General features: G+C 33.7%; 1 protein-coding gene across 3 annotated transcripts; it reads right to left on the minus strand.

The window, feature by feature from the left end:
- Positions 1-6,132: 6,132 nt before the first annotated feature.
- Positions 6,133-62,765, minus strand: LOC118186853 (pancreatic lipase-related protein 3-like). 3 transcript variants are annotated; one of them, XM_035357014.2, is made up of 10 exons: positions 62,631-62,764; positions 57,676-57,959; positions 52,111-52,251; positions 46,353-46,461; positions 42,091-42,207; positions 40,231-40,347; positions 35,067-35,309; positions 30,482-30,608; positions 26,013-26,198; positions 6,133-7,151 (listed from the first exon to the last, which is right to left on the minus strand). In XM_035357014.2, exons 1-10 carry the CDS (start codon positions 62,731-62,733, stop codon positions 6,971-6,973), a joined length of 1,608 nt encoding a protein of 535 aa, XP_035212905.2. In that variant the 5' UTR covers positions 62,734-62,764; the 3' UTR covers positions 6,133-6,970. The 3 variants fall into 3 exon arrangements, with proteins under 3 accessions (XP_035212905.2, XP_085670387.1, XP_085670386.1); XM_085814261.1 differs by lacking the exon at positions 35,067-35,309 and having other exon boundaries at positions 62,631-62,765; XM_085814260.1 differs by lacking the exon at positions 52,111-52,251.
- Positions 62,766-144,179: the final 81,414 nt, after the last annotated feature.

A 144,179-nucleotide genomic window follows, 5' to 3' on the forward strand; every position in this document is an offset into this window, starting at 1 on the left:
AATTCGTTATAGTTTTACAAAATATGAAATCGATAATAAAACAAATTCAAAATTTCAAATTATGGCTTCCAGATGCCCATATTCGCAGGAGGATTACGTTATTCAGAATTTGCTAGGTGCCGTTGTTTTATCACAATACCAGAAACATATATATATTTAAGCAGATTCAGCATTATTTAATTTCTTTAAATAAAATCGATAATAAACCGATAAAATCGATAATAAAACAAATTCAAAATTTCAAATTATGGCTTCCAGATGCCCATATTCGCAGGAGGATTACGTTATTCAGAATTTGCTAGGTACCGTTGTTTTATGAAAATGCCAGAAACATATATATATTTAAGCAGATTCAGCATTATTTAATTTCTTTAAATAAAATACAGGGCGATAATATTTGGTGGTAACAATTTGGAAAGAGAAACAACGCTTGTAGTGAATCAACGCAAAATTCGAAAACGAAATCAATAGTCCTTCTGGGCAATTCGCCCCTTTGGACTAATACATTTTAGTCCAACGTCCAAGATAGATATACACAATGATAGCTCTGAAGAAATGACTAACTATAGCTAAATGTGGAAAACATTTGTAACAATTTTTAAAATCTCTGATGAAATAAATATACTTGATCAACAGAAAATAAACACCATGTAATTTTGGAATGTTCTTGAGAAAATCTTCATCTGTATACTTACTTAAATTACAATAAACTTCAGCATAAGTCATCTTAGTGAGCTTTTACAACAATAGAAGAGATAAACGTTTTTAAAACTTGGTTTATTTATAATGCAATGGAATCGTAAAATTTGTGTGATATCCTCAAACTATGTCTATGTTCTTTGTCTTACGATGAGTGGTAGCTTCAGCTAATATATCTCTCAAAACTCGAAATACAAACACCAGTTTTGCAACTAAACTGAATAAAATTTATTACAAGCAAAGTTAAATTTACAAACTTAACTACTTCTACTCTTATTATTTGTAAGACAATAAATTACTTCGATCCGTAATGTACAATGAAGACGAAAGGTGAGTCTGGAGGGAGCTCATACTAACTAATTAGATTTTAAACCACTTATCTGTAGGATTTTAAGTACCTGAAAATACAGATAATTCTTATGAGCTCATAACTAATGTAGCTCATCGCAGCTCTAACAGTAGCTCTTTTGCAGGTGTTTAATTTGCTTGCAATCAATTAATTCCTTTTGTCTCTTAAAACTTCTTATTCTTTGTTTTTACTTGCATACTACTTATGCAAAATAGGAAAGGAATAAGTAAGAAAAAGTAAAACAGAATATGAAAAGGTTATATATTTTACAGTAAATATGACTTTAAGAAAATGTTGGAAGTAATTTTGTAATTCCCGCGTTGTTTAATATAAGTGGACCTTTCAAAAATTAATAAAGTATATGTACTTTTATCAGAGTTAGATATTCCTTTTTGCTTTCCCATATTTATAAAGCCTAACGTTATTAAATGCAAATGTACTTCTCTAATAAATAAATAAATCGCAACAAAATTTTCTGAAGCAAAAGTCATCTTAATCAAACTAAGTTGATTTTGCGGGAAAAATCACTACTAAATAAAACGCTATATTTTCTTATTGCCTTTATTATTATGTTGCACTTTTTAAATGTTTTCCAAAATTAATGCCTCAAATTAAAATAAATTTTACATACTATTTTCATGATTTTTGGATTTACCGTATTCCTCGCGTATTGTTCCAAATTTTTCAACTAATTTTATCCTCCAAAAATCCAAATTTTGTGATTAATTTATTTTCAGAAGAGGGACATAGAAGAAACAAAAGAGAATGGGCACAAATAAAAGACCCGTATTAAACACGACGGATTTCGAAAGATTAAACACGACAGCAGTATAAGTCTGTAATGAACTGGAACGTAAATAACAGAAGTAAGTTGAAATCATATGTTTGGAAAGTTTCTTAAGTGTGAGAACACGTACCACGTCCCGGAGACTGAACGAAGAATCTTCATAAAATATGTTTCAAGTAATAAATTGAAGGGAAAATAAAATGGATGAAATACTAATACAAAATTGAAAGAACAAGTTGAATATACTTACTAAAAATAAAAATAATCAAAGAGTAATTCCGCAATAAAATAGCTCTCAGAGAAAAAAAACTATTTACGATAAAAATGAGGGGAAATTTATGCGAATATTTTTAAAATTTTCAGAACCTAGAACTAACAAAATAGGGAAGGGAAGGAAATACGATAATTCAAGAGAAATTTCTGCAATGGCATAAATTATTTTTAAATCTGCAATACATTTAAAAAGTTGTTTTCAAAATTTCAAATATGCTATAAAAACAAAACATGCTATTCAAAGGAGTTTTTCTTAAATATAAATAATATTTGCGTGAATTTTATTAATTTTTCAAAATTTATATATTAATTATTTAATTATGAAAACTTGTATACGCGTATTCTTAATGATTTACAGACAAAAAGTATTAAAAATACATAATACTTTCTTATTATGATAATGATTTTATTAGTTCACTCATTAACAAAATAACTAAAATTTTTAACTGAGAATTAATCACGTTATAAATCTTACATGTGCTTCTATTATTACATAATTTACAGAAAAAAGTGCAATGGTAATAAACATTGTCCAGTAAAGTAAAGACTCTTTGATGGTCTCCCTCTTTTGATGATTTCCATTGATGGTTATATTTTTATAATTTAATTCTATAACAGTGACATTGAGTGCAGCTCTGTGATGTTCACAACAGATGAAAATAGCTTTGGTCATTACTTTGTATTGCGTTTTAATAATCTGTAACAACTTTTATCTATAATTATGACATACAGATTCTTTTAGCCTTTAGATTAACTGATAAAAATAGCTGACGTTGTAAATACAACATAGTGCCTATCATTTTGTCGTATTATTTAATGGAAATTTTAAAAACAGAGATATTTAATATTAGCAAAGTCATAGAATAAGTTAGAAATATTATTCAGTTAGGAATAGCTAACAGAATCATTCGTGCTGCAAACAAAACATAATTACATTAAACTAAAGAATATAAACAAATGCAATTAACAATTAACATGAAGAACACACTTTATTAAGTAGAACATTTGGCTGAATACTGCTTATACAGACAGTTTATCAAAGTGTTGATGCAAACAGTACGCTAATAACATTACCCTGCATCATATACCGACAAACATATAAAAATACAGTAAACAAATATACTTTAGAGCCCTCTTGAAAGTTAATAATGCTGATATAATCATTCACTTAATATATTGTTCTTTATAAAAACCTCTTTCTCTCTAAATGTATCTCACGTACTATTCGAGGAAAAGAAATTAAACTTAGAAGAACATGAGCTTTAATTAATTTAATTAATAAAATCATCTCCATATTAATTTCAGTGCGTGATTAAGGTGTTTCTTGTTGCAAGAACATTTAAGCGTAAGGCTTTGGTATTAAAATATGTTAAAATATTTATGTTTAAATTTTAAAGACCTGAAGAACTTTAATGTTCGAGAAGTTAAAGTAAGCATATTTTAGAGATCGATTTCTGTAGTAATCTGCTTAATATGGTACTTATACATTACTGCATTAATACAATAATATATTTAGTGTAATTTGAATGTAAACATTTCGCCCTCACATCTCAATTGCAATAATATAATGACTTGATTGAAACCGTCATTCTTCCGAAATATACTTCACAAGATTTATAAATAACTCTAAGAGAAATTATCATTGAATGTGCAACATAAATTTAAAGTTAGTTAGTTGTAAGAATATGCACTTGATTAATGGTTAAGATTAGCAGGAATATGCACTAAAATGGCAATCGAATACATTTTAAAGGTTTTCACAAAAACACAATTGAATGTTGTTAATGCTGCTCTAATCTAGCTCATCACGCTGTAAATATTCTAATGATTGTCACTCATAAATAAAATATTTAGTTTTAATTTCTTTCCCGTAATTCCTAACTTGCATCTCTAGAACATGAGCCAAACTAGTAAATGACATTTTAGAAGTATTACATTAATATTTGCATTAGGGCTATATTAGCATTCTTATTCACGTAAATACAAAAAGAGTTCATTGTAAATATACCTTTAAAGATCATTAAGATGGAGTGGAAGTTTCCTGTACTTAAGTACTTTTACAAAACATAAATCGCATTTCATTATTTAGAAGCATTTTGATAGAGTCTCAACATCATTAGACACACGAGGTAAAATATCTCGAATCCAAGAAATAGATCGTCAGAATTGGAATTAAGAATTAATTGAAGGAAAATGCCTTTAGCAATATCGCAGGCCTTTTTTTGCCGAAAGAGCTTTTGCTTTAGTTAAAATCGAATGCCAGTTTAGTTGATTTCTTTTTTTAGCTCAGAGTGTCTTAGAAAGCAGTATAGTCAAATAGCCAAAAATTCTTCTTCAATTAATCTCTAACGCGCATATTGTTCGTCCATTTTACTTACTCTATTCAGCATTAATGTTAATGTTTGGTTCTTTCAGCACTATTTATTATCTTCAGGAGAAATCCCTAAGATAAGAAAAAGTTCTCTTCGATAAAAGATATTAATTAGTATATAGTTTACGAAATGTCAAAATGGCATCCATATCCAGCGTATAAGCGAATGTATTTTCAATCAGATTTCGCTGTTTTCTCTTCGAAAATATTTCTAAAGTTCTTGAATTCCAAATAACATATTTCTATTAAAGCAGATCAAATTATTTATAATTAAAACATGAGCTTTAAATCCTTTCATACTATGTAGGATTACCTTCATTCTGGCAATTTTAGTGCAGACTTTCTCGTCCCAGAGGAAAGAAAATAGGGAGCTGTGCAACCAGAATTCGATTAAATGCATTCAAGCGGCGAACTATTTTTACTGTTCTTCTTAAAGTATAAGAATATAGGATGCAGCTGCGAGAGCCAAAGTGCTTTTTAAATAATATTTTAATATTACTTCTGAGTGGCAAAAATCTTATCAATAAACATATTTCCTCTGTTATAGCAATTATTTCTTATCCATAAATATTAGTGTTATATTTATATTCTACAAATGCATGCATGACAGTAAAGAACGAAAACGGAATCCTTGGCCCTATGGTAATTAAGTTAATGTATCGTAAACAACCAGATCAGAGAAGTTCCCTTAATCTGACAAGGAATGGCTGATAGTTTTAGCATATAGTAATACTATAGCAGATTTTTAAACACTTCTTGTAATGAGTATTAAAATCCAAGAGCCTTTAAAGGAGTTTCAAAAATGCTCTTCCTGGAAAATACTGTCGTCAGACAAGCGCATGTGTCAGCAGTAAAATTTTTTAAAAAATTTTCACATTAAGGCAATGTTTCTGCCCTCCAATATAACAGTCATGTGCCAATATGTACATCAAGGCGTTTTCAAAGTGATATAAAGAAACTATCACACGAAGATATTGTCTACAGTGGTGGCAGAAATTGAAGAAGGATAAGACATGGTTGAAACATTGAAACTCAACAATATAAAAGGTGTTAATTCAGAAGTCAAACAACAAAAATCAGCGTTATACCTACAAAATTTTCACAGGACTAGTTTCGATGGTTTTACCGAACCATCATCTTCAGCTGCAAAACCGCAAATATTTGCAAAACCATTTGCGGTTTTGCAGCTGAAGATGATGGTTCGGTAAAACCATCGAAACTAGTCCTGTGAAAATTTTGTAGGTATAACGCTAATTTTTGTTGTTTGACTTCTGAATTAGTATTTATTCGGCGTGTTATTGTGTCTTAATTATAAAAGGTGTTGTTTATTTTGATTGCACGGGTCTGAGATGACGTACAACAACAATCGGGTACTACAACAATTTCCAAATCATGGACGAAGCTGCTAGACGAATACGAAGGTATGAAAATAGCACAGACGAAACCATTTTACCTTTAATTCAATTCATCCTTGGATGTGAAGATTCATCGGACACTCTATAGATATGCTCATTTTAAAATTATTTTGCGATATTTGACATATAATTTTATGGTTTAAGTGCGAAGAACATGATATTTAATAAATAAAGGTAACACACAAAATGTTTAAAAACGCCCCTTTGGACGTAATTTAAAATCTGAAAATCTTTCCGATTTTTTTTTTTTTTTTTTTTTTTTTTTTTTTTTATTTTTTTATTTTTAAGTTTTTTTTTTTTTTTTTTTTTTTTTTTTCAATTTATTGTTCCTGTTTTGTTTGAAGTTTAATTAGGCCTTTTTCCTTAACACATTCCTATTATCCCACAATTTCGCTTATTCGAGGTTCTGCCTGGCTGTTTACGTCGGATAAGCAAGACTCTGCTGTAAAACCTTTGAATCCGAACATTACAATCTTTTGTGTTTCCAACATCTCACTGTCATCAGTTGTTCATCCATTTAAAACTACGTTTCACTTAACTAGTATATTTATGAATAGTTCACAATTACCTGTTATTCACAACTTTCTGAAAACTTAACTATCATAGTATTATTTATATGCTTCCCTTTCAGATGTTGTAACATCAATAAAACAATGACAACAATATTCCAAAAAAAAAAAAAAAAAAAAAAGAAAACTAACCTTTTGCTTTTGGAACAAAAGCTTTGGGCTTCGAATCTTCTGCGTGACTTCTAGATTTATTTTCAGTTAAACATATCTTAATGCTATGTACTAACTAAAACCTTGACTTTCATTTAAGTAAGTAGTCAAATTCATTCAGGTCTCAAAAACGTTTACAAGTTCTTCAAGAATAAAACAAGCGTTTTAGTTTAATACCCGTACTTTCCGTTAACTTTAAAACTGCATTTAATAAACGAAAATAGAACAGTCATTTTTTTCGATTAGTTTGCAAAAGTTATATATAATATGCGTAACGAAATCTAGAAGATCACACGCAAAAATAACAACACTGAATAATAAAATTAATGGCCAGTGCGTCATTTCATCAAATATCTTTCAACTTTTATCTTCTTCTACAATATCTAAAACTTTTCCTGTAGCAAAATCCAAGGTACTATTTTTCCATTCGAGCTTGTATAGGTAATTACATGCATCAGCAGACAAAATCGCCCGTTTTTTCTCAACTTGATATAAGTCATCTGTCCTACATAGAAGCGTAGAAACATTTTCCTTTGACCTAGCGAATAAAATAAAGTGACATTTATGTTACATTTTTAATATAATTGATAAATGAATAAATAATTTAAATCATAATATTTAAATATGTACAGTATTTTATCATCAGTTCACTCTGTAAAAACTATAAATTGTTTTCTGTGCTCTTGTGATTTGGAATATGTCATTGTAAATTCTATAAAAAACATTATATTTATATATATGAAATTAATACATAATATCCTAAAATAAACTAAAAATTGTCTAATGATATTTGAAATATCACATTCAAGAATAACATAAATTTAATTCATTATTTTTGTATGGTCAATTTCTTATCTGTAACATATTTTTACGAATTTTGCACTTAAATGGGTACTTTTAGCACAATTATAGTTAAAATTGTTTTATTTCCCTGTGCAATGCAAAGCGTGACAACTTGTAAGAGAAAGCTACGTCGAAAAACTAAAAATACAAGAGCACATGCATTTAACATTGAATAAAAGTTTATCTCTGTAATTGATATTTAATTTGAATAAATGTAATTGACTATTCTGTTAGATGCAACCACAATTCTATTCTTTTTGCTTCCCAGAAATTGCTAGAACTGTCTCGTGCGGCTGATGAAAGCCGGAGAGAAACATCTCAGCTGAGTGTATAAAGGGAAGGATGTTGTCAAGATGCCTTTATTTCTGGTCAGTCTTCCTAAGACCGAAACGTCTAGGCAAATACACAACGTGAACTATCTCATAAAACTCCGAATTTAAGTTGAAGGTAACAAGAGGAGGCGCGGAATCTCGCATTGTTTCCGCTGCCAATCTTTTTCTCACGCCAAGAATCAGTACCGCCATGCGCCTCGTTGCGTGAAATGTGGTGCGGACCAGGAATCCAAAGATTGCTAAGTTCAAAAGAGGACAGCCTCCACGCTTGTGCCATTGTCATCAGGAACACACTGCTAGTTTCAAAGGTTGTGCCTATTACCTTGAACCAAGGTCATCGCCCATATAGAAGGGAATATCCTACGCTGACCGTGTGATTAATAACAGCAGAATTCAAAGAACAGTTATTACTCTCCCACAGCTTGCTGAGCTAACTTCCAAGCTGAACGTAGCTAATACTGTTATCGGATTACTGCTGCCCTTACTATATTTTCGGATATTGCTTTCTGACCCTGCCGCAGAAATTCTAGCAACAAACTCCAGTGTGAGACACGGATAATAACACCAAATTTCAATGCAGTCCAATAAATATTCTGTTGTGGAATGAGCAGAATATTACAAACAAGATTCCTGAATTCCAACAATTTATCATCCAACAGGACGTAGACATTTGTCTTGTGTCAGAAGCTCAGGCTACTCCTAAGCATCGTATTAAGCTTGCCAACTACTCTGTAGCTCCGATTGCTTCATTACCACTGTAGTAGAGCACTAATTTATGTGAAAAGAAATTCTGGCTTTTGTTTTAAGAGCTCCAATAATTCCAATGGATATGAGGCCATTAAAACGGTAGTTAGTCTACCTAAACGCGGCCCAGTCACGTTCTGCGCTGTTTACAATAAGCCTGATAACCGATTAACTGCCAGGCACCTAGAAGATTTACTTGATAAGAACCTTCCCACGATATTAGGAGGCGACCTCAACGCAAGCTCGACTGAGATTGCAATAGAGCTAATATCAACGGTCAGGTTGTACACGACTTTATCACTAATCATCCAGTATATATTCGCATTCTAGACGAACCCGCATCTCGACCTAATATGATAAAGAGAAGAAAAGATATCCTGTACTTTTTCATCTCAAAATCCAATGTGCCAATGGCATTATCGGTAATAAATGATATGTCCTCCGATCACGTGCCGCTATTAACATACCTTGGAGTGTGCATGCCAAAGGATACGCCTCCAGAGCAGGTTACGGACTGGGACCTTCACCACAATCTACTAATGAGTTCCATGTTAAATCTTGGAACTCTGAAAACAAAAATTGATACAGACTGCGCTGTCGAGAAGTTTACTGACTTTCTCAAAAATGCCAAAACACTAGCTTCTAGAAATATGGACCGTAATCAGTTTGAAAATAAGCTCCCCCTTAGCATCAGAGAAATCAACACCTACAAAAATCGGCTGCGGAAGGTTTTCAATCATACATGGGATCCGGCTATCAAAACAGAGATCAATTGGCTTAATAGACGTGTTAAGCATTTAATTCAATCTCACAGAACTAGTACATGGAATGACAATATTGAAAAAATTAACCTTGACGGTTGTATGTTAATTCGCGGAAACGCACCATTTCCTGCAGCAGTCCTATAAATAGTGCTGATGGCTTCATCTATACGGACGAAAAAAAGCTGAACTTCTTCCAAAACATCTCTCTAGCCAGTTTAGCTCAAATACCTTCCCATCAGATAGTTGTTCGAACCAAAGAATTTCTAGGAAATTGGCTTAACCCACCGTGCGGCTCGCATTCAAATCTATTTACGTCTCGAAAACTGCAGTAAAAACTAACCATGTTTACAATTTTTTTTTTCATTTAGAGTGAACCAAAATTGTCCTGAAAACGGCCTTTGTTAGATTTTCTTCCCCCCTCCTTGTAGGGCGATCATCAAGTCGTTTCACTTAAGTGATGGTTTCCTACTGTCCTTTGATTACCGCCTAGAGGTGATTAAGCAGATGGGCTGCTTTTGCCCTTACGGAGGAAGGAACACGTTTTGTGTCCATGCTTTGGTTAGACGAAAAAAGATATTTTTTTCTGGAAATCCAAAACAGAAAATGAAGTTTTGTATTGCCTTGTTACTAATTTTGTGCATATTTTTAATCTTAATTGCTTATCAGAGCCGTGCCAAGATATTTTTTCACCTGAGGCAAAAAGGTCAATGCGCGTCCATATAAATATAAAAATAGCTACACTTGTATTAAGCAAAAGTAATTGTATTAAATCAAAATGTCATAACTATTATAGCATAATTATACCATAATTCTTAAAGTATTTTTTAATCGTAGTTTTATAAATTCAGAGAAATGGTGTAGCCAATTATTTATAATTTTCAAATGAAAACTTTACAAAATTCATTTTTGATAAATAAGAAATAACACTGAAATGCATATTGCATTAATTTCCAGGTTTTCTTGCAATTTTTTTGGTTTGTTTTATTGATTTAAGTTTGACGAAGCCTATTTCCCGTAATAATTAAAGTAATTTTCGAATTCGTATAGCCAATTTGGCGCCTCTTCTAGTGATTCACATGAGCCCGGCTTTGTTGCTTTTTAAGTATAAATGTCATTGATTTTTATTGCGTTTCGGTATTTTAATGTACGTTTATAGAATGTTAATTTGTTTTTATATGCATATTTCAGTAATATAATCTTACGACTAGTGAGACAGTGTAGTTTAACTAATTTTCTGCTTTTGATTCATGTTATCGAGCTTTAACGCTAAGAAAAAATTTATAAGAGGCTTAAAATACCTAATTCCTATTTAAAGCTACATGTAATTGATAATTAAATTACTATTAAAATAACAAACACATGCTCAGTGTCAGTCATTTCGACATATGTTTGTAATTCATTTTACCACAAATTTATTTCGTTTATCTTGTTTCATATTTATAAAAGGGGAGTTTACCTTTATCGCATTTATTGGTTGATAGAAGTTATGAAATATTGAATATTTGAAACAAATTTCAGTCATAATAACCTTATTAAAAATTTTCTACATATAGACAAGATGTCACAGATACCTCTCAGTTTCCGAACTAAATTACATGGTACTGAAATTCGGTGCATTTTCATATGATTATTTTTGACAGAAAGAGTTACCTTACGTAAATCACAAAAGAACATTGTTTTAATTCTTAATTAAATATAGCACTTGTATTAAATTGCTAAAATTCATTGTTAGGAAAATCTCGCTCTAAAAAATTAGACACTTTTACCTTTCAAAGTAGTAGTGGTTTTCTATGTGCATAATGTGGGGCCGAGTAAGTTTTTCTTAGAATGTCCTCCACGGAGGCATTCCTCCCTTTAAGCAGATAGCTCTCGCGTGCTTTGAAGGAAAAATAAAGCAAACCAAAACAAAAGCTTCAAAATTGGTGTTTAACATTTTTTTGGGTTCAAATACGCAAATTATTAGAGATCTCAATTCACATTATCAAATGTTATTATTTAAATAAATAAAAGCAAGCTGAGGATTTCCATTTAAATTGTTTGTTTTAAAATAAAAAATAAGAACAGTAGGTTTTGAATAAATCTTGTCAACATCAAGCAGGGACAGGAACATGCCAATGTAAAATTTAATATTAGGCTAAAAAGAAACGCTTTGACGTAGATTTTGGATAAAACTTAATCAAATTCGCAGGCAGTCAGAGACAGGCCTTTCTTCAGTAGAGAGAAAAAAATGTTTCTGAAGTATTTGTGTATTTATTACATAAATGTTTTAATGCTTCCATAGCACTGCTAATCGATAAAATTTACTTGATGAAAAGTAGGAAGTTTGCTTTTAAAATTCCGATTTTTCAACCTTTTTCAGTGACATATGTGGCATCGAAAAACACGTCTGGCCAGGAGGCAGATTAATGGCTGAAAAATTCTTAATTTAAAGAGGCATCGAACAAGAAAATTTAGGGATGGCGAAATTCTAAGAATTTGGCACTTGACAACGGCAAAAGTTTTAGAATGTAGAGAGCTACAGAATTTAGGCAGCGTAAAATATTTTAAATTTATAGAACATCGGTCAGTGGAATTAAGATCCCACAGCGATTGCACTGAGAAACAAATCGACCTGCTTCTCGATTATGCGGATGGACGCAGATTATTAACTTCCGAAAGCTCAGTGAAGCAAGAGTTATACATAATGCAGCTATTTACGATTTCTGCTATAATAAACTGAAATTTAACACTGTATATCAGTTTACGAAAACATGATGATACTTTTGAGAAATTTTCTTTAATTCCCCAGTACACTAAAAAAAAAAAAAGTACAATAGATTATATAATGATATTACTAACAAAATGATGCCGATGACGCATTTAATTTTTATCTTTTTATTAATCTAAATAAATATGTCATTGAGTTTTCCATAACTTATAGTTTTGCAAATTAAAAATGTTCAATAATATAATATGTGATTATGGTATTATTGGTACTGTACTATTCAAGGCAAAGCACACGAGGGTTATCTGCCTAAATGGAGGAATGCCTTCGTGGAGGACTTTCTAAGGGAAACTGGCTCGTATACACGTTACACATGAGGAAAACCACGAAAACGACCATGCAGCCAGCCCGTTCGCGGGATTCGAACCTCGGACCGAACTACCAGTGTTCAGCGTCTTTACCGCGCAGCCGCCGGTGGGTAATATGTGATTATGAAAGCTGTGTAAAAGAAGAAAAATTCTTGCACATTCGTCAGGCAGCATACGATGGACACCTGCTTGAGGAAAAGGATGCGTTTGTAGATGACTTTTTCAGGGAAACTGGTTTGGTATATTCAACGTAAAATTCACCAAAATACCAAGCAACGAACGCATTCGCCGGAATTCAAACTTAGACAAAACTACCAGTGTTCAGTTGCAAAAGAGAGTTAACAACATAAACAGGCAACATGTCTGAAATTAGTATTTATTGCATCCAACAGTGATATGATTTTCTGATATAATTTAATGGAATATCACTGTAAAAGAACGGGAATCCTTTTTTTTTTTTTTTTCCTTTTGTAAGGAGAATTTTTTTCCGCTTTGTTTTCAACATTTGGTTGAAATGCAAATTAAATAAATATTTACAAATGCAGAATATTGGATAGTTATTGATGATTTCGAGATTCAGTTTCTGAAATCCATTTCATGTGTCATTTCCTTAAAAAGGTGATACTGAAACCAACTTTCGAGGAGTAAAATGATTACTAGAAAAGAGTTTTCGATTTCTTTCATTCTTTTATTCCCATTATAAATTTATCCCGTAGTTCTTAGAACATTCTTCTATCCGTAAGTGATGATTTGCTTTCTGAGAAAATTTTCTGAAAGGAATAAATTACTTAGTCTTCAAACCATGGGAAAATCCTGCCATCGCCGGTACTTAATTCCCTTCATTTACTGAGATAACCTGCTTTGTTATAAGTATGGTACTTGTTTTCTGATTTTTACTGAATTTGCATGCTCAAAGCTATCTAAATAAAGAAACGCTATTGTGAATATCAGGGTATGAGAACATATATGAAAATGTTATATATTTTTCAGAATTCCCCTATGAGCTGTTTATTCTTAGGGCAGAAAGAGGAAAAAGCTTGCATACATCGCCATTCCCGGAAACTAGACAGTACCGAAAACATTACTATACAGTCCGGTTTACCAAACAATAGAGTTTATCTGATTCCTAGTTGTAAAAGCTGACAGTTATAAATTGTTATATCCATGGAGACCTTCAGAAGGCATGAAATTACTTCAAAAGTTCCGCTGCTATAAATTCTCAGACTGCAATTTTGTTCCTTTAAATTTTCGAAAATACCTATTTTTTAAGTATTTTTCGGTACTTATATTAATATTGATACAAATAATATAGAAAGCACCAAACGTAGCTATAATGTATTTCAATTTGTCCTTAGTATTTTCTCACATATAGTATTAACACTTTGTCTACACGTTTCTAATGTTTCACCATAGTAAGCCTTCTCTTTCCGAATGTATTCAGTTCCTTTTCGCTTTCGTTTTCTGCTTCTTCTTCTTTTTTTTATTTTATTTTATTTTATTTTATTTATTTATTTATTTAATGTTACCATATCCTGAGTTTTACTCTAGCTATTAGCTAGACTAGCTACTAGGTAGCATTCATTATAGTACATTCATTATATTCATATAGCTACTAGTTAGCATTCATTATAGTACAAAAACTAATATAGCTTGTCAATATCAACACAATTTTATCTTCAATAAAATCCACTAATTCGATTGATGCTGTAAAAATTACAATTTAATACTCTAGCCAATTATTCTGATTATAGTGATTTAAATTCGATTTTAGGCAACATATGCATTCTTTTAGAAAACGCGATATATTGAGCACCGCTGTTACAAGTAAATACTGTACATTCGACCATTTCATAATATGTAAATGTAGCATAACTTCTTTTCGAGTGCTTGCACTGAGAGTCTCCTTCAAGTAAACCTTAATGTAACTTTATTTCATGAAAATTTAGAAGTATTATAAAAGCCTCAGAATTATTTCCATTGCAAACATTTATGAATTATGCAGAAAAATATATAAGAAAAACATCAATGAGAAACTATTATCGAATATACATTTCATGACAGTAGTAAAACATTTTTTTCAGTACCGACGGTATTAAAAAGCTCAACATTGTGATAAGCTAAATAAAATAAAACGGTATTAAAAGTTTAATATTGTGATAAGTAAAAGTATACTAATCTATAACACTCATTTGATATTTTTGCCATTAGAAATATAATGTAATTCTAACCGTTAAAGTAACATTGTATTTGTATTAACTAGAATTATAATTGTAATTTCAATTAAATTTATTAGTACTCGTTGTTTCCTGCACCTTGAGGGAGACGCATTATTATTTATTTTTTTTTCTATTATATAAGATACTGTCCTCAGAAAAAAATATCTCTAGACATGATTCTGTCTCCAAAATTAATGGATGAGGTGAACAGAAATAATCTTGGAACAGCCTTTGGGCAAGTGCTGCAAGTATGCGAAATGTAAGACTGTAATTAAACTTCGACCATCCTGGAGACTACACTTTCTTAGAATATTGCCATTCGACAAATTATAAGACCTTCCATTTATCTTTAAAGTTTAAGCTATCTGTTATTGACTGAGAAAAGCTGGTAATTCATTGTAGTTACTCTGTAGTTAAAACTACAACTAATGCAGTTATAATTGTAATTATGCCGCCCAGATGGTTTAGTGGTTAGGGAAGCCTGACTGCGATACCGAAGGGCCTGAGTTCGAATCCCGGAGAAGGCATGGTTATAACTGTTCGTCCTTTCATAGGAGGCGATAGTAGCCCACATATTAGATGCCTCCATAATAAAGTGACTGCAACTTCTGGCCTTGCATAGACTAATGGACTGTATTACACTGTAACTGTTCCCAATCTGCCCTTGGGGAAAAAATAAAATAATAATAATAATAATAATAATAATTGTAATACAATGATTGTTCGAATTACAATATAACTTCAAAAGCAATTAGATTTTTCGCTCAGCAGAGTAATAAGTCGTCTTTTGAATACTACTAATTCAAATCGGATGTCCATTTTGGCAAACAATCTAAATTCATTCAATTAAATAAAGATCTTTTCCTGCTTTTATTAACGGGTGATGTGAACATGAGCCAGTTTCCCTTAGAAAGTCCTCCATAGAAGCATCTTTGCAGTCTTTACCGTAATCCAAATAATATGACAAGCACAGGTGCATAAGAAAATTGTACTTTTATTTATTCTTACGGGAAACAATGATGGAAAATAGTTCATGCAAGTGCTTTCACTTGTAACTGAATAATGCATTTTAACTATTTATGGAAAATGTGTGTTATGTTGAATAAAAGACCAATTCGTAATTTTTTTTTTTTTTTCCAATGGCAGGTAGTAGCCGTTTATAGACATTGATCACTACTAAGGCCGGTCATGTTATTAAGGAGGGAACTAATACGTGGGCCACCGTTGCCACCTATGAAGAGGACGAACAAATTACAGTCATGCCCTATCCGGGATTCGAACCCAGGCTCTTCGGTACGGCAACCAGAGTCACGAACCGCTTTACTGTCTGGGCGGTAATTCATAATAAATGGATTTAGTAAAATGTCTAATACACACAGCAATTAAGCATACTGATTGCTGATCAGAATCCTTTTTTACCAGCTAAAGCAATAGGTTGGATAAAATTATGAGACTTAGTTTAGTCCTTGATGATCTCCTTTCTGAAAAGAAAAGGATAAATGTAATTTTTATGATTTATTTCTTGTGTAATGTAAACAAGACAAGCGTCTCGTAACAAATCCTTTGCAAAACCATCCCTTTGCGAAAACATCCCTTTGCACTGGCATAAACTCTTTGCTTGCTTTCCCTTAATCTTGTAATTTAAGTTCACATGTATATCGAAGATCATAAACATACATATTTGCTTACTAACGTTATGTGCATTTCGGTCTATATAAAATATTTCCTTTAAATAAACTCCTATTTATGCTGGTACCACAAACTACAATATATGTAAGATGATTCAGAAGACATGACAGAAAATATTAATATTTTTCTTATAGGTGATTATACCGTTGTATTATTTAAAAAACTCATTATCCAAAATGCAGAAACATTTCGAATATAATATTATTGACTGTAATTTTCAAATATTATCACGATTTCCTTAGCCTATGTCACTGAAATTATTAGGGGCAGTTGTTTTTCTGATTAAATAGTTACAATCATCTGCTGCGCAATTTTAATTAAGAGGTCATTACAATTGCATTGTAATTTTTATTAGATTATATAATTACAGTTATACTGTTTATTCAATTAGATTTCACAATTAAAATGCAATTATAATTAAAATGCATTTGAGTAAATTGTATGTGTAATTAAAAATTGTTACATTATAATTACAAGATAATTGCATAATATTATTCCATTTACTATGTGTTTTCAATTGCATTCTGCAATTACATTTGCAATTAAGATCATGATTTTCCTGGGCTACGTAACTGCTTTTATCAGAAACAATTGCTATCCTAATTACATTATTATAATTACTTACTGGAGTTACACTGACAGTGTAATTGTAATTAGATTATATGATTGCAGTTGCATTGAATATGAAATTGGATTTCACAAATATAGAGTAATTGTAATTTAAATGAAATTACGTAAATCGTAATTTTAATTAAAAAACAGCTACTTTTTAACTATAACTACTTAGTAATTGCATAATTTTATTACAATTGCATACTACACTTAGAATTACAATTATGATCATAATTTCACTGTGTTAAGTAATTCTAATTATCAGAGACAATTACTTTCCTAATTACGTAGTTATAATTACCTACTGCAATTGCAGTTAAAATTACGTTGTAATTAGTTAATATTACCGTAGTTGTGATCAGATGCAATAAAATTTGTAATTGTAATTAGATTATATAATTATAATGTTTGTGATTATCATTGCATTGTAATTGTAAGACTTAAGAATTAAAATGCAATTACATACATTATTGTTGCATTTAAAAAGTACTTACTTTCTAATTGTAATTGCGAAGCTAATTACAATTGCAATATAATTGAAATCACATATTTCAAAATATTGTTGCAGTTTCTTGCAATTTTAATTTTAATTCCAATTACATTTTGCCAAACTGCATCTAAAATTTGGAGAATAATTAGGCTGGAAAATGAAAATTCTCTTTACGAACATAAACATTTAAGTTTACTATAGCTGGTATAAGCACAGAACAGCTGGAAGTTTTGAACGAGCTATTTATTCCGAGCTGTTATTCAAAACCTAACGATAAAACCCATTTGCCCCTAGCGAATAGATAGTTTCCTCTCCTCAATTACCTCCCGCAGAGAAAAATTATCACCTGTCAGTTTACATTAAGAGCAGAGAGGGGAGGGCACTCTGAGACAGGCCGTATATATGCTGCTTTGCCGTTTCGTGCCAAAATTTAAGTTTACGTATATATGCTGCCTTGCCGCCATGAGGACCAAAATATTTGGACGCATATATGCTGCCTTGCCGCTATGAGAGCCATTATTTTCGAACGCATATATACGGCCTTGCAGCCTGGAGGGTTAATTCACCCAGTGTGGCGAACATTCCAAACTTCGCTTCCTCGGATGAAGTGAATAGCATTATTAGGTCTCTCTAATCCAGGAAAGCCCCTGGGTGTGATGAAATTAATAACCTTATGTTGAAAACCATGCCGTCCAAGGTGATCTCTAAATTAACGAGTATTCTCAAGGCATGCTTGTACAATCGTTATTTTCCTCATGGCTGGAATCATGCGAAACTTTTCATGATCCCCAAACCCGGAAAACTGCATGACAACTCTGCAAACTACAGGCCAATTAGCCTGTTATCATCGCTAAACGAAATTCTGGAACGATTAACTCACAACAGAATAAAAAGTGATCTCGCTCACCATCAGCATGACTTTCGTAAAGGACCTTCTACGAGCTCTCAGCTTATTCACCTCACTGAATTCATCGGCTGTACTATGCATAATAAAATGAGCTTATCTATCCTGATGCTAGACGTAGCCAAGGCATTTGAATGCGTCTGGCGCCCAGGTCTTGTCTACAAGATAATCAAATTAGACCTACCTAGACATCTGATATTGATGATCAAATCTTTTTTGGATAGCCGTACCTTAACGGTTAGATATGGGAAATCACTTCCCATGTGAAAAATATCTTAGAATTCCCCAAGGATCAATCTTGGGACCAATAAATTATATCCTCTGTGTGAATGATTTCCCTAATTTTAATGAGCATATTAACTCGTTAATTGCCTGCTACGCTGATTATACCACGATAATTTCTAAGTCCAGAAATCCAAATTATGCACTAGACAAAATTGAGGAAAAAATCCCTATCATCGAGCACTGGTGCAGCAAGTGGAAAATTAGCATCCAACTTGAGAAGTCGAAAAATCTCTTAATCAGAAAATTCCGCAAAACAGACGTTATTAAGAAAGAACTAACGCTCTTCAGAATCCTTCTTCTCAGGATCTTAGAATCAATACTGATTATTATTGGAGGTTACTCTAAATAAGGATTTCACCTGGTCCAATCACATGACTAACGTGTATGGAGAGGCTTATAGCATGATAATCAAGCTTGTCCTGCTGCTCAAAAGTTATAGACTAACATTAAATCTGATCAGAAGACCTATTATTATGTATGCTTCTCCCGCTAGGGGCAACGCCAGCAGTAAGGACATTATAAAACTTCAGGTTCTCCAAAACAAGACTCTAAGGATCATCGCTCCCTATTTCATTCGCAATAGAAACCTGCATTCAACTCTAAAGATGGAAGCCGTTAAAAAATTCAAAACTAGGATAAATGAAACATTTTTCAACAGATCACTAAGGAACAACGCCGCAAAATTTCGCTGACATCCTGACCTGTGAGATTCCGGAGGAGGGTGCACATATTAGACTTCATACTGCTCATTTGCTTCACTCAAACCCATGTGATCGCGATAATCAGTGATACCACAATACTTCTGTTCGCTGACATTTTTCGATTGGAAATTGTGTTTCTTCAAATATACGACTCTGAAAGACTCTCTCATCTCCATCATATGGAACGTACTTTTCTGTGCATTTTTAGTGGTTGTTGTACATAGTAAATAAACCAAATAAACCCACATCTCATGATTCGTTGAAAGAACCCACCTGATCAGATACCAAGCCTCCGGTCTGTTATCAAGAAACAAACTGCTCCAAACATCTTCCCCGACAAATTCACCTCATCTAGAGGATATATTTAAGTGCCCTGAATAACAAAACGCTGGATCCAGCGCAGTTAACCACTTGCGCTACGACTAAACTTCACGGTTGCGGTGCCGTGCGCTACAATATAACAAGTGTCTCATTTACGCCGCTCCGCGTCTACGAGTGCATGTGTGTGTGATTATGGCAAAGCCTCGAGAGCCATCTGCCTAAGGGGTGGGATGCCTTCGTGGAGGATTTTCTAAGGGAAACTGGCTCGTATACACGTTACACATGGGGAAAACCACGAAAACGCCCATGCAGCCAGTCCGTTCTCAGGATTTGAACCTCGGACCGAACTGCGAGTATTTAGCGACTTTACCGCTCGGCCGCTGGTGGGCCCGCGTCTGCGAATGCAATCCAGAGCTGTAACTCGAGAAATAAACAATCTTTTTGTTAAGCGACGTGTGCACCACATTAATTTCATTTTTTGCGCACGGTTTGAGACAAATGCATCTCGACGTGCGTGGCGCGTCCTTTTGCGCAAGTGGTTAAATATATCCTCTATATGAGGTGAATAATAAATAACGCTAATAAAACTTTGTAAAATCCAGCTCGATGGTTTGACAAAGGTCAGGCTCTAAACGAGAATCTCTAAGGTACTGGTAAGAGTAGGGGAAAATATCTCCTGTTGTATGCCAGTATACCCAGGAAAGTATCAAAGTATCTCAGGTGAGTTGTTTAGATAACTGTTGTTGCTGATTGTAGCGAATTCACGGTGAGATCGGATTAGCTTTCTCTGCGCTTTGGATTGCATTCCATTTAACGTTTTAGTTGCTTAAAATATAACTACTGCGCGATATTGCGACATTATATGAAAATCTGATAAGGAAACTGGATGTTTCCTTCCACAGAAAAGGGCCTACTAGCGTCAGAGCGGTAAAGTCACTGAACACGGATACGGATAGTTTGGCATTAGGTTAGAGGTTCGAATCCCGCAAACGGGCTGGCTGCATGGGAGTTTTCGTGGTTTTCCCCATGTGTAACGTGTATACGAGCCAGTTTCCCTTAGAAAGTCCTCCACGAAGGCATCCCTCCCTTTAGGCAGATAGCCCTCGAGGCTTTGCAATAATCACACACACACCTTTGGCATTAGGTTCGAATCTCGGCGAACAGGCTGGCTGAGTGGCCGATTTCATGGTTTCTCCCACTGTGTAACATTTGCCAGTCTCCCTTAGAAAGTATTGCATAAAAATATCCCTTCCCTTAGGCAAATAGCCCTCAGATGCTTTGCCACAGTCAATTAAACAAAACAAAACAAAAACTTCTACAGAAACATCGCCCACTTAGCGATATTTTTGTAGATGCGCGAGCGCATACATCACTGCGCATGTTCTCGCTGTTGCAAGCCTGGCGATGATATACGTATAATTTATGTTACATCCTCGCACAAGATTAGAAGTTCATCGGAAATAAAGTTAAATTGTATCAAATTAAACTAAGATATCTTTACAAAATTCTTAAGTTTTAAATAATAAAATAGTTGCACTAGTATCCTTATTGCACTAGTATCGCGGATCAAGCCAAAGAAATATATCACTGGGCTTCAGAATGTAAATACGGACATTATGCAATTCTCTAATCTTATAATTGTTAGAACTCCCAGAAGCTCGATAGTGGGAGTGTAATTCTTTTAACTGGTACTAATCGGGACTTAGCTAAAATAAAATTGGTAATCCAGCTTGCTCTGAATCTAGTTTTGAAGTAAGCTACTTCTCCGTCTGCTTTTAAACTAGCATCGGCAAATATGCGCACTTATTTTTCCTTAGATGTAAAATCTTCACAGTAGGTTCTCTTTAATGGCAAAATCTTGCAGGCGGTTGATTTCTATACATGACTCTTTCCACTACGACTGCAGTTCATTAGTCAAAGGTTCATCCCAACCAATTCTTCTTTTCGAAAATGATTGCATTCAAAGTTCACAGTCATTCTGATCGTAAAAGACACAGTCATACCAAAAAGATTAAAACCCTTGCCACAAGTACTTAACATGGTACATTTTGTAACTTATACTTCGCCAAAGTTCTCGATCTCCCTTAAAACGCTAGAGGAATCAATTTTGAGGATACCTTCTGCTTTATTCCACACGAGTCCCAGGTCCTTCAATAGCATATTGTTGAAGTTACACGCCATCTGACAGATAATTTTTATTAGGTATTTTCCTTTGCCTATTTGTTTCATCAAAATGCATTCGCAAATTTGCCTAACTTCATACTGGCTTCCACCATTATTTCTCCCTCATCCGAATACGTAACAAGCTTCATATTTCTTTCCTGTGCATTTCTTTAAATGTAATCTAATAGTTGCAGAAAGGAGAAATACACACGCCCCAAATGGAACTCTTGCACGTGCAAATAATTTGAAGTTATGTTCTTGGTAATCTACTTTATTGTTACTGAACCACAGGGATCTGAGGAAATTTCGGTGCACTAATTCCAACATTCAGAAAGGCTTTCTCAATATCTGCTAAAAATCCAATCTTCAACCGGCAGAAATAGGGTATTATCTAAACCAAATCTTTAAAAGGCAGTCTTTTATCTTTGAGGATGCATCACAGACAATACATAATTTAGTGGTGGATTTTTCTTCTCTAAGACCTGCATGACGCGAAAGGTAATAATTGAAATTACCCAGTACCTGAAATTGGCGTTCTTCAGTAATCTTCGCTTGGCTCCTCCCGTAAAACTTCTTCATAGTCCTAGAATAATTCTACATTATTTCTTTATTTATTCCCCAACTTAATGAGTCTAGACTCGAAGTGACCTCACAATTATTACTTTGGTGATTTTTTACAGAAGCTTTGTTCCATGTCTTTCATCTTTATACACCAAATTACTCTCGACTAAATGCATAATATCCTCATTGCATTGCTTGCTTTCTTCTTCAGAATTAATTTCTATCGCTTCTAACTCCCATACAGCTTTTTAATAGCTCAGAAATACTGTAGATTTTTTAGGTTTTTTCCGAAGCAGAAGATGTAAAAAATGTGCAATGCCCTCCCCGGGATTCTAACCTGAACTTCTGAAATACGCACCGAGTGTGCTACCGTTATATAATGAAGGAATGTTGAAATGAGGAAGAAAATACCTTATAATGCATTCTTGTTTAATTTTTACATTACTTACACATACCGTTGAAAAGCTTGGCTCAAAAAATGTTTTTCCCTGAACTACGAATTCGAAAATGCCAGCAGTAGCTGTTAATCCAGTGCTTACTCTTATTTATTTAACATATAAAATCTCACACGTATAATCGGGTCCTATTAAAACATCAGTATCTTTATGTGTTCCGATATCTGACAATTCAAATCTTTTGGCGAGCTTTACTCCTTGCTGACATCTAGGGTCATATAAAATTCTCACTAAGTCTTGTTTCCTTTCTGGTTTTGAAATAGCTCTATTAGTTAATAATAAAAGATTTTCCTTTCATGAATAATTTAAATTAGAAACGTAAGTCTCCTTCTCAGATTCGGATGTGGCGTCATTCTTCTTAACTACTCTATCGCAAATTAAATAACTATATGGTTGGTTGCATACGTTACACATGTCTTAGGGCCATTGTTTGGTTTCAGGCAATGAAAACGTAATCTTTGCTGTTTTCTTCTCTCTTTCTACCAGAAATGGCCATTGAGCAATTTGCTGCGTCTTGTGTTTTAACTGTATAAAAAATGCAGCCTTCTTGCTGTGAAATGGTTAATGCAGCTGCATTTTCCATATTCCGTTTAGAAGCGTAATTTTGTTTCACGTTTTCTCCTTAGATTCCGCTATTAACGTTTCTATAATTAGAATGAATTAACAAGCTTAATGCTTTCCTGCGTTCTACTTCGTTAACACTAAAAGTTCACTTATGATACATTCTGAAGTTAACTCGACTTTTCTACATGTTTTGCATCCTAAGTTCACTTATTCAGGCAATTTGTACAAAATCAAAGGACAACATATTCCCTTACGCACCTGCGCTGATGTTAAGACTTATTAAACTTTTTATCTGTGCTTAATCCTCGTTGTGCTTCAAAAAAAGAACCCCAATGGGTTCTATAGTATTTCTGAGCGATTAAAAAGCTGCGAAGTTAGAAGTGATAAAAATCAAATCTGAAAAGGAAAGTAAACAATGCAATGAGAATATTATGCATTTATTCGAAAGTAATTTGGTGTATAAAAATAAAAGATATGAAGCAAAGCTTCTATGAAAAAAGGATCATCAAAATCTAATGTGAGGTCGCTTCGAATTCAGAGTTATTAACCTGGAGAATAAATTAAGAAATATTCTAATGTGAGGTCGCTTCGAAATCAGAGTTATGAACCCGGAAAATAAATTAAGAAATAATCTAGAATTATTCTAGCACTATGAAGAAGTGTTATGGGAGCAGCTAAACGAAGGTTATTGAAGAATGCCAGTTTCGGGTACTGGGTAAAGTCTTTCTTAATGTTTTAAGCTAGTGGAGTTTCTTACAGGGTCGATAACTAACTGTTAATTTATGTTTATCATACGAGAACTTATGAGAAAGTCAGTTCGACCAAATCGCTCTTTAAACAATGTTATGGAACAGTCATATTTCTCACTACTTAAAAAAATAAAATCCTCAAACCGCAGTAAGAACATTTCCTAAAAAATAACTTTTTAGGCAGATGAATTTTTCAGCCTTTGTCACTGTTTCATTATAATGTTTTGCTACTTTGAAACTATTCCAAAAAGCTAGTCAGGTTCTGTGTGTCCAATAAAATTCCAGTACTTCTGATTTGGAAAATTTGACAGTAATAAATCTGTCAAAAATTTTATTCTGCTAAATATTAAGATTCTGATTAGTACTAGAATACATATTTATGGATTCTACTCTACCTAGCCATTCAAAGGCTTCTTCTCGATAATATTCGCTGCGAATTATTTCCTGTTCTAATTCATTTAAATCTATATGATTCTCAATTTCATTACCTAAATCTGTTAGTGAATTAATCTTTTAACTCTTTAGAGAGATCACATAAGTCCTTAGTTTTTACACTTTTAGTTATCTGTTAACGGCTCATTTAAAGTCACTTCTGTTTTCGTAATTCACTTAGTTTTTAACTGCCTAACAACTACCTATTTCTGCTTTATTTGTTGCACAGCAACAGGCTCTTCACTCTATTTTGTCTTTTTTCCTTCAGCAATTAAACAGTTCAATCAAGCGAACTAAAAAAAGTATCGGACTAATTTTAATTCAATGCTTACTACTTGTAAAGGGAGTAATGAGTTGGCTACTCAGTCACTTTTCAGTCTTCATTGCTAACACGTCCCCAATTCTCTGTGTTAATTTCATGTTATCTGACTCCAAATAACCGAATCCTAGCTAAACAACTAATCCTTTTTATTCCAGATGAATAGTTTTCTTCTTCTGCAAAGGAGTCGCCTACTTGGCGACGGAAATAAAGGCAATAGGATGAAAAACGCTTTAGTCACTTAGCAGCTGACATCACAGTAGCTCCCTCAGCAGATAGAACCCATAGTGCAAAATCATTATTTAATTTTAAAGTAAGTATCATACGCATTGTACCTGCTCGCACTGTGCCAAGCAGATAATGCTATTTACACAATTTCTGTTATGACGCATTTTAAAAGAACTCCAAACTGTCATTAATTCATTTTACATGAAATACTTGTTATTCAATTTTGATGCAAAATATATCGCTATTTAACTGGATATTCTAAATTTTATATTCTTTGTCTCATTTAATTTTTTCTTACATTTTTATACTAAGAAAATCGCGCGTAGTGAAGCAGTGCTTTTAGATATTTATCTAATTTTAAGTACGATGAAAATAAAATTAACAATCAATGTACATAGTATTTGCGCAGATAAACTTAGTAATATAATATAAACGACAAAATTAAACAAAATGAATTATTAACATCAGCTAATTAAACATGGCTTGAATCTTTATATAAAAATCTACAAAGTATTCAGTAAAATAAGAAAACGTAGGTAAGAAGAAATTCAATAAAACAAAGATCAATAAAACGTAAAAAGAAAAAAAATCTAATTTAAATTTAATATGAAGAATTTTTCTGAAAATCATTAGAGATACGGAATAGAATTTGCTTAATTTAAGTTTCATTAATTCAATTAAATTTCATTTATTGCTGGGATTCATTTTCCTTAGGGAAAGATAAACATTAAAAACCGGGAAATTCGGTGATCTATCTAGAGACTGGGAGGAAGTGATGAAAAACCAGGAGAATTGGCAGTTTTGATACACTATTTCTCTCAATGTGAAAATACAAATATAGGAAATTATTCATTAAAACACCACTCTTATTTCCATATATATGATAACATAAAGTTATTTCCTGCTTCTTCAGTTTCTTCGACGTTATATTAATTTAACACTTTTCCATACTTACGAAGGATACAAATAGTTAATCTCTATAGCTTCTATCACAGTTCCGAAGTCAGCAATAAGACCTTGTTTGATAGCTGCCGGTTTCAAAGCGTAATTAACTGCAGCAAGGCCGCTTTTTGGTTTCCCAAGGGCTAATTTAGACGTGATAAGAATATGCTGGACTTGCTTCCTTTTCATTAGATTGACACTGAAAATTTGGACAAATGCATTTTAAATACTTTTCTACGAAACGAAAAGCAAAAGACAAAAAGAAAAAGGAGATATATATTATTTTGAAAGCAAATCAATTTAAATATAATTACATTTATCGATATAAAGCATTTTCATATTTTCGTGCTGACAAAGCAATGCGTTAAATGTTATTATTTGAATATACGATAAATATATAATTCGAAAGACAACGGAAATTTAAGGATTATTATCGTAACATAAATAAAGTCTGCACCCAAGTACAGTTTGGTTTAGCGTCTCCCTGGAGTTTGGAAGTTTACCTGAGATGAATTTACCGAGCACTTCATACAACGCGGGGCCCACCAGCGGCCGAGCGGTAAAGACGCTGAACACTGGTAGTTCGGTCCGAGGTTCGAATCCCGCGAACGGGCTGGCTGCATGGGCGTTTTCGTGGTTTTCCCCATGTGTAACGTGTATACGAGCCAGTTTCCCTTAGAAAGTCCTCCACGAAAGGCATCCCTCCCCTTAGGCAGATAGCCCTAGTGTGCTTTGCCATAATTAAATACACCAACACCATACAACGCGCAAGGTTATTACACCCAGCTTGTCCGTGACATAATATTGCATCTGAAATATATCATCGGGATTTTGCGCGGAAGAGATTTGCGAATCTTGATATTAATGGATGATAGGAATTTCTCATGGTAGATTTTCTATCTGAGATGAGTACATTGCATTTCTGTGAGAACAACCAGAAGTTTAATTGCTTCGGTACTGAACTTCCTTATAAACCGCTTGATTTTAACGACGGGTAGCCCTTGTCACTAAGTTCTTGCATTATGTTTTCAGATCCATCGTCAGCAGAGAGACCGTGTATGGCAATCTTCAGGGCTGTATGGGCTTTAGCTCTGAAAGTAGGGAACTGTACTTCAGCTTTCATGAGTGCGATCATCGTTCTGTCTCGCATATTGCTATAGTGAAATTTCAAACGTATCTTGTCTCTTTTTATAGTACCAAAATAGCCCTTAATGTGGTTTTCTTAATTCATCATAGTTTTCCTCCAGGCAGCTGAAGCAGAATTTTTCAAAATAGTGTTCGATGAATTTTCACGTGAATCTGCACTGGTAAGCCATCTGTAGAGTCATACTTTTTCTTTTTCTCCATCATTCCTAGTATAGAATTCGATGCTTCATTACTTTCTTTGCATGAATTGTCTTTTCAGGAATTACCTTCTCCATAGTCAGGTTTTCCTATAGTCTCTCAAACAAATGCATTAGTGAGAAGATTAAGCGGGCATTCTTCGTTTGCAGCAACCAGCTTGACCTGCGAACTCTTTTTTTTTCCGACGAACAGGTCTCGGAGTCCTTAATCCGTTTGAGAGGAAATCCATCTCTATGTGCTGGTGTAATGGTGTATATTAATTTTATAACAGTTATTTTAACTTTGAAATCCTTTCCTTTAAATTCTTGTTTCCCACTTACAACTCCCTGCCAGAATGAGTTTTTAGAATATCTCAGCATGCAAATGAGTTAGGAGTAGTATTTATTGGAAGTTCAACTAACTTCGATAGAGAGTGCTAGGAATCCCTAATGGCGCCTGTTTGCCTTCTGGCTAATTCATTATTGAAGCTTTTACACTCGGCCGTATTATACGCGCCTATTAATATTTGGCGACTAGTTTAATTTAAGGGTCAACTACCTTAAATAATTGTCTCTAGCTTCGGTTAAGTCTAGTTTAAACGTCTTAGTTATCTGAACTCAGTGATAAGACGCTACGTAGTTCATTAGGGTTTTCGTCGTTTTATCAAAGGGAGAGGAACATCACAAAGTATAATTCAAAGTCATCTGGATCGAGTTTAGTTCGCTTCAGCTTCGTACAGGTAAGTTCAACATCTATCGAGAAGTGAGCATCAAGCGCCAATAATATAGACATCTTAAAGGAAGTAAGGTCTGAGAATCGAGAGAGATCAGAAACTGCCACGTCAAGTATATAATATGTCGAAATATTTTTTTTTCAGAATTAATAAATCATATATCATTTACAACTTCAGTTAAATCTTCAAAACAACAACCATTATCAATTCTGCAATTCTTTGTTTAAATTTCAGCATTTTATGGTAATTCATGCAAATTTGATTCATGCAAATGAAAATTTATGGCATATTATACTGCTAGACAATTTATTCTTCAAGATGAACAATACTATAGCCCACAGAAACCCTAAAATAAAAGAAAGCAAAGTATGGAAAATTAGAATAAATGCGATATACAGTAAGAAGAAGTATAGTTAAACAAATTTTCATTTCCTCGCCTCTTTACCCCATGAAAGAATGATAAAAATATTTGAAGACTTTGAAAGCGTGCGGACAGTTTTTGTACTAAATTAAAGTTTTAAGGGAATGATTCAATTGAGATCTTGAAACTTTCGGTACGTCTTCTTGACAAAACTTAGATGATTTTGCACGTAGCACTATCACTGGAAACGTCTAAGGCAAAATTTACAGATGTTGCTAAGGATTTCAGTATTATCCACAGAGGTTTTCTCGTCTGTAAAAAGCATTTTAAACAACGGGAATGTATAGCAAGCGTCACGCTAGAGGTTGTTTTAATCGCCTTCAAAAGACAGGTACTTTATCGCCAATAAGAAACGGATGCATCAGAGCTCAGCAGGTGGCTAGTAAATTTCTTGCTGCCACAGGGTAGTGGATCTCTTAAAAGCCTGTAGCCAGACATTCGTAAGAAGGAGGACTATATGTCCGCATACCTGTTATGTGTGTCCATTTACTACACAGCACTGTTTGCAGTGGCGTTGCGAGCATCGCATTTGGACTGAACAGGATTGGGGTTGCGTACTATTCTCAGATGAGTATAGGTTTAGTCTGTCATCGGATTATAGGCGCCAATTAATCTGGTGTAAAGGTGGTACTGCTTATCGTCTAGGAAATATATTATATCCGAGATTCAGTGTCATGGTGGTACTTTTCCATTTATCACCATGGATTCCAACGCGCCATATCACCGAACACTCGCTGTTCAGGATCATCTAGATAGCGAGATGGCCAGCACGTTTCCGAGAACTAAACCCATTAAAATTGATTGAGCTACTCTGGAAAAGTAACTTGCTGATCGAAAATATCTTCCATCGAACAAGAACACACTCGTACATATACTGACATAGGAGTGAGATTAATTGCCTCAACAGCTGCTGGATAATATTCAAAACATGAAACGACGTATGAAAAGTTGAGTCGCATGTTGGACGTATCATGTAAAGACACTTCTCTCAAAAGTGCCTGTTCGCGCTCATTTACATTTCTCTGTTTTCCGTCTACATCATCAAAAGCACACTTTTTTACTTTTGGATACTTCAAAACATTCTGAATTTTTCTGAACAATTATTTGCCGTTATTCTTATGCCCAGACAGTGTGGCAACAATATGTTATTATACTTAGCCTCCAATTCTGCTTAATGTTATGCCACACTGCAATTTGAGATCCGAGCTGTCCAGCAGTGTAGCTTGAAACTCAACTATTTGATTTTATTGTTATTGTTGTTGCTGTTATCATCAGTGATATCTTTCTTTGGAGGTGAAGAGCGGACTTTTTATCCTCTTGTTGTTATTATTACTATTACTTTCATAATTCCTCATATGTTTCATTCATTATAATTTCCATAATTTCTCCTCCTTTTCGCATTCCTCACCAGAACGCAAATTAGCTTTGGATGTATTTAAGCTGACACTTTTGAATCTTTAATGAAAGCTTCTGGCAACCAAGTCTTCTTGAAGTATTTAACGAACTGCTTAAACGTTACATCCCTGCCTTGGTATTTCTCTCGCCGATGTTTTAAATTACGCCCCGGTAAAATATCCTGAGCAAGGTTATTTTAGACTGTTGAAAGTGTAATCTTAGATTACGTTATCAAAGTTTGAAATTAATTGTGTGTTATATTAATTTAAATATCCACAAATCAAGAAAGGTTCCTCTATAGCACAAGTTGAGCCTTTGTATTCAATTTAAGATTAAATAAAATATTTATTTAAACTTTTAAGTTTGTACTCTGAAATCCGCTTTTGCTTAGAGAAGGAAAATGAAAGATATTTGAGATAAGTAATGCATAGAAACGTAAGCAAAAGTAAAGAAACTTCCGTCAAAAGGCCAGTAAGAGTAAAACAGAATTATAAGCTGAAAAATTAATATTCGAGGGGAGAAATTACAGAAATGATGCTTATGGTGCAATTCACTTTTTGATAACTGATACTGAACTAATTTTCGACATTAGCATTCTTAATTTACTTACTAGAGCTTATTGGTTGCTTGAATATTTATTTCTCCTTTCAGTGTTAAGTCCAGATATACTTCTATTGATTCGTAGGTCATTTGTTCACGAGCCAGTTCAAAATACACAATAACTTGATACTGGAACACTGGAGAAAGAAACTTTCATGTGTACAGAAATAAACTGCTAAGCTATTGAAAACTTTTAATTACTTTTAAAGCACTAAATTTCAATATGAATGTATGAGTTTCTCAATAATATAAGAAATTCGTGTAAGTTTTACAGTAGCCTGAAAACTTTTACAAAACACACCAAACCACTACATGATGAAATAACTAAAAAGTAACAGATATAACAGTAACATGAGTATATTTGCAAAATCATAAATTTCTGAAAGTTAAAAAAAATAACTTTCTTAGCTACGGGAGTGAAAACGAAGGAAATATAGTATGTTCCTCAAAATAAAAGTTCAAAAATATTCTACCTAAATGATAGGAAACGAAACCCTAGGTCCTCCTTTTGGCCAAAAGGTGTACAGAATTTGGTGTTCTTTAATAGCATAAAAGAACTTCCTAACAGGTTTAGAACGAATTATCGTTGTGTCTGAAAAAACTGTAAAGTTTTAAGATTTAAAACAAATCTGTTATTACATCAGAACTTGAATATAACTCACTTCTCGTGATTGACAAGATCAACCACCACTTGTGACAAGATAATTAAAGCAACAGTCAAATTCAAACTAAATCTAGCAATCAAGGACTATACAATTAATTTAATGCGAAGTTGGCTCAAAACTTCCCACTGACGTAACAATTTAAATGTCGGCTGCAATAAAGCAAAGTTAGGGAATCCTAGTAACGTTACCTTCAGAGATGTAAACGCAACTCAAACTAAATTTGCATTCTTAAAGCGAAACGAAAAAACATCAGACAGTCATAAAGTAATTGGCTATGTAAAATAATAGTAGATCTAAAGTTGAATGAAAATCGCTAAAAACCAAATTATTGAAAAGCTGGCGTTAAAGAGAGTTAAACATTAGAATCACTAAAAAAACCAAGCAAATTTTATGCGCGTGAAGCTCTCAAAGAATTTTAGTTCAGAAATTAAAAACTTTTTGAACTACACTTTTGGCTGCAGAGAAACAGTAAATATGATTTTTTTTACCAATAGGGATAGGCAATAGAGGATTTATAATTTTATTAAAGTAGGAAAGGAAACCATTTCATCTGCTTAGAGTCTGCAAGCGACATCGTTCCTTATGATTTCGTTTGAATATTTTAAAACTTTTCTTTACTGATCTCTCGTAGCACAGTTTTACTCTTGCAACTGAAGTAGAATTTTTTATTTAAATTTCTAAACAATACTACTTAAAGTTTATTGTCGTTATTATCTCTACATAGAATCCTAATACTCGTCATTAGTTGCTTACGCATAAAAACTATTTTACTGCTCGCTTGGAAATATGTTTTTAGGTATAGTAATAACGTCAGTAACGTATAGTTATAACGTAATGAAATCTACACTCATGTCCATAAATTAAGGATAATTCGAAGTCACGCGGAAATTGAACTCTAAAATAAATATATCACTTGTAAAATCACTACACACATCTTCAAGAATCATATACAAATTTCAGGAAGTAACCAGATGACACCGATGGTACGTCACAATGACGAGAGTGTAAGAGAGTGATATATAAGGAATACAGTCAAAGAAGTAAAATTGTTCGCAGGCGCTTTATAAGCATTTAAGTGCATTAACCGAATAGTTATGACACAAAGGACGCATTTGGATGATTTTTTACGTGGTAGAATTATCGGCCGTCTGGAATGTGGACGTACCCAACTGGAAGTTTCAAACGAACTTGGAATTGCCCAGAGTGTCATCTCCAGGCTTTGGCAACGATTCCAAGATGATGGTAATGTGAGTAGACGTTACAGCACAGGTCGGCCCAGAGTTACAACGCCGAATGAGGACCCGTATTTGGCAGTTACTGCCAAAAGAAACAGGCGGAGCACAGCCTCAGACCTGTCTCATCAGCTCTCTTCAGCCACTGGTACGACAATTTCAAGGCAGACCGTGTACAGACACTTAGGGCAAATTGGTCTATATGCTCGTAGACCTGTCAGATGCGTTCCACTTACTGCAACTCACTGTCGCCTGCGGTTAGCCTGGAGTAGGGAGCATGCATTGTGGACACCGCAACAGTGGGCTTGTGTGATGTTTTCCGACGCGTCCAGGATTAGCTTTCAGTCTGATTCTCGCCGAACTTTCATATGGAGAGCTTCAGGTACCCGTTACCACCAAGAAAACATCATTGAACGACACCGTTACGGTGGTGCAGGAGTGCTCGTTTGGGGTGGAATTATTCTGGGTTCCAGACATGACCTGCATGTTCAAATTGTAACCATGACAAGCCAAATCTATCGGAGCGTCATTCTGGAACAACATGTACATTTGTTTCGGGGCACCATGGGCGCACAATTTGTGTTTATAGATGACAACGCCCGTCCTCCCCGTGCAAACATCGTAACCGAATGCCTTCAATCGGAAGATATCACCCATATGGACTGGCCAGCATTCTCACCGGACTCTAATCCAGTAGAGCACGTGTGGGACAGGCTTGGCCGACGAGTTGCAGCCCGTCAACCTCCTCCTACATGTCTACCGGAACTTCAGAGAGCATTGCTTTTTGAGTGGTGTAATATCCCCCCAGATCAGATCGATAATTTGATACTCAGCATGCCTAGGCGTTGTACGGACTGTATTGCATCGTCTGGGAGACATACAATGTATTAACAATCATACCAACCGTATAATATTGGTTTTTTCTAAATAGGTGTTTTTTGTAATTTGCTCCAGGGAGGAAAAAATCGCTAATTTTTTAATAATATCAAACATATAGCATCTGTTTTTGCTCTTTACCTTTTGTTTAATAAATAAGCTTTACAAATAAGTCAAATTTGTTTTGCTTCTAACTCTTCCTTTACCTTATTTTGCATTATCCTTAATTTATGGACATGAGTGTAGTATAGAAGTATAGGTCTCTGTATAGAAGAAATAAATTTATTGTAAAATGCCTATCAAGTAAAGGCACCGTAGGACTTATCGTAAACGATGCGAGAGAACAAAATCACTAAGAAACATATCATTCATTATTTCAATAACTTTAGATATGTAAATGCATTGTGAAACATATTGTCACTTAAAAATGGTATACATGAGGGATTCGGAACCAGAGGGGACTTTCATTGTTTCAGGGGGAAAAGCGATCAGCGAATTATTTAACTGATAAATATTTAGGTTTTAATTTATGAAAATAAAAAAGAATTAATTTTATTAGTGCATTAAAAAAACTTGCCGAATTTTTGCTCCTGATGTAGAGCGACTTGTATCTGTTTGCACTCAAAATCGATAGAGTGTTGACCAAAATCTACGCCAAACACAAAGTTGTTGCTTTGCTTAATTTTAGATTTTACCTTCATCATAACAGATTACGTAAGAGATGTCTTACATGATATGATTGCAGTTATTAATTCACGAGTTCAAAATATAAAGGAGTACATGTATCCTCTTGAATTGAATTTGGAAGAAATTTTGCGGCAATGAAATATTCCGTTCTATTTAAAACAAAAATGCAAAATAGATGTTTTCCCTTAAATTAAAATTTCAATAACAAATTTATTTCAGACAGTTAAATATTAATATAATGTACTTTGATATCAATATAATTAAAAAGCTTCTGCTCAACTTGAATATAGTTTCTCTGTTACCGGCCAGCATTCAGTAGAACAACTGAGTATTTTATAGAATGCGGAAAACTGGCTGGCATTGTATGAAATGATTAATATTTCATGCATTTCATTGGCATTCTAAATAACGGCAAAACACAAACCAGCAAAGTATGAAATACGTCTCTCCCATTCGTTACGAATATCTATGCAGTTAATACATTCATACATAATCCATACATTTAATGGATTAAATTGTCATAAATCCAAACAATTCATGCATTTTCTATATTGTTTTCTTTAATCAGAAAGGTATAAATTTTATTTTATACAACTTTCATTTTTCTTTGCATATTTTAATAAAAGGTTTCAAATTGCACTCTTTCTTTATTTTTTCAAAATAGCATTTGTATTTTTGAGGAATGAATGCTTTTTAAATGTAATACCTTATCAAGATATTTTTTCTTATTTTGCCTAAATAGTTTTTTGCATTCTATAAAAAGGTCTAGCATTATACACAAAGTCAAAGGAAAGTGAACAAAAATTCTCCCATTTCATACATTGCCAAAAGACTCCCAGTATTCTATAAAATGCCTAGCTGTTCTACAGAATGCCGGAGTTTCATTCATTATCGGTAATATATCTGTTTAATATTTAATATAGGATAAGCTTTCTCTCCATTGAAATTTGGAGCGATGGTGCTGCCGAAGATGTTGAAAACTTCGAAGCTGACTGTGGAACTGAGGTTATAGCAGCAGTTGATTCGATTTGTAAAAGTTTGCATACATGTAAAAAAAAATAAAAGTAACATCAAAAGGGACATCTTATTTAGGAAAACGGAATCATATCTTTGAAACGCATGAAAATAAACTTACAACAATAATAAGGTCTTTCAATTCCAACCTGCAGATAATATCTAGATTTCTGTGGGGCTGGAGTACTGAACTGGCCCATGAAACGACATCTTTCGCCATTTTTTCCGCAGTTGCATTCTCCTTTCAGAAATGCTTCATAACTGAAGCATTCCACTCCGACCATCAGACATCCATTCTGGCCAAATGAAAATAGCATAAGCTCAATAGACCTTCTATGCTGGCAACTGAATAAATCAGATACAACTGTAAGAAACATGAAGAAAAATATAGGTACACAGAAGCTACGTATAAAAGTTTCGGATTTCTCCTCCATCCATATCAGTTACTGTGAATTTTACAATTTGAAAATTTATGGAATTTTAACGAACGTTAGTCAATTGACGCCATTCTGCCAGATATATATGCTCATTTAAAGTCTATTTCACATTTCGAAAATTTGGAATATTTTAATTGCTAACATTATATTGAAATTATGAATAACTTTCGCTTTATATAAATTTTCGAATTAGCAATCTTAGGTAAATACATCGAATATAGTGAAACGCTGAAACTAAGACGTTTACTTTCTGTGTTAGGAAAGCAGAGAACTTACGAACGAGTTAGGAAGTGCAACACCAATGAACACGAAAATGACAGTAAAGTAACTGTCTTTCTAATTTGCAGATTTTAGCATGCATAGTGTCATGTATACAATGCATAGTGTCATTTATACAGAGGGTGTCTACACACTTTTAGAACGATTTTGATAAATAATTAAAAACAATATTTGGAAATTAGCATTTTTTGGCAACAGCTTCTTACATGAAATGAGAAATATCGTCTGCTACTATCAAATTTATTCTTTTGTCAAGATGTAGAATATAAACACGCTGTGGATTTAATGATAGGGTTTTGCGTTTCACGAGACATTCCTTTCTCATAACTGAAATCCGCTTAAAAATGCATGGCATTAAGATTTTTAAGTGTAAAAAGAGCAACATTATTAATCGGAAAGGGAAAAACCAACAATCATTACTTCTACAAAGCAAAAAGACTCCAAATGAATACCCGAAAAAGGTACGTAATGTTTCTAATGTCTTTTAAGTTGCAGTTTAGGTAAGTAGAGAAACTCCATCGAGAAAAATATCACAAAATCTTTAAATAAATTTGTAGCAACAATAAATAAAATAATAAGCTAAAAACCACGATGTTCATCGGGTTTGAAAAGGTATGTGGCTCAACGTAGAACAACTTGTAAAACCTTGTATGAAAACTATTTAGCAAGAGATAAATGGAAATCCATTGTAACTCAACAATCACTACCGCCAGAAAGGTCTATTTATTAGCAAAAACGAAGAGAAATGCTGTACACAGCTACTTCCGCCAATGCGCAGAAGATTTTGGGAAGGAGTTTATTATTGTATAAGAGAGTGTAGAATATGCTCGAATTGTAGCCTACGTGGATGATTTTATACTAGTTGTGGCGGGAAGGAGAACCTCGAAATGTAATTTCAGTACTGTATCCATCTATTCGCCCAATGGGCTGGAGCCCATAAGCTTTAGAGTTTGGCACACAAAACTAAAGCTTTAGTCATAGGACGCAGCAGATAGCTTAGACGCAACCCAATAGAGAAACACACAAGACACTTCGTAAGCAGAAAACACGGTGAATAATACTTTGTTTGAAATTATCAGAATTTAAAGCAGATAATCAAGATAATCTGCTTTAAATCGCCGAGGTAACATACCGATTCAAAAGTTAAAAAATCAATAATCTAATTATAATTGCTTGAAAACTAGCACTGTCTAATATTAAAAATCAGGTTAATTTACCTTTTAATTTATTCAAAACCAAATTTGTAACTTTAAAAGCAGTCCGTTTAACACAAATGCGAAGTTAAATATGAAATTTTACACCAAAATAATAATTAAATTCAAAAATGTGCCACGTTGAGGTTCAAGCAGTTCCCAACAGGAGCACAGGAGGAACGAATGAGAATGGCGAACAATAGACCCAGATTTCGAAATATCGAACACATCAGCAGTACATAATACAATGAGTTGGAACTTAAATAAAAGAAGTATGTGAAATCCCATGTTTTGAAATTTTCTCAAGTGTGAGAATACCTACCACGTCTGGGTATCTTAACGAAGAATCTGCATAAAATACATTTCAAATAATTTATGCACTGGAAAATGAAATGGTAATACAAAAATTCAAATATAAACTGAATTCCCTGAAAAAGAACAATCAAGGGGATATACAATACCAAAAACCTAGCTCTCAGAGGGAAAACCTATGTGCTATAGAGGAAGGAGAAATTTATGCTAATTCTTTTAAAATTTTTAGAACCTAGAGTAAAAAATGCTAGAGGAAAAATATGAAAGGAAATGTTATATATATATATATATATATATATATATATATATGTATATTACCTTAGCATCATCATCATCATCATAAGGGCACAGCCCCAATCCTCCTAGCCGGCACAAGCCGGCCATATAACGGAAAACTGGGATATATGCGTGTGTGTAACAATGTAGATGTTGATGACGAATAGATTATGTAAATCCGGAGTCACCATTTGTTAGCCGTTGTGCCTATTTAACAAATTTGACTCATTTCTTGAGAAGCACAATCTTAATATGAATTACATATCGCAGGAGGCGTACTCTTCGCGCCCATTCTTGATCATAATTTTGTGTATTCTGCGTATTATGACAATGCGATTGAAGAAAGAGAGAGGTAAGCGGTGACAGGTTGTCACGATCACAAGCAAAAGCAGGAATGCGACGTGTCTAAGCTGGAAATAAAGTTTGGAGTGATTTAATTATGCTTCTGAATTTTTCTATTGGCTGTTAAAAATTTCATTTCCTAAGTTTGAAATCATTATTGGCTGAAATGTCTGTGTAAATGTCTCCGTCGTAAGCATTGTGTCCGTCATAAGCAATCTCTTATAACATGAATTAATTATGAAATGCAGTTAACAGACATTTATTAAAACCAGTTACTATTTTTAGGACAGAAAAAAGGAAATAGCCGAACTGAAAGAGAAAGCTAAGAAATTATTGCAAATTAAAATTAAAATTTTACTTTACATATTTATTACCTTTCATATAATAGTTTCCTTAACTTTTCCCGAAATTTTTGAATACAGTTATGGTTAAAATTTAATCTGATAATCATGCTTTCAAATCTTGCTATAGAGAAACTAATGCAAATTTGTTGTTGAATAGATTAAGACAAAATATGAAACGATTATTTATTTAAGCAGTGACACACCTTCCAGAAGACCATTCTAAGAGAAACTAGTTTTCAGTCACACTGCATGTGGGGAAAAAAACAAAAAAGGCCTATACAATCAGCCCATTTAACCGAACCAAAATATGTCGAACTGACAATGTTTAATGATCTTGTCTACAGATGCGCAAAACTGCATGTTTATAGAATCGGAGCAGAGCCGTTCACTGACTGAAATGAATCGCTTCTTTTTATTACCCTCCACTCATAATAATATCTTTGTTTAAAGAGATCCGGAACAAAGAGCGAGTAACGATGATGGAGGAAACAGTAGAACGAATCGAACGAGCAGTGGAATCAGGACTGGTTAGTGAGTCTGGAGCAAACCGTGAGATCAGTAAAATCTACTGAATCAAACGTAAACTCCTTGAACTGATTTCTTTCAATTGTAGTTTCGAGATTCTCTGAAACCTCTTTTGTACGCAGAACTAACAATAAAATTCTAAAATACAAATTTTTCAAAAAATTGGGAAATGATAAAAATTAAAAACTAACTTTTAACATAAAAAGATAAACAGAGTTTTCTTCCCTAAAATGGAAATCCATTTGTCTTGGAAAGCTTACAACAACAACAGTGAACTCTAAAAGAGCTCCGCTCTTCTTTCGTGAATCAGAGTTCATTCCCTTAGTAAAATGAATTAGTTCGTGAATAGAAGATCTCCGTTCCTGGCAGGCTACTAATAAGAACTTTCTGTACTGTAAAATAGCCATCACTCAGTTTTCTGAAATCTGGAATCGGGATACATTCGTTCAGTAGAGTGAATCGGTTCTTTGAATCAGTTTCGGAACTAATTGCCTAACTTTAGTCTTATCCTCTCGGCCGCTGATATTGCAGGAATAGCGAATTATTCAGATGTTTGATCAATTTTATAAATATGTTAAAATGAATTTGTATTTTAAATTTATTGTACTATACTTTATTGTATAAGAACCTTATTATTAAGAACTTTATTACCAACAGTTTTCCAAAAACTAACTCCAATCATATCGTCAAGTTCCTCATATTTTATTCAAGAACTTTAATATACTATAAAACCATTATCTAAGACATTTCAACTATACGTATCTCTAACGGGCTTTTCAGGTCTTTATTATTTATTATTTGTGCATTTCTCTTACAAGTTATTTAAAATCTATCACTCAAGTTACTTATAATGTATTATTTGTGTATTTCAAACACAACATATGTATAATGCATTCGCAAAACACCATATTTGGTTACGAATTGTTATGTTTTCGTTAAAACTTGTTCATACGAACACTATTTGATTTATTATCAATTATTATCAGTTTATTATATTATTAATTATTTTATGCTAAATAATTTTTCGCAAAATTTTAGTGTAAGCAATATTAGTATCAAATATTCTAAGCATTATAAATCTACTGGATATATATCCAAAGTATGTAAGTGCAATGGCACCGACTGTGAACATTTCTTGTAATCTCTTTCCTAAATTCTAATAAATAGTTGAAATGCAATCGGACTATACCCATTTACTCACAGGAAACACTGGGTGTCCCTTTGCACTATGTATATGTACAATACATGCTCATCAGTATTACTCGTCAGTACGTCAGTAAAGCAGAATGAATTTTAACTGATTTGCATATCGAAGTTTCACTCTCGTAGCATTCACTACTAGAACTCCATATTTAAATGTTACAAACTTCTTGCTAGTAACAATAGTATATTAATGTTTTCCAACTTATGTATTTATATCAGTTTCTATAATCAGAAATTTCTGATTATTACATTATTTTGACTCTATTTCTATCTGCAGTTTACAAAATTCATAAACTGAATAAAGACAGAAAGTCAAAACTTTGAGAAATACCTGATGGTTTCATTGCTAGCTGCTAACAGAAAGACATACTTACACTCTGTGACACGAGAAAACGTGAAAATACGTCTTAACAAAGTAAGGGCGCAACCCCTTGGTCTGCCTCCAGCTGGCCAGAAATTTATTTGGCCTAAGTCTTCGGGATTTCCCAAACCTGCACAGAAAGAATTTGACCATTTTAAGTAATCACAATTAATAATAATTTGAAAATTTATAAGTAAAGAAAAATTAAAGAAATACGATTAAACAATTTTTATTCAACAAGCTTTTATTTAAAATGGATATGATAATTAATGCGTAAATTATAATGCGTAAATAAAATGGATATGATAATTAATTTATCATACTGTTTAATGGGAATAGCAGATTAATTCTATTTACGAACTATTTATTATTTATTACTATTTAATACTACAGAATAAATCTATAATTTTATATCTCGAATATGAAAAGCGTAGGAAGCCTGAATAAAGAAATTTATTAATTTAATTTCATTGTCAAATGTATAAGCCACTATCTTTTTTATTTACCATGGGTGCCCCATTTTTTCTATTACACACTAATAGAAAAAAAAACTGCAGATGAATTACGTAAATAAAATTATTTAATCTATTATTAAATATATACTAAATGATAAATTAGTATTCTCTTAATGGTACGTTAATTATCACATCCACTATAAATTAATGCTCGTTATATTTTTTAAAAGAATTTTTATTTTTAATTGTATTTTCTGTTTCTTAATTTCAATTACATGATATCAATGAGTAGACCTTTGGCCATTACTAAAACACAAGCAATAAATTATAAGAAAATTTAAAATAAAACAAATAACTAATCGTCATTCAGATAATGGACAAATCGCTTTGAATATTTAGTTTCAGAAATTGGATGTAATAACAGTGTTACTTAACAAGAATTTTCCTTAAATCTGAAAAGAGAAAATTCATTCCTCATTATGTATTCTAATCTGGCAAACTTCATTATTAAATTCGCCAAGATTGCAACCTCAAAACGCTTTTTCCCGGTCTGTTTCAGACTGCTATACATGTTTTTAAAAATGTGAAAAATCTCTCAATTAATATTCTTTCATTCTTGTTGTTTTAAAAGAGTAAACAAAGTTTGTTTTATATTCCGAGAAAATTTCAAAACTTCATATTCAATGTATTTTTAGATGTTGAAATTTGAAAGACATAAACATTGAATAGTCTAAGAAAAAAAGATTTTCAAAAATTCTCTTAAAATTCAGAAATTAATTTACAGTTAAAAGTTATCAGTTTCATTGAAATGATTTTTTTCAGCTTTAATTTGTTCGGTAAAAGAAAATACGTGCACAAAATCATATAAAAAGAAATAGAAAGGTACAGACATAAAACTCGTACGCGTTAATAATAATAATAGAGAGTGATTGTTGTATAAGAGCTGTTGGGCTGGCACGAAAGTAATAGACAGCGTTATTCTTTGTTTTTCTTTTGAGATTTAACAGCTACGAAAATAAATTCCGTGTATTTTTGTTCACAACTGTAAGTTTATGTTTAACTTTGAAATGGGGTGCAAAAACAAACATTTTCAATATATTTTATATTTTAAAATAAAAAACTCTAAATAGAATTTTTAAAAACTAGCTTCACCACATTCTTTTGTCATCAACAAGCTATTGTGTATACAAGATTTGAACTCGATGACTTATTAGGAATAAAAATCGATGACAAAATTTCATTCACGAAGCGAGTGAAAGGCTTCGTGTTAAATAAGTATAGTTACAAAAGAAGATACATATGTATTTTTTTTAATAATTAGGTTTCTACAATAAAAAGAAAGATTAAAGTGTTCCTATAAATTCTACTGCTATTGACCTTAATAAAGGCACATTTAACATAATGAAAGGAAATTATACCATCGACAATTATTCTCCCCGGATTCGTATGAATTACGTCAACAAATAATGCGTCTGAAGAATCAAGGACAGCAACATTGGGACGATCTTCATAACCGGGGCCGGCAGGATCAAGACCTTACAAAATAAAATGAAGAAGAAAAATTTTATAATTTTTTACATAAAAACATATGCATTTTTTATGCCTCGAAGAAAGGTTTAATCAATAAGACGAAGATGTCATCAGCCATCGAAAATTTTGTCCCATTAAGGAAAGTTTTTTTTTCCTCCCTGAAAACCTAGAAAAGTTTATAATTTGCTTGTTTTTAGTTTAAATAAAACAAAGTCATTTAAGGATTAATTAAACATGTGAGGACTCTTTAAAATAAATCACAGTCTGAAAATTTAATATTTAGGTATTAAAGAATTTGAACAATAAAGTGTAACCAACAAAAATGTCTTGCAGGTATCAACATAAGATTTCAGACAGAAAATAAATATAAATTTTAATTTCTTTTATTTGCAGTATTATTCCTTAAGTATATTTCATTACACATATACATATGTGTTATTTATTATGTACATGTTAAAGTACATATAGTTAGCATAACTGAAAGCTTATTTAAAACGCTTTTTTATTCCGTGAATAAGATTTTTTTTTTAACTCTGGCCCATCAAATGTTTACGTATCATGCATTTGGCCCGCATGAAACTTGAATTTGAGATTACTGCTACATAAGATTTAAAACAAAAGGGGGAAAATAACAATTCAGTTGTTATAATAAATGTAACATTTGTTACTAAACATATACAACCGATCAAATATAAGCAATTAAAAGATTAAAAGCGCAAAAACTGCTTCTTTTTTTAGCAGAATAACTAATATTTATTAATCATGGAAGGAATGCTTCTGAATACATAGATGAGTAAACAGGAAAATAGATAATTAGGAGGACAGATAGAAAGGTACAGGCATAAAAATCGTATGCGCTAAAAATAAAAATCGAGAGTGACTGTTGTATGAGACTATTGGGTTGGCAATAAAATGATAGACAGCGTTATTCTTCAGTCAATCTCATATTTGTGTTTTCTTTTGAGAGTTAACAACTACAGAAACAAATTCCGCGTATTTTTGTTCACAACTGTAAGTTTATGGTCAGTTTTAAAATGGGGTGCAAAAAAAATTTTCAACAAATTTTACTTTTTTATTTTCATAAAGCGAAAAAAATGCTGAGGCTCACAAAGAGGATGTGAAGCTTATGGTGCTGATTTAGAAATTTATAGTCTATTTTGGTAAGGCACCGGTAGTCGTGTATGCAGATCACGCCTCCATGGGACGATTATATTTTGACAAAAATGTATCGCCACGATTGATAAGATGGGCATTAAGTTGCAAGAACTAATAATTAAACACACGCCGAATAAGGAGAACATCATAGCAAATGCCTTATCCCCAATAAAATTAGACGAAGAAGGTAAAGAAATAAAATGTTCCATTTAAACCTCAAAAATATTAGATTCCCGTCAAATAATTATTGCAGAACTAGAAACCGATCCAAAGTATAGGCATATTTATGTATGATTACAAGACCCGAAAAAATTTGAACATCCGGATATAGTGGCCATAAGAAATAGAGCAGAAAATTACGAAATAATAGACAAACTCTTACTTTATACTTGTTTAATATTTTTGTATTTGTTCTGCGACGCTAACACATGACATGATGCACCTACTTCAGGGATTACATGACGCACCTATTTCCGGTCACCTAGGCATTCGGAAAACGATGCAAAGAGTTCGCGAGGCGTTTTTTCCCGCAACTTCAAAGAGTGGTAACGGATTATGTCAAGTCCTGCCATACATGCCAATTAGTTAACGTTTTAAATTACAACTCAGCCAGGTATGTAAATAGCATAAGAGCTATTTTTTCAAATGAAATAATTGAGCCCGTACGTAAATGGGCATATTTGTCGTTCAGTTTTATACTTAAAAGGAGATAGAGCAGGCAATATCACTGCCAATGTGGATCAAGTCAAGAACTACTATGATCGTAATGATATGCCTATTTTTAAAGATATTTTACAGGACGCACCAAACACAGGTGTAGGAACTTCAACTTCGAAAAGGGTTTTGCCAGGAACAAAAAGGAAAGAACCCAGAGTGGTGGAGCCGAACGGAAAGAAACGTCGACATGATGAGACAAGATGTATTAACAAACGAAAACTGAACCAGCGCAAGAGAGGAACAAGTCACTGAGAAAGGGAAGGCAAAACAAGACCCTGTACAAGATCTACCAACCGGCAAAACATGGTAAAAAAGGAGATTAAGACATCAGAAGTCACAAATTCAGCCGCCAAGAAAGGAGGTCAAGGAAAAGAAGCCAACCTAAGTTCCACAAAGAAAACGCCGAATAGAAGAGGAATATTTCAAAAGTAAGAAGCTACTCAGAAACAAGGAGCTCCGACGACTGACCACCCAAGAGTTACCCGGCCAGATCAAGGGTTTCCTTCGGCCACAGCTCACAAGCGTCCAGCTGATGTGGCTCAGCGCCAAACGATGGTGGCATGTGAAAGGAGAAGAGGTGCGAAACGCAAGCAGCTGGCTAAGGGGACCAATTGGAAGAGCCAGACACGGCAGAAAATCAGAGTCCAACAAATGAACCAAGTCCCGTCTTGGAAAGATTTTCTAAAGAAAGGTATTTCGGAATTAGCCTAACAAAAGAAAAGTCAGCAATTATTCTATTAGTTTATTTTAAAGCTAGTACGAAGTTGGTTGAAGCTAAGAAAAATTAGTAACATCTCTGCTAATATCAAAATAAAACTACCGGAGTTGCTTCAAAAGTAGGGCTCACTGATGTTCTTGATTTCAAAACACTTAAGTTCAACACCACTTCATTTTTCAACAATATATGCTATGAGGTGTGATAAGTCCTATTTAAAATAATCTTGGGGAATAACCTAGTAAACAATCGTTGAAATTATATAATACATCTCGTGTTGTTGCCAAGCTGTCGTGTCGTTGCCAAGCTAGGAATTGCCCATGCATTAATTAGAATTATAACATACTAAATGATCCTATAAATTTCTAATGTAAAGCACCGATAAATGTAAATTTAATAGTCATTGTAACTAGACTTAATGTAATTTAATTTGATAGTTTAATTTAAGTCGTTGTAACAATATCAACTAGAGCTTCTCCTCTAACTTTAATGCAAAATGCCACATCAGCAACATCGGTTACTGACGAAGCAAATACTAAATCAGCACCCATATCAATAAGTTCGCTGTATTTGGTTTGAAATTGAATCATGGAAACCTTAACTGGATAGTATTTGATATTTTCCCTGGCTGAATAGAAATGTTCCATTGTCTGCTGCGAACTTTTGAAGGAGTCATCAAAGGAAAAAGCAGTTCTACAGTAGTGTGAATCTTCTTCATAAACAATAAGTTTCCAACAGCCTGTATGAACAAAAATAAGACAGGCTTGCACGACAAGAAAAGTGGAAGTATAAAGAAATGAAAAGGCGGCTAAAACTTTAAAATGAATAAATTAGAGAAAAATTAATAATTAGAATCGAATGGATCTTAATGTTGATTTGTAGCTTGTATGTTATTTATGTTCCAACAGCATGCAATAACTAGCTTTCCTGGCACACAACAACAATTGATAATTTTACCTTCCCATTCTTTGAAAATCAACTTACACCTGATTTTCATGTCCCATTATGAAAGCTGTTTTACAGGATGGCCAAAATAAAACTGTCCGGAAGTGTTTTTCGGAATTTTATGAAAATGTACTCAAACAACAAAAAGGTCTTTAGAAATTGCAACAGACATTATTTAGTAATCCGTGGAATTCAACACAAAATAATGCTAACAAAGAAACAATACGTTTTTATTGTTCAGTGTTATGCGAAGCTCAGTTTGTAAAAATCGTGTATTAAACTGTTTCCTCCAGATTTTAAGAATGGAATTTTCTCAGCAAAACCTGTAGTAAGATATGCAATGAAAGCAAAATTTAGTAAACAAAAGCCATGAAACGGACTCTGCAGTGAAGGGTAATTTTTTTCTCCATTGACAAAGGTAAAATTAGTATCAAAATTGCATACTTTTCCCGGGCCAGTTTTATTTTCGCTTCCTTATCTCCATTAAGCATAGCTCATTCTCATAGGCTATTACTTGTTCTATTACTTCTGCTGAGGTATTTGACTCTCAGTTTTATAAATATTTTTAATGACGCTGTATGTGCTCATAATGTTATACTCACAAGCCTGAAGGTTTACCTGTGATTCGTCCAAGTTTAGGTATCCTTTGACCAACATAACCAGCTATATGTGCTGCTAAACTGTGTCCAATAACATGAAATTTTTCCGCTGGGTATCTGTAAGCTTTCTACAAAACATTTAAAAAAAATAATTATATTTGTTTTCAGAATAAAGCACAACAAAATGTTTTAAAGAGTTTTTAAGTCATAAAAATTCAGTGACAAATGATTCGCTTGTAAATAATACTAATGCAACTATTTTAATACGAGTACATGAAAAAATATACATAATATGCATACAAACCATCTATATATAGGAACATAAATTAAAATAAGTAAGCAAAAATATTATTGTCAAAAACCTCTGTTTTGAGACTTTTTTATGGTACATTATCCAAACATCTTTTTTTAATTTTTTAAAATTTAAACATCAATTAATCGATTAGTAATGAAGATACATACATTTTCTGTTCTAACTTGGAAATAAAGGTTTTTGTATTAAGTTGTCTTTTTGTGCAGTATCTTAGTTTGAATTGACAAGCCATAATAACAAACACTTCCTATATATTATTGGAAATGTTTATCCAATAACCGAAAATATGACTTCCAATCCAATAACCGAAAATATAGCTTCCAATCCAATAATCGAAAATATAGCTTCCAATCCAATAACCGAAAATATAAGTTCCAATCCAAGAACCGAAAATATAACTAGTATATTAGAACATTATTAAGTTTCATTGTCAAAGCACTCTTCACTTTCTTTTAAGCAATTAATTTCACTTTCGGTTCCGAATACTAAAATTCCGTCAAATAATAAAAACATTTCGAAATACTTGTTTAGGCATATCTTATCTTCTACTTAAGTGAATAAATGAAATCGTCTTACGGTGATTATATCTGTACAGAGACTATAATTTGAATTTAAAATTCAGTATATGAACACAAAATCTGAAACCTTATCCAATGCATGAGCATATGTTTCTTTTCGCAGCATCGAAAAGATGGTTATTTTTCACCAGCTATTTCTAAAATATACTCGAGCTCAATAAATAAGCTACAAACGCTAAATAGGGAAGTTACGAATGTGAAAAGGGGAATCAAAACATACAATGTATATATGAGGTTGCATTGTCGAATCCAAATAAACAACCAAAATTATCATAAAGCAAAATCTCGCAGTCACACCACAACGCCTTAAAAAGAGGCATGTCGGACTTATGCTTTCTTTCACATGCAGCAATAATTTCGTGTAATCCGAGATAGCCATAGTGGAAAGCAGAGGCCAATAACACCTTCTACATGACGAAATTCGTTGGAGGGCGTTCGGAATGTTGCAAGCTGGTGCAAGACAGTCTGGTCTTGCGAGACAGCTGAATGTGCAATGTAGTGTCATCAGTAAACTGTGGAATCGTTACTAAAGGGGTCAAAAGCCCTGTAGAAGACATGAGGTTTGGATGCTGGAAGACTACCATAACGGCAAACGATTTTTCCTGTCGTTCTATGCAAGACAATGTCGACAGCTGGCGTCTCATCTCTCTGCTGCTGCAGGACGGCCCAAACTGTGTCGCGTCGATTGCATGAAGATGGACTGTACATCCGACGACCTGTGGTTTGTGATACTTTTTGTCACAAGGTGTTTGAATAGGGCCTGTGACATCGCAGTTGGAACCAGAGCAATGGGGCCGCGTACTCTTTGCGGATGAGTCTCGATTTAACATCCAGAAGTGCAATGATATGGCGAGAGCCAGAGACACTCTGTCAGGCGCTAAACATCATCGAAAGAGAACATTGTAGATGAGAAGGCTTACTTGGATGGAATTACCGAACGGCCGTACCGACCTCTGCGTGAGTCCATCGCAGCAGTACGATATCGCGATAAATTCTACTCCCTCATGTGAGTCCTTTTATCCTGAAATGAGTAGCGATGCGATATTTACCGACAATAACGCTCACCCGCATAGATCTCTTTTGGTGCGGAGTTATCTGGAGAGTGCAAGCATTCCTGGAGTGGCCTGCTAAGCCACTGGACACGAGTATGTGTAAGATTTCGGATATCAGGTTGTAAGAAGGAAGAATAGTAGGTCGCAGTGTGCCGCCAGGCACCTTCCATGAGCTCCGACATGGACAGGAATGACATGGACACATGCTACAGGAATGAGCACTACTGCCACAAAAAGCGATCAACCGACCGTATTGTCAGTTTCCTTTTCATCATAAAGCATGCATTTCAGCTAGAGGATATCATACCTGTTATTAGCGTGATATTTCCTTTGCACCTTCTTCCGATCTATTTGGTCTTTCGCGATGTGATGATCGTAATATATGTGTTTTCCTTTGTCTTTCCTTTATTGATTGCTAGGTGGTGTAGTAATGCCACTCCAACCTCTTGGATGAGTTTCACCGCAATATCCATTAAATTGTTTTTGTTTTGCCTTCGTTGCTTATTTTTTTAGCAGGAGTGTAATTCATTTTATGCTACGTCAACTTTTGTATCATCCCGTCCACGTAAGCATGATTTTTCTTTTCAATAATTTAATCGTTAAGATTTATAAGAATACTTCTATTACAGCTAATAATTTGGAAGACTCTTTGCTTATTTCCATTTTACAAGCATGTTTAAAAATAAAAGACTTCTCATTATAATATATGGAATTTTAACCTTATGAGTTTTATTATATTTCATCATTTTTCTTAGATCCTTTTTAAAAGAGTTCATACCGCAAACAAACAATATAATAGCACAGCGCAAGCTATCTAGAGAAAGCACTAGGAACAAAAACTGCTGATAAAACTGATTGGTCCTTAAGAAAGGTCAAATGCGAAGTTACGCTAGAATTAATAACTTAACTATTGTAGTATAAAAAATGCAATATGAAAGCCATAAACTATACCTGATTTGAAAATTTTTCTAAATGAATTATGAAAGAGCTGAATCCAGACATCACAGTATATGCGAATATATAAAATTACACAAAACCCTACTTCAGTTGCTTTCATTTTCTTTCGTTTCAGTTCTGAACTACTTTAATATTTCTAAGGAAAAATTGAGAAACAAAAGCTATTTGAACTGGTATTTTACGAGATAGAATTTTTTTTCGAAACATGTTTTTAGGAAACCAATGCTTGAGTAATTATCTTCGTATTCGCTGTGAAAAGCAACAGCGTTCTTCATATATTTTGTCAAATAAACGACATTGCAGGAAACAGTGAATGTGTTCTATATTTGGATTGACTGTTTTCTTTAAAGTCACTAATCCTTTGTCTGATCCTGCCATAGATACTAGTCCATCGGTACAAATGCCGACATATTGATCTCATAAAAATTTTAACATATTCAAATACGATGTTATAGAGTCAAATAAGTTCCAGCACCAAACGTTCTTTGCAGGACAAAATTTTATTTGTTTATTTTCATGAATAAATCGTACAAAGCCTATGAGATGAACTTTGCCTGTTATATCAGTTGATTCGTGTACTTGTAATGCAAAGGGTTAATAAGTTTATCTGGGACTGCTGTTTAAGTGTTGCAGAACATGTCACGCATTTTTCTTGTGATCAGACATCTTCAAACTCAACCGGAATCTTCAAAATGTCCTTCTTTGCGTCTTCTCCAAACATACGAGTAATTGTCACTATTTCACTGACAGTAGGTAAAGATGAGAGTCTCTGCTAGTGAGCGTGGTTTTATTTTTAACACTGTTGACTCAGTAATTTTAAACAACGCAAGTTGTGTTTTATCACTTTCTTACTTTTATATTTTTTCTTTTAAAATTATCTTCTTTGTTTATTTTGCGCTTCTTAAACCCCTTTGAAGTACTTCATTTTTTTTATGTTCACTTGAAAAATGACTAGCGGACATTATCGTGCTATTGGCAAGTTTCTTTCATGATATAACGCAGACAACATCTGTATTTCCGGCCCAGGTAAATCTGAATTTTAAATATATTTCGAAGTATAAGCTGGTTACTGCTGAGTTCTATTTCGAGATTTCACAATTTTCATCCCTTCTCCACTGTCTGCAATTTTACCAAAGATTAGCAGAATTCCCATCATTAACATCAAGACGAGTTTCTGTATAATAAAATTATCCCTTACGTGTAATAAAAAATATTTATGAAAAACATTAAGTTAATATATAATATGATCCAAGGCTTAAGTAAATTTATTTAAGTTAAAAAATCGAATCGATACCATTACTGAAAAGCTGCGAAATAAACTACTCAGAATTCAAACGTGAATTTCACAGGTAAGCCAATGTATAACACTATAAAAAGGAATATTAACTGGCTAACTGGCAGAAAGAAGGTTCTGTTTATTTGGTGGAAAGGAAATGTGCGGCACTGTTAATTCCAAGTTCAAATTTGAATTTAGCCCATTTAATTTTTTTCATACAATCCCAGGGTCGGCGCAAGGCTTTTCACTGCCCGATGCAAATTCTGCAACTTCTAAATTCTACTGCTTGGTTTCTTTTCAAATGCTAGAAGTTTTGTCACTCCTAAATTCCGCCGCCCGGTTGCATCGGCTCCCTTGTCGTCCCTGCACTCCCTTTCTCTTTAACAAACCGTTTCTTTACTGAGCCTTTTCAATTTTTTTTTTTTTTTTTTTTTTTTTTTTTTTTTTTTTTTTTAAATGTTACCTATGTTCAACACTTTTATTCCGCGATCAATGTACAGCCTCCCCACTCGGACACCAGGGAACGGACCATCACTTGACAGCCTTTGTGACGTAACTCGCTTGGTAGCTTAGTTTTTGTATATCAATCGGTCTACCGTAAGGTCATTTTTCGTCGCAGTTAGGTCTGCGTTAAGTTTTCGTGATACCACACATATAACGATAATTAATTGATTGATAATTAACTGTTTAATTTTCATTCGTTTTTGTTGATTATAGTTCCATACAAAGGTTATTCTATATTATACTGGTTTTTCTTTTTCAATAATTTTTATCTGTGCATCTGATATTTTTTCTGTAAAACTTTAAGAGGCTTCACGGAACGCCACAGTGCCGCAGGCCACGAGTTGAGAATCACGGTTATAAAACGCAAAATTTGTAGATCTTTAAACAGCATTGCTTGTTCTAGTAATTAAAAAAACATTTTTTCTGTTAAAAGTGCCAGTGTTTAAATTTGCTTGTTTATACACTATACTTAAGAAAAAATTACTTATATGTTTCTTTTTTAGCTTTCCCAATTTAAAAAATTAAAATTAAAATTATATTTTTTCTATTGAAAAGTGGTTGAGTATAACTGTGTTTAAATTTACTTCTTCAGAAATACTTCAGAAAAATTTTATTATCTGCTCTTTAAAAAACATTCGCCTTCTACTTTTGTTGTTGCTATAAACATGTCACGTGTTTAACACGCTTACTGGGTAAATTCCCTATTAAAGAGGTAAAGCAGATTCCCTGGAAAAGGAATCGGTGTTTTTCCAAAACGATTTAAGAAACTGTGATAAAATAAAGATCAGCTTGGTTTGCAAAACATTTGTTACTATTCCTCTTCTGCATGAGCATACTGAATATGAAAAGAATTCCTCATTATGTGTGTATGTACGTATTTTCATCATAATATTTTCCCAGTCATCCCGGATATTTTTATCAAGGAGACTAGGAACAAATTAAAATGGAGTAATTCTCATACAATAAATCTCAAGGACTGGTTTTTGAGAGTTTTGTAAATAAATTTAATAGAAACTTAATAAATTACACTCCCTTAAATAAATTTATGAAACATTTCATCGCATGTTTACTATACTGGAATTTACAGTTATACTCGCCTGTATAAACTGTAAAAGTAAAGAGACTTGTGCTCCTTGTCCTCGTGTATTCGCAACGGCTTGACTGTAAGATGGACATATACCGAAATCTGCTATGATGATATTATCATCCATCGAGGAAAGGTACAGATCTTTGAGTTCCTAAAAAGGTAGAAATGCTCTAATGCGAGAATAAAGTTTTAAAATGAAATATATGCCCAATTTTTTAAAAGTATACTTTTAACACGAAAACGAAACTTATTTTAGCATCATAATAAAATATATAGGAATAAATAATAGCATTTATCAGGTTTACTCACAACGTTCTTTCTTTTTAATATTTTTCATCGGTAAGAATCTCATTTAATATTTCACATAACATAAGATTTAATTTGTAGGATTTAATTATAATTTTAATAAAATTATATAGGGCGTCTCAAAACGATTGCACAATTAAATACCGCTTGAATGGTTGTCGTAGGCCAGTGATTCCAATTTAAGAAATAAATCAAAATATTAAATTTCAGACGAATATGGACAATTTATGAAATACATTAATCAGTATGGGTTTCATGGAATGTGATCTTTGTATATGTGGCGAGATACGCAACCCCGACTCTTATGCACTTGATTTCTCATTTACCCCCAACTAACATCTCCGGAAGCCAACAGCTGAGAGTTGCCCTGCATGGGCAAGCTAATCTGCAGAAACAGACGTGAATTACCGTATATATTAAGACCTATACTTCTCATGATCTCTTTATTACAAGAGTCAAGACTGATTAGTTAATACCGCCAATCACACTGTAATGCATTTTAACTACTAAAGCATCATCTTCATCTCCATCTAGCCATTGTATATATTCATGTACATTTTTACTAACTTAATTTTGCATATTTTTTCCTTTATGTGTAATATTTTAATATTTTTAGTAAGTTAATCTAGATATATGTCCTTGTATCTACTGTTGGTCTTATCATATATACTCAACTTACGCTGTAATACTGTAATAGCAGTGTCCCCATCTTGCACTTTTCCTCCTTGTACTTGTCTTCTTTCAGTATTTCCCAATCAAGTTCCGGAGGACATTGCACTAAGCTCTAGTTTTGCTTAGAATTTTTGTTCCCCGTCCAACAGGGGATCCAACAAGCTGATGGAGTGGACCTAGTGGACCAACTGTTCTATCAATGGAGAAAAGAAAGAATGTTCCAGGCTACAAGATGTTTTGGCCCACCCAAATTCTTGCAATTTTAAATCTATTATTTAATTAAATATATAGTATTTAAACATTTTAAAAAGCGTTCTCCAAAACACATTCCACTTAATTTATTCAGTTATTTTTAACCTGCTAGGCAATATTTTGAAAAAGCGCAGCTCCATAATGTGCAAACTTCCCGTGAAAAATTCGTCCAAAATATAAAAACATTTTTACTCAATCAGAAGAAACGATTTCCCCCCGATGTTTAGCTGATGAAAAAAATTCTACATATCGATTTTAAGAGTTCTATAAAAAATAACTTTTGGCAGATCCAAAATTTCAAATTTGCTTCTAAAGGGAACTACTCAATGTTTTGGATGTAAAACACACTTTTCATAAACTTGCATTCGGTATCTTAACGAACTTTATTGCCTAAAGATAATACTCGTATCCGATCGCAAGTATATTAGTTTATGGTTCAGGAGATAATTTTTGGAACTGGTGGTCTCTTGTTTAATTATGAAATATATACGAGTTCAGTTAAGCGAACTTAGCTTGTTATTCACATCCGTATATTTTCATTAAAAACTATCAAAAGATCACATGATTACAATTACCGCAAGCTTACAATGTACCTTATTTGACTGGTATTTTAAACTGATAGTAAATTTCATTTATGTTACCATTCAGTTATTCAACAGTTATTTAAAGGGGCAATCTTTTGAAACATTGTGTATATACATATGTATATTTGAGAACGAAAATTGTAGTAAATTTCTCTTATATAACTAATCATAGACTCTCAGCTCAACAGAACACAAACAAACACATTTTGGTGCTTGTTCAAAATCACGCACAAAAAGAACAAACCTACAAATGCCAGAAATTCCTCTTATTATGTTTTTACAATATGCGAAAATTATGAACCATTGCATTTATTTAATAGTAGCTGATCAGAAGATCCCCGTAAAAGTAAAACTACAATAAACTAAAGGAACTGAATTGAGTAATTCAGAATTTTTTCACAAATTACCTGCTAATAGCACAAATTTTGTTTTTCAAAATCTGAATCTTTAGATTCCATTGTATGGTAATTAATTATGATAAAGCGTTCCATTCAGTGGCTATCTTCTTAAAGAGAGATGCATTTTAAGAGAAACTGATTAAAATCAGCATTACACATACGCTTACCATAATATTTTTTGCTCAACGCGGGACAACTTTGAGAAAATACCCAGAACAGAACATAAAATTTACTAGGATAAGAAACTATGATTGAAAAGGCTTCATAAGAAGTTATTACTAATAAGAGACAATAATAACTTATAAGAAACTTTTAATAATTCAACTGAACATAGCTTATCATTAAGAAGTTATTAGTATTTATAACTATTGTGAACTTTCTTTAAATTTCTTTGGTATTTTTAAATATCAGTTATTAAAAATCATGTATCAAAAATTCATTACAGTTTAATTCACTGTTGATTTTGGGTCCACCAACAGTAAAATCGCTGAACACTTGTAGTTCTGACATGGATTCGAAACTTGTAGTTCGAAACTTGTTGTAGAAACTTGTAGAACCCTTGTAGTTCTGACATGGCTGGCTGTATGGGCGTTTTCGTGGTTTTCCCCATGTGTGATGTGCATACGAACCAGTTTCTTAGAACGTCATCCACGAAGGCATCCCTCTTCTGAAGCAGATAGCCCTAGTGGGCTTTGACATAATCAACTAAACTTAAAAACCACTGTTGAATTTAGTAAAGCAGTCACTCTTTTTAATGACTGAAAAGTCGTATCCACAGCTGCTGAATGTATGCTTTTCACAACTTTTATTTTTCCAAATTTCATAATTAGCAATCACAGTTTCATCCATTTCATTTCAGTTGATCCGTGTTTATTATATCATTTGAGAAAGTTTCATTTTTTTCACCAGAAGCTTCAATTTCGGGCCACGTTTAATTCACTGCCGTTTATCCAAATGAAAGATTCTCTTCCACCACAACTCTTTTTTCATAGCTCAGTGCAATAAGGACTTCTGTCAGAGTATGCTTAAATGCTTGTATCATTGTAGTGATATTAATAGTATCATTATTTTCTACTATTAATAAAATATTTTGCTGCGTCATGAGGCATAAATTTTATCAAGTCTTCTACAACGCATTCTACGTTTTGCATATTTCAAGAGATTTGTAAAGTCGGAACACCACCGTGAGCTACTGAAATTCTGAAAACACTGTTGATATTAAAAGTAAGTAAGATTACAAGCATTTGTCAGAAACGGAGAACTCTCTTTTAGGATACCTGGGTTAAAAGAAGTTTACATTCATCAGACTACATGTTTTAAATTTGAAGAAAATTATCTGGACAACATTAAAATAACTTGGCTATCCCAATAATAAAACTAAAGAAACCACAAACTTCGCCCAGAATCCTAGAGATCAATTAGTCTGTTATATTTCTCAAGCAAGATCATTGAAACTGTGATACTAAATAGAATTGATTCTTTAAGGACGAAAATAATATTCTCATCCCTAATTAACTTGGTATGCGACACCAGTTTCCTACGACGCAATAGCTATACAGAGTTTTGGAGTAATCTCAAGTGGAATACCAAACAAGGAAATCAATGGAAGACTCTTTCTAGACATAGCCAAAGTATTTGATCGTGTCTGGCTGGACTCACTTATATACAAGATACGCAATTTGGGTTTCGAAAATTGCATCACAAACTAATCGGTAGACACTTTTTCATTTGCATTTCTAGTACACATACCACACGCCACCATCCGAGCCGGTATTCCGCAAGAGTTTTCCTCCGACCGACGCTATTTAATATTCATTTTATGCGAACGACATTCCACAGACTCCAAGTACTGCACTAGCATTGTGCGTTGACGATACAGCAATTCTTGCACAGAATGCATTTCCGATGCCAGTCATACAACATTAACAAAATCATACATACGCATTTCAGGCCTGGTTATTCAAGCGGAAAATACAGTTAAGTACTGAAACATAAGTAGTAAGCAAGCCCCTTATTTACGTGTGATCCTAACTAATACTCTGACATGGACACCACACATTATATAAGTTACTCAGAAGCTTTCAGCGCGTAAAGCTTTACTCTCTCCCCTAATTGCTCTAAACAGCGTTCTATCTATAGACAACAAGCTACTCTTTTATAAAGATATCTTACGTCTCATATTGTGATATGCTTGCACGTTCTGTCGTAATGTCGCACTAATCGATAGCAATTACAGACCGTGCAAAGCATTGTTCTTTGACAAATATGCAATGCAGCTTGGTATATTCGTAACAATAAAATACATGGAGAATTAACTTAGAAACATATACTAGTATAGCTTAGTGTAGCTTTAAAGTATATACTAATATAAGCTGACTAAAATTTCCTTGACAAACCCTTTTTTATTAATAATGAATGTATTAGCAGTCATGATTATGATAGATATGATGTTCGCAATGTAAAACACCTGAAAGTGATCATTAATGTAAATATGGCCTAACGGCTGCAATTATTAGCTATCTTGCTTGCTTTTATGTGTACTGTGAAAATGTAAACTAGCGAAACTTCTACTTTTTGCACTCAGTGACTCACCGTAACAGACGTTTTTTCAACTGACACTATTCGAAAGAGCAAATTATTTGACAGGAATATTGCCTCGAATACAAACATCCTGGCGACTGCATTATTGCATTCTGACTATTTAAAAATTATTTAGACTTAAATTCAAAATACTTAGATTGGAAGGAGTGAGAGTTAACAAAAGGGATATTTTAATTGCTAAATGGTCGTCTTATCCGAGGCTTCACTATTTTTCTTTGCTATATATTCTGCCCTTTTAAGATTTTACCAAATTACCTGTATAAAGTGACAAACCCGGGTATCATCATCAAACTGGGACAACACTCACTGTGCCCATTTTATGTCTAGTGATTTTATTTATTTTGTGATTTATTTTATATCTCGTACATGCATAGGAAAACCAAGAAACATTAATACAACTAACCTATTCAGCCAACCGTAATCTCATCATTATGAAGAACCTACAACACTTAAGTTATTTTGTCTTCGAATTTTAAATCGAATTCGAAGAATTAAGTTTTATTGGCTATTACTGGAATACAGCAAAGCATGTGACAATTATCCGCATAAGTAAAAGTTTGCACATACAGAAATCTAAGAAAATACTTATGCAATCAGTTCGTCCATTAAGAGTGGAACTTCAAGTGTTCGATGATTATATGTGCGTAATCATTAATGAACCACGAAAGATTAATGAATATAAGTGGAAAGAAAAGCGAAGAATGAGTTTTCAGTTCATATGTATTACTAAACACAATAGCAGATTAAATATGCATTACTTACTTGCAGCCATCTGGTCAAATAGCTTCCATCTAACCAACCAGCCATTATTATCCTAGTCTGCAAACTGGCATTGAAAGAAGAACTAAGAAGTGCTTCTAAGTTATAAGGTGTGAACACATAAGGCTCATTCATGTTTTTTCTGCTGTAGAACATGTACGTAGTGAGATACAGCACTGGAGGAAGAGGAACTAAACTGATGGGATATATACGAGTAGGATAGTAAAATGGTGGTCCATTATAAAAGCAGCCTAGTTTGCCGTAACAGACAGTTTTAAAGGGAGGTACTAGATAAAGGAAAAAACATATTACTACAACATATGTGATGAAACTAATTTCAAATTATGAATGATGTATATTTATTATTGAACGCCATACTATGTTGCGATCCCTTTTACTCCAATTTCAATAACTTCCAGTGTATTGCGTCGTAAATTTTGTGTTATTTTAATTTCCTTTTAAATTATTCAAATAGAAATATTTTAATCTGTTGCCAAGAAATATCATACTTTAAAATTAAGGATTTTATAAAATTTTCATATGAAACAAATAAACTGCTAGATTGCGGATATAACTTAAATTACGAAATGGAGACTAAATTACTGAGTAAATATATTGAAAAAGAGTTAAATCAAAATACAATATTTGAGGGTTACATCAAAAATAGAACATGGAAACTGAAAAAATGTCATTTGTAATTGAAGAAATGAAAATTGCCGATACATCTATAACAATGAAACACAAGATTTTTCTGTGCGTGTGCATTAGAATTACGTGTATGTGTGTGTACTGCATAGCACAGGAACCAATAAACTCTGAGCTACAAAATATCGTCCGAACAAGATTGGTGTCCACCTTAAAATACGTTTTTCCAAATTCAGTGTAGATTTTTTTATTTCATTGTAGAAACATTAGGTATTTTTGGAAGCAGGCAAGATGAAAAATTATCAAAGTCTTAGCCGGGAATCGAACCACGGACCTCTCAATTACGCGCTGAGCGTGCAGACCACTACACCACGAAGGCTCACTAAGAAGGCGAGAGAAATACCTTATATCATGTTCAAATGATTTTTTGAGGATTTTTTAACACAAATACCTTAACAAACCAATAATCACATAATTCCATTATTTGCACTATGGAAAAGCGGAGGGAGGAAGAATCAAATGAAGTCTGCTTTTAAATAATATTTTCATCCACAACTTTCAGGTTTCATTTTTTTATTTAATAACGAAGAAGCTGATTTGCATTTCAAAACCAATTTCTTTGTAATACAATGTAATGTCACAGACTTTTTTTTTTTCTATGTAAATCGTCTTTGACTTATACAGTAGGGGCATATTTTCTTGACAATTCTATAAGCTTTTCTGTGAGCTAATTCTTACGAAAATAGTTTTCTTTCTTTGCTTATGTATGAAGACAAATACATTTCTAATTAATAAAAAAAAATTAAAAATATCTGAAAGCTTTCAGATTTTATATTACGCCCAAAGGGGAGGTCTTTCATTTACACACACGTACACGTTTCGAGAGCATTTGGGCTAATGTTTCTTAATATCATATTTCTTTTGTGATGGACGAACCAGGCTACGTTACGTGACTCACAATTCTTCGAAATTTGGCATTACAGTGGAGTGCCATTTTTCATCATTATTTTAATTTGTTCCAAAAATAGCTTCTTTCTCGAACGAGAAAGCAAAGCATAGCTGCTTTCTCGTTTCTCATCTGTCGTTGGTTTTCAAAGAACTGACACAGAGCTTACTCATCCAGCTTTGTGATGTCTTACCAGAATGCCTCACGCTGGAATAGTCATTGGCACAGCTGGGCAATGGAATGTAAACTGCAAATGTCGTTCAGAGAGCTCTGCATCTAAACTATTCAAAACTCTGGACTTAAATACTTTTCAACCTAATTTGAATCCTGATGAGGACTGTAAAAAGGAGAAATTATAGCAAAGGTTTAACAATGTAATTTTTAATCAATATAAAATCATGCAATGAAAGAAAAAGTTACATTATGGAGTTGATTGATGCCAGAACATGATTTGGAAATATGTTCTCGGTTCCCTCTATTTAAATGTCGATCATTAGCAAACGTTTTCTTTGATAATATCAATCTATTTCATTTAATTCTAGTAGTTTATTCCACGAAAACTGTTAATAATCATTGCTTTTTTAAGACTAATCCTAGAGCCATAATGATTTAATTTAATATTGACTAATTTAATTGCATAAAGAATTGTAAATTATCACGATAAGGTCTCATGCAGTTCTTTTGGGGAAAATTAGAAGGCTTTTTTTTAACTCAGCATTTCACAATCTAGGTTCACGGACTAGAATGATCACGGAAGCCGCCCATAGTCATCCTCCTTGATTTCCAAACAATACAAAAAATAAAATTTAAATTAATTCCGTACACGCTCAGAGTCTCAGAGTCATTTTTAAACTTTCAGAGCTCACAAATTACAGATGGAAATTATTTAACACTTATCCCCAGAAGATATTTTATAAAATTTATTAGCAGTTACCCTATACAGACTTCGGACAAACTTCCAACACTAGTCTTAGCACCAAAAGAGAGATTTAAAATACTAGTCTTAATGTATGGTATATTATGTTATATTATGTATGTATATTATGTTATATTATGTCTTAATGTATGGTATATTAGTCTTAATGTATAAGTATATTAAGTATATAAGTATACAGTTAAGTATGGTGCTTTTTAACGGTATACACCCAAACATAGAACAGTAATGCAAGGAATCAACAGTTGTCTATCTCCTTAACGTGATTACCATCATTCATTTACATTTTGGTTAATAATAACAAGATTATCGGAACTTGAATTATTGAAAACGAGTATAAATTTTCTTCTATTGACTTAATATCTATATAACGTTAAACTAATTTTAATTAATTCATTTCGAAAACACAAGTATACTGATAGTAATATATGACAAAAAATTGCTTTGGGGGGGATGACAAGAGCATGGTGATCGGCAGAACATTCTACATTTTAAATGTTTCCACTTGGAAAAAGCTTAATAAACTATGTTTTAAACTGATTATTGTAGGTTGCACATTCTGCTACGTCTCATAGCATATGAAATTTTAACTGTTTGGTATAATCATAAGTACAGAATCATGGGGCATTAATCCATGCTATTTGGGTTAATTTTGCTTCAGAGGTTTTTCTATGTGGGGTAGCTCAGTTATTCGAGCTTGGATTTAGATCTTGTCTCTATGTGTACTGAGTATTTAAATAATCATTTAGCATTTGTCTTTAGCGTTCAATTAATTTATTTTAATCATTTTATTTTCCTGATCCATTTATTAATAAGCCTTCTTTTAGCATCAAACAAATACTCTCTAGGAAGCATTAGATGTTGGATGATTTATAAAATCACTTTTAAAAAAATTACGAGAAAAATCTGAATGCAACGAAAAACAAATAAGTATTAAAGTTATTTATTTAGCCTTAACGATATAAGAATAGAATTTAAAATGCCTTTATTTTATCATACCAAATAAATGCAAAGTTTCATATTAATGAAAAATTTCATCATAACACTTTTTGATACATTTCTTCTCCTTAATGGAATATTTTATTTTAAAACTAGTGGAAGTGTCCGGCATAGCCCATTATTTGACATAGCTCATTATTATAGAGTGAAGAGACTTCATTTAAGGAGATGGAGAAGCTTTTTTCGAAATTCTGTTTTTGAAGTATTAGCTGAAAGCTGATAGAGAGTGCACTAAATTCTGCTGTAATGGTTTTACACTGCTCTGGAAAGTTTTACATTGTTTAAGAGAAAACTACCAAGGCGTTATATAACGAATCTAGTAAGAACTGCTACATACTTTGTTGTTGATTATATCTTTTTCCGGAAAATCACCATCCACTTTGGCCAATTTCTTCAGCTTTTTTGAAATATTCGCAAGAAATTGATAGAGAGCGTACTTAAATTCTGCTTACGAATAACAAATTTAAAATATATTTGAATCTGGACAGTGGAAACACATTTCTGTTATATCCGTGAATTTGTTTACTAAATTCGAAAGGCAAATAAATATATTGTGCTTTATAAGGAAATATATTGTTCAGACAACATATATGAATGAGATTTCTGGTTAAATTTGAAACATAAATAAGTTCCACTTTGCAGAGTAGCAACCGCTTTGCAGAATTTCAAAATCGCCGACTTTTAAATCAAAAATTCGTTAAATTAGAGTAAAATATATGTATATAAAGAGTGCGAATTCCAAGGAGCGGCTTTTAAGAAATTTTATGCTGGCAGTGACTTTCCTCTTGTTGTGACCTTGAAGTTAAAGTTTCATCCAGACCGGAATAAAACTAAATAACTATGAGAGATAAAAACACGGACACTGTTCTTTATTTATATAGATAGTCATCATTTCTGAGAAAGACAATAATCTGAGAAATAAAATTTATATGAAAATAGTTTTCTCTTTTCGTAGATAAAACTGTATTATTCTACAAATGAAAGAGTAGCATTTTTTCGGAATGTGAACAGCCGTTTCAAATGCTGCTGATCAAATACATCATTTCAAGTTCTTTTAACGAAAATAATACATCTAATAATATTTATGAAATCATTCGCTTGCTTTATTGAATACACAAAGAAAACACATTAGTCGGTATCCGTGAAAAAAACGATTTTGCGCATTTACAGCAATAAATATTACAGAAAAAGAAGGTGTATAGACTACGGTAAAAAAATACTAATGACTATTTATAAAAGATGTTATATAATACAATAAGTATAACATTATTGAGTCCTAATAATAATTGCCAATATATGCGTTCAATTCATTGATTCGTTATTTTTAATCTCATCTCAAAATATGGCATTTCATTTTCTTAATTACATTATCTTTTTTTAAAATCAGAAAACGTTAAAAGCTTTACACATTACATTTTAAAAGCATGCACTTACCAATGTTTCTTTTATTTCTCACATGGAACGTTACATTACTTCCCAACATGTAAGAAAGCAAGCACGAGAAGAAAATAAAATGATAAACGCCAGTCAAATCCATGTTTGTGAATTACTTCTTGTGAGATATATTTAAATTTAAACTTTGCAGAGTTAGCAGAATCATATTTCCTCATAAATGGATAATTTTTCTTGCATAATTACTTCTTCCTCAAGTCACAGTATTGATAAAAGTATTACCATATAATGCAGTCGAATACAATCTACTTTAAATGACCAGATTAATATAATTTTTTTCAAGAGGGAAAAAAATGAGTTTTTCTTTTACCTTGATTACCTGTAAGCAGTATATAATTTCGGTTCCAGCTTAATTTTTAGATCATTTTATTTTCCTGAACTGCAGTTGCACCTGAACTGCAGTTGTTGCGTCATGTAATGCCTCGCGTAGTTAATCCTATGTAAAGTGTTTTTTTTTTAAAACGCTGAGGAATAAAGGTTCTAGCCTGGGGCTTTCTGGTAGTAAAATACATAAATGTTTTGAATGGGAATGTCATGAATGTTTGAGTAGCTCGAAGAATTCACTTTTGAAGTGTAATTTTCGCAAAACCTTCTTTCAGGTTCCAAAGATCTATCCATATCCCTGAGCAATGATATTTCACGTAATACACGCTTCACTTACATTATAAACTCGGGAAACTTTCACTTATCTAAAACTTTAAAATTAGCATTGTAGCTTAGTAATTCACTTTCATAAAAGAGGAATTAATATACTAACTTTTAGTCTTTCTTCAGTTGGTAGTATTCTTAACTGCGCAAACAGTAATTCTGCACTTCGGTAGTTCGGCTCTTAATTATTACTATTTTTTTATTATTTTCGTGGATATTATTATAGTAGTAACATTCATCTACTTCTTACACCTGATATTGGGCATAATAGTTCTCAAGAAAAGTTATTATAATTTACAAAATAACACACTAATTATTTTATATTAAACGCATTAGTTTCTTTCTGGTTCCCTCTAAGCTGATGTTGAAAACGGAAGGAAACTTTCGAAAAGTTATTTAAATTCAAGTAGCTTGTAGTACTTTACGACGCGCCAATTGGAAGATACTGTAATAACAAAATTGTGAACAAGATTAATTTATTGAAACTAGAATTTATCATTTCTGTGCATTCTCAATTTTTAACTTTATTAGCGTGTCTCATTTATTTAAAGTTGTGAAAAACACGAAACCTTTTAGTGTAACTAAATAGTGTTTTTGTGAATCTAAATTAAGTAAAGTTATACAAACCGTTTCCGAGAGATTTTATGATTAAATTTTTCTTATGGTATTAGACACGCATTCGCAGTCCCATTATTCTAGTTTATGGAAAACATATAATAAAGTAGGCGTTAGCCAACGATAAATTTGGCAAAATTAGAAGGTATTTTCTTCTAGCTTCCCGCATGCTTTCCTGATGTAATTGGAAAGCACGTCCGGTTGGCATCGATAGGTCCGGAATTCGAGGCCGGTTGGTGCTCTGGACATTTTTCACGGTTTCTCTCCGAATTAGAATACTAATTTCACAGGCGGTGCCTGAAATAAAATGGTCTATGTCTCCCCAGTCTAGAGCCAGATTTAAACTTGATAAAGCCTTCTGTCTGGTCTCTAAATCTGGCCCCTAGTCTGAGCCAGATTTAGATTATATGGTACCCTTTTTAACTCTGTTATAATATATTTTAATACCGTTTATAGTATATTTTAATTTGGGAGGCCCTAAGCTATAGCTTGTGTAGTTTATACGTAAATCCGACCCTGCCACAGGCGCCCTTTTTCCTCCTTACTGCGTGTCTCCTTCGTGTAAATGGAAAGCACAGTCGGCTAGCATCCGAAGCCCCGGATTCGAATCCCAGCAAGAGTATTTCGCATTTTTCACATCTCCTGCACAGAAATTAAATTCTAATATTCCTACAACGGGACATCTTTTAGAGAAAACAAATGAAAAAGAAATTTTACTATGCGATTCTCTACTAGGAACATTTTAATTAATAATTCATTACTCTATATCCTATTGAAAATCTTTCAGGAAAAAAGTTTATTGTGATGTTCAAAATGAATTAAAATTTTGTCATTTAAACCCCAGTCAGCCGAAGAAATCAAAAATAAACACATTGGTTTTAGGGGTTTTAGGAACTTAATTTAAGTAACTGTAAAGCTTTGAATTTTAGCATTTCTAAAACATTAAATTTGAAATTTTTGTTACTACAATGACATTTTTCTTCCCTAATGATATATTTTAGAAATTTTTTATCAAAAACATAACAAACCTAACTATCATTAGAAATATATTTATACACAACTTCCTAGAAAGATATACCATTCAGTCTTTAATACGAGTATATTTCATGAATATTTTAACTCATATGATCACAGTTACATTTCATTGCGCAAATATGACTGTTTTTGACTAATTTGGCTATAAAGATCATTATTTTTATTAGAATTTTTTTTCCAGCGGGAGTCTCTGTAAAAATTAAAAGGTTCACGTGATGAAATTTTGGTAGATAGGAAACTGGTTACACAAGCATGTTTTTATAGACATAATGGAAATTTCCGTTTTTCCGATTATTTGTTCCTGTATCGCTATCTGCTGACAAGGCATTCCTGCTTGTTGGCAAACGACAAATAGCGATCTTTATAAAAAAATCTGATGTGTACACCACATGACTTCCTTGTACGGAATATTACATTACACGCATTTTCTCTTGCATTTCGTTCAAATTTATGGGATTTAATTAAATCTACTTCGCCAACAGCGCATAAACCACAATAGAATAAATGCATTCTTTAAAATTCACTCTATTTGTTTACCATAGCGACACTCTGGCGCTAGGTTCACTTGACAGTATTATATTTCTTTCATATTATAACACAGTATGCACACAATTTATACCATTTAAAGAATTATCTAATCGTTGGCACATGTTCTATTCAAATACTATAATAAAGCTAGAACTATGTATAAAAGAAATTAAGCAAACAAAACAAAAAAGAAACAGTTTTTCACAGACGATTGAGTATTTCTCATTCAATTAATTCAGTTCTCACTTCGTGACAAGGCAAAAATACATAAAAACTCAAAATATCTGTATTAAAAATTACTAATTATTAAAAATTAAACTACTAACTATTAAAAACTAAATTATAAAAAATTATGTAAATCTTAAACATTTATTTCCACTAATTCCAGAAAGGATTAAGCATGATTTAATTCGCAATAATAAATGAAGACGTTATCTTTGTTGTTGCGAAGCTACGTTTCTCTAGATTGGCAACAAATCCACTACTCTGCTGTTTCAACTGTAAACAAGCAATGGCCGCCATCAAAAAAATTATTAGGCTTAGCGGCACTTAAACAACTCTAAAATTGTTGATAATTCTAAAAATATTGCATACAGATTTACTAAAGGCATAAAAACTTTAACCGGAAGATAAGAACAACATAATTCAATCATTTTTAAAGCAAAAAATGTACAATTTACAAACATATAACAGTAAAGAAACTGAGATCATTGAGCTGGGTAAAAGAGTGGATATATATATAAATATATTTATATACGTTTGGTGCGGCCGATTGCAACCGCAATACGAGGTGCACATCTACATGTTATAGCAGTCCTATGTACAAAATTTCAACGTTCTGAGGCTAATCGTTTTTGAGTTATGCGAGATACGTACGTACGAACGTATGTACGTACGTAAACGTACATACGTTCGTACAGACGCCACGAAAAGTTCTCTTCGGAATTCATTTTAAAGCAGTTTTATAATTTTTTGGAGGAAAAGAGTCTTTTATTTTGTCCTTACGTACAGATATCACGCAAAAACATCGTTAAATTGCATTCGAAAGAGGTCAAAATGGGATATTTTCGTTGAAATATGCTGCCTGAAACTTTTCGCAATTACAATACTTCCTTTTTACTTCGTACAAGGAAGTAAAATGGTAATATCTTGTATAACAATAATATCTAAATACAGAAATTCAAATATCAACAACTGAATTAAGGCACATTAGGCATATAACACTCATGCGCTTTATTCAAATAACCTAACCTTATGATTAAAATAGAGGAAGGCCGTACAAATATATTCCAGAACAGCACATTCTCGTTTTCTTAAATATCATTAATTTAAAAATAAAAATCGCTGAATGTTAAATTTATGAACATGGAAGTTAGTTTTACCATAGGTAAGTACTAGCACACAATTTGAGCAATGATTTTGGAAATGTTTAATCAAAATTTTTACTTAACATTATTCTTATGACGGCCTTATTACGTAAGCGCAATCAGTGCTCCGCCGAAACGGATAATGAATTGTTACAACTAGTCCCCAGCTCTCCTATTTTACATATTTCAAAATGAATTATTTTTAATGCATAATTTAACCAAAAACTCTTTAAAACGTCTTTCATTTAAATATTTTTTATTACTAAAATGTTAAAAAAAGAACAAATGTATATTTGCATTCTTATTTTTTTTTTGTTGTTGTTGTTGTTGTTGTTGTTGTTGTTGTTAACCCACTAGTTGCCTAGCGGTAAAGTTAATAAACCCTCGTGGTTGGGCCCGGGGTTCAAATCCGGGCGAAAGGGATGGCTCCATGGGCGCCTTGGGGTTTTCCCCCTGCATAACGTGTATAAGATCAAGTTTCCCTTAAAAAGGCGAAAAAGGCATCCTTTTCCCTAGGCGGTTAGCCCTCAAGTGCTTTGCCATAATTAAAGTAGCCCGAAGAAAAATTATTTTTTTACTTTAAGTTTATTCCAGAAGTGTCAGAAAACTGATGCCATCACAAACATAATCAAAGATTATATATCCGATTAAAGATTATATCTATTTAGTAAAAATTAAACCAAAATAAATTTCAAAGGGACCTTTTTTGCAATTTTCTTTTTAAATTACGATACATGTCTTAAACGTATGATAGAATTTGACCACAAAAATTTTTCTTTTCATGCTAAAGTTGCAAAAATGTTCGATAATTGTTCCTTCTCAACTATACATGAGTAACCATAGAGAAGAAAAAGACATTGTAGAACTCTCAGCAAGACGAACTGCATTCGTCACCATTTCGTCATGGTTGAATGCATCATTGAAACGTTGAGGAAAAAAAAAAAAAGAGACTTCGACCAACTCATGTGAAACTAATCCCTGAATAACTGATCTAAGGACTTCTCATCTCATTTAGATGTTATCAAACTGATTTGTGTCTCGAAGGCAGATGTTAAACTGTTATCAAATTGATTTGTACTACGTAGTGAAAGTGAGCTCGAAAAATCAACAATGGAAAGAGAGCTAAGCAAAATTACAGGTTTTTGTTATACTCAGAATATTATGATAAAATTTACGTACATTGTAAATCTGAAAACAAATGCCTTATACCGAATGCTGCCTTCAAAGAGGGAATCTTATATTTATTTAATCTTCGACAAAGCTTAGCGTTTATTTTCAATTTAATAAAAACGAGCGTGCAGAAATCATTGAACTAGTATTAGCAATTCATGCTTTATTTCCTCAACTGCGTAGCATACATGGAATGATGAATAACATTTGGGGTCGCATTAACAGCAATGAGAAGTTTTAAGTAAATTCATAGCGCTTTTCTTTTTCAGGTCTTAACTCTATTTTACAATAATTTAATTTACAATTTTTGCAAAAGTATTTCAGATTTTTTAAAAGGACCCATTGCCAAAATTGTTGTAAATTTTTCTCTGAAATTATGGACTGGTAAATGATGCAAAGTGTGCTAAATGGCTTAATAATATTAAAATATTCTCATGATTTTTCTTAAACTACCATTTTTTATAGATTTCTTCAGGCTAATAAATTATACTTAATGCTGAAATTTCTTAGAAATTAAAAATATACATTATTATGCACAATAATATCAGAATAAGGACTTCTTTCATTTAAATACAACGAAAATAAGCTATTTTGTTCAAACAGAGAAAAATTATTCGCCTTGTTTTCTTCAAAATTTCTGTCCTGTGTAATCTACTTTAAATTTTTTGCCTTTTCTTCAAAAGCGTTTTTTCTTGAACTACGAAAATCCCATGACGATTTTGCCTACATAATCTATTTTGTTTAAAACAGAAGATCCTTTAGAAACTGATATTAATTTTAGGAGCGAAAAACATCTACAGTATCCAGCTCTTTAGAAGTCAAACGCTGCGGACTGTTAAAAAAAGAAAATTTTCAAAAAATGATAAGATCTATGCTTTATCCCCCTACATTAGCTACATTTTGGTACTTACATATTACCCCGTCCACCCTTAAAGCTGGCTGTCATCAAACTATGAGAACTGGAGGCGATACCGCCAAAACTGGGCCGTTCCTGCGAAATTCTGAGCCACACTTCTGTCTGCAACTTTTACAACAACATATTTGTCAGTTTTTCTTCACATTCCACTAAATAGCCGCTGCTGCACAAGTATTGGGCCCGCTTCGCTTTTGCGCTTAGTAGAATATCTTTCATTGATTTCTATTAGTTTATAAGCCCTCTAATTTTACCAGAAGCTCTTTTTAGCTCAGTATGAGTATAAACGTACATTCTGCAGTATAAAGAAAATGGGACAGTTTTATATCTCCCATTCTACTCGGCCGATCAACGAAATTTAACTTATGTTTTCCATTTCTCGAAAGTACGACTTGGGATATATATTAGATTTATATATATAACATTCTTCTAACATGCCTAATTTAATTTTCTAAGTATTTTGAAACAAAATCGGACTTTTTCTGAAATGATATAATAATTGTTTTTCATATTTTGATGATTTTACGTCTCAAATAAAAGACCGAAATACCAGGATTTGTAAAAACTTAGTTCCCATAGTTTAACCTCCTCAGTGTTAATTGAATGTGTTAAATGCAAAGTCGCAAGTTCTAATAAATATTTTAAATTCCTCAAAAATAAAAGAAGAAGTAAATGCAGCAACAGAATATCTTATCAGCACAATAATAGACATCTGCAATACCTCATATAAACAAAGATCTACTTTAAAATTTTTTTAATTAAATTGGTGGAATCAAGCATTATCAATAGAAAGAAGCAGGGTCAGAGCCCTAAAAAGAAGATACAAAGCAAACAAACTCTTTGAAGAAAGATCAAAATGGAAACAAGAATTTAATAAATCAAGAGCAATATATAAAAGAAATATCAGACAAGCAAGCATAACAAACTGGAAAAACTTTTGTACAAATACCTCAGACCTCTTTGATACAGCATTCAAAATACCATACAATAGAGTCTTCATACCACCCCAACTATCTATGTCAGGATTGACAGGAGCAGCAACTGCAAGTGATGTTATTAACCAAATATTAACACAATTATTTCCTCAAGATGAAGAAGTAGCACAACCAAATTTAAACTCAAAAGCTTTCAATAACACAGAAATTTTGAACAAACATTCTGCGTTAGCTCTCCAACTCTGATGGAAATAGAAAACATAATTAAACACTTAAATCCCAAAAAAGCTCCTGGACCTGACGGCATAGACAATATAATTTTAAAGCAAATTTTGAAAACCAATAGAAATATCATAAAATCTTTTGTTAGTTCATATTGGAAAACTGCCACTTTTCCTACTATACTAAAACAAGCCAAAGTAGTTCTCTTCTTAAAGAAAACCAAGCCTCATGATAATCCTCAATCATATCGACCAATATGCCTGTTACCTGGTTTGGGAAAGCTTCTAGAAAAATTAATACTATCAAGACTACAATATCACCTGCATATTAACAAAATCATTCACCCATATCAATTTGGCTTCATTTTTAATAACTCAGTAAACCATGCTTTCCAGAAATTACATCAAATATTACAAATAAACAGAAATCAAAATAAACAATCTTTAATAATATCATTAGACATTCAAGCAGCTTTTGACTCTATACGTTGGACAGATGCAATACAAATCCTTAAATTCATCCATTGTTCAAATAAAATATTCATATTATTAAACGATTACTTCTATAACAGATCTCTACAATATACATCAAGTAGTGGAGTCAAATTATATAAAATTACAAGAGGATGCCCACAAGGATCTTGTTTGTGTCCAGTTATTTGGAATTTAATAGCAAATGAAATATTGAAAAAGTTTGACAATATCCTTCATACGCACGCACAAGCATATGCAGATGATTTCCTACTAATAGTCCAAGGCAATAGTCGCAAGGATATAGAAGATAACTCCAAACAATCCCTATAAATCTTTAAACAATGGGCAAATAAATTTCAGTTAAAAATATCAATTCTCAAGAGTAAAACTCTTTATATACCAAAACAGGGCACCAAGATAAGGAACCTTCGAAACCCAATTATCAAAATAGCACAAGATAAAATAGTAACAGTAAATTCATTACTATACCTAGGTACCCTGCTTGATAATAGACTTTCATGGCATCAACATATCAAATATACCAAAAATAAACTTCTAATATTATCAAACTCAATAAAAATAACCACAGCAAGAAACTGGGGAATTTCTTCTCAATATCAGAAAATTTGGTATACAAAAGTAATAGAAAAGATTCTTCTACACGGCGCTTCTGCTTGGGGCACAGATCTAAATCAACATGCAAAAAGACAACTAATTTCAATACAACGGCTTTTTCTGCTATCAATAACAAAAACATATAGAACAAAATCTACCAGTTCTTTACAAATCATTTCAGGTATTCCACCAATTACTCTGACTTTACAGAAAGAAGCCGTTAAAACAAAAGTTGCACGCCTGCGACAAACAAGCACCTATAATTCTAATATCTATCATCCAACAGAATATGAAGAACTCAAACAAAACGTAAACTTACATCCAAATCAATTATATTCAAAAAATCCAATAAATCCAAACATAGATCATTTTCAAATTCAAATTTTTACAGATGGATCAAAAACAGAGTTAGGCGTAGAAAATGCTTATTGCGTTTTCAGAAATAATAATCTTATACAAACCTGGAAAACAAAATTGAATCATACAAATTCAGTATTTCAAGCAGAACTATTGGCTATAAGAGCAGCAATAACATATGCAAAGCAATTCTCAATAACCAGTGTTATAATTTCTGACAGTGCATCAAGCATTCAAGCAATAGCTGGTCATAATCGCTCTCCTTTGGTTCAAGATATACAATATTTACTCGCATATTTCCCAACTGGACAAAAACCTAAACTACTTTGGACACGTGCCCAACTTAGGAACATTGGCAACGAAATGGCAGATAGCTTAGCAAAAGAAGCAATAAATGGTACTATAACAGCAATAACCTATTTACCAAATCCAATATAACTTTTAAAATCAAGACTTGATTTTACAATGGAAACTCACGTGGTCACAAGATAATACGGGCAGACGAACTTTTATGTTTCTACCAAAACTAACACGAAATTTAGTTACAACAAATAATACAATACCATATCTTCTAACAGCACATGGACCCTTCATTTCATATCTTTTTCGTTTCGGCTTGTATCATATAGACAACTGTATATGTGGATCAACAGGAACAACAGATCATTACCTGTTTGAATGTGCAATCACTAAAGACCTCCACTTTCGTCCTTTCACAAGTGAAAATGCCCAAGGATGGTTCAAACAACTACTCAGAAGTAAATCTCTCCGAAAAAAACTTCATAATTTAATGGAATATCTCATAGAAAACTGTGATAATCTAAAGGCAGCATAAATTAAGGCATCACAATTCCACATCAGCATTTTTTCGACATAATTATCATCACTTCAAGGCAGCACAACTTCAATCAACAAATATGAAACTTATTTCACACTAACTATAAAATTTATCAGAACTTACTTCAGACTAACTATTAACTTCAACAGATAAATAAACTTTAACAGACTTATGAACTGTGAACTATTATGAATAGTGAACTGTTGATGAATTATAAACTATTTACCAACTGTGAACTATTATTGCATTTCAACAAACCATCAAAATCCTATTTTATTTATTATGTATATAACCAAAATTTTGTATCTAAATCTTTATTTGTATTCTACATTATGCAATCTATATTCTATGTACGTACCATCAAAATTTCTGTTAATATTTATATGAATTCTGTCAATGTATGTCAAGTATATGTCAAAATTATGTGTACATCATAATCAAAATTTTTATTGTAATATAAAATTTTAAATAAACGCGGTCTCATTGAGTGAGCAATAAAGCTGAAAGTCTTCATGGCGGCACAGCTGCTCACCCAGTGGTCTCCTGGACACGAACTCAAGCGATTATTCGCTAACTAGTTCTTAGGATTCTTCCACGTTAACGGTAACAGAGCATTTACAAAGTGAGGAACTCTACACAATACTTTTGAATTTTTTTTTTTTTTTTTTTTTTTTTTTTTATTACAGTTTAGAAATACTTTTTAAAGCTTATTCATGTAAATGTTTGCTATTCATGTAAATGTTTATGTATGTTTTGAATGTTATGTACTGATAAATTTGAGCATACCTTACTTAAAAATGATCTTGCATGATTCAGTTTTCAATTTTTCGACTAATGTGATGTGGCCGAGCTTACAGAATGTTTTTTATGTCTTAAAAAAATGTACTAATTATATTTCGCGAACAAAAAAGGTAAGTTTTATTAATGAATTAAACATTGAAATATTTAATGTGTTTATTACTTATTGAATGAGGTAGACATGACGTACAAGCTTAAGGAATCTTTTTCCATTGCTAAACTTATGTGAAAATTTAGATGATCATAGTAGCTTACATTGTTTTTCTCTTTTTGGTCTATTTTCTTTACAAGTATGAGACTAGAACCACATTTTTACATTAAATATTTTATGCTATTTTGTTAAAACACATCTAATCATTTTTATGCATACTTTAATTTTTCACTATTATGAGTTTGATGAAGAAAATTTCAAATGTTTTTTTTTTTTTTTTTTTTTTTTTTTTTTTTTTTTTTTTCCCCATAAATTGCTTTTGAAATAGAAATAAATTTGTGAATAGAGTTTATGTAATGTTAAATGTGCTAGTTTTGGGAGCTTAAAAAATTAATCATTTATTTGAAAAAAAAAAGTAATTTAAGTGAAACCTCATATAGTGGTTATTTTCTTAAATGACCACCTCTGACAGTGACACATTTGTCAGGAACATAATTAAATAAGAGTAGTTAAAATCACTGATAGTTTTGTAAAACTGGCATTTTCTGGAGTTGTGGAGTTGATTGTTTTAGGAAAGTTTCACTGTATAATCAATTTATTTAGGTGTAGTAATTTTTACGTGGATATGAATTTTGCAGAAGTAATTGAAAGATTTTACAAGACAATTAAAATCAAAGCTTTTCAAATCATGATTCGTTTTAGCACTGCTTTCAAATATAGTTAGAGTAATATTTAAAAATTATTTTTTTCATTAGTTATACTGCGGAAATGTTAGTTACAATTTTCTGCACTAAATTTATTTTTTTTGTATAGATATTAACGTAAATAAAACTGTTTGTAAACAAATATAACTACATGTGCTATATCCGCTTAATTGCAATGATAGTAATTTTAACCGTGTTTGTATAAGGCTTTACAGAAGATTTATTTATACTGCTAAATAACTATATGTGCTATAGCTCCCAGTTTATTGCTCGCAGAATTATACTCAAAATCAGAAAGGTTGATTAAGGTTTGCACATTAGTGTATAGTATGACTAAAATATGAATACCTTTACGTCATTTTTTTTTTTCTTTTCAGCGTTTAATTCTAAAATACCTAAATAATTTCAATGATATTTTTGCATATAAATATAAGATTGAAGTGCTATATGCCGATAAATCTTCAACAAGATTACTATGTTAAAAGCTAGATTTCTTTAAGATTTGAACTCGTGTTCAGTCAAATGGTTTTAAGTTATTCTAATAAGAGTAATGAAATTTTAATATTTATTTTTGAATTAGTCCATTATTTCATAAATTAAGATAATAATTATGCCGCTTTGTTTTATACATCTTAGAAAACTAATTTTTTTAGTTAAAAGACTTATGCCTTTTCAAATATTTTTAATATCTTTTTTGCACTTCTTTTTTAAAAGGTTTCACATCTGAGACAAATTTGTAACTTCATTTGAAATGGGATGGAATTATTGAAGCAGACTTTAAAGTCCAATTTACTCGCTGATGTAGAAAAACGTTTAGCTCTGTTCTCGCACAACTATTCCACCCAAGTTGGATATATATTCCTTAATTTAATTCGCACTTAGTGTGTGTAATTTGTTTGCTGATACAACTAATTTAATGAAAGGGACCAGCAAATGGTTTGCATTTTAATACTGAACACAGTTAATTAGATAAGTTAATGGCATCCTTTCTATTTGTAATGGATGTTTTTCTTTCGTTACAGCTTTTACTTTCAGCTCCATCTGTGTTATTTTAGTGGCATAAACATTTTTTATTTAATATAAGAATTTTATTATGTTCTGTGACACTTAAAAGTGTTTATTATGAAACTATCCTCCTTCTAGTACGCTTTATTCAGCAACATGGAAGTCGTATATAATTGTACCAATGACTGAAGACTGAACTTATAAAGCAGTGGGCGCGAGAGAGAGGCTGTACAGTTACGATAGCTACCGAAATTGAATGATTAGAAGGCTCATAAACTCAAGCGCTGCAGTGTGAAAGAAAATTTCTGGAGTAAACATGTTAAGAAAATGTAATGAAGTATTATTTTTTTTTCTTTTCAATGTTTTCTTTAAGTAAATAAAATTGATGTCAAAAAACAGAATTTTTTTTTTTTTTTTTTTTTTTTTTTTTTTTCTGTAAAAACGATTGCTAGCTGAAACTCCACGTCAGATTCAACGGTGCATCAGAAGAGGTAAATGAATTTAGTTCTTGTTTTTTAAATCAGTTATATAAATAGAACCTGCATACATCAGTGGATTCTGACAACTTCGATCAACAGTAGTTGATTAATTACATAACATAATAAAGTGAATAAAGCACTGATGACCATCTTTTAATTAAGACTAAAGAAAGTGTAGGGTTTAGTCCTATAGAACTTACTAGACTAACTGCGAGTTATCGCTACGTCTTAAACAATTCATGAAATACTGAAGAAGGTTAAATATAACTTTTTTATTTTGTCTTTAATTTGAAACAACAAGGATAACCCGGGCTACAGATCAAACTTCCGTTATTTGTGGTTATTTAAATTAAAGCAATAGACAATTTCAGATGTGGATACCGTATTTCTAAGACTACACATAAAATAGAATAAATTAGCTGACTCAGAATTTTTCTAGTGTGTAATTTAAAGCATCCGCCAGCAAAACACCGGAATGTGTCTTTAATCAGAGTTTGCGAGAGCAACTAACAGAGAAACGCGGTTGCCAGAAGCTCTAATCTAAACATTCAAAACCCTCAGTTTAAATCGTAAAACTCTAACTTGCATTCTGGAGAGGAATACGGAAAAAAGAAATTATATATTAAATCCTAATAACTGGTTAATTAACATAAAATATCTCAACAAATGCTTTAAAAATGTTCTATTTATGTAAAATATCAACAAGACAATTATTTTCGAATTTCATATTCACGCCAGCCTTATCTGCTTAAGTAAAAGTGGCTTCCATATTTGCTTTGCACAATCAGCCGTCACTTTCGTAGTAATTCCCTACACACTGTTATTTATCAAAATTTCCTTTAACTGCTTAAATTACATAATCACAATTTCTGAATCTTATCTAATGTACTAAAATACTTCACTAAAATATTGACCTTTATGAAACAATATGAATGCAGACTTAAAATTACACAAATACATAGCTGCTTACAGAGGGTGTTTACACCTTTTGGAAAGAATTCCGTAAACAACTGGAAAAACATCAAGTGTTTCGGAATAATAATTTTTAGCAGCAGCTTTCTATTTCAAATGAGAAATATCAACTGATACCTTTAAATTTATTCTTCTTTCAAAATAACGCATATAAACAAGTTGTGGATTAAAGGATATGTTTCTGCGATTTCCGAAGAGAACTATACTTATTCAATAATTAAATGTATGGCATTAAAATTCTAAGTGCAAAATAAGAAGCATTATTAAACGAGAAGGGGAATGCTGCCAATCATTACTTCTACTTGGAAAGAAGAGTCCAAACGAATACCTAAAAAAATACATAATGTTTTAAAAAATTTTAATGCTAAATCACTGGTAACAAGAGAAAATCTGACAACGAAAGGATTAATTGCAAAATCTTTAAATGCATCTGTAACAATAATAAATAAAATAATAAACCAATATTTGCAACTTAAACAAGCTAAAGAATATAATGTTCACCAGCTTTCTCCGAGGCATGTGGCTCAGTCCAGAACAATTGATAGAACCCTGAATGGAAAATATTGTGCAGAGGATAAATAGAAATACATTCTGGTCCTTGATGAAGCATAATTTGGCATAAATGACTCCAGTAAAAAAATATCTATCTATCATCGAAAACGCAGAAGGAAACGACTTTAAGACTTTCTACCCTACTCTATATTCCATTTCCCTTCCATTTCTATCGTAATATATTTTCTGTTTCTGCCTTGCAACATCAGAGTTGTTAATTGCTTCATCGATAATTCTCTGTATGTCTTTTAACTTGAATTCTTCTCGCCTTTGCCGTACAAAGAAAGAACAGCTTATCCAAAGGCGTTAGAATTTTTCTTCCTATAAATAACTCCGCGGGGGTTTTATGTCTTTTAACTTGAATTCTTCTTGCCTTTGCTGTACAAAGAATAGCTTATCCGAAGGCGTTAGAATTTTTTTTTCCTATAAATAACTCCACGAGTTCTTGTCCACGAGTTGTTCTCAAGGCAAAACCTAACTCATTGACACAGCTGTCCCAGCGGTCATGGTAATTCTTAACGTATCCCCTGATAATTTTTACAATATTCTTATCTACGCGTTCTGCAATATTCGATTGCGATCTATATGGTAACATTTTTAGATGGCGTATGCCAAGTCCTGTGCACAAATTTTTAAATATACTGCTAACAAACTGTTTTCCATTATCTGATATTACTTTTAGTGGGGCCCCGTATTTTAAAATATATTTATTTAAAAACAAATCTGCGACTGTTTTAGCTGAAGCTCGTTTAAGAGGTACTATTTCCACCCATTTTGAGAAATGATCTACAATCGTTAACAAATATCTATTTTTATTTATTTTTGTTCTAGGGTAGGGTCCGAGCAAATCAAAGCCAACCATTTCATTTGGAAAAGGTGGCTTTATGTTTTTAAATACCCAGCCGGAATGTAATTAACATCATTTATTAATTGGCACGACTTAACATACGCCTTAATTACTCTTTGTAACTGGGGAAATCAGACCGCTTCGCGCACCCTCTGTACGGTTTTTCGAATTCCCAAATCACCAGCCAACGGCAAAATTCCAACCAGAGTGAAACATCAGGAAGGAACTAAACAAAAGGCTTACAATAGAAATTGTCATTCAACGTTACTGAAGGCCTAAATTTCGCGACTTTGAAAGGAATATTTAAGATGCGATAATATATTAAAAGGAAATTATCTCAAGGGTAAATTTCATTTCGCTTTCCAAGAGAAAGAGATTCACCGAAGCATCACGAACTACTACTCACAGAAATTACACTCTCTCAAATCGTAATCTCTAATCTTGGTTGAATAACAACACCGTGAATTTTCGCTTAACGCTTAACCTACTTTTGCTAATCTTATATTAATCGTGAATCAGTTGTGAAATAGGAATCATTCAAAACAATACATACTACGCTTGAGAAAGATCGATGGCAACAAATAATAATATATAAAAGGAAATAAATGTGATTTATTGACAAAATCAAAACAGAACACGTTCAAGTCGCATTCAAAATGATCAACATAATGTTGGAAGTCAGCGTAAGCGGAAGTTCTCATAATCCGTTAAAGACCTCCAATTTGGGCCGACAAGGAATTCATCCTTGTTCATTATTTCTATTTTAAAAAATAAATAAATCTATAAAATATTATTTCTACCTAGATTCTACTAGCGGAAGTACCCGATGCCAGTTAAGTTAAATTGAGAGTAATGCATCTAATAACAGAGAGAACGATACCGCTGCAATCCTTCTCGAATAACGATGCAAAAAATACGATTTATAGTCATACATTTTCCCGTCTGATACGATACGGAACCCACATAAAAAATTTCGATAGAAAAATAAACTAATTCTCTCTCATTCTATCAGCAACAATGGCACGTACTTTTCAATGATCTTCGTCTTTCTAATCAAATGGTTATAAAAGCTCAAGTTCCGTCCAATATTTCACCTACATTAAATTTAGTCGATTAAATGTGGCAAAAAATTTACCATAATTGATCAGAAATCAATAACGCAAACAAAGAAACACACACAGAGACATTGTTCTTTTATATGTATAGGTTTTGTAAAACTTGCGAATGTTTGATTAACAAATTCTACGATTTGAAAGCGAACAGTAGCAGCACTTTTCGTTCTCTAATAACGATACAAATAGTCATACATTTTTTAGTCTCATTTCAATTCATAGTCATACATTTTTCAGTCTGATGCGATATGGAACCCACATAAAAAATTTCAGTAGAAAAATAAGCTAATTATCTGTAATTATATCAGCAACAAAGGCACGCAGCTTTTAATTATTTTCGTCTTCCTAATTAAAATTGTAGTAAAAGCTCAAATTCCATCCAATATTTCATCTATATTCAATTTTATTCGATTAAATGTGGCAGAACATTTATCATAATTGAGCAGAAATCAATAACGCGAACAAGCAAACAAACACATAAACAGACATTCTTCTTTATATCTGTAGATTTTGTAAACCATACAAATTTTTGATTAAAACACTCTAGGATTTAAAAGCGAGCAGTAGCAGCATTTTTCGACATAAAGCGTTTTTATCTCCAACGCGCGAGACTGTTGCTACTCGGAAAAATAAATCAGAAAATTAGCGCTTTCAGAGTTTTAATTAATATTTCAGCATATTTAAGTAGTACGAAGATGGGAATAGTCGAAATGGTTTCCCACGAATTTTGTAATCGGGAATAATGTATTTAATGTTTGGCAATGCTTTTTTTATTTCATCGTAAAACTTAAGAAATTTTTTATTCTAGCTGTAGGATTTGAAAGCGAGCAGTGGCAGAAACTCTCGAAATAAAGCAGATTTTCCTCCAGTTTGCGAAACTGTTGCCACTCCTTAAAATGACAGCGAAAATTATCCTTTTTCAGAGTTATTAACATCTCTGATTTTAACTACGTTTTTGGAAAAAAGTAGACGTCGACCTTTTCCAGGACCCAGAAAAGAATTGTAGAAAGTTTGGCTACGATAGCTATAATAGTGACTGAGGTAATTACCGAACAAACACACAGACATTGTTTTTTATATACAGAGATAAAGGAATAAAGTGTAAAAACTTAGCACTTGATTCTTTTGTTTTACCAGTATTTTTACTTCCTTGTACGAAGTAAAAAGGAAGTATTGTAATCGCGAAAATTTTCGGGTATCATATTTCAACGAAAATATCCATTTTGGCCGCTATCGAACGCAATTTAACAATGTTTTTGCATGACATTTGTACGTAAGGACAGCCCCAAAAAATTATCAAACTGATTTATAATTAATTCTGAAAAGACTTTTTTGTGGCGTCTGTACGTACGTACGTATGTATGTATCTCGCATAACTCAAAAACTAGTAGCGTCAGACCGTTGAAACATGTAGATGTGGACCTCCTATTATGGTTTCAATCGGCCGCACCAAAAATATGTAAATATATGCATATATATCCACTATGTTACTTGGCTCAGTGAGCTCAGTTTCTTTATACGTTTGTAAATTGTTTTTTTTTGCTTTAAAAATGATTGAATTATGTTGTTCTTATCTTTCGGTTAAGAGTTTTATGCCTTTAGTTAACCTGTATGCAATAATTCTGGAATTATCAACAATTTAAAAGTTTTTTAAGTGCCTCAATTTTGTTTTTTAAGCCTCAATTTTGTTTACGATAGCAGCCATAGTTGTTTACATTTGAAACTTAGAATAGTAGATTTGTTGCCAATCTAGAGAAACTAAGCTTCGCAACAACAAAGTAATATCTTCTTTTATTATTTCAAATTAAATTATGCTTAATTCATTCTGGAATTATCATTTAAGTTATTAGCTTGTTTTTTGCGTAGAAACTGCAATTTTAATTGTAAAATTTTCTTTATCATTCAATTTTTAATGAAATTATTTTGAATTTTTATGTATGTTTGCCTTGCTGCGAAGTGAGAAGTGAATTAATTAGTAGCGTATGCGCACTAGGTAACCGGCGCTGAATCGTTTGTGAAAAACTGTTTCTTTTTTATTTATTTAATTTCTTTTACACATCGTTTTAGATTTATTAAAGTATTTGAATAGAACTTGCGGTAATTCTTTAGATAATATAATGTTTGTGAATTTTCAGTTATAAAATGAATGAGATATAACGCTGTTAAGTGAACCAAGCACCGAAGTGTGCCTATGGTAAATAAATATAGTGAACTTTAAAGAGTGCATTTATTCTGTTGTGGTTTTTACGGTATCGACGAAGTAGATTTGATTCAAAATTCGTTAAATGTTAATTCAATATGTTTAAATAAAATGCAGCAAAATTTCGTATAATTTAATATTCCGTACAAGTAAGTCATGTGATGTACACATCAGATTTTTATTTCCTTGTACAAAGTAAAGGAAGTATGGTAATCGCGAAACATTTCGCGTATCATATTTCCACGTAAATATCCATTTCCATTGTTATCGAATGAAATTTAACGATGTTTTTGCGTGACACCTGTACGTAAGGACAGAATAAAAGACTCTTTTCCCCAAAAATTATAAAACTGATTTAAAATAGATTCTGAAGACATTTTTTCGTGGTGTCTTTGTACGTACGTACGTATGCATGTATCTCGCCTTACTCAAAAACGAGTAACCTCAGAAATTTGAAATTTTGTATATACGACTGTTATAACATGTACATGTGCATCTTCGATTTTGGTTGTATAATCGGCCGCACCAAAAGTATATAAATACTATATGTACATATATATATCACTGTGTTACTCGGCTCAGTAAGTTCAATTTCGTTATTCTTATATGTTTTTTAATTGGGCATTTTTTGCTTTAAATATGATTGAATTATGTTGTTCTTATCTTCCGGTTAAAGTTTTTATGCCTTATCAGATTCATTATATCAGTATTCTCTTTTCATAGCAAGATAGATTACCAAACTTTTTTGTCTTTTTACTATCAGATTTTTGTTAACCTGTATGTTATACTCGTAGAATTATGAACAATTTAAAAGTTGTTTAAGTGCGGCTAAGCTTTTTTTTTTTTTTTTTAAATTTTTTTTGGCCATAGCAGCAATATTTGTTTACATTTGAAACTTAACAGATTGGTGGATTTGTTACCAATCTAGACAAAGTAACGTCTTCCTTTATTATTGAGAATTAAATTATGCTTAATCCACTCTGGAATTATTGTTTAAGTTATTAAATTATCTAATATACTGACTCAGCATAGCGTCCACAACAAATTAAGTCAGTTTCTACACCTTCAGTGTATTTTTGCCGAGTAAGACCAAAAGTAAACTATCAGTTTTGTGCAGCGAAAAATCTGTCTTCCTCCCCGCTGGCCGAATTGCTTGTTTCTGCGTAGAAACTGTAATTTTAATTGTCAAAAAAATTTTTTTTAATTTTTAAACCGTATTTGGTGTTTTATGTTTTCTCTATATTTAAATTTTTAATGAAGATAATTTGTGTTTTTATTCTTTTTGCCTTGCCGCGAAGTAAGACCTGAATTAACTGAATGAGAAATAAATCTCTAATGAAATTCGAGGAAGTAAGAGTTTCATATTAGCAGAAAATATTGTCGCCAGTCTGTTTCGGACAGAGCAGAATGTTTATGTGTAGCTCATGCGCATTAGGTAAGCAGTGCTGAATAGTCTGTGAAAAACTGTTTATTTTTAATTTTTTTAATTTCTTTTATACATCGTTTTATATTTATTATAGTATTTGAATAGAACGTGTGTCAACGATTAGCTAATTCTTCAGATGATATAATTTTTTTTTTTTTTTTTTTTTTTTTTTTTTTTTCATTCTGAGTTATAAAATGAAATATATATAACGCTGTTAAGTGAATTTAGCGCCAGAGTATCGCTATGGTAAATAAATACAGAGAATTTTAAAAAGCGCTTTTATTCTATTGTTGTTTATGCGCTATCAACGAGGTAGATTTAATTGATTCAATAAGTTTAAATGAAAAGCAGGAAAAAATGCGTATAATTTAATATTCCGTACAAGGAAGTCATGTAGTGTACACATCAGTTTCTTTTCTAAAAAATATTGTAAAATAAATTTAAAGTGGACTCAACAGGGATAATTTCGTGATGCCTGTGCCTACGCACCTACATATGTATCGTGCATAACTCAGAAATGATGAGCTGAAGAATGTTCTGCACCTCACTTTTTATTACAATTGGCTGAATCAAAATTATATATATTATGAGGCTGCTATAGCATCTAGTTGTGCACCTCACGTTTTTATTGCAATTGGCTGAATCAAAATTATATATATATATATATCAATCTCTTACGGCATAAAAGGTCTTACCGAACCTCGTATTGTTGTTCGTAGTCATATACTTCCAATTAAGAAGAGTTTTAAATGACGAAACCCGTCGTATTTTAACAGTGTCAAATTTAAACACAAATTACTTTTTTACAAAACATTGATGTTTAACCAGTTTTATTGTCATAAAGAAAACTAACTTTCGATGTGTAGAAATAACTCAGCAGCAATGATACAATCGTATATTTTCGTTAAACCTTTTGCTTGCATAAGCAAAATCAAACTGCATCCATCTGTTCTTTCACTACTTGTGACTAGAATACTAATTGCCCTTTTAATTATACAGAATCAACACTACATTTCAGGTCTTCAGTCAAAGTGGTTGGCTAATGTTTAACTGAAGCACGCTCATCAAGTCTTCTTATTACAAATAGTAAGTTAAATTAAATTGCAGCTGTTATAAAATGAATGAAAAAGGGGTTAAATCCTTAACTTTCCATTGCCTACTAAGTTAATTAAATAGTAAACGCAGATAGTGATTGTAGCGACGGTGTAGTTATTCAGTTTGGCATTCTTGTCTACTAACTACTTGGTCCTAACCTCCACTGCATTATGAAAACTACTAATAAAATTTCGTATACTTCTCGAGTGATTTTAAATAGTAGCTTTCATGTTGAATTTATAAACTTCTCAGCCGGCCCATGATTATTAACTGCTGATTTGGTCTTGAAACTCACTTTTTATTTGTATCATTTATGCATCCGATCATCTTTCAAATTGTTGCCACCAAATATTATCACCATATATTATTTAAAAAAAAACGTAAAAAAGAAAACAATCTGAAAGATTTGAGATTCTTTGACTCTCTGGCTGAAGTCGCATTCTACCAGTCCACTGTTGCATTTACTTCTGCTAACCCACTTTTTTTTTCTCAGAAAGTAAAAAAAAAAATAAGAAAATAAATCATTATTGATCATCATTTTTTCGCGCTTACGCCATATACAATATAACAGCAAAATCGCAAAAATTTTAAAAGCAGTATAACATCATATGTTTAGAATTTCCGATGCAGTTTTGGCATACATTTTTTTCCTATTTTTTTCGATCTTTTCAGTTCATCATATCAGTATTCTCTTTTCATAGCAAGATAGATTTCCAAACTTTTTTGTCTTTTTACTATCAGATTTTTGTTAACTTTATTTAGTAAATATCACGTTCTTCGCACTTACGCCACATAAAATTTAAGTCAACTTCAAAAGTACAAAATATTTAAAAACAACATAGTTTAGAATTTCCGATAGATAGTCTCTCGCGCTGAATATAAAAATGTTTAATTCAAAAATTTACTTAAGTTTTACAAAATAGGAAATATAAACTTAGAAATTCCAAATTTGGGCTTCCAGGTGCAGATGTTGGGGTGGAGAACAACGTTATTCAAAATGTAATGGCTCTAGGTACTGCCATTTTTTCACAATTCGAGGAACATAAATACATACATGCAGATTCTTCATTATTTAATTTCTTGAAGAAATAATTCCTAACAATGACATTTAATGAAAATAATTTGAAAAGCGTTTCGCCGTTTATAGTGAACAGATGCAAAATCTCGTTTCAAGACCCCTTTTGGACTAATAATAAAGAATTTGTATGTATGTATGGTCCTCGCTCTGTGAAACATGGCGCCACTTAGAGACACTGAATTTTTAATATACGTAATCCTCCAGGCCAAAATCGGCATCTCGAATTTCTAATTGGTTTTTGATTCATTTCATATTTTGAACAAATTTAATAAATATTTGTTTAACAAACTCAGCGATTTGAAACCGAAAAGTGGTAACACTAGTAAAAATATAACATTTTAATCTCCGATGCACCGGACTGTTATCATTTGGCAACCCCTATAGTTTTAGCTTCAGGTTCTCTAAGCATTAAAAATATTCTCGTAATTTTTCCTTTCCTCGAAGCATTCAAAGAAGGAACTCACCTACGCTTTAAAATGGATTCCGTTTCTCTAACAAAGACAAACTCTTGCAAATCGTCTGTGAAATCGCGCCGAATATTTCCCTTTTAACTATTGAACGTTATGCCATCCTAATGAAAACCTGATCTTTCATAAAGAAGCAAATACGAACTCACATTTACTCTACGGTTTCTCTTAGTCAGCTGCACATTCACTTTCTCTAATTAATTATGGATGATTTGAAGACTGAGGAGTAGTAGAGATAAGAATAAGCACGGGCAATATTCAAGTTACAGGGAAGTAGAAATGAAGTCTTCTTTTATAGAAAAAAAGTATTTATCGAGCAGTTTACCCATGACTATATTTCATTTTCTATGTTCTTACTGTAACAGCGACATTCCGAAATTAAATTATTCGCATAATTGTTTCCTCTCGATTTTTCGACGATAACATTAGTAAAGAGAGGAGCAAAATACGCGAGGAAATAAGGTAAAATGTTTGCATTTATTAACTGTTAAGAGCATGGAAGTAGAACATCTATCATTCTGTTTAATTTCACACTTATCAAACGTATAATGAATTTCATCAACCCATCTGTCAAAAGTATATTATGTAACAGGGTTGTTTAAAAGATAAGGAAAATAACACTACCGCTCTTTTTCACTTTTCGAGTTTTAATCAAGTAAACGATTTACAAACAAATTTTCAAAGTACTCTGAAACATCAGTAAAATATCGAAAGTATAAATGCTTTTTTAATTGTAAAACTTATTTCCTGCTTCAAAATGGAGAAATAATTTCAAAACTCAACGGGGAAAACACTTAAAAGGAATCCTGAAGAATACAATTAAGAAATATCTAGAATGATTAAGCTTAATAAATTAAAATTTCGAAATATTTTTTGAAATTTATATGATTGAGGTTCACCAAATATTTCATTGAAAAACTTTTATTTGAAGTAATTTTACTTTACCTATTAATGAAACAATTATACGAATTGGGAATATTGCTTTCAGCATTTTCATAATGTATGTTTCATTCGTTAATAATTAAATTTCTTATTGAAATGAACGTAATTTCATTTCAAAAATATGTTATTTGAATATTGTAGTTAACAATCTTTAAGTAAAGATAAATTATTTTTAGAAAGTATTGTTTCAAAATTAAGAAATATTAAATTATTACTGGAGTAATTGAAGGTAATCAGCTTTGGAAATACAAATTTAAATTAAGAGTTTATATTAAGTGAATTTTATGATTTATAAACTTGACTTCCACCCCCTTGATAATTTATTCTCATTTATACAATGAATTTTAACTCCATAAATATGTTTCAATGATGGAAACTGTTTGAGCCCAAGAAATACACATGAGCTCAACAGCTCCGCTAAAAGCGAAAAAGGGCACTCGCATTTTTTTTTCCTGGCCAGCCTATACACATTGGTAAGGAAGTTAATGTTTTGAGTCTAAAAATTCGACAGTGGGTTTTTAGTAAATGATCATGAATTAGGAATACCACAACATATTTGTACTATTTTTACATTGGTTAGCATCTGACTGTGTGCCTATATATATGTAACAATTTTTCTGTCCACGACAACTCTAATGTGAGACTTCCAGAAATCTGATTTCGGTATTTAAGCTTTCTACACTCATATAAACAGTTGATTAGATTTTGAGTAAAACTGGACAACCGGAAGTGGTACTTTACTTGAACCCCCAACACAGTTATTAATCGGTAGTGATATTTTATTTGAAGCCCCTAAAAATTTTTAATAAAAAAAACTATAATACAATCCAAAACATTTTAATTTTAGTATTGAAGACTTTTGTATCAACGAATTTCTTTGTATTAGATTTTGGAAGAAACTAATAAATCGGAAGTGATATTTTACCTTAACTTCTGAACAGAGTTTTGTAAAAAAATACGTTATGAGATAATTCAAAACTTCTCAGATTTATTATTTAAAATAGATATGTGATTGAGAACAAAATATTATATTTATAAGCATCAAATGTAGTCTTGGAATTTTACAAAATGCAATGAGAAAAAGCATGAATATAAGCTCTTGTTAGGAAGCAATTATATATACTGTCCTAAATCTTCAATTTTGTGTTAACTTTTGTGCTGAATCACTTTTCAAAGAAAATATGCTACCGCCAAATGTTATCGCTACGCATTTTTAAGAAATCATACTGCGAATATAAATAATATATGGCAACAATTAACGCTATTTCGGAATTCTAAAAATATGCTGATTTTAAATATTTTGCTATTTTGTTGTTGAATTTTATCCGGCGTAAGTACAATGGAAGTGATGTTTAGAAAATAAAGCTAAAATGACAAATAAAAATGTTGGTCATCTTATTAAGAAATCTGAACACTAACATCATAAACTAAGAAAAGACTAAAATAGACATGTATAGCAACACTCAATCGGAAGTTCTAAAGATATGCATTTTCACAAAAATGTTGTGATTTTGTGATTGCTGTCATTGATTTAAGAATCCGAAGCTCTATATATCTACAGGATTGATGCGATATTTTTAAATCAAAGCATGAGAACGAATAGGTACACTGAGCAAAGAAAGAAAGGGACAGTTATATATCTCCCGTCGACTCAAATTATGCCTAGATATTAAAACTTTGTAATTTCGGGAGAGAAATTTATGGAGAAATTTAAAAATTCATCTTGGCACATTTTTTCCAGTTTGTACGAAGAATAATTCACTTGGCAAACTTTTTAATTTATAGCAACCTATTTTCCTTTTCCTTTTTCCGTTGTACGCGAGCGGGAAAAAAAAAGTCATCGTTCATACTTACAAATAATTTTAACAAAGTGCGTAAATTACCATTGACATTATTATCCCTTATAACAAATATGGCAAATTTTAAAATTCGGCAATATGTAAATTTACAAATATCTTAGGAAACTTTGAATAAAAATCTCTAATTGTTTGCAGATATGCTTAGAAACTTTAAGGTGATAGTAAAAGTTTTTTGGGTTATAATTCAAAATGTTTTCGAAAAATGTATAAAAAATATTTGAAAGTACAAATTTTAAAAATAAATCATAAAAAATGTGCGATTTATATTTGGATTAAGCCTAAATTTCTAATTCTGGAAGGAGAAACCAAGTAAGTTTAATAAAAGAAAGAGATATTAATAAACATATATCTGATATTAATAAACATATATCTAATTCAATTAACATTGAGGTGCTAAAATTTTGCGGGCTAATTTTTTTTTAAATACTCGTGCGATTTTTACAAAACTTGGTAGTGTGGCATAATTTGAGGCGTAGAATTGAAACATGGAAAACTTTTGGCATGTCATTTCAGAAAAAGTCCGATTTTGTGTGAAAATATATTAGATTTATATATTATAAGAATGCTATATATAAATCTAATACGTATCCTAAGTCGCGCTTTCAAGACAAGAAAAACACGATTTGAATTTCGTCAATCGGCCCAATAGAACTGTCCCCCCTTTTTTTTTTCGCAGTGTGCATGAACACGTATAGATGTTCATCTAAACAACATTATATATGAAATAGTTGCTGCAGTAATAAATTTTTTTCATGAACAGTACTACGTTATAGTAAGTTTATATGCATACCCTCTTTGTAGCTAGAAGAAGGTCAAATCGGTGTTTTCATTCTCACCACATGGTGTTCAACATTTTCTGAGTAAAATTTAGCACAGCAAATGTTATTCTGGTTTTCAAAGTATAAGTACCAACCCGCGGTTTGATATTCCCTTTGTCCGATTCATAACAACAATCTCAAGGTTCACAGTAGATCTTCCATTTCTTGGAAAGTTAATAATGCTGCCAGTTTCTTTGTTCTTGTGGTAAGTCTCACATGTCTCATCTAACTAGAACAAGCCCAAGAACTTTAGAGTGTCAAGCAATGCAAGATTGCATCGATCGTTGGCATGACCCTTAAGCACTTTGTAGGTGACATTCCAACTTTGTCCAGTTCCGCTTTAATTTTGAAGAAGAACACTCTGAAAGATCTATCCAAGATGTTTTCTACCCCTCTTCCTTAACCAAAAACCCCCACTCGAACTCTTCGGTACGACAGTCAGCCTCACTAATCACAATACCGTCTGGGTAGCTCCAATTTCTTTAAACTGTTTGATACCGATTCTTGATGTTCATAATATCTGAAGGACTGCAGTAATACGAACTTCTAAACCACCTTTAATAGGCAATTTAATTTCATGATATCACCAAATATGCTTAACTGTTTTTTTCCGTCAACTCCACTTCATTAATAACTATTCCCCTTTTCTATAACGCCATCAACTACATGGTAAAATCTGTAACGCTAGGACTAGTAAAGATGAAAATTTTTAAAGTCTATTTTTTACGGTTGTTTCTGTAAAATTTTTGAATGGGCGAATAACTCTCTGTCCTCCCTGTATGTTTATCCTCTACTGTTAATATACTCAAATCAACGTTATTTAAAGTCTAAACTTATCTAAAACAATAAGCTCTAGAGGATATAGTTGCCTTGGATAGCAAATAAAAGCCATTCACATAGCTCTTAATTGGTAAGCTCTTGATGATTCACAGTTTTGCAGTTGAACCCTAACGAAGCGTAACTCATTCCAGCTCAAAGAGCGTAGATTTAAAGTTGGATACATGGCTTTCTTTCTGATCAGGTCACATGTTTTTAATGTGAATTTATTTATTGCGCGATAATTTCCTCTAAAGGATATTAGATGCATATATTAGATTGTATTAATTTAAATATGTAATTTATAATAACATTCTTTCCAATTTAATCAGCAAAGTGATGCTGCAAGAAACAATATCTCTTGCTCTGAAAAGAGTTTTATTCTTCTGCACTCTGTAACTTTATTTTATACACTAAAGGCAGAAATTGAGAACGAAGTAATGGGGGGAATGAGTTTAAAAATTAGCATAATTTAGGGTGTTGAGACATTAGGTATGTTTTTGGGAGAAGGCAAGATGAAAAATATGCATCACCTTCGCCGGGAATCGAACCTCTCAATTACGCGCTGAGCGTGCAGACCACCACATCACGAAGGCATGCCAGAAAGGCGGGAAAAATACCTTATATACTCCCCCTTTTAAAGGGAGACTGGGGTTCTTTAGGGGACTCAATCGCCAAATCCTGGGTGAGGAGGATCATCATCCAACACACTTTAAGTTCGGGTGCCACTGTAGAGACATTAAGTATTTTGAAAGCTTCGGAACTGAAAACTTAGCAACGCCTTCGCCAGGAATCGAACCGTGGACCTCTCTTACGCGCTGAGTGAGTAGACCACTACACCATGAAGGTTCGCTACGAAGGCGAGAGAAATACCTTATAAGGGAGTCAATAAAATGTCTACCTGGTCAATAAACTAAACCGAATTTTCTTGTTTTTGTTCCGAACAAATACCATTTTTAAATTTTACGCGATATTGTGCATGTTACAACCAAGGAGACAAAATTATTTGGGTTGTATCATAAGGCAGTATAGCATTTTTGTTTATAGATGCTTCGAAGCGATGCAGTATAAAAAGTTATTGAAATCCACGAAAGTTTGATGAAAATATTTTCTAAGAGTTTAACTATCAAAATCAGTTTAGCATTAAGATGGAATTCGAGGAATTGGAATTATGTTTGAAATACTAAAATATTTCAAAGCAAAACTGCGCTAGAGAAGGAAACCAAAAATCGATATAAGAGTCTTAAAGAATTTTCTATGTTCTCTATCCTCGTAATTTAAGTACTAAGCAAACGGGAACGTTGTTTATACGTTTTTGTAAGATGAATTATATTGCATTAAAATCCCTTGTTTTGAATCTTTTACATTAAATTTAAGTTTACATAATATTAGCAATAAACGTTGTCTCCAAAGTATACACAGTATATTTTTAATAAATTTCATACTTTTCAAGAAACATGGAATTTGCAGGTTATCGAAATTTTTATTCTTTCGTATTATATTATGTTTCATTTCATCAGAAAATAAAGAAATAAACACAACAATACTTTTAAGAAAACATATTTTTTTGTGATATCGCCATTTGTATAAAAATTAAAATTCAATTTGGTTCTAAAGTTCAAGCATGCGAAAAACTTTCGATGCAGCTAAGTTATTGTTTGACTGTTTTAGTTTTGACCTCCTCCAGACACAGTCGAATTCATTGTAACCGGCAGCTATAGAACCGCCCACTTTCGGAAAAGAGATTTTTCCAGATAATTTAATTTATATTTTCAAAATTTAATTGCTCACATTTTGTGATGCAAATTTGCAGAAATTACAGCATACAAATTCCGTCGATCGTGTTTTCCGTCTATCGGCCGTAATTAAATAAATACAGAAGCTGTTTACATAGCTGTTTTAGATGATTCTGTTTCGCTATAAAAAGTCGTCTGCGTGGAAAATTTTTTAACTGAAACTATATCTTTGAAATAAAAGACTATCGTCCGATATTTGACAGTTTTGTTTTCATACAACACGGCGCTTTTAAAGAAACAATGGTTGGAAAACTATGCTTGTGCTCTTTCCGAAGAAAATTTTTTTATATCTAGTTATTAATAAATTCTAAGAAAGCCATATTTTTTTCGATTTCTAAAGCTATTATAGGTATTACAAGGAAGGAACAAACGTCAAAGTTTGGCTTCAAGTGGAAAAATTGTTCCAAATTATATATCCAAGGGAAAAACGGAATGTTTCGAAAGTTGCAAAGGTTAAGATTTTTAATGTTAAAAGAAAATCCGTTATGTCAAAGAACAGTTGCCCAAAATCACTAAAATGCACAATGTCAACTATAAATGAGTCTTTGTATTTAAATGACGACATAAAAAAAGATCTATTTGTTATTAAACGGGAGAAAAAGTCTTAAAACGTGATTCAAAGAATCTAAAGAAAGTTTTTCAAAGGGATTTATGATTGTTCTTGGTTTTTCGTATAACGGCAAACTTAAAATGGTGGAGAAAAATATTAACATACATTGTCAGACATAATTCCAAGCAAAAATCACCATCAATTTTAAAAAATAATTGTTAGAAGCATACCCGGCTAGTAATTAAGAGGTACCCGGGATACAGTCTCAGGACATGATCGAACCCCGGAGAAGTGAATCCTCATTTTCATGTTTACTACTTTAAAATAAATCTAATAGCTTTACAATATGTCTGGAATTGCGACCTGAGCTCATATATTATATGCTTGAAAGCTTCGAAATATATATATAATTCTGTTGATATGTTTAACGTTTTAGGAGCTTGTAATATCTTGTTATTTAATAAATTTATTTATTATTTAATTAATTTATTATCTCCGCAAACTAAAAATAAAATTTATGTTCTAGTAAGATTATTTGTCTTTTCAATTACTGTAAAATACATTACAGTCTTAATTAATTGGAGGTTCCACCGAGACCCTGGAAATTAGGAGTGCAATTATCAATTTCGATGGTGCTGATCTCCTAATCCCAGAAATTTGCTGAATATTTTAGAACAAGTTTGGTAGTACCAATATAAGTTTATTTCAAGAAAAAATAGATGTCAGAAGTCTGCCGTTTTAAACCCAGATTTTTGAAGCGGATCATTCAAAGGTTATCTTCTGTATTTCTATAACTTGTGTCGCAACAAAGAATTGACAGAACAGGATATTAATGATCTCTGAAGATAAGATTAACTTTTGGTTTTCTTAAAAAAGCTTTTATTGAATTTTAATACTTTGTTTCAGAATTATATTTAAATAGTAAAAGTTTCTGTGTAAAATAACTAATACTAAAAATATTAGGAGAAATTTATAATTGATATTTGTGGTAGAAAAGTATTTTTAAATTATTGTTTATGCTTTACTTTTATTTGTATTGAATTTTTATGTTGATAATTGTGTGTAAGCCATCCCGGCATTTATAAAAGAAAAAGAACTGCTAGCTGAGCTTTTGAATTTGTTGCCAAGCAGGTGCGTGAAAAATAAGTAATAACGTCAAACTGACGTAGAGTGATTTGATTATACTCCAAAATTGGCAAAAGTCTAAGTTCTCGCCATCCAGGCGTGTGATAGTAACGTCATCCCAACGTATTACAGATTTTATATTCTAAAAGTTATATTGCCAAACTGGTAAAAAAAAATTGCTTTTGTTATCGCCAACCAGGCGGGGAGATAGATGGTAAAATCGTGAAACTGACATGGGTAAAATTCCATTGTATTGCCTAATTGGCAAAGGTGTTTATATAGTTATATAGCTAACGAGGCTTGTGAATAGTGGTTAAAATTCCACAATCGGGGTGAACGCCAAGCACCCACTAAGAGTTTTTTATTTGGCGCGATTTTAATTTGGTTGTGGTTTCCGGCTGTATGTTTTCTTGTGGCAAACTTAGAGCTTTATTTCGGTAACTGTAAGAGCGCTAATTTAGTGTAGCCAGATTTTTTTTTTAATTTAATTTTGAAATACTGTGTTTGTGTTTAAAAGTTTTACTGTTTAATATTATTGTTATATATATCGGGTTGGAGGGAAAGTTCTGTCGTATTTTAAATAGGCAGGTGATTTTTCTTGTAAATAAAAAAAACATCTGGCTAGTGAGTCAATCGGATTTTTTTTTTGTTTTTTTAGCTGCTGTATAATATAAAAGGTGCCTTTTTTTACTGTTCATCATTTACTTGTAATATTTAAAGGGAAAACATGTCGGTAGATAAAGTGCATTTACGACACTGCATTTTATATGAATTCCAAAAAGGAAGCAACGCATCTGTTGCATGTAAAATTTATGTGCGGTATTTTGAAAAGATATTGTAAATGTTCGTACTTGTCTAAGATGTTTTAGCAAATTTCGTTCCGGGGACCTGAGCCTCAAAGAAAGTGTTCGATCTGGACGACCATCCAAGATCGATAATGATGTTTTGCGATCCATGTTGGAAAATAATCCACATTTAACAAGTCGAGAAATTGCAGAAGAGTTTGGCATTCATCATACAACTGTTGGAGATCACATTAAATCTCTTGGGTTTGTGTTAAAGCAAAGTGTTTGGGTTCCACATGAATTAACGGAAAAGAATTTGTCTGATCGTGTAAGAATATGTTCATCACATCTGATTAGACACAATGTGGAGCCGTTTTTGGACAGGCTGGTTACTGGAGATGAAAAGTGGATTCTTTACGAGAATATTAAAAGAAAAAAATCTTACTGCAAACCAGGAACATCATCAGCATCAGTTCGAAAACAAAGTATCCATAAACGAAAAGTACTGCTTTGTTTGTGGTGGGACAGGAAAGGTCCAGTGTATTACGAGTTGCTGAAACAGGTAAAAAACATCAACGCGGATCTGTACTGCAATCAGCTGGATAAATTGAATGCAGCTATCAAAGAAAAAAGGCCAGCATTAGCGTCCAGAAAAGGAATAGTGTTCCATCACGATAATGCTCGCCCGCATACTGCAGTGGTGACACTACAGAAACTGAATGCGTTAGGATGGGAAATCCTTAGTCACCCCCCCGTATTCACCTGACATTGCACCTCTGATTATTACCTGTTCAGATCTCTGCAAAATTATCTAACGGGAAAAAAATTTAAGTCTTTTGAAAGTGTTTCTAAGGCAGTTGCTGACTATTTTAACTCCATGGATGAGAACTTCTACAAAACAGGAATTTACAGGTTACCTGGAAGATGGCAACAGGTTGTAACAAATAACGGAGCATATATAATTGATTAATATTAAACACATATTTTTATAAATGAATTCAAATATTTTCTTTAAAATACGACAGAACTTTCCCTCCAACCCAATATATATGTAGGGAAAGGCAACGACCATAGTTGATAACACACATTTATTACTATTTACAAATATAGATTATATTAGGATTACAATTAATGAAAATGGTATACGAGCGATCGAGCGACGTCTGCTCCGCTCGCCAGCTAATCCTCGTCTTCCCCCGAAGGCGGGAAACACATGCTGACGCAATGCATACGTCATACAGTAGGGGATTAGGGAATATCATGACATAACGTTTCCCACATATATTTAATATTATATTTATATAAATATTTGCAGAAGGTTAAGCTGTTGCTGGTGGGAGAATGTTGGATTTCATATGACATGAAGTTTATAATTTATGAATATTTTCATTTAATTTTATTTAGTTAATTTTTTTTAGTTTTGTTTCTTGCATGTGGCAATCGAAATATATGGAATATTTAAAACTTTGAACGAAAGTTGTTTAGTCTGTTGAATTCCACGACGATAGTAACTTGAATATTTTAGTTAGTTTATGATGCTGAATACGCATAATTTGCTATTCTGTTTACGATTAAAACTGACTTCGCAGTGGTCTGATCTGATAAGTGTATACATTTATTTACTCAATAATTATTTACAAGAATGGTTCGTTCTAGTATTTTTTATTATGAATTACATATATATAGGACTGTGCTTTTACTTGCAAAGCTGTTGGACTTTGTTTTACTCATCTAGTATTTTATCATCTCATTTTACTATTCTATTTACGTAAAATAACGGTGTTTCACTACTGCAAAACTTAAAAGTTACTATTCTGTTTACGTTTAAAAATCACATTTTAGTGCTTTCATTTAGTGCGCCTAAAAAATTCGCCAAATTTTGAAGGCCAAAATAGTTTGGTGCCAACTTACCCCGCTTATAGAATTTTAGCCGAATAGTGAGTTAAAACGTCAACCCGACGTAGTATTATATTATTTAGTGCCAACCTGGTAAAGTTGATTAAATAATTCTCGCCAATTGGATAGTGTGAATTTCGTATTTCAGAAATTAAGTCTCGCCAGAAATTATACATTTTTAATACAAGTACGATCTTTTAGATTCAATTTTAAAAGAAAGCCTAATAAAGGTAACTTGTTCAACATGTCATTCTTAGCTCGGAGTAAAAAACAGGATTCAAAAGTACTGGCAGAAGAGTTAGGTTTAAGCGTGAAACCTGAATTTAGGATTGCTCAGTTGCATAAATTGATTACTGAAAGTCCCAGTTATGATGAGGAGTTTACTCGAGAACTATTGGCTGCAATTAGAGAAGAAAGAGAAAGAAAGGAAGAATGCGAAAGAGAAGAAAGGGGAAAAGAACGCGAAAGAGAAGAAAGGAGAGAACGCGAAAGAGAAGAAAGAGAAAGGACAGAAGAACGCGAAAGGGAAGAAAGAGAAAAGGAACCCGAAAGAGAAGAAAGGGAAAAAAAGAACGCGAAAGAGAAAAGCGAATTAGAGCTTTTGAGTTACAGAAACTTCAGTTAGAAGCAATGGCTGCTAAAGTACAGCCGGTAGAAACTACGCAGTTATCTGAGCAGCCTTTAAAAATCAGAATTCACGATGCCATGCCACGTTTCAAACCTAAAGAAGATGAAATAAATTTATTTCTGGTGTTATCTGAGCGTCAAGCTAAAATAATGAATATACCCACTGAAAATCAAGTGACTCAACTTATTTCATTGCTGCCTCCTGACATTGTTCAGCTTATTCCTAGAGAACCAGAAGAGGACGCGAAAAAGTATGAATATGTAAAAACTTTCTGTTACAACGATTTAAATTGAGTGCGGAAAAGTTTCGACAACTATTTAATAAACACCAAAAATCTACTGAAAGTGAATACTTGGTATGATTTCTACTATGAATTAAAGAATTATTTAGAAGGATGGCTTAACGGATTAAACATTAAAACTTTTGAACAGCTAAAAGATCTCATGCTAGTTCATCAAATTATAAAGCGTACTTCACCTGATTTCAAAGAACATTTTATGGATGAATGGACTACCATAATTTCACCTACTGACATGTTTAAGAAAATTGAAAATTTTGAAGATGTGAGAAAAACAATAAAACCGAAATTTTCTGCCAGTCAAACTGAGAGATTTAACAAAGGATCATTTAAATCTCGTTCCGATTATTTTGCGAAAACAAAAGAGCATCCGCCTCATTTTAAGCATTCTGATAAATGGGATGATTCAAAATACCAGAAAGATCACCGACAAAAAAGTCAATTTCAAAACAAGAACCAAGAAAATTTATATGACAAAAGATATCGACCTCGTTGTTTCGAGTGTGGATCATACGAACATTTTAAGCCTCAGTGTCCTCGCTTAACCCATTAGCCGCTGGTGTTGCGTTGACGCAACGGTCAAAATAAATGCGTATATAAATATAACTACCTAAGATAGTTTATACTAGCAGATGATTTTGTGTAGGGAATATTATAAAGATTATTTCTGTAAAAAAATATTTGCCTTCAACAATCATTTTGTTTATAATAATTAATCTCATACTTTAAGCAAAATTTAAGCAAAACTTTCGACCGGGTATTTTTGCTGAAAATATTTAACAAAAGAATCTCCGTCTTTATGAGTGATCTATTTGTAGTCAAGGTCACCGTTTATCAGTACATTACATCAGTCAGATGTTTATATTTGTGTTGGGAAGGAAGGGAAAACAGGTGTTGCGTTGACGCAACGTCAGCAGGAAACGGGTAGTCAATCTCCTTTTTCACTCATTCCTTTCGATGTTCTGGTTCATGTTGTGGTTGTTTAAAAATGACTAGAACGAGGTATCTTACATTAGAAGAAGCCCTTCAAAGATTTTTTGATGAAGAAACATATGATGATAATGTTAATAATGACCAGAATGAAAGTGATATTGTTGTTGTTCCCCCAGAAATTGCAGAGGTTAGTGACGAAGAAGAAAGGAATGGCAATGTTTTAAATAACGATAATGATATTTTACCAAATGATACTGCTGGGGAAGTTGAAATTCACGTAAGAAGTATGTTTCAGTCTTCTAAAAGCAGTTATAGTCATACTAAAAAGTTTAAAAAGCAGAAGACTGAAATCTCTAAGTGGATAAAAAAGGAACTGTTAGTTATGTCTCAGGAAAAACATGAAGAAAGAGATAGAAGAGAAATTATAAAAGACAAAACACTAGGTAAAACTAGTGCACAGATTTTCGATTTTCTTTTTGGTTTAGACATTTACTCTCTTCTCGTTGAACAGACAAATATATAACGCTCAGCACCGAGGAAAAAAAAAAAAAAAAAAAAAGCACACAATTTATTGCATCTGAAGCCTATATAAGAAGATTTATTGGAATATTATTGCTTACAGGATATTCTTTACCTCAAGAAAAAATGTATTGGTCTTTTGATAAGAATATTTCTGTTCCTGTTGTACGAGAATCGATATCACGTTTGCAGTATAGGAATATGAAGCAGAATTTGCATTTGACAACAGTCAAATTGACAATACTGATAAATTATATGAGGTGAGACCGTATCTAAACTTACTAAATATCACTACTTTTTACTACTGGAAATATAAAGTCTCTTTTAGATTTCAGACGCAAGAATACATTATTCCTTTTGCAAACTCCTATTGAGAGTGTAGAATTAGCCAGAAATAAATCAGCAACAGGAAGACCTAGTAAATTCAGCATTCGAAAACCATTGCATGGAGATGGTAGACATATTATCGTAAAGTCCGTTGATAACAAAAGACTTTGTTGTACAGAGTACCATAGCCAGACTGTTTATAGATGCAAAGTATGTAATGTAGCCTTACATCAGATTGTTATCAAACTTTTCATGTTTGAATCTTTCAAATGAAATAATCTGTATTTGTAAAAGAAATATAATGTATATTTTAATATTAAATTAATTACAAGTAAAGTGATTTGTAGATTTATAAAACGCTATACAGCTAAAAAGTAATCCTGCGCTCCACTCAAAAGAAACATCGCACGAGTACAATCCTACTCACTAAACATCCGTAGTCTTATTCCGCTGACGTTGCGCGAACGCAACACTCGCTTTTTCCACAGGTAAAAGCATTTTTTTTTTTTTTTTTTTTTTTTTTCAATGTAAATTTATGTTATAAATGCTTTTGGCGGTTAATGGGTTAAAAGCAAATGAAAAGGTAAATTGCGTATCTTCGAATGATTATTTGTTAGAGACATATACAATTAACGGTTTAGTGAATGGGTATGAAATGCCTATTCTTCGAGACACAGGAGCCACTGTTGATGTTATTTCTCGAAAATACATAGATAACGTAAAAATGACTTGAGAACATGTCTGGGTACAACATCTTTTAAATGACCATTTAGTGTGTCTACCGTTAGCGGAAGTTGAAATTAATTGCGAACTTGGTCATATAAAGACAAAGGCAGCTGTTGTTACAAATGATCCCGGAAGATATGTATTGGGTAGCAAAACTGCACAATTGTTCAAAAATAAATCATTCTTAAATTTAGAAAAAATAAATGCGGTTTTGACACGATCTCAAATAAAAAGATCTCATGAAGAAGATCGAAGCACAGAAATTGAAATGGAGAAACTAGAAGAAATGACATTTATTGAGACTGACGAAGATATTTTACCTCAAGCTGATGAGGAAGACAAGGAACTTAAGAAAGTGATTAATGTTAATTAAAAGGAATTAATTGAATCTTAGCATCAAAGCAGAGATCTAGCGTCATTGCTTAACGAAGCTAAAAATAAAAATTTCAGCAAGACAAATGATTTCAAAGTAAAAGAAAACGGATTGTTGATGAAAAAAAAATTAGATAAAAATGGAAATAAAAGGGAATTAATTGTTATTCCTGAAAAATATAGGGATCAAATGCAGAACTACACAACTTCAATGCAGAACCAAACAAATAATAGTGCTAAAACTCAGTGTAGTTTGGTTAATACTCACCTTCCTAAAGGTCAAGCTTCTGTCACAAAAGTCTGATAAACAATCTAAACGTTCATCTCCTGATGAGAAAACTGAAGTTATTGATATGGAAGTTGGCTTACCTGATTTACCTGCTGATTAATCTTCTGTAGATAGTGTGTATGATTATTCCCCTACAAGTTCCCCAGTTCCTTCTTCTCCAAAAGGGAGAGATGTGTTTGACAGTTTGTTAACAGCAGATAAAAGGGCTTCTGATAAAAGAACTCATGAAGGTGCTTCTAAAGTTAAGAAATTAAAAATACGTTTAGAATCTATGCACGCGTCCGAAAACTTAGCAAAGAGGTACAAACATGATAAAGGATTATCAAAGTTGCCACATTCAATGAGAATGCAAGTAGCAAATAAGAACAAAAGTTCATCTCGAAAAGAGCAAAAACTATCTGACAAGAAAGCACTGACAAAATTAAACGATTCTCAGTTAAAAGTTCTAGATGAATTTCCAAGTTCTGGAATTGATATGCAAGTCAAGGAGAAGTTTTCAAACAGACAAGAGCGAGTTGTTGAAGAAGTAAAACTGCCGCAAAAGCCTCTGTTACACTCACCTAATTTCAATAAGGAGTTTGTTTTGCAAACTGATGCTTCAAACTCTGGCATGGGTATCATTTTAGCTCAAAAAGATGAACGAGACAATGAACATCCGGTATTATACTTCAGTAAGAAGTTTACAGAAACTGAAAAAAAGTACTCTACCACAGAAAAGGAATGCGCCGCCATAATATTTGCTGTAGAGAAACTTGTAGTATTAACTGAGCACGTGACTTTTGGAAAGAACTTGTAGGTTCTCCTCCCTGTGCTTTACCTTTCCCATCTTTTCTGCCATTCTTGTAAAAGGCTATTGAGAGTGGTTTTTTTAAATAGGACTGCGGAACACTTACTGCGTTTTCCAATCTACTGGAGTCATTGGCAGCAGATTTCGCAAGCAAGTCCGCCGCTTCGTTGCCAGTAATACCCACATGAGCTGGAACCCAGATCAGGATAGGTCTGTCATCTGGTGGGATACTTAGAAGAATTTTCTGAATATCTTGCACCAAAGGACTCCTTGTCTTGTGCTCTCGGATGGATTCCAAACTTGAGGCAGAGTCGCTATATATGTTGACCTTTAATCCTAATTGAAATTTCGCCAAATTGATGGCTTAATGCAGGAAGCTCTGCCTGAAAGACGGTATTTTTATCTGCCAGTCGTCTTTCCCAAGTTTTAACCACTTCTCCTTCTTGGAGTACACAGTAGGCGCAGCCTGTGCCTTTCTCCGTCTTTGAGCCATCTGTATAAATAGCAAATGCCTTCTCATTTGGCAGCGTAAATCAGTATGTGCAGGGTGTCCAAGCATGATCGGCTTGCGCATCTCATAGTCTGTATGGTAGAATGTCTTTTGCCACAGAGAGACGTTATTTTCTAGGCGCAATGTCCTTACTAATAGTGATTCTCTCTCCACTAGAAGGTCCAGTGGAGGGATACCCGCCAGCACTTGCAGTGCCGCAGTTGGGGATGTTCTATAACCTTTGCATATGATCAAAATTTGCATACTTTGTATGGTGAGAAGCTGCCTCCTCATACGAGCAGTAAGCTTCCTTCCCCATATGGCAGCCCCATATAATATGATCTTTTCTGAGATTGTTCTGTACCAGCTTTTGAGCATAGTGATTGGAGTGCCCCAATGAGGTCCTGATGTTCTAACCATGGAATTACTAAGTTGATTTATTTTCTGCTTAAGCTCTTTAATATGTGATACCCAGGAAAGCCTATTGTTAAATATAATACCTAGATATTTAAGGTTAGTGACCTTTGTTATAGGGACTCCATTTAGCTTAATGTTGGGAATCCTAATTCGCGCTTCATGCTTACATATAAACAGTTGTTTAGTTTTATCTGCTGAGATATTTAATTTGTGCTGATTTTCTCAGCTTGCAAAAGTATTGATTGCGTTTTGTGCCTTTAATCTAATGTCCGTGCTACCAGAAATGACCAATAAAAAGTTGTCTGCGTACCCACTCCTTGCTGTTGGTCATAGAGCGCAAAGGCTGTGTTCCCTACAAGATTCCAAAGTGTAAGTCCCAAGCAGGAACCCTGGGGACAGTCTCTTTCCAATTTGACTTTGAGTACATCATTGTCCGTTGTAACCTGTATCCAACGATCCTGCAAGTAGCTGCGTATAAGATTAAGGATTTCCTTTGGGCATTTGATGATGTCTAGGCATTCGACTACGTTTGACCACCACAACGAGTCGAATGCCCCCTTGATGTCCAACGAAAAAACCAGTGTGTCTATATTGTTGTCTTTGTTCTGCTCTATGTTATCTAGCAGTTGTTTTAAGGCATTGTCTGTGGACTTTCCTGCGCAGAAGCCATATTGTTTTTCGTTTATAGACTTGTTCTTGCACATGTGGAAATTAAGGCGTTGCAGAATTACTTTTTCTAAAATCTTACTGATTGAAGGCTTATGGGAAGCTTATGGGCCTATAAGATGCCGGGTCTGACGGATCTTTTCCCTGCTTGTGAAAGAGTGCACTTTCGGCTAGTTTCATGCTTCTAGGGAAGTGGCCGAGTCGCCAGCATGCTCTGCATAGTTTTGGAAACAAACCTGGGAATTCTTTGTGAATTTCTTTAACAATGATATTATCTATGCCATCGGGACCTGGTGATTTTTTTTTGTCTGTTAAGGCTTTGATGATATTATGAACTTCGTGGTCTGTAGGAAGAGTAATATCTCTGTTGCTGCTTTTCCAGCTTTTCCTATTAAACTTCTGCCTTATTTCTCTGTGAGTTACTAAATCAAATTCCATCTGGTCTTTAACAAAGATTGTTTCTAGGATAGTGTTTAGAGCTTCTGTTTTGCTTTTTGCATCTTGCTTTACTTTAGCGGTAAGTTGTAGGGGTTGAAAACCTTATTTGTGGCTATTTTCTGTAATGTACCATAGGTTGCTTACACGTTACTGCAGTGGTTACGCCATGACTCTTGTTTCGCTGTCTTGATTTGCTTTTTGTATTGCGCTAGCTCCTTCCTGTAGCGTACCAACTTTAATATTTTCTGTTCTTCATTATTCTCCGCTTGCATCTGTCTTCTTAGGGGTCGTATTTTGCTTCTTCTTTGCTTGAGGTGGTTGCTCCACCACGATGTAAATGTTTTCGGCTTAATAGCTTTAAGTTTGTAGGAAGCTCTTGCTGCCTGAGTTAATTAGTTATGATGAAGTCATATGTAGTATCCAGCTCCTCCGGGAAGTCGCAGTTATCCAGTTGTTCCAAGATTTCACTCACCCATGGCCTGAAGTAGAACTTTAAAGTATTGTGCCCTCCGTAGCAGGTCTTGAAACGTCTTTTTGTTAGGTACGTGAGTCTACTATTGATCTCATATTGAATTATACGATGGTCACTCAGAGAGGGTATGTCCATTATATCCCAGTTGTTTACTTACGCTGACATTGATGATGAGACAAATGTGACATCTGTCCAGCCTTTTGCTCTTCCATTGTCAAATGTAGGTTGAGAGTCTTCTTTATTTATTACTGTCAGTCCGTGAGCTATCGCATATTCTAACAATTTCTGCGCTCTGCGATTTTCTGTGTGTGCTCCCCATAAGGGGCTGGTGGCGTTAAAGTCACCAGCCACTATGGTATTCTGGAATGTTCGCAGTACGGCTGGGTTTAATTCCTGTAGCAGGCATTCAATTTGCATGCTTGGGGGGAAGTAAACGCAAGTGATTGTTATTTTCATGTTGGAGGATTCAATCAAGATTGTTACTGTGTAATCTGTCGTATCCAAAAGCAATGGACTTAGAGGGCCGTTATACAAGATGGCTGTCATTCCCGTACTGGACGCGTAGGATTTACTTGTAGAAGGTTGGCCAAGAAGTTTCCCGTCCCTCAAGTAAGGTTCTTGTAAGAGTGCCAGGTCTGCTGTACTGGAGGACATCACCTCCATGAAATTGAGTGTGGCTGCTCTTGCCCTTTGGAGATTGCACAGTAAAATTTTGATGTTAGACCGATCTCTGTTGTAAACTTTCTCTGTTATTGAGTGGACTCCCTAGCTGAGCTCATTCTCGCCAATTCTTGTCTGTAACATGGACATTTCGATGCACTTGCTGTATGTTGTGTGTCGAAGGTGCTACCTGTCTTCTCATTCGCGAGGCTGCAGTTGACACAGTTGATGGTAACTGAGTCACACTTGTCTAACAGGTTACCTTTACCACACTTGGAGCAGGCTGTATCCGACTTGCAGTAACGTCTAAAGTCCCCAAATTTTTGGCAGTTGTAACACCATATCACTTGGATATAATCTTTGAAATTGCAGGCGCAAAGTCCAATGTAGATTCTTTTCCTTTCTAATAACTCTTCGGCTTGTTCCCTTGCAACACCCACTAGCCAATGGCAGGTTTATCCTCCTTTGTGTAGGAACGAATAGGGAATATAAACTCTTTCGTGTTACTTGGGAACAAGATGGAGAAGGCCTCTGTGATGTCTGTAGCTGTACAGTCCTGTGGCACTCCAAAGACTGTTATGGTACGCCTAGATGGTCTGGGTACTCTTACACAATGAGTGATCTAATTCCGGAATTTCACTGATGGCGGTCCTGAGTTTGTCCAGGTCTGTCTCCTCTCTACACCTGATGACTAGTTCCTGCGAGCGCCTAGGCCTTACTTGGACGACGTTAATCCCCACTTTATTAGGCTTAATGCTATTCACTAGCTGCTTCTGAACACTTTTAGTAGTGCGACTCGTGTCTTTACTCTTAATAAGGAGAACGTGGTCAGGAAGCTTTGTGGCTGGAGAAACTTGTTTTAGTCTTCTGCCTCTATTAACCACAACGGTAAAGCCTTCGTTTGCTGCTGCTCCTTTCTGCTGCTGCCTGTCCTCTGCTTCCTGTGCTGGTGAAGTTGCTGCTACTTCCACGGTTCCTGCTACAGATGCTGAGGACTGTTGTTGCAAATTTAAATGTCTTGTTAGTTCCAGAATTTGCCCCTCTTGGTTAGCTATAAGGATCTCTTGCTGTGAGGCTAAATTCAGAATCTCACGAATAAAATCCTGTAATTTCTCGTGATCTGCAATCTTAAGCCTTGATCTGACACTGCACACTGTAAGGTGCTCCCTAATATCCTCCGTAATTGCGTTAATTTGCTCCAGTCTTGAGGCCTTAGAGGATGGATTGTCGGGAGTAATCAAGGTAGTAATATCTTTGTCTGAAGTAGAAGAGGTATCGAGTGTCCCCATTAAAAATGGGAAAAGTGCACTGCTTAGTACACAGTTGTAGCAAAAACGAAACTCCCTAATCAAAGAATATGAATGTATTAGGTGCTGTGGCCAAATATGGCTGCAGATAAGTACTGGTACTATTGATATGGAGAGCTTTGGTGAGAGCCGAAATCAGCAATTATAGGAACACCACAATTATTGTAAGAGCTTAAATACCATCTGCTGACATGCATGACCAAATCATAACATTAACTGGGTTCTTCACAGTTGCTTGAATGCAGCCAGGATGTAGCTGTTCTCCTATTCTACGTCTTACATATTTTCGCCCATCACTACCGAATAACGATATCTTAGTTTCATCACTCCATATAACTTGTGACCACAGATCATCTGTCCAATTAATGTGTTCCTTTGCCCACAGTAGTCTTTTTTTTTCGTTGCTGAAAATTAAGATAAGGCTTTTTTCGTGGAATTCTACCTCTCAGTCCAACATCTGTTAATCTCCTGGTTGTTCTTGAACTGACAGAAACACCCGCATCATTCTGATCACTTCTGATGGCCGCTGATGACATTTTTCGATCTTGGAGACATAATCTTTTTATTCTTCTGTCATCAATAGATGTGGTGCACCTTTTTCGGCCTTTTCCTTCTTTGCTTTTTATTGAATTTGTCTCCTGATATCGTAAGCAAAACTTTCGGACTCCAGATGTAGTCATCACTGAGCCACCCACCTGTCTTGCAATTTCAGCATAGGAAAGACCACTTTCTCGTAACACAATAATATTACATCTCTTTCTTGGTGTCCAATCTACTCTTTTATTTGATGTCATTGCTTCTTGACTAAATATTAAAATTTTTTAAAAAATTCCTACTTGTAATTGCAGTGTATAAGACACAGGTCCTCCTTCTACAGAACAAAGAAAAATAATGAATTGTTTCAAGTGTAAACATGATGTCAGCTTCTACTGGCAGTTACTAACATTTGATTGGTTCTCAGAACAAGAACAGTGATTGGTCAGGAAAGCTAGACATTACAAACCACTTCATAACTGTGTTTTTTATTTATATTAAATTACACATAACTTTTTTGTATTGCAAATAATTGAATTTTATGTTTTGTATTGAATTCAGTAATAAATTCTCTTTAAAATGATATATACAAGTTTGCATTTTGCGAAACGTAACATTTTCTATAAGCATACAAAATTCAAAAACTTAAAAATTTCCAAAAGTGTCCACAATTTTAGCCACCACTGTACATGCTTTGCTACAATAGATACATAATAATGTTATGATTACCGTTTATACATTTAAATACAAGTTATAAACTTGAATACTTAAATGCAATAAGAACAAAATAGATAAATAATTATGTTATGAATACCGTTTATACATTTAAATATTAGTTATATACTTGAATACTTGATTGCAATAAAACATTTGATTAGTTGATTACATTATCCTATATACATTAGTTATGAGAACTTAGTATGGTTGTTGATACACACACACACACACATATATATATATATATATATATATATACAATAATTCTTGGATACATAAAGTTCGTATGTATCGTACTTTACATTGAATACATAAATTCATGTAAGCTTGAATATTTATATACCTCACTGCTTGATTACTTTGTAAGGATTATGTTAATTTTATTAACAGTTAAATTTTAAGTTAAAGTTCCTTTCCTGTCAAATTTTTAACTTCACCTTACTACTTCCGGCCAGAACGTAGTTTTGGAATCTTGCTGAATATTTAATGAGGAGGAGCGGTATTTAAACCACGAAGTTACTTACTGAGTCAGAGAGAATCAGAGTTTCTGATTTACGCGCGTCTGCCTTTTTGGCCACTCTCTCTCTCAAAGCTGTTATTACGCTCGGCCGTACTCAGGCCCTTGCTAAGCTTCGTAGTCAAATAAGTTAAGGGGCCAACTCGATTTGAACCTTGATAGCGTAGGCTATATTTCTTTAGTTAATCTTAGTTTTACATTGGTTATCATAAATTAAGGAAAAATCACAAAAATAGCGATAACTCCCTCAAAAATAAGCCAAACCATGTAGAATTTGAATATGTTGCCAAGTAAGAGTAGCTGAGTAAAACTGCAATATGCAAATTAGTGGCGCTGCACTCGGAATACGTCATCTTCGAGGAGAATAAAAGTCCATGTTTGAGAGCAAGCTCACATATTTCACTGTGATAGTGACATCAGAAATCTGAGATAGCCAATTCGTAACAATGACCTCCAGGCATTATTTGCCTGCAGAACTACGATGGAGAGCCATTGGGAGACTAGGGGCAGGATAAAGTCAAACAGAAGCGGCCAGATGGCTAAATGTGAGTCCTTCTGTGCTTCATAGACTTTGGAAGCGATTTCAAACCACAGAGTCAGCCTCTAGGAGGTTCAGCCAAGGACGGCCAACAGCTATGACGAGCACCGATGACCGATATTTGACATTATGTGCACGCAGAAATAGAACCGCTACTCCGACTCTTCTTAGATCCTCCCTTGCTGCAGCCACCGGAAGCTTGGTGTCAACATCAAGTGTGCGTAGAAGGCTTCACGACGGTGGTCTGTATGCGAGACGACCAGCCATTTGCGTGCCGCTCACGTCACACCGTAGGAGGGACCGTTTGCAGTAAGCACGACAACATGTCCACTGGACGTTTAATCAGTGGAGGGCTGTTCTCTTTATGGATGAGTCCAGGTTTAGTCTAGAAAGCGATAGTAGGCGTTATTTGATATGGAGAGAACCTGGAACCCGTTATCATCCGTCAAACGTCCGTTAAAGAGATGCATACGGAAGAGGCAGTGTCTGTGTTTGGGGTGGCATCTCTTTGGGTGGACGCACAGACCTCCATGTCTTTCCAAGGGAAACCGTGAATGCTAAGGTTTATAGAGATGGCATCCTTGATGTTTATGTGCGCCCATATACCGGGGCGATAGGTGATGCTTTCCTGTTACTGAACGATAACTCAAGACCACACAGGGCTCGCATCGTAGATGATTATCTTCAACAGGAAACAATTATGCGCATGGAGTGGCAGTTCGATCCCCGGACTTAAATCCTATCGAGCACGTTTGGGATGATTTAGAGAGACGTCTAGCTGCTCTCAATCTGCCCCCTCAGACCCTTGCCGCGCTTGCAACAGCTTTGCAAGAGCAATTGCTCTCGCTTCCTATGGAACTGATAGACCGCATAATTGATAGAATCACGCATCCTCTATGTGCTGTATTGCTTCTAGAGGCGACCATATTCCCTATTGAAGGTACTTTTCCTATAGCAAACTGACACCTTCGATTTGTTCATTTTATACATGTGCTAATTTCTATACAACCATAATTGTCTGGTAATTTCTTTTTATGTTATTTGATACCTTACTATGTGTTCTATATTGTGGGTCAGTTTCATAAAATTCTACATGTAACTTTTTCAGTAATCGTGATTTTTGTGATTTTTCCTTAATTTATGATAACAAGTGTAGTTTAATTCTTAGTCTTTTAAGTTCAAGCCCAAGTGCGGGCTTTGTTTGTACACTCCCAGGCAGAGTTTTGTTAAATCTTATTGGAATAATAAAGGGTTACTTACCCTTCTATCTTTCTTGTCACCAAACTTTCACCATACAAAAAACTTCTTTGGTTTCTTGTCACCAAACTTAAGCGATTATTCGCTTATCAGTTCTTAGATTCTTCACTTCCAACATTAACTTAGAATTACAAAGTGAGGAACTCTACAATTTAATTAATTAATTATTTTTAGTGCTGCAATTCTGGCACTAGTGGCACTCGTTGACACTGTCGCTGGTGGAGTAAAGCATATATTTGTTCGTACAAACGCCACGGAAACGTTTCAGGAAGAAAATTGACATAGATCTTACTTAGTTCGTGGCCACGATATCCAGTCCTGATGACATTAGCATGACGTTGTAGATTCTCTGTCGTAGGGCTGGAGTTCTCAATATAAACCGTCTGAATGGGTCGATATTGGTGGAAGGCATTCTGATATGGAACCTTTTGGTTAGTGGACATTCCGTGACGTAATGGTCAGGACTTTCTTGTGTTCCGCAAATACAAAGGCTCAAGTTCGTGATGGCTTGGGTGAAGAAAGACTCAGGGAATGGGCCATGTCCACTGATATATCTAGTAAGCTGTGCGACAGAGCAGAGTCTATTTATGCAGACTTTTGGGAGAAATTCGTACGTACGACGCCCTTTGTATCTGTTGTCCCATTCCGTTTGCCATTTTTGTAGGGAAATGTTCAAAATACGACGTTTAAGATAGGATCTTGGTGCCGGAAAGTAGCATTTTGTTGCCTCCATATTGGAGGCCGCTTTTTTGGCTAGAGAATCAGCGAGTTCATTCCCCGCATATCCTGCATGTGCCTTGGTCTAATGGAGCATGATGTTCAGATGCGTGCTGTTGCAAAGTAATTGTTGTATGGACCTTACTGGCTGTAAATAATGTGAGAGATTGCGGATCTCTTCTAGCACATATTGGCCGTCTGAGATTATTTGTATATTTTGGAGATTCTGTGTAATGGTATAGCTTGCTCCAAAGCTAAAGCCTCTGCCTGGAAAACGCTGTTATGTTCCGCGAGGTGCCTCAGAGTTAGTGAGATGGACTAGGACACTTCCTACACCTGCATCAGATTTTGAGCTATCTGTGAAGATGGCTGAGGTCAGCTCTTAGTCGCTATGCTGTGTTAGTATGACTTTGATGCCTTTTCCTCTGTCTGCTGGATGGGTGTGGGATACAGTGCATCGTAGGTCAAACTCTGTAGGTGCGAATGTTGAGCCATGGTAGGTAGTTTCCTCCTGCAGATGAAGTAACTTTGCTAGCACTGCCTCATACTCATCGTAGATGTGGAATGGAAGCAGGCCGGCTAAAACGTTTAGCGCATCTGTGGAAGTTGTTCGGAAGGCTCTGGTTATGGTGAGAACAAATGGCTGTTGTACTGAGAGTAGCTGTTTAACTTTGCATCCTCCCATTGGTGACGCCCAGATGGCAGCGGTGTAGGTAATCATTTTTTTAATTACTGTTTTATACAGTAATTTTTGGAAGGGAGGGTTCCTTCCCCAAGTGGCACTCTGCAATTGACGTATTTGTTTGCAATGGCTTAAGTTTTTATTTTAAGGTATGCTATGTGAGATAGCCAGGTAAGTCCTTTATCCCATGCAAATCCTAGTAATTTCACTTCATTGCGAAATTTTATGTTTTTCCCATTGATAGGAATACATGGTATTGTACCTCTCACATACAGCGAGGATAAGTCTGACAACAGCTGCAGGAAGAAAAACTTGGCAGTGCTGGAATGGCAACAGCGGATGATATTCTATAGATTTTAATTTTGATTTTTGAGTCGATGTTTCCTTTGCGATACTATTGCGTTAAAACATTTGAGTTTTGGGTGAATGAAATGAATCCGCTGTCCCGCTGCGGATATTAGTAAAATATATTTAGAAAATTAGCTGCGTTGGAAAGGATGAAACCTTGTGTTTGAATTTGCGGTATTTTTCCTCCTAAAGTTGCGTCGAGTTCAGAATATTATGCCAGGCTTATTCACGCTGGTGCAGATAAGTTCAATTATTTTTATTGTGTTTATAGTGTATACCTTGCAAATATATGAATAGAATTCTATTAAATAAACATTTAAAATTCTGGAATGGTGTTTTAAAATTTTAGATGTAGAGTATTCACATTGCTATGTCGGAGCCAGTGGCAGTCAGGTGTAAAGTAAAAATTGTTTTACTCCACGACATAACAAAATGGCGAGCCAGCCAATATTGCGATCCTGATTCGAATTTATTGGGATTATTATATTAATATAGTTGAGAAGGTATTGTGTTTGCTATGTTACATTATTGTAGAAGTAAATATTAATTTAAGTGTTATTTGGAAACGTAATGCGTTTTATCGTCTGCAATGTTGAATTTCGTATTTGTTTTCGAATTACATAGTTTCAATTTTCAATCGAAATGCTATGCGTTAAATCGTCTGCAGTGTACACGTAGAAAAGTTTATGCGTTAAATCTTCTGCGCTGAAATTAAAAATAATTTTGTTTTGCTGTATTATGAATATGACATAATGTTATTCATTTTTATTATATTGAGTTATATTTTTGGAATTGCTGAGTAAAGACGTTTTTGAGGATTTGTCGGATTGATGATAACATTACAGGTTTTGAGTTTTAAGTGGGTCTGCATTTAAAGATAAAAATGGATGTTGATATGTTGAAGAAAAAGCGTGCCGTTGCACGCAATGCCTTTACTAGGACGGCTAAGATTCTAAAAACCGAACTTTGTAAAGATGTTCAAGTGGATAGAGATGTATTGAAAGACAAAATTTTGAAGTTGCAGATGATAATTGCTCAGTTGAGATCTTGCGATTCAGAAATACTAGATTCAATGATTAAGAGAAAAGCCGCTGAAGATGATCTGGAAAGAGAGGTCATATACTGCGAAGAATATTCAGATGAGTTTATCACGCATAATCGTCGGGTGAAAGAGAATATAGATAATGCGGTTGACCGTAGATCAATACGAGTTGTAACACGGATAGTAGCATAAGTGCTTCTAATGAAAAACGGTAAAAGTTGCCGAAAATTCAAATTAAAAAATTCGATGGACAATTATTAAGTTACCTTACATTTTGGGGTCAATTTAAAAAGATCCATGAGGATAAGGAGCTTAATGACGTTGACAAATTCCATTATTTAGCTCAATCAATGTTACCCGGAACTCGGGCTAGAGAATTGACAGATAGTTATCCTCTAACAGCTGAAAATTACCCGAAAGCCATTTCTGCGTTTGAGGAGCGTTTTGGAAGCAAGGAAATTTTAACTGAGGTATATGTGAGGGAATTGTTAAAATTAATTATCCAAAATGTACGCTTACAAGGGAAGGATCGGTTGCCGCTAGTGTCACTGTTTGACAAAATCGAATCCCACCTCAGATCTCTAAAGTCTTTAAGCTTAGCCCTGGATACTAATGTTTCCTGGTTATATCCCATGGTCGAGTCTTGCCTGTCTGCTGAGATGCTTCGAGTATGGCAGAGAAGCGTTTTGTTCAGTAAAGAAGGATCACGTCTCTCAAATCTCCTGGAATTTTTGCGTAAAGAGGTCGAAGGAGGGCAGAGAGTTAAACTAGCCAGATCTGGATTTGAAATTTCTTCTACTTCGCGCAATGAGCATTCTAAAGATGTAAAAGTTAAGACCAATAAACCAATCGCTAGCGCAGCAAGTCTAGTTGCTGTCAAAGAACAAAAATGTGTTTTTTGCGGAAAATCTCACGAAAGCAAAGAATGTTTTACAGCTCGATCGATGAGCTTAAAGTAAAGATTAGACAAATTAAGAGAATTAAAATTTTGCTTCCGCTGTCTTAAACCAGGGCATTTTGCGAAGAAGTGTCCACAGTTTATTCAATGCTATTTGTGTAGACGATCTCACCCTATAATTTTATGCCCGGAGGTATCAGTAAACAATGCTGACAATAAGAAAAAACGAAACGAGTCAGTAATGGTACAAAGTACAATGTCCTCTCTCTTATGTATGAATGAAGTCACTCTTATGACATTAATGGTTGAAATAGTTGTAGGCACTGTAAAGAAGGTGGTCAGGTGCCTCTTGGATTGTGGATCCCAACGATCTTACGTTTTACAATCCAGAGCTGAAGCTTTAAATCTGAAAAGCACTTTCTCTGAGACTTTAACTCACGCGTTATTTGGCGGAACAAGGACTGAGTCAAAAATTCACAAGAGATATTCTATAGGTCTAAGCCCGGTTGGGAAAAACAAAGTGTACCAATTTAGTTTTCTGGATCAAAATACCATCTGTGGAGTTATACCACGCATACCTAAAGGACCGTTATTGAAGGAATTAAAAAGACACAGAATTTGGATTTCAGATGGCGGTGAGGGTCACCCGGAAATAGAAGTCCTCATAGGGAGTGATATTTATGGTCAAATACTTACTGGTGAAGTAATTCAGCTTGAGGGTGGTTTGACAGCCATAAATACTAAACTGGGATGGACGCTGTGCGGGGAATCGAAAAACACGATTATCCAAAGTTTTGAGGGTACCCCATCTATGTTAGTAACTAATCTTCTTATTCAAGACTTGGAACCTTCCTTTATGTGGAAGTTAGAAACTATCGGCATTGCAGATGACGCGCAAAGCATTTCCATGGTCGCAGAAGATCAAGCAGCGAAAGAGCAGTTTCTTAGGGGCCTTCGCAGAACCGGAGATGGTAGATATTGCGTGAGTTTACCTTGGGCTCTAAAATTCCCTCCTCATATTCCCTCTAACTGGCATATTGCAGAAAAGAGGCTCTTTGCTACTACGAGAAAATTGAGAAAATTAAATAAATTTAATGAATATAGTACAGTATTTAACGAATGGCTAGCGGAAGGTGTCATAGAAATTGTCCCAAAATCAGTAGAAAATGACGGAGGGCATTATTTACCACACCATCCAATAATAAAATTAGGTAGCCTCACTACCAAGATTAGGCCGGTATTCGATGCGTCGAGCAAAGTCGTTGGTTCGCTTTCGCTAAATGATTGCTTTATAAAAGGTCCAAACCTTGTAGAAGAAATCTCAGCCATTCTAATGCGGTTTAGGGAAAAGGCAATTGGTGTAACATTCGATATTAGGCGGGCCTTTTTACAGATTGAGGTAGAGCGTGAGGATCAAAGTTTTTGTGGTGGGTAAATAAAAGAATTGAAGTGTTTCGTTACAAGAGGGTTGTTTTTGGGTTAACTAGTAGCCCCTATTTATTGGCAGATGTGATTTCATTTCATTTGTCCCACATTTCACCTGAATTCAAAGCTGCTACGAATAAACTTGCCAAATCATTTTATGTTGACAATTGTGTCACGTCAGTCGATGATAACGAAGAGCTAAAGGTTTTTATGAGCCAGTCGATTACTATTATGGCAGAAGCCAAAATGGATCTTCGAATGTGTACTTTTAATCAATATGGTTATCAAGAGCTAGCAGCTGAAGACAGTGATCCAGTCTCCGCAGTTCTAGGCTTGCAGTGGGACCGACGAGATGACAGCCTTACAATATCCGTCCAAAGAGAAATCGTTAAAAGAGACTTATCAAAAAGGAGACTATTGTCTCTAATCCATGCTGTTTTTGACCCGCTAGGTTCCTTTGTGCCCGTCATATTACCAGCTAAATTAATTCTTCAAGAGGCTTGGGCAACAAAATCGACATGGGATAAGCCATTACCGGATGAACTTCAAACAAGATTTGAGAGGTGGTACGAAAGGTTGCCTAGTCTTTCCAGCCTTAAATTACTTCGTCGCATGGGTCATGGAATTAAGGATTCATGGACTCTACACGTCTTTTGCGATGCCAGTCAAGCTGCTTATGCAACTGTCATTTACTTACGAAGTAAGGAAGAAGACAAACTTTTCGTGAAATTCGTCATAGCAAAATCACGGGTATCGCCCTTAAAGAAAATAACTATTCCGCGTTTGGAGTTGCTAGCCTGTGTTCTAGGTGCACGCTTGGCAAGGTATACTGTTGAAACCCTGTCCTTAGTCGATGTCCCGATATATTACTGGACAGACACTACTGTCGCTCTTAGCTGGATACAACGAGAGCAAAACTGGGGAGTATTTGTGAATAATAGAGTAAAGGAGATTCGGAAACTCTCGAAGCAGGAATGTTGGAGACATATCCCTGGGAAATTGAATCCGGCAGATGTGGCATCTCGTGGCTGTACGCCTGAACATTTTCGGCAATGCAATTGGTGGGAGGGCACCGAATTTCTGAAAAGCTCTCCGAAAGAATGGCCAGACTTTGAGTTTACTCCAGACGAAAATTCTGTTGCAGCAGAAATTAAGAAGGGAGTAATTGTCAATTTGAGTATAAAATTAGAAGATTCTGAGTGGTACAAACGTTTGTCGAGTTTTTCTAAAATAGTTCGAGTATTCTGCTGGGTTCTACGCTTTACTAATAAACTCCTAAAGAAGCCCTCGTATTCTTCGGATACCTTAACAGTAGAAGAAAAAACTAACGCCGAAACATTTTTGTGGAGTTTAGAGCAAAGGAAGCACTTTCAAGAGAAAGGAGATTCCGTCCATGGATTATTGGTAGTGAGAGACAACAACGAAGTCCTCAGAGTTAAAACTAAAATCATTGAACGTGATGATGAATTCTGCTTCCTTTATTCCCTGTTGCTTCCGTCCAAGCATTATTTAACTGAATGCCTCATAAGAGAGTATCATGAAAAGAACTGTCATGCGGGAGTGCAGATATTAGCTGCTAAGTTAAGAGAGTGATATTGGATCATTTCGTCGAAACGTAATATAAGATCTTGCGTAAGTCGATGTGTAGTATGTAGGAGATTTACCGATAAGGCTTTATCTACCCCTCCGATCCAGTTACCTCTTGACAGAATAAGAGATTCGGCAGTCTTTGAAACAACTGGAGTCGATCTTTGTGGACCTTTACTTCTGAGACCAAAGAGTAAAGCTTGGATCGTCTTGTTCACCTGCGCCGTATACCGGGCAATTCACCTGGAGCCTATCACCTCTCTGAGTACCGAAACGTTTCTACAGGCTCTGAAACGGTTCATTGCCAGACGAGGCCGTCCTTCGACAGTGCATTCAGATAACGGAACCAATTTTACCGGAGCAGACAATGCTCTGAGATGCCTGGATTGGAGAAAAATCACAGAAAACGAGTGTTTTCCAATAAAATGGAAATTCACCTCCCCTACGGCTGCGTGGTTGGGGGGATGGGGGGAGCGCTTAGTTCGTTCCACCAAGACTCTTCTCGTGCGAATTCTAGGGAGATCGTCGGTGAATTTCGAGGAGTTACTGACCGTCCTGTGTGATGTTGAATCCACATTAAACAACCGTCCTTTAACGTACATCTATGATGATTCGGAAGAGCTCGTACCTCTGACACCTTAGCTGTTTTTGCAAGACATAAAACAAGTGGGGGTACCAGATCTGGATTACATCGATTCCCAGAAACTGAATGTACGTGTAAATTACTGCAATAGGTTGAGACAAGAACTGAGAAGTCGCTTCCGCAAGGAATATCTGGCTCAACTGGTGCAGAAGGCAAGCGCTTCATGTCAAAACCTAAAGGTGGGGAACGTAGTCCTCATAGAACTAGACAATAAAAAACGTGTAATGTGGCCAATGGGCAAAATTGTGAAACTATTCAGTAGTAGAGATGGGGCTACCAGAGTGGTACAGGTAAAACCAAGCAGTGGATATTTGGTAAGACCAATCAAAAAACTGTACCCACTAGAAGTTTCAACTACCAGTGATCCTGTGCTAACTCTGGCAACTCAAAACAGACCTAGATACGGTAGACTCTTAAAATCAAGGACAGGCTCTTAGACATAATGTACAATATAGACGTTTTGGACTTATATCCTCTTTTCTTTAGCAATGACTTCTAATTAATTAGAAGTTTATTCTTTATTGCTCTCATTTTACTATGATTTGTCATATATATTGTATGTAAACCGAGTTTCGTTTATGTGTTTTCTAAATTAATATATAGTATTGTTGTGTTTTATTCGTAATGTTAGAAAATTTTGTGCAATGTCTGATTTTGAGAAAATCAGGGTGGGAGGATGTTGTACCTCTCACATACAGCGAGGATAAGTCTGGCAACAGCTGCAGGAAGAAAAACTTGGCAGTGCTGGAATGGCAACAGCTGCAGGAAGAAAAACTTGGCAGTGCTGGAATGGCAACAGCGGATGATATTCTATACATTTTAATTTTGATTTTGAGTCGATGTTTCCTTTGCGATACTATTGCGTTAAAACATTTGAGTTTTGGGTGAATGAAATGAATCCGCTGTCCCGCAGTGGACATTAGTAAAATATATTTAGAAAATTAGCTGCGTTGGAAAGGATGAAACCTTGTGTTTGAATTTGCGGTATTTTTCCTCCTAAAGTTGCGTCGAGTTCAGAATATTATGCCAGGCTTATTCACGCTGGTGCAGATAAGTTCAAATTATTTTTATTGTGTTTATAGTGTATACCTTGCAAATATATGAATAGAATTCTATTAAATAAACATTTAAAATTCTGGAATGGTGTTTTAAAATTTTAGATGTAGAGTATTCACATTGCTATGTCGGAGCCAGTGGCCGTCAGGTGTAAAGTAAAAGTGTTTTTGCTCCACGACATAACACATGGCTTCCTGACTGGATTCTTCCCCTTTTTAGGAATAAGCAGCGCTGTGCATTTGGTTTCGGAAATGGTTAATTTAATACAGTGCCATAGATTTGCGAAGATGATATATATTCCGTGCCACGTTGCTCAATTTCATTGCGAGTATTCCCCCTAATGACAAAGGTAGCGTCATCTGCATAAACAACTAGTTTTGCATATGGTGGCCAGGGATGAATGATTACGTGGTTGAATTTGAGGTTCTAGAGTACTGGGCCTGCACATGAACCTTGAGGGCAGCCTCTGACTTGTGGTTGTTGTATGTTGCCATTATGGGTAGAGATGAGAAGTTCTCTTGGCATGGACTTAAGTAATTTGTGATTTCTACGTGGTATTTTAATCTACTGATGAGCATCCTCTCGTAAGTCTTCTCTAGCGCATAAAGTAAACAGATGAGCCATAAAGAAGAGGGAACTGTTGGATCTTTATTTTTCTTAGCAAAAAAAAACAACTTGTCCGGATTTAAAAGCTTTTGGAAAGTGATGAAACGCTAGAAGTTTGTTAAAGTAAGTCAAAAAGAAAGCTGGCTGAGAGAGAAATTCTATCTTGATAATATTGTGGTCAAGACCGTCCGGTCCTGGAGCTCGTTTCTTAGGAAGACAGTGGAAGGTGGTCTTTAATTCCTTATTAGTGAATGGCACGTCGTCTGATATTGCTGGAATTGCAAAGTCGTGTCGAATTCGAGATTGGGAATCTGTGTCGCTGGAAGCATTGTCTGTAGGAAAGATAGCATCTATGATAGTGCTGAAGATAAAGAATGTAGCATTTTCTGTGGCAGAGGAGCTGAGCTGAAAGTAAATTTGAGAGGGGATGAAGACTTTGCTTGTCGCTATCTTGTGCAGAGTTCCGTAGGGTTCAGAGTTGGTTGTACAATATTTCTGCCAGTTTCTGAATTTAGCAGATAGAATACTACTCTTGCTTGTTGGAATTGCAGTAGTCATGCTTCGTTCTCCTCTGGTGTGCTGCTACGGATTTTCCGGCGAAGTGCGCGGCGGCGTTGTCGCATATTACGTAACTCCTTCGTCCGCCAATTAAGAGACATAATACGTTTTGTGCTCCTAGTCGGGAGAATTTCCTCGCAAGTAGTTTGAATGTCTCGTAGCAAGTGATCTGTGTATGTATCCAAAGCATAATTGTGGGTACAATCATGAAGCTCATTAAGTTTTGAGGCCAATAGCAAATGAAGTAGAGTTTGAGGCCAGTAGCAAATTTTACTTCTGCAGCAGATTTTCCAAGGTTAAAAAGGAATAGCAGTGTTAAATGTATATTTTGTCGTTTTGGCAGACAATGTATCCCTGCCAAGGCTTCTTACACTCTCTTCACAAATAGCTTAATGTAGATAATAAGGTATTTTCCTTCTCCTTCCAGCATACCTTCGTTAGCTCACGCGGTAACGATAGCTCACTCGGCGCGTATTCGAGAGGTCCAATTTCGAGACCTGAAGACGGCTTTACACATTTTTCATCTCTTCTGCTTCAAAAACACCTGATGACTCTACAAGCTGTTTAAAGGTAAAGCTGAAACCTTTTGCACGCACCTAATTTAGCATAAGAAAATCACATTCTTCATATTGTTAAAGTATTTTCTTAATAAAGCACAAACATTAATTATGAAATTAATACCAATGACGCTTAAGAGTGTTATATGGCAATTATTAAAACGCAATTATTAAAACACTGAAAGAGTATTAAAAAATGCAGGTTTACATTTTAAAAAGTTATTACGTTTATTAAGCACCTGTAACTACAACAAGACGAAAGCAGTATTTGTAATCACAGCAAGACGAAAGTACTGTATTTCAAAGAGTACCCCTTTTACCGGAAATCAGGTGCTTTTTTCTTAAGAAGCATGTTTTTTAATATATTTCAGTTTCTGAGAAATTTTTAACTCCCCAGATATCTTTTGGGAATAATTTAATTACCTTAACTAATTTTAATAATTAAAGAGAATTATTTCTTATAGCATTAAAGGGTCATACAAGTATATCAGTTTTAATGACCTGATGCCGCACAGTGATGGCTTTGCCTGAATTGTGAGCTTGAATAATCAATGCAGATATTGAGATGCTAACTTCCAGAGTTATATATTAGTGTATTGAGAAAGGTCAATTATTAGTGTATTGGGTCAATAAACGATATAACTCTACGTTTAAAACAGAATTATTCATGCATAAGATCACCGTTTCCTCAAACTTTTTTTAAGTGAGAGACCACTTTTATAAATTAGAAAGTTCTATGGACCATTTTATTCTTCTCCTCATCGAAAGCAAATTTTTAGCATACTCATACTACCAATTTTTATATATTATAGTTTTAAGATATAATTTTAAAATATAACTAATTAAAACTAATATAATTTTATATTCATATATGCTGAAAACTGTCTATTTATGGAGCAACACTATTCTTTAAAATTATAGCATGGCAAATGTTTTACAATAGTTACAATAAAACATAAGAATAAAGCATAACTTTTTTTTAATATTATATATCATTTCACAAAAAACTTCAGTCACTTAGAATCTCTTTTATTTTTACATAGTGTAGAGACATTAGAATTTTTGGAAGGAGAAGAAACCTGAAACGAGCAGTGCCATCGCCGGGACTCGAACCTCGGACCTCTCGAATACGCGCCGAGTCTGCTGGCCATTACACCACGAAGGCATACTAAGAAGGCTGGAGAAATACTTATATACTCCCCCATTTTAAAAGGCGACTGGGGATCAGCGGACCCAATTACCAAATCCTGGTGGTGGAGAATCATCATCCACCACTTTTTTTAGTTCGGGCACCGCTGTTGAGACATTATGTTATTTCGAAGCAAGAGACATGAAAAATGAGCAATGCCCTCGCCGGGACTCGAACGTCGGACTTCTCGAATACGTGCCGGGTGTGCATTACACCACGAAGGCATGCTAAGAAGGCGGAGGAAATGCTTTATATACTCCCTTTTTAAAAGAGCGACTGGGAATTAGGGGAACCATTTGCGAAATACTGCTGATAGAGAAACATCATCCACCACCTTTTTCTAGTTCAGGCGGCCCTGTATGTTCATTAGGTTTTTTTATGCAGAAGAGAAGTAAAATGAGCAATGCCGTTGCCGGGACTCGAACCTCGGACCTCTCGAATACGCGCCGAGTTTGCTGGCCAATAAACTACGATGGCATGCTAATATGGCGGGAGAAATACCTTACATACTCCCCCTTTTAAAGGGCGACTGGGGATTAGGGAAATCAGTTGCCAAATCCTGCTGGTGGATAATCATCATCCACCGCCGTTTTTAGTTCGGGCGCAACTCTAGAGGAATTATATTATTTTGAAGCAGGAGACATAAAAAATATACAGCTCCTTCGCCGGGGCACGAACCTCTCTAATACGCACGAAGGCATGCTAAAAGGCGGGAGAAAGGTTTTATATTGTAAACACCTTCTTTTTTAATTTTACATAAGTAAATTAACTATGAAGCTTCATTTGCAAAATATATATAAAACAAGAAGTTTTTTTATGTATTCTTACACTAATTGTATAAAACTGATAACATTATAACACGAACAATAGAGTCTTATTCTCAAAGTTATGTTTTTATTTATTTTACACTGCTGGCCACCCAAACTGCAACACCAAGAAAGACAAGAGATATCACAGCAAAATGTATTTAGTAGATAACATGTTAACCAAGTATCAAATGATTAAATTTATAGACTTCTGTGAAGTGTGGTTCCTTCCAGAATCAGTAGCCAGAGTAGCCGCCATTGTTGGAGATCACCGCTCGGCATTGATTCAAAGAGACTTTGGATGTGTTCTTGGGGTACAGCAGGCCAAACAGCTTCCACACCTCGCCACACGTCCACAAGTTGATCTGGTGTGGCACCTTGGGATGTAATCTGGGTCAATCGTTCAGCAACCATGGACCACATGTTTTCTATCGCCGAAAGATCCGAAAAGCGAACCGGCCAGGGAAGCAATTCAATCTGGCGATTGACGAAGAACCCTTGGGGAATGCGTGCCACGTGTGGTCGCGCATTATCCTGTTGAAATATGGTTGTGAGCAAGCCCTGAAGGTAAGGAAGGACAACTGGCTCCAACACTTCGAAGATGTAGCGATGGCTGTTTAAAGTACCAGCAATGCGTACTAGAGGAGTGCGAGAGTGATATCCAATGCCACCCCATACCATAATACCCGGTGCAGGACCAGTGTGGCGGTGCATAATACAGCTGTTCAGCATCCTCTCTCCACGGTGTCTCCAGACTCGAATCCAACCATCGTGGTGTTGCAGACAGAAGCGTGACTCGTCAGTAAAGACAATTTCATTCCATTCTGCCGTCCACATCCTTCTTTCATCGCACCATTGGCGGCGGAGACGTCTATGGTTCTGCGTCAAGGGTAGACGAAGCAATGCACGTCTTGCGGACAGACCATTCTGCTGTAAACGGCATCGAATGGTACGCGCAGACACTGGATGATGCGTTACAGACCAAATGTGTTGTGCTATGGTTTGTGATGTGAGTGAGCGTTCCGTTACTGCCATGCGCACAATGTTTCTGTCATCACGTGAAGTGGTGCACTGAGGTGGATGCGATCGAACACGTCGGTCCGTCGTACCCTCCTGCATCCAACGGTCCCATATCCGCATTACAGTTGTTTAGTTTCGTCCAACACGACTACCAATTTCCCTGAAAGATAATCCACACTCTCGGTAGGCCACTATCCTTCCTCTGTCGAACTCAGATACTTGATCAAACGACGATCGCCATTTACTACAAGGCATAATTGATCGTTTTTATGAAAAAAAACCACAAGAAAAACACAATTGCCGAACTTGAAATCGTCTAAAACTCCAAGCCTTAAAATAGCGCTTTGAAGTGGCGCCAAAGGAGCGCGTGATGTGCGTCTGAGTTGAAATTCTAATCATTTGCATAGCTCACCTCCGCTAATGCATGTTGTAAATTTCATGTTATTTGCATGCTTCCTTCAGATAATTGCATTACGGTGGCCAGCAGTGTATTAATAACTTTTATAGTGTATATTTATCAAAGGTAATAGTTTTCTAACTGATATCATCACTCGGTGAAATAGATTCTTGTTTATGCATGTTTATTACATCCAAAAAAACAATAAAGTATTAGCAAAAAAAACAATAAAGTATTATTAAAATACAAATAGATTTTTCTATTTGTATTTTATTTAAAGTGTCAGTCTTTAGTTATATCTGAAAGTCCCCTTCCCGTCTTCGTCGGTTTTAATATGATCCTAACTTTAATTTAGTTTTTTTTCCCTGTGGGAAAACATTTCGAGTATTAGAATTGTCAATCGTTAAATCTAATTATCCTTCTGTGCGGTAAAAAAACAGTCTCTTTTCTTAAAATAAGTACCATGACAGGTGACAGGTTTAAAATATATAAATAACTACAGTGCTGATATTTATAAATTTTATTATTTTATTTATTTAGTCACAGGTTTCAGACGTGCAATGTCGGCATTGTCTGGAAACATCTGCAAACTTTTTTCTTGACTAAACAGTTTTTCACTAAAGGCCTTACACGAATTTAAATCAAATAACATTATACATTCCCAGTTCATGTCAAAATTTCATGTTACTGTCTGCGTTTTTCTAAAACATTTGCAGAATTGAAGCGTCTTTTTTTTAAACAGCGCAGTTTTATACTGGAAATTTTTGAAGAACTGCTCGATAATTTAAAAGAATTAATTCTAATAATATTTTTGTAAAAAAAAACTAATCTTCGCTATGTTCCAAAGTGTAAAAATAATGACTTAGATCTTTATTTTTCTTCACCATTGCTTAAAAGTTTATATGAAAGATTTTTCAGTCATTATCAGATGCATATTTCTTAAAAAAAGAGAATAAAAAGTAGACTGTGCAGTGCTGAAAAATCTAGAAACAGAAAATTTTTATCAATGATCGCCACTAATATTCTCTTTTTACAATCTAGAGCTATTAATATTCGCTTTTTACAATCTTTTTACAATTTTACAATCTAGCTTATTGCTCTGTCTGCAGGCGAAACATAAGTATGAGCTAATTTTGCTTAAAAAATCATCCATACTGGTATCCCTCTTGTTAGGCAGACAGCCACCGTGTGCTTTAGGTTTACGAAGCAGAGGGCCCACTTCACTTGAAATTTTGGGCAGCTTAAGGCTAAAATTATGTTTACTATTTTACAAAAACTAATTATTATATTTGAGGGCCTTAAGCAGGGCTCTTTGCTGTTGCCACATGCAGAAATTCATGAATCCAACTGATATATTTAAATAAAATTTTGTAAAGAAGGATCTTGATAATACTTGAATGTAGGTGGAAACATCCACAATTATTCACAGCCAAGAAGAGGAATCTTCGTTTTGAGCGCCATTTATCATCTGGCTCTTCGAAAAAAATCTGCCATTCCCTACTTTGGATGAAATAACATATTTAATATCTCCATAGTAAATTAAAAATATTTTAGCCTTACTTTTAATAGTGAATGCATGGGACACTTATATATAAGAAAATACGACATCTGAAAAATAATTAGCGACCTCAAAATTGACGATTCTAGATTTGGTGCTTTCCGCATAAATTCATCTGTTTTCCCAAATTCTAGATCCTTCTATGTTATGTCACCACTTAAGATTAACTAATCATAGCTTGTCTCTATAATTACATCAGAGTTAGTATAAATATTCTTGGCACAATAATTACGTCATTCTCCCATTCCTTTCCTTAGCTTCCGCTACGCTAACATCCACGCTGCTTTACTTCCCCGTTCCAAATGCCTACGCCGTTTCTTTAAGAAACTAATGTACATAGAAATTTGTCATATTTGATAGAGATTGAATAAGTGTCTGCCAAATTAACTGCATATGTGTGAAAATAAAGATTGGTGATTTGTCGGAATCCAATTTCGCCATCTCCGTCTCTTCTTGCCACTCTGCCAGCACGAGTACACATTAAAATTACTATTACATACTTATAAAGTCATTCAGGATATGTACCTGCTGCGGCAAACCCCAGTGTGTTTTAGTTCAAAGTGATTAACTTTGCTATCAAGGGATTAGTAGTTTTTCCCCCCTCTGTCTTCCCTAAAGTGAGGATGTTTTCCCAACCGGATTTCAACAAATTCAGTGACTGCGAAAGAAAAAATTAAAAAATAGTAATTAATGCATCTGTGAACATAATTGAACTTCGTATTTGCTTTGTCCTTTCATTCGCCTGTTCATTATTTGTTTGTGATGAAAATTCAAAGGATATTTTGCTCCGGATCTACTGCAAGTCAAGGTCGGATAATGCTAAGGTTTTCTAGTACTGTGTTTACGCTTCTCATTAAACGGAGGTGTCTTCGCTAAACTGTGACGTCGATTTCAACAGTGAAACGTGAAAAAATTCTAGTGATGTGTGCGCGTATCAAGTGCTTCGTGAAACGTGTCATCGTGTTTTGATGTAAATTCTTCAGGAAAATATGTGTATCGTATTTTCTGTAAATTTTTCATAAATTTGAATGCGAAATGTTAGTTTCGTGTTTTGGTGTAATGTGAAATGCAAACACGATCGCAAACAAAAATGTTTACAGAGAAAAGTGAAATCGCGACTGTTGCTATCTATAAATTTCAGTGTGCAATATTCGACGAATCAAATTGCGACATACCAATTGACAAATATCTCTTATAATACCTGTCGAATATTGAGCCGATATCTGACCGTACGTGAACCGGACACGTCGAGCACTAGCTCAGTTACCTTGCAAAACCCTAGGAACATCTCACATAAAAGAATCTTGACCGCAGTTCCCAAGGGGATAATCGGAAGAAGGAAAGAGAGCTAGGAGGAACTCCCCCTCCTCTCTAACAATGAACTGAAACGTAAATAATAGAAGTAAGGTGAAATCACATATTTGGAAAGTTTCTTATGTGTGGACGTCCGAGTAACTAAACGAAGAATCTTCACAAAATATGTTTCAGATAATAAGTACAAAGGAAAATAAAATAGATGAAATCCTAATATAGAAAATTCAAATACAAATTCAATATACTGAATAAAAATTAAAAGAATCAATTTATCAGTAAACTAGTCCTCAGAGGTCAGACTATGTACAACAGAACAAGGGGAAAATTAAGCGAATATTTTTTTTAATTTTCAGAAAATGACACTAAAAATCTGGAACGGGAAGCGAGGAATACTGTATTATTTTATTTTTATTAATAGAAACTTGGCGGTCGTTTGATTACTACTTACCGTTAATAAAAGAAAACAAATTAACAGTTTATAGCATTACAGAAACAAAATTCTTTTGAAGACTAAATATGCCCTCTGATATTACTTCGATATTAATATGCAGGTCTTGAAAACAAAAAATCAGCAATTTTTAATTTTCGATACCAAATATCGATACAAATATAATAATTTTCTGCGGAACCTCTAAAATTAATCTAACAGGAAAGTTAAAAAAGACATAAGAAAGTTGTTTTTAATAACCTTTTTCTGTCCACATTCATCTTTTTGGATCTCGTTACTCTGTCCTTTTCACTCAGCACACCGTTCGATCACTCGTTAGAACTGATTGCGCAGATGGCGATTTCCTGTGCAGTTGCGATTCTCTTTATTCTCGAAATAGACTGGAGGAGAAGAGAATCAGATTAGGGCTTTTCTCCGTATTTGTTGATCAGGTTCCTGTCTAGCCTTTTTATTTTTCCCTGCCCAATCACTTTAACAGATGCGACTCTTTAGTTGGATGGGGGTATGCAATGATTTACCAAATAAAGAGAGAAGATTACTTATTTTTCTTCACTTGAAAGAAATCTGCTATAATCTCGAAGGAACCTGATAGTTGAAATATCTTACAACAAACATTAATCCAACTCAATTATTTAATAATGGCTAAGCACGTGATTAGTATTTACCTGACACCAGATTTACAGATAATTTTGTATACCTATATTTAAGGTAACAAAGTATTTTCTTAAAACAAATGATTAAATTGATTTAAAAACACTTACAATATTAACACTAGAACTACCAATAACCGTCAATTTGATTAATTTGCAGTTGTTTCTACTGGTGTAAAAGTCGGTGTTAATAGACTTAGCACGAGAGCAATCATCGCTAATACTAACCGTTCTCAGTAGCGGTTCAGTGTCTGTTCTTGAATTACTCATGCTGACTAAAGAAGAGTATTTTATCGGAATTAAGTAAAACTAGTACTTTCCTCTAATTCTACAATAATATTGCTAATACTCATATTAATCAAATACTTTCTTCTTAATCTTGTATTCGCAATAACTGAGTTTTTTTCTAAAACATCTTAATACATTGAATAGAACTTAATGACTGCAAAATCGTTCTTTTGTCTAGAACCTAACGCTTTATGTTTACGCTTTAGGCACGTCCAATTGACAAATAATCACACTTGACATTTCGCTTGCTCTGACGAACCCTAATGCGTTGGTATTAGGCTCGAAGTTAACAAAAAATATCTCCGTTGAATTATGATTTTTGTTCAGTATCTACGTTCATTTGTCTCCAGAAAAAAAATTTTAAAAAAATTGTTTATTACAACTAACTATTAAACAAGCTTACCCGCCATTTTGACGATGACCCTTAGAGATAGGTATGTATCATACAGAACTCTGAAGTTAAAGGGTTAAAGGAGAAATTAATTTGGGTGCATATTCGTCTCAGTACATCGATAATTGTCAGCTAAATTAGAAAACTATAAAAATAACGGGCTTGGTAATTTTTCTCATAAAGTCCGAAATCCGACAAATGACGAGTCCCATAAATCTAGTTGTTAAGGGAAAGAAATGCTACGTGGGATACTTTTCTGGGAAATTGTCTCGTCTTTGTTTTATACATACTCAAAACCTTATAATGCCAGTCTTTTCAATCTCGGATTAATTACCTGGATTAATCATAAAGTAGAATGAGCACGTGCTTAAGGCATCAAAGATAGCGGGCACCGCAAACAAGTCCTTGATACTAATGGAAAAGCTACCAAGGACATTTGTCCTCTGTACTCGTAGAAAAAATTCACCACAAAATATTCTCATGGCTGGTTTCACCATGGTATGGTGCATCTATAAGCAAGAAATTGGGAGGGAAACGGGTCTTGTACTGTAAGTGTACTGTGTGATAACACCAAAATCGTTATTAGGGCCTCTAAAACTCTTAATCCAGTTCCGAGGATTACATGGCTTTCACTGATGGCAGTTATTAATATAAGTCAAAATTTTGGTACAAAGCTTAAAAACGTCAACATGTTAATGATTATCAGATTATCAATTGATTTAACGTACAAAATGTAACTTCAAAATCCAATATGTTCATCAGAAGGTGGAGCAGATAAAACTATTGAACAGTTCGCTTCACCTCTGGATCATTTCTTGGCCTCTGAAAAAAAACTAATCACGACAGAGTCGCAGTTTTAACCTATGAGTAACATGAATACAAATAAATTTACATTAGAATATTTATCATAATGATATTCCTCCCAGGGCAGATAGGCTTGCCGAGCTTTGCGATTAATATTTATTCTGACCCACACACTGAAAATATATTACTACATCCAGAAAACGACTTCGACTGTGCATTATGTTTCAATAAAAATACATTCTGAAATGCACGTAATAAAGATTAAAAAATCTGATGTGTACACCACATGACTTCCTTGTATTGGAATATTAAATTGGAATAATAAATTATACGCATTTTTTCTTGCATTTCATTTAAACGTATTGGATTGAATTAAATTTACTTCCCCGACAGCGCATAAACCACAATAGAATAAAAGCATTCTTTAAAATTCACTCTAGTATTTGTTTACCATAGCGACACTCTGGCGCTATATTCACTTAACAGTATTAACAATTATATAACAGTTAACTTATATATAAATTATATAACGGAAACTAAGTTAACTGTTATATAATCCAATAATTATGTAACAGTTAACGTATATATTTCGTTCATATTATAACTCATAATGCACAAAATTTATATCATTTAAAGAATAGAATTATCTAATCGTTGCCACATGTTCTATTCAAATACTATAATAAAGCTAGAAGGATGTATAAAAGAAATTAAGCAAACAAAACAAAAAAGAATCAGTTTTTCACAGACGATTGAGTATTTCTCATTTAATTAATTCAGTTCTCACTTCGCGAGAAGGCAAAAATACATAAAAACTCGAAATATCTATATTAAAAATTACGAAGTAAATCTCAAACACTTATTTCCTCGAAAAAATTACAGAAAGAATTAAGAATGATTTAATTGGCAATAATAAATGAATGCGTTATCTTTGTTGTTGCGAAGCTAAGTTTCTCTAGATTGGCATCCACTAGTCTCCTGTTTGAAATGTAAACATCAATGGCCGCCATTAAAAACAGGCTTAGCGGCAATTAAACAACTTTAAAATTGCTGATAATTCTAAAAATATTGCACACAGATTTACTAAAGGCATAAAATCCTTAACCGGAAGGTAAAAACAACATAATTCAACCATTTTTAAAGCAAAAAATGTACAACAATTTACAAACATATAACAGTAAAGAAACTGAGATCACTGAGCTGGGTAACAGAGTGGATATATATATAAATATATTTATATACGTTTAGTGCAGCCGATTGCAACCAAAATACGAGGTGCACATCTACATGTTATAGCAGTCCTATATACAAAATTTCAACGTTCTGAGGCTACTCGTTTTCGAGTTATGCGAGATAGGTACGTACGCACGTACGTACATACGTTCGTACAGACGCCACGAAAAATTCTCTTCAGAATTAATTTTAAAGCAGCTTTATAATTTTTTTGAAGGAAAAGAGTATTTTATTCTGTCCTTACGTACAGATATCACGCAAAATCATCGTTAAATTGCATTCGATAGCGGTCAAAATGGATATTTTCGTTGAAATATGCTGCATGAAACTTTTCGCGATTACAATACTTCCTTTTTACTTCGTACAAGGAAGTAAAAATGGGAAATAAATCCTATGCGATTTATATTTAATTATCTTGATTTTATTGCACATACTCTAAATTTGGAAATTCATATCTGAACCTTTAAAAAAAAAACTAATTTTCGGTTAAATGTCCTGATACATATTGTGTTGGACTGAATGATCTTGTACAATTATTAGGGAACATTGCTACAGTAATATGAAAAATGCCTCATGCCCTGGCCAGGATTCAAACTCCGGACATCCCGAATACGCGTCGAGTGTGCTTTCAGTTACACCGCGAGGGCAAGCGGAAAGGAGGAACAAAATACCTTATATATTCTCCATTTTAAAGGACGACTGGGGATTAGAAGACGCTTTCGCCAATTCCTGGTGGTGACGAATTATCGTCCATCACCTTTTAGTTCGGGCACCACATTTAGAGTCATTAGGTTATATCGATGCTGGAACCTGAAATATGTGCAGTGCCTTCACCAAGATTCGAGCTCCGAAACTCCAGAATACGCGTCGAGTGTGCTGCCAGTTACACCACGAAGGCATACGGAAAGGAAAGAGAAAATGCCTTGCAATTTTATTATGGTAAAACTTTGGAGACTTGGTAAAACCCTCTAGGTCACACGAATGTCAGACAATGCATTCAGGAATAACTGTTTACTGAAAATTGTTTCGTATTTGCGTTACAACCAAGAAAATAAACTACTAGAACTTCAAATAACTGCTCCCCCTCTCTCTGTTTTTTTAGTCCAAAGGGGTAATTTGCCCAGAAGGACTATTAATTTCGTTTTGGCATTTAACGTTGATTCACTACAAGCATTGTTTCACTTTTCAAATTGTTGCCACCTAATATTATCGCCATGTATTATATTTGAAGAAATTAAACAATGAAGAATCTACATAAATGTATGTATGTTTCTCGCATTGTGATAAAAGAAAGGTACCTATAGCCATCCAATTTTGAATAGCGTCATCCTCTTGTGAATATGGGCGTCTGGAGGCCCAAATTTGAAATTCGCATTTTGTTTTATTATCTATTGCATATTTTGTAAACCTTTAACGAATTTTTGATTGACAAATTCAACGATATCGAAGCGAACAATGGCAACACTGTACAAAGAAAAAAAAAAAAAAATCTCCAGCCCGCGAGACTGTGTATCAGATATTCTAAAGATATGCTCATTTTAAAATTATTTTGCGATATTGCTCTTGAACTGTATCTGATGGGTTAAGTGCGAAGTACATGATATTTAATAAAATAAAGCTAACCCACAAAACGTTTTAAAAAAACGCCGCTTTGGGCGTAATGTAAAATCTGAAAGCTTTCATTTTTTTTCTTTGGTGTGTGTGAAGAATGGAACCCTCTTCAGCCGCGCAGTGGCTGTTCCAGGTTCTTTTGTTGTAGAAATCTATACATAGCGTACTTCTCAGCATGCAAAAAACATAAATAAAATTAAAATTTTGATAATAATTTAAATTAAAATTTAAACAAAATCAGCACTAACAAGATTAAGTATCACAACGAAAGAAGAGTTTTATCCTCGAAAAATTATCTGCAGTTACTTTGTCAAACCACTTACTGAGAACAATACTTTATTCATTGCTTTCAAAAATCCTTGCTCGGAAAACCAATGATCCAGACAACCGTAAAGTCAAAAGTTTCGTGATTATATGAAAGGATCCATACTAATTACGCGCTTTTAACAGAAGCGAAACATGCAAAGTTTTTGTTACATTAATGTACAGGTTGGAAAACTCTACACATCGATGTTATTTAAGTGACATGCAAACAATGGTTCCTTAGAAGAAACATTTTTCACAAACCAGCGGCTTTGCTTGATTAAATTTAAATATGTTTCCAATAGCTAATAATTACTCGTAAAAGCTGCCAATGAGCATAAATTAATCTTTTAAACTCTATTAGGCTTTATGTTTTAATAAATGGCCAAAAATGTGGCTTAACAAGTAACAAATGTGATTGCTTTATGACAATTGCACATAATTACCATTTTCTTTGCTTAATATTATCCACAGTCTGAAAAAAAGACTAAACGAAAGTTATAAAAAAAAACGCTTTTAATTTTTTAACTGAATTTCTTTTCAGCATTAACTGTGGTATATGTTTGCTTTTTAAACTAGCTATATTAGTATAAAAAAATAATCGTAAATTGTCTGGTCATTATTTTTACATTTGCATAGGAGAAGCCAATAAGTAAAAATAATAGTTTCGAAATACATTTTATTTATATTTCATCATTTCGAAGCGCTTTTTATTTAGAAGTTGCACACCATTGAGAAGTATACAAGCTTGAATATACATACTTAAGGTGAATTATATCTACAAAATCCGAATAAAAAAGATAGTAGCAGAATATGGATAGTTCCAAAATTAATTTAAGTACAAACACTCATAATCCTTCAATATAATCGTATTTCATGTCTGTCACCTTAGACTAAATAACTAGAAGACGTCGTATTTCATCCAGTTCTCCCACTTATGTTGATGCTCCACAGTGACCGTCCAAAAGCACGTATAATAATCTCCTCTATTATTGGAATGGATCCTTTCCTTTATCATATTTTCTTTCGTTTGGCAAGCAGATCAAAATCAGAGGATACATATCCGGCCAGTATGACAAGTATTCCAAAACTTTCCATTGCTATCGCTGCAGATCTATAACATCCTTCGCATTATTACACTGCGAATTGTCATGGAGAAAGACGCGATTCGTCATCAGTAAGTATCATCGATTTCTCCTGAGTACTAGATGTAGATAGGTTTTCGGGAAACGAATTCCATCATACTCCATAGCAATGTTCAGGATCATAACAAGACGCTGTCATAAGCTTCCTGCTACGGTGGCGATCGAAAGTAATAGAATTCCCACCATACTTACCAGATATCAGTCCGCCAAAACTATAAGCTATGACTGCGATCTCTTCGCCAGAGCCACTGCCAGAGATTCATTACATTCTAGCATTATAATAGATCTATTCCATTAGAGAGGAGATGTCAACGGTTGAGAGAGGTCGCTGTGGAGCATCAATATAATTAGGCATGCGTGCGGTATACTACGAATTCCAGTAATTTGGTAGGTGGTGGTAGCCATGGCAAGTGATTATATTGAAAGACTGTAGGTGGAGGTATACATGACGGGTGATTATATTGAAGAATTCTAATTGTTTGTATCTACCAAAATTAAATCTTTTCAGAACTATCAAACTATTGCCACTATCAAAATCGTAAAAACAACCTTGTATTTAGCGTAAGTATAATGAAACACTCAATCGATTTCGAGGGCAGCTAAAGGTCCCTCCTCATCAGGAGAAAGAAATACCTAGAAAGAAGAAAATAAATGTTATTTTTACCGATAGATGGCGTTACCTCCTCGCGTTTGGTATTACCAGAGGGTATAAAATTCCGTTCAGTGGTTGCTTTCCATTATTTGAAGTTCAGATTTTGAGCGTGAAGGTGCATTTGCCCCTCGCTCCCTATTTTAACTTCGCTAATTTTCCTTGTCCTTTACGCTTGATCAGATAGCCGGGCTCAGTAAATGTAGGCGGCCAGTGCAACTCTGATTAAAAATCCAGTTATAACCACGTGCTGTGCTGATAAGGACGACGTGTTTCTGAGACTCCTTCTCCTTTATTTCCTTCTTTCTATGCATTTCTTTCTCCTGATGAGGAGGGACCTTTAGCTGCCCTCGAAATCGATTGAGTGTTTCGTTATACTTACGCTAAATACAAGGTTGTTTTTACGATTTTGATTGTCACATTAGCGTGTTTCTCTTCTAGTTTACTATTGCCACTACTTTGTATTCTAACCTTTGAATTTTGCTTGTCAATCAATGGACTTAAATTGATGTTTTCACCACATTCAGTTATTTAAATATGAGTACAAATACTGGGTAATACGTTTTAGTTAAAGACAAAAGTTCAGAAATGCTTAGGAATAAAATGTGTAGTTGAATGGATACTCTAGCAAAATTCGGTATGTATTTGATATGGAAATGATAGAAATGATATCTGAAGAATCAAAGGATGAAGAAATGAAGGAAATAGCTAATGAACTGTCTGAGGAAGATCAAGAAATGAAGAATGAAACATTTAACGGAATTAAAGGAAAAGAACGAAAACTTGAAAAAATAAAAGACGGAAAAGAAGTTTTTGATTTTCAAGTGCCTGAAGTGGAAGAAGTGAAAATGCGACTGTTAAGTTCCTCAAAACTGAAATGTTCAACACATATTCACCCAGACAAATCTTCTCTGTCATTACAATAGATACTAGTGAGTTACAGCCAAGCGACATAACAATTCCTATCGAACATTATATAGGCAAAGAGTATTTAATTGGGTACATCATTCACACTTTCTCACGTTTATTTAAGGCGGAACATGTCCACTGTATATTCCAGTTACAATATCCTCAGAGATATATACCTGACCTTAGGAATTTGTCATTTTTCAGTCATGTTTCCTGCAGAATCTGAACGCCGTACGAATTCTCCTTGAAATTAAATTTCACCTGCAGCCAAAAGATTTCTGAAATTTTAATCATTTTGTTCTTAACTTTTGCTCTCTTTTCTGATATTTATTGTCCTGTCAATTCTTTTGATAAATCGATTCTAACTTCTGAATGCAGGTCCGTCTTTCTCACGGACAGAAACCTCGGAGGGAGGCTGACATTTCTAAGGACAGAAAAAGCCCTCACCCACTGATCAAAGCCTTTTTCTGTAGGAAGAGCAATGAGCTTATGATAACGACTAACTACCAGAAGTGATCACCCTGGTCACACAGATCCAACGCTAGTGACTTCCCAATTAAAAAAACCGCCCTTTTGGAACGATATAACCAAATACGGGGCAAACGAAAACTGTCACTTGTGCAGAGTCTTACATTTGTAACCAGCTAACCCTCATATTTTATCTGACAGCTAAAATTTTATCGGCAAGGGATCGTGTTCAGAAAGTTCTAGAATCTTCTTCTTTTGCTTTCATGCCTACACATCCTCCGTTAAAATTTTGTCCGTACTTTGTTACTGTTTTATAGTAACATTCTCTTTATTCTTACTAGTGCTTGTGATGCTTTAACCGTTTTAATATTTTTGATTGGTGTGCAGGAAAAAAAAAAATATTTTTCGTTTGTATTATCTTGAAGCAGCACATTATACTGTATATTCAGGGCATAAATTCAGCCGGAGACAGGATCCGCTTTCGCTTAGTTTTGAGCGAAATTGTACTTCCAGGTGTAGCCCCAAATAAAATGAAGTCCAGTATTTTATTTCGTTATTATAAACTATATATTATAAATTTAATAATTTATTAAATTTTTATTTATCTAAAAATTGGGCAAACCAGAAACTTTGTTTTGGCTTTAGCAACAGAATTCTTTTTGCTCCTGAAGAAAAGGGTCCTGAAGAAGCCTTATCTGTCTTTCTTTGGAGATAGATAAGGTTTCGTTCAAAATCTACGCCAAAATAAGTTTGCTGTCTTGTGTAATTTTATACTGCGTACGTCTTTTCCAATTTTTATTTATTTCTTTACATTTCACTGAACTTGAATTTTAATTATTTAATAATTTTACTAATTTATTAATTATTTTATTTATTTTTTTCCTCTTTCCCAACGCCCTTCTATATGACTCCGGCACTTCTAATTTTAGAAATAAGGCCCTGCATCTAAATAAAAAAACATTTGATGTCTGAGCTTTGAACGTATAAATTCATTTCTGAGTAAGCTTTGATTATGCTTGATTCGTTAATTTATGATTACTCGTCCCTTATGTAAACTATCCAGAATAACTTTCTAATGGAAACTCTTATATTTTCTTGACATTTAATGGAGCTTATATCGGTTGAAATACCAGCTGTTCACAACACATAGGCACAATGTCATAGTTACATACAATTTCTAGGAGAAACTACTTCAGAAGCATTCTTTCATTTCTCAGCTTTGTTAATTCATAAAAGCTGTTCAAGTTATAATTTTTGCTTCTTCACGGTCGAAATGTTTCAACCTGCCGCCGATAATGAAATTTTCATAAGACGGTATTTTTTTATCATTCTTATAGAACAGAAAGCATTCAAAATTCTATTATTCCCACTTCCGAAAATTAAGCAGAAACACTAAAATTAAAAATTGGATCCTGTACTCATTTTGGGATTAATACGTTTCAGGAGATGAAAGTAGCAGATAATTAATTCTGATGAGAATATACCATCTGTTTATTTCAGCTCTGTATAAACCATGCTTAAATTTAGAAAGTATTGCATTAGCAGCAAAGCAAAAGTGTTAAAATGATGGATTTATAAAATCCAATACGGTTTGTTATTATGCAGTTGCGATCAGCTATAATTTTAGTTCTAAAATTGCGCCTTTGATATATTGTTTTAAGTTTGACTTTGTTGATACCATCCCAGATTGAGCGATTAAAACTGGTAAATTCTTTTATTTAATTTTTTGTGCAGCAAAGCGGCTTTATACATGTTCCTATACGTAATAAGTCAGTTTTTATTAATGCTTCTGAAAAGCTATGAGCGAGAAGATTTCTTTCGTAACAGCCAATCATCCTCATTTTGCTTTGTTACATTTTGAATGAATTATTTTTATTTTAAATGTTTCCTATGATTGGTAATAATAAATTACTTACCACAATATAACCATTATTTCTCTAAAACATGAATCATAATTAACCTTCCTACCTTGTTGTGTAAGGATCTTAAGTTTTACTAACGTTTATTTTATTTTAAATCTTTACTATCACTTCTTATTTTCTACTTCCGGCCAGAATTAAAAGCTTTAACTTATTTATGCAAATTTGTCTTGCGAACGCCAAGTACTTAAGTTGTGGCTTTTTGCCAAGCAAGAGAGAGGAAGGAGTGATTAGGAGCAGGCCGCTTGCCATAGCAGTTTTACTCGGTTGCTGGTTGCCTTCAAGGCCAGAGGTTTAATCCTCTTGATAATTTTAAACGTATCGTAGTGTTAACAGTTCTCTGTACTACATACGGCCTTTCTGTTAATATACGGCCAATCTTCAAGTAGACACTTGTTTATTAATCCAAAGTTAGTTTAGTTAGAATTTAGTTAATATTTTTATATTCTTACGTTCAGACCACAAGTGGTTGGTCTCTGTATTCCGAAGTCCGGAAATCATTGTAAAGAGAGAAAAATAAAGGGTTTCGTATACCCTTCCTGTGTATCTTGTCTACTTCCCACATTTATTGAACATAGCTTTAGTAAGCTCCCTGTTCCGAGTCAGGTCATTTAATGTTCCCAAAGCAAGTAAGGAGGAATACAGAACCTGATAGTTGAAGTAAAATGATGTTTTACTCGTATGAACCGATCTAACCTAGCTTTAGACGAATTCACTTTTGGTAGAGCCCTAGGTCATTTTTATGTAAATTGTATGTGAGTATAATTTTTATAAACATAAATCATATACCACACGTATTTCTCTCCTGCGCGTAATTTTTCCCTTAGCTTTTCGCTAAAATAAGATATTTTAGCTAAAGGGTTTAAAATTTTCAAATATTCACCTAATTTTCACCATCTTTAAGGCGTTCAGAAAGCGAGCTACTCTAAATTTTAAAATGAATTCGACTACGTACCGGTTGTTTTCTTAATAATAATTGAGTTTCAGTACATGAACTCTTACTGATGAAGCAATGATAGTGAATAACTTCAAGAAAACGGGGATATCTTATGTTTTGTATTATTCTGAAGATTATTGCAAGTGGCTACACAGACTCAACGATGAAGAAGACGAAGATAGTAATGAAGATGGCCACTACTTTCAAGCTACCAGCAGACGACACAGACAAAACTTCCAGTAGCCTATGTGGTATATGGCCTATGTGGTAGTAGTTCACAAAAATAAGATCGGCAGATATGCAGGATACAGGGAAATAGAAGTGAAAATATCTTATTAGATATTGTAATGTTAATACTACTAATGTATTATTACTGAAATGTAGGTTTTTTTTAATAAATAATATTTTGATACTTATCCATAGTTTACGCGTAATTGCTTTTCATTTGTTATACACTTACCGCAGTTGCGTCCTTTAGAATTCAAATTATTCGCAAAATTCTTCCCTCTCGATTTTTCCTACCATAAAATTAGTGAAAAAGGGGAAATGCGAATAAATATGATAATTCTGAAATCATCTACCTCTTCTCCACTTTTGTTTCCTCAGTCTTGTTCAATACTTGTTTGTTTCTCTTCCTGAAACGAAAATGTTAAAGAACAAAAATCACAATGAGGATATTCTAATAAAGTACTTTTAATTGTGTTGGTACTGATACTTTATTATTAATCCAAGCAGTTTTTACAATGAATGTTAATGTCCTCCTGACACAAAGGCATGCCAGAGTGGATAAGAGCATTGAACACTGATGGTCAGACATGGGTTGAAATCCTAGCAAGCGGGTTGGCTGCAAGCGCAATTTGTAGTTTTCCTTGTACGTAACATAAATCCGACCTAATTCATTTTAGAAAGCTCTTCACGTAGCTAATATTCCCCTTAATAACTTATGTGACTAAAGCCAAAAGATCGGTCCTTATTTCGTTGGATAAAAGACTAGCTGCATTAGATTTTTTTTTTAATAGACTAAACCAGTCTTATACTGAATTTCGAGACATAATGCTCACATCAATTTGATTTTGCGATCTCTTCGCACATTTTTTATTACACTCTGTTACACAACTCTGAAATTACATATCCTGTTTTCCAATTTCTTTTATTAAAATCGTCATTTCAATAACTGTTTTTCATTAAAAAGAAGATTTACATGCATAAATAATCAAAAGCATTTATTGCTGTTAGATCAATCGCAGAACTTTCATTCTCCGTGTTTAGCTTTTTATGCGCAAATACCACGGAATGGACTCCCGTGGTATGTTTTTAATGTTAGTTTCTCCTTCTTTAAACTCTGTTAAAATTCTTTTATTTAAGTTTTACTTCATCCATCTGTACATTGTTGTCATTGGTATCAGCTCCGTAAACATTCAGTAAACTTCCGTAGATGCAGGATCTTTCCGTCACCAAATATTTAATGACTGCCCTTTGCTTCTACTTAGAATCCATTAGTTAACTGCAGTGAAAAAAAAAAGATCATTACAGAGAAAGAGCTACACGCTATAAACATGTAATTTGAACGACGTAGGTTGATTACTGAACAGTTTATTTATTTCTAAACAATCTGAATTATTCTTGGCACAATTCTCATACATAAATGCAGGTTTTCTAAGCAAGCAAAAACTGAAAGTTCTAGGGTACAACAAAATTCTCTCATTCAGGGAAAAGGAAAATTTTCAATTTCAACACACTGATGCTCATAAAATCGTTTTGATAACTATTATTTGCCCTAAATGTGTATATGCTTTTTACCTGTTATTTTTTTACAACTTATTAACATTTTTTAAATTAACATTTATTTTGACGTTTTAGCCTGTTTGCTTCACATTTCTGCAAAACGCATTTTCATTTACGTTTATTTATATTTTCTTATTTTTTTTATATATATTTTTATTTTATTTTTGTACACATTTTCTTTTTTTAAGAGCTTCTCGCATAAAATTTCATTAGCTGTTTTCGATTACATGAAAATTTTAGCAGCTCTTCCGATTTTCGGCTTCTCAAAGTTCTACAGTATTTTTAAGAATGTTGTTTCTTTATTTGTTATAAATATATTTTCTAAATGTTTCGTTCTTTATAGAATAGTAGCCTAAATTTCCTTCACTATGTGTCGATTCACTGCATCACGGAAATTTTTACTCTTTTTTTTACTTTTACCGTATCGAGCGGTTTGGTTATCAATACAGCCTAGCCTGGCCTTACACGTTGCCCGAGTTCGGAGTCCACACAAAGCATGGGCATTTAGAGACTATTCTTCATTCTCTGAATGGCATTCAATTACTTTGCTTTGTTTCATAATTTTTTATAAATAATTGCTTGTGTTTTTATTAATGATTAAAAATTTCTTCACTGATAATATGTAATTGAGATTCAAAACATAGAAATTAAGGTTCAGTTAAAAATGTTTTTATACTATGACCTTTTATTTAAAATGCATATGATAATAAATGCACTAAAAGACGAAAAATAATTTATTATATAGTTGTAAGGATCTTAAGTTTTACTAACGTTTATTTTATTTTAAATCTTTACTATCACGTCTTATTTTCTACTTCCGGCCAGAATTATAAGCGTTAATGTATTTATGCAAAGTTTGTCTGGCGAACGCCAAGTACTTAAGTTGTGGCTTTTTGCCAAGCGAGAGAGAGGAAGCAGTTAGTCGAAGCAGGCCGCTTACCTTAGAAGTTTTACTCAGTTGCTGGTTGCCTTCCAGGCCAGAGGTTTAATCCTCTTGATAATTTTTAAACGTATTGTAGTGTTCACAGTTCTCTGTACTACATACGCTTCCTGTTAAAATAAGGCCAATCTTCCACGTTTATTATTTCAAAGTTTAGAATTAATGATTAAAAATTTCTTCACTGATAATATGTAATTGAGATTCAAAACATAGAAATTAAGGTTCAGTTAAAAATGTTTTTATACTATGACCTTTTATTTAAAATGCATATGATAATAAATGCACTAAAAGACGAAAAATAATTTATTATATAGCTGTAAGGATCTTAAGTTTTACTAACGTTTATTTTATTTTAAATCTTTACTATCACGTCTTATTTTCTACTTCCGGCCAGAATTATAAGCGTTAATGTATTTATGCAAAGTTTGTCTGGCGAACGCCAAGTACTTAAGTTGTGGCTTTTTGCCAAGCGAGAGAGAGGAAGCAGTTAGTCGAAGCAGGCCGCTTACCTTAGAAGTTTTACTCAGTTGCTGGTTGCCTTCCAGGCCAGAGGTTTAATCCTCTTGATAATTTTTAAACGTATTGTAGTGTTCACAGTTCTCTGTACTACATACGCTTCCTGTTAAAATAAGGCCAATCTTCCACGTTTATTATTTCAAAGTTTAGAGTTTAGTTTTATTTTTATATTTTTACGTTTAGACCACAAGTAGTGGGTCTTTGTATTCCGAACTATGGAAGTTATTGTAAATAGAGAAAAATAAAGGGTTTTGTATACCCTTCTTGTGTATCCTGTCTACTTCCCACAGTGATTGAACGTAGCTTTAGTAAGCTCTCTGTTCCGAGTCAGGTCCTTGCATGTTCCCGAAGAAAGTAAGACGGAACATTGAACCTGATATAGTTTTCATGAGGGCTGGGACATATATGTCCCACAGGTTCACTACTTTAAATGCATCTGAAGAAATTTCAATAAAATACACATGTTTACAACTCACTCCTTAATATGCAGCAGAAAGTGTAACACCCTGTCGATTTGTTATTTTGCTGCTTCCTCTTAAAACAGATGAATAAACTACTATGATATATAAAAAATTGGTTCCTATAGCCTACGGGAAAAGGTTAATGGGAAAATAGATTAAATAATTCTATTTATAGAATTCATGTAAAATTTTACATCGTGAATAATAAAAGCGTAATAAAACCTAAATAACGAAATCTATTAATTTAATTGCCTTGTCGAGTGTATAAGTCATTATTTTTTTAATTTTTATATATTGAGATTATTTAAAACATATATTGAGATTAGTATTTGTTTTTAAATAGACGCCCTATAATCGCAGGCAGGTATTCAAGCCATTTGCTACGACTCTTCATGACGGTGGAAGAAGATATCAAATGAGATAATTTCAAACTCTTTGTCATAGTTTCCTGGACTTACCAATTCCTCCACCCTTTATGAATCACATTGTTCTCATTTCTTGAAGGCAAAGAACTCCAAGCACTGTTTGCCCTCAACTCTTTCCCTTACAATTGTGAACCTTTCATGCCACCTGAAAACAAGCTGAAGGGAGAATTGCATCACCGTAAGCCGTCATCAACAATTACAAGGCTTTAAAATCGGGATTTTAGAGTTAAAAACCTTTGGCAAAATATTATATAGTCCTCTCTATTTTTTGCTAGTGACGAGATAAAAAAACTACTACATATTTTGATAGCATTTAAAAACTGTTATAAAATGTGGACTCGTTTGAGAAAACTCAAACTGTACCTAATATTTCCCTCCATTTATCTCTCGACAACAGCTTTCTTCTAGCCGTTCTGTACTAAGCGAAAGGAAACATCTAATTTTGGGACAAACCATGTATATCATAATATGATCTCTGTATGGTGGTTAATTCGAGTTTAAGTGCGAGTAAATTATACTCCTTTACCAGTGTGTTCTTCAAGGATGCCTCTTGTTTGCCTTGCTTCTAACCAACCCAGAGCTTTGTTTTCGCATAGTAAAACTTCTGCTTATAAAGGTCATATTACTAAGCATAAAATCCAGTTCGCGCTATTAAGTTGAATGCAAAATTTTCCGTACCATTTTAAGCAAATTTCAGTGAGATGTGAGCTACCAATAGTATCTCGTTATCAAATATAAAGTAGATTCATTTTCCATTCTATATAATTTAGCACATAAAGGTGTGAAACGTTCTGTATTTAACTTACTGAAGCATAATGAATGCTGCAATAACTAGACTTTCGGTTTTAATGGACTATATAAAAGTTAAATTTCATATTTTCAAAATCGTTCTATCCTTAGTGCTAAAACTGTTCTCATGAAATTTCCAACATTATTCCGAGATATTCTGTGATTTTGCATTATATATAAGACGTGCATCAAAAAAATGGATAGGTGAATGGGGTTCACCAGAAAAATTTGTATACATTTTTAACGAAAGTAAATTCTTCGTTCTGCGTTAGTACCGAACTTAATTATAGGTTAATATGTTCGTACATATCATAGGTTAGGTTAAGGGTCAGAATGGCTGCCATTAGCGGCCAAACATAGGACCACGGTCAGCGTGTTCTTGAACAACGTAGATTAATACTGCTCACAAGCCGTTGTAATTTCTTGATGAAGGGCCTCCAATAGGACCGATTTCGCGAACAATGCGATGTCTTCTAAAATCCCTCAAAGCCACCTTGTTTCAGTATCATACATCATACCTCCCATGGCACAGTCATGAAAGCGCAGGCTTGTCTTTTTCATGACTAATTTACTACATACTAAACTATACTACACTATACTACATATACATACTGACTATACTACACCATGCTACATATCGTAAATACTATTTCTATTCAGCTTTAAAACTAGTATGAAGATACCATCTCCTAAAGTATTGATACTGCTGCGTTTGTACGAGTTCCTGGGTTAGGAGTGATTGATGACAATACTTGATAAAGAAACAAAACACAATTTATTAGCCAGTATCAGGACAACTCCAAAAACACGTTTACAGTCGTAAAAAAATTACGACAAACACGCTGAAACAATCAGCAACACAGCCTTCATGCTATCAGGCTATAACGGTGAAGACAGCTTCACGGCAAAACACTAGAGTAAAGCTCCCGACTCGGTTCTCTCGTTCTCCGAGCTCAACACACTCCAGATAAAACTCTACGATACACTCGATAGCCTCAACGATGCAAACTCTCGATGCACCAACTCGCGATACACTCTGCTACTCCACGTATAGGCAGGGTTAATATAGCTTTTGGCCTGCCATCGAGACCATTTTGGGCCAAACCCGTAAGAATTCGTTCCAGAATGTTCTCCGCCCTTCTATGGCATATCGCCAATTTTGTAGCAAAATGAGTGACTTATGACAAAATGAGTGAGCCAAATATGGCAACTCTGCCTTCCTTTGCTATTTTCTGGCAACCCTAAATCCGCCATGTGGGGAAGCCATCTTACCGCAGCTGGACATTTTTAAACAATACATTGTTCAAGACTTACAATAATATGACAACTAATTTTTTGTTTTGTTCCACCTGTTACGGTTACCCTAATTTAAACACTCAGTGGTAGAAATCATGTAATAATAACCCGATAACATTTATCAAGAACTTCAAATTACTCATCAATTAGTAGATAAAATATAGTGTTAAAAATTAAATAATACTAGTAACAACTTAGTTCCTTTATAACCCCTGCTAAGTCTTCTTAAAAACAATTACTTCAGAGAATAAACTTAAATAAATTTTAAATAATCATATACGTTTATAAAATCTACAATTTAAATTTATTTCGATACTAATATGACAAGTTTAAACAAATAATAATTTTTTTGTAATTTGCAGTCAACAGTACAATCCAAAATGTCCCAAAAAATTCGTCTGTATAAATAAAAATTTAATTCTCAAAATATGCCTACTTAGTAAGTTAAAGCTCATCAAAATAACTTGAATTTAATAAAATATACCTAGAGTCCCACACTCTTCTGGATATTCTCACAGTAGCAATATATATAATTTTTAGCAATTCATTTAGTGTCGTGGAAACAGCAAACACTTCTAAAATCACAGTTAAGCTATCAAAATCATTTGATAATATCATTTGTGTTGCAATTTCTTCAAATAATTATGTACAGAATTACGGAAAAGGGAATTTGGCATCAGAAAGACCTTTCTCGATACAGAAATTAAGCACTGACTGCATATTTGTTTAACTCACACATGACATTTTTCACTACCCGTTGCAGGAAGTCGGACGAAAATGAAGAGTAAACCTATATGTAATTACACCGTAGGCCATTAAAATTGCTACACCATGAAGGAAAGCAAATAGCAAAATATTATTAATTGTACATTATAGTGTAAAGCTGCCCACACGGTACAATGGTCAGAGGAGCCTCATGCGATACACACAGAGCTGTCACTTCTGGAAACAACAGCAGCTATGATCCGGCTAAAATTGAGTAGAACTTGGCCTGCATTGCAACTGCCCTCGAAAACAGGTCAGAAATTTAACAGCGGCTGAACACAATACTGGCTATGAGAACAAGAGGTGACTGAGGCG

Source organism: Stegodyphus dumicola, chromosome 4 (assembly GCF_044657685.1).
Source record: "Stegodyphus dumicola isolate Sdum_Otavi_A_Nest chromosome 4, ASM4465768v1".
In the NCBI taxonomy this organism is placed as follows: Eukaryota; Metazoa; Arthropoda; class Arachnida; order Araneae; family Eresidae; genus Stegodyphus; species Stegodyphus dumicola.

Bases quoted from the DNA above. Each gene is read 5' to 3' on its own strand.
- LOC118186853 (XM_035357014.2), bottom strand. From the start codon at position 62,733: ATGGATTTGACTGGCGTTTATCATTTTATTTTCTTCTCGTGCTTGCTT. The intron at 46,462-52,110 runs GCGAGTATAACT...AATGTTTTGTAG, and splicing joins TACTTTTACAGTTTATACAG to AAAGCTTACAGATACCCAGC. The intron at 40,348-42,090 runs GTATAATTTCCT...CTTTCTGTGCAG, and splicing joins GGGGAGAATAATTGTCGATG to GTTTGGGAAATCCCGAAGAC.